We start from the raw sequence: 108,199 nt of genomic DNA, 5'->3' as shown, positions 1-108,199 counted from the left end.
GTTCCGTGACATCAGACTGTTGGCGGGTTTGATGCCTATGACGTGTGGACGGACGTCATAGTAAGGGTCTTTATTTGCTCGTTCTTTTTCTCTATCTGTCACTTTGCACTTGTTCATCCAGAGCCCAGATCTGTTGATAGAGAAAATGAAGAGATTTTTTAGCAAATTTGTTAACAAACACTCTTCTAAGGTAACGCCACTGAACATCCCGGAAAGCTCTTCAAATGAAGGTAAGCCAACGCTGAGCGGCCAGGTTGAAACCACCACCATGGCAGTTTCCATTCCTGCAGAGGTTCTGTTTACTGGAGAGTTGCAGAAGGAGGAATTGGAAACTCAGACCATCAGCGAACCGGAGAAAAACCGGAGCGAAACGGAGGATATAAACATCAGGAAAATGGCCATGAGAAGCCTAGTGAGTGATCTGATCAAGAGGATTATCGAGCGTTCGGGACGGAGCTGTTACCCTCCAGAAAAATGTAATGCCATCGTTGATCGTCTCGTTGAGAAACTCTGGATCGAAACTGAACCCAGAGTCCTCAGAATGAGTCCTGAAAGGATCGCACGACAGGGCAAGGCCATTTTCAAGGACCTGATGAGAGAGTGTACAAAGGCAGAGTACATCCTGCTCCTCCTGGAGTCAGAGTTGCCGATATTTGAGAAAAACATCCTCTTAACTATCAGAAACCGTCTCCAGACTTGGTGGAATTCGCTGTGCCTGATTAAACTCAGCGTATTTTAGTAAAATGCTTTTAAGGAAGAAATAGAAAATCTGGGAGAAAACCAGCACAGGCTTTATATTTGGATCTAAATGAATTACAGACTCTTTGAAAAGACAAAAACCGAGGAAAAATTAGTATAGGTACAAACAGACCAAAAGTTTGGACACACTTTCTCATTGAAGTCAATGAGAAAGTGTGTCCAAACTTTTGGTCTGTACTGTAGGTCATTTTAAACTTAGTAGTTAGTTCATTTTAAACTTAGTAGTTAGTTCATGTTAAACTTAGTAGTTAGTTCATTTTAAACTTGTTTGTCTGAAGTAGTTTGGTCTTTTTGTACTTTGTACTTAGTTCATTTTTAAACTTAATAGTTAGTTCATTTTAAACTTGTTCATGTTAAGTATTTTGCTCTTTTTATAATTGTTAGTTAGTTCATTTTAAAATTAATAGTTAGTTCATTTTAAACTTGTTCATGTTAAGTAGTTTGGTCTTTTTATACTTAGTAGTTAGTTCTTTTTAAACTTAATAGTTAGTTCATTTTAAACTTGTTCATGTTAAGTATTTTGCTCTTTTTATAATTGTTAGTTAGTTCATTTTAAAATTAATAGTTAGTTCATTTTAAACTTGTTCATGTTAAGTAGTTTGCTCTTTTTATACTTAGTAGTTAGTTCATTTTAAACTTGTTCATGTTAAGTAGTTTGCTCTTTTTATACTTAGTAGTTAGTTCATTTTAAACTTGTTCATGTTAAGTAGTTTGGTCTTTTTATACTTAGTAGTTAGTTCATTTTAAACTTGTTCATGTTAAGTAGTTTGGTCTTTTTATACTTAGTAGTTAGTTCTTTTTAAACTTAATAGTTAGTTCATTTTAAACTTGTTCATGTTAAGTAGTTTGCTCTTTTTATACTTAGTAGTTAGTTCATTTTAAACTTGTTCATGTTAAGTAGTTTGGTCTTTTTATACTTAGTAGTTAGTTCTTTTTAAACTTAATAGTTAGTTCATTTTAAACTTGTTCATGTTAAGTATTTTGCTCTCTTTATAATTGTTAGTTAGTTCATTTTAAAATTAATAGTTAGTTCATTTTAAACTTGTTCATGTTAAGTAGTTTGCTCTTTTTAAACTTAGATAGTACTTTTGAACATGCTGAGCTGGAAACTGTCAGTCCTTTATTAATAAAGCCATCAGCCATAAATCTAGTGACTTTTAAACAAAACAATGACCAGCAGCAAATGACAACATTTAATTTCCTTTTTAGATAAATAAAGCATTTTTAAGTTTAACTTACAATAACAAAGCTTGTATACAAATAGGAGGTCTCACTCTCACGTCTATCAAATTCCTGAATCAGTCTACTTTATTACAAGTAAATATTTTCTGATTCTTCTTCTTCTTTTTTTTTTTTACAAATGAAATTATCAGTCAATATTTCATTAAATATCAAAGATCTTGCCAGAATGTGTTCAAATATATCTTCTACATCAGAAAACTAAATATAATTTTACAGATGAATGTAAATTTATTGTAACAGAGACTTAAATAAACATTAAATCAAAGACGCCTGCCGGTTCTCCACATTCAGAATAATGTTAGAAATTAAATTCATTTGATTCTTTTTATAAACTTTGTCACAATATATTTTGAATGATTGCACAATTGAATGGTTAGGACATTTTTTTTGTTATTATTTTTTCAAAAAATATATTACAGGTAATTTGTTAAAGGGAGCACATTTAGACATATCAGTGTCATTTATCTTCAGTCATTTTAATAGATGAATTCTCACCTTACCCCGTACCTGTCACACTTTGGGTTTGAAAATACGGGAAATGTCGTCTGGAGTTGGGGGCTTGGCGACAGAGGGTTATGTTCGATTAGAGGAGAATGTAACCGTGAGGGGGGGAGATACGACCGGTAGGCAAGGGTACAAACATAAGACAGGGGAGAGCAATATGGGATATTTACAGAAAAATGGTTAAACAAATTTTAGCGAGAAGAGGGAATAAAAAATGGTAGTTTCCCTGCCAAAACGAGAGACTTGATAAAAATAAGAGTAATGCAATTTCTAAGTATGATTTTCAAATAAAGTCTAGGTTAATGACTAGTTTTCACTTCTACCTTGATAGTAAACTGGTTCTGGGTTTATTAATCCTATAAATTTAGTGAAAGTTTCAAGTAGAAAGTTTTGAGTATATCTCATTTTAATTTCCTGGGGAGCAGACCACACTAGGACTGTCTAGAACCGCCGTTCTAGAGCCGCCCCTGGGCTGCAGGTCGGGCTCTGTCTGTCCACAGCTGCTTGTCTCTCATTAATGTTAGCAGATGTTGGCAGGCATGATGTAATCCTGAGATTTTATTTCAAACTGAGTCTATACACCTCTGGAAAAAATTAAATGTTTCTGTGATTTTACTCTTTATAGGTTTATGTTAGAGTAAAATGGACATTGTTTTTTATTCTATGAATTACTGACAACATGTCTATTAATTTTGTTTGTGAATGTATGTAAATAAGCAGTTAGATTAAGAAAACTGCATAAACAAATATCTTCTCATGGGTCTTAGCCTTACTGGGGGCTAAGAGCCCCTAAAGTTCAGATCCTAGAATCGCCCCTGGCTGATGCAGCCCTGAACCCGACCGGAACCTCCGAACAGTTCCTCCGATGACCAGACCGGCCGGTTCTCTATCACTGCACAACAAGAATCTCAAAGGAAAATCACTTCTGAATGGAAGAGATTAAACACACACACATACACCCGCCCCCCCACACACACACCAAATGGTTATTGTAGCACAACTGAACCCAACATGGACGATGGGTTTTTGTTTCTGTTTGTGTACAGAGAACCAACACGCATCACTCTGTTAGTAACATTTGACTTTTATTATTTTTTCCCTAAAATTTATCATTGAGAGGAGCAGGATGGACCATCACACACACTCACACACAGGTTGGTATTAATGGGGAACAAGTTTAACAAGAACGAACAAGTTTAGCATTAGCTAGCATGTCGTCAGTCAGTTTATTGTTTATCACAGCCTGATAAAATAAGTTATTCTAACTCGCATTTCTCGTTGTCTTAATGAGCCGAAATGATTAAATTTAGGCGAGAAAAAATGCCCGAAACATCGATATTAGTAATTAGCAATAATAAAGCGATTTAATTCATGGTAAAATCATCAGCTATCAGTGAGATAAGCGGAGTTTCGCTAAATGAGACGAACATGGTGAACAGTAAGGACACCAGAACAGGATTTTCCTAAAATGTAAGTTTTCATTAAAATCAATAAACCGGAACTCATAGTTAGCGTGCAAAGGACAAATAAAAATAATTTCTTCCTATTCTGGTCATAACCGGAGGAAAATGAAGATGTAGATGCATTCATGAAGACAAACTAGAAGCCGTCACAAATGAAATAGCAGCGGGCTGAACGGGACGTAATGTGAGCTCCACAAACCAGGCGCTAAAATAAAATCTGATGGCTGCAGACGCCGCAGCCCAACAGTAAATAGAAATAGTTAGATAGTCTGAAGGCGACATGCGCAGTACAGTGGCTGCTGACGCAACGTGACATCAGACTGTTAGCGGGTTTGATGCCTATGACGTGGGTACGGACGTCATAGTAAGGGTCTTTATTTGCTCGTTCCTTTTCTCTATCCATCACTTTGCACTTGTTCATCCAGAGCCCAGATCTGTTAATAGAGAAAATGAAGAGATTTTTTAGCAAATTTGTTAACAAACACTCTTCTAAGGTAACGCCACTGAACATCCCGGAAAGCTCTTCAAATGAAGGTAAGCCAACGCTGAGCAGCCAGGTTGAAACCATGGCCATGGCAGTTTCCATTCCTGCAGAGGTTCTGTTTACTGTAGATCTGCAGAAGGAGGAATTGGAAACTCAGACCATCAGCGAACCGGAGAAAAACCGGAGCGAAACGGAGGATATAAACATCAGGAAAATGGCCATGAGAAGCCTAGTAAGTGATCTGATCAAGAGGATTATCGAGCGTTCGGGACGGAGCTGTTACCCTCCAGAAAAATGTAATGCCATTGTTGATCGTCTCTTTGAAAAACTCTGGATCGAAACAGAACCCAGAGTCCTCAGAATGAGTCCAGAAAGGATCGCACGACAGGGCAAGGCCATTTTCAAGGACCTGATGAGAGAGTGTACAAAGGCAGAGTACATCCTGCTCCTCCTGGAGTCAGAGTTGCCGATATTTGAGAAAAACATCCTCCTAACTATCAGAAACCGTCTCCAGACTTGGTGGAATTCGCTGTGCCTGATTAAACTCAGCGTATTTTAGTAAAATGCTGTTAAGGAAGCAACAGAAAATCTGGGAGAAAACCAGCACAGGCTTTATATTTGGATCTAAATGAATTACAGACTCTTTGAAAAGACAAAAACCGAGGAAAATTAGTATAGGTACAAACAGACCAAAAGTTTGGACACACTTTCTCATTGAAGTCAATGAGAAAGTGTGTCCAAACTTTTGGTCTGTACTGTAGGTCATTTTAAACTTAGTAGTTAGTTCATTTTAAACTTGTTTGTGTGAAGTACTTTGGTCTTTTTGTACTTTGTACTTAGTTCATTTTTAAACTTAATAGTTAGTTCATTTTAAACTTGTTCATGTTAAGTATTTTGTTCTTTTTATACTTAGTAATTAGTTCATTTTAAACTTGTTCATGTTCAGTAGTTTGCTCTTTTTATAATTAGCAGTTAGTTCATTTTAAACTTAATAGTTAGTTCATTTTAAACTTGTTCATGTTAAGTAGTTTGCTCTTTTTATACTTAGTAGTTAGTTCATTTTAAACTTGTTCATATTACGTATTTTGCTCTTTTTATACTTAGTAATTAGTTCATATTAAAATTGTTCATGTTAAGTAGTTAGTTCATTTTAAACTTAATAGTTAGTTCATTTTAAACTTGTTCATGTTAAGTAGTTTGGTCTTTTTAAACTTAGTACTTTTGAACATGCAGAGCTGGAAACTGTCAGTCCTTTAAATAAGCAGTTAGATACAGAAAACTGCACAAACAAATATCTTCTCATGGGTCTTAGCCCTGCTGGGGGCTAAGAGCCCCTAAAGGTCAGATCCTAGAATCGCCCCTACTGTCATGAGAGAAAAGCTACATTTTCACCATGTTACACATTTATTTATAAATGTCACCATTTCAAACCATCTAATTAGTTTAATGACAGGTAAATATCTAACTTTAGAGGTAAATGTTTAGCTAATATATAGAAATAATTTGTTTATCCTGAAGAGGAAAATGTACATATTAGTAGCACCAACAATTGTGCAATAAATTGTTAAATAGCTAAAACTAAAATACACACACACATATGTACTGTACATAGACACACATACATTTTCTGTGTTTTGTACATAAAGAAACATACAAAATACCAATTCTACACATGGTATCAGAGAATTAAAAACAAGTATAAGGAGTTATAAAAGGTCCTAGCTTTAATTTTGGTAGTCCACCTACCTGCAGTCCACAGTTAAGTGGACTACAGGCACCACTACCACATCGAATTAGCATATTAGCTAAATATTTAGTTCTAAGCTAAATGCTATATAATGTGTTAAATATATAGACAGCTTGCTAACTATATATTTCGAACGGTATATGTAGCTTGTAAACCGAACACTTAGCTTGTTATAGCTTGGCTTGCTAAGTGTCTCCAAATATTTGTTTTTAAGCTAAATGTTGCTCATTGTTGCTAGGCTCCACGATTTCTTTATTTTAGACTCTTCGAAGCTGAACAAGCATGACGTCATCCAGGTAAATTTCTCCAGCGTGCTTCGAACATTTTCGGCCTTTTCTTCCTTGATGACTGTTTCATGGAAAATGTGTTGCACGGTGGCTGACTGCAGGCAAATGTGAGCATTGAAGCCAGGTTTGTGTACACAGAGAACTCTGTTTTCTAAGCAGACATCTTTTTTATAAGAGCACTCAATCTTCATGATGTGCAGAGATTTTTTTAAATAAACAAGTTGTTTGGGTCTAGCAAGTGGTGAAAACGCTCAATATTTTGAGTAATTTTCAAGTCTTTATTTTTAAAGGGTGTGTGACGATGAGTCTCACTTGATTGTATAATTTTATCACACTGAAATTAGGACAGAATATAGAAGGTTATGCAAAATAACAGGGACAGTAGCAACAGAAAAGCACTTTATGTTGTTCACAAATGAATTGGACGTTTATGTATTATACTAACAGAGTCATTGGATGGGTGGGTGATAGATGGGGTAGAGGGACAAGGGTCAGAGAATTTTGTTTTGTTGGGGACAACATAATCAGAACCGGGACGTTTCAGAGAAGCAGGGTCAGGTCTGCAAAGAGAAGGAGTAATTAGGGAGGGAGGTCATCTATGTTAAGATGTTAAGGTCCTAAAGGTCAGTGGTGGAGGCTGCAATATTAAGTGATATCAATAGGGGAGACCGGGTATGGTTGTAACACTTTTTGCTCCAGCACCTTTAACTCACAGAATTTTTGAGCTAGAGTTTTCAAACTTTTATACAAATTACCCACATTTGTTTACTACAAATGGCACCAATTCAAACCTCTGCAAGAATATCACAGACCTCATGAGTTCATGTCAAATACATGGCGTTCCTTTGTTAGAACCTACCAGGTGTTACCCCAGCAGGTTGTAACACCTGCTGGGGTAAGTTGTAACAATAAGACAAAAGAAGCAAAAACAGAGGCCACACCATGTGATATGCTTCAAAAAGAGGTTTACTGAATTAAAAGAACAATACAAGAATAATGTCTCTCTCTGTGACTGACCATAACTGTTATATACGGTTTGTGTGTGTGCATGTGTGTAAATTATTCTACTAGAACAAACTTCCTCAACATGTATAATGTATGCTTAATGAACACTGAACAAACATGTAGGTCTAACAAAAACCAATGTCAATGTGTGTGTCTGTTTGTGTCTATGTCTATGTGTGTGTATCCTTAATCAGAGTCACAGTAATGACAAATGAATGATGGTAGCCCAGAAGTGCAGGCTTGGTGGGCCCAGAGACTGCATAGGGCACATTTTACCCACCCTTCCTGTGGCTTTGAGTTGCCAAATGGCTCGATACAGACAACACAAAAATATTCATCGTCTGAGGTCTCAGAATCCTCAGCATTTGCTTTTAACATTTTCTTGGCAGGCTTTCTCTCCTTCCTCTTTTGCTTGCCTTTATTCTTTGCAAAGAAACTCTTCCTTACATTTTTGCTTCTTCTCCTCTGTTCGTCTTCCATCAGTGCTTGTTTCACTGGTGTCTCAGTGAGTATTTCAGATTTCCTTTTCATTCTGATCCTACCAGTTGTTTTCCATGGCCCTTCTTTTGGAAATGGCCGCATAGCAAAAGGATTGAATGCCTGACCAGGAGACACCCCTGAGGTGCTTGGCTCATCTGGAGCAAAAGACATGGTCACATCATTAACTGCAGAGGAGCGAGAAGTAGTAGTCTCCAGCTGAGTTGGAGGAGAGGTAGCCGTCCCTAGGTGAGGAGAGGAGGCAATCCCCAGGTGTGTTGGTGGACACTGTGGCTGGAAAGCTCCAGATGTCAGTGATTTACCTGGGTCGGGACAGTCAGTGACTTATGAAGGTGCATAGTCACACTCCTCAAAAATGTCAGGATTGAAGGGCCAAATACCTGTGGATTGGAAACCGGCTTGAATGTTTTTTGGTGTTGCAGCTGCACAATCTTCACAATATTTGGAACATCATATATTGTCATCGTCTTGGCAGGATTCATCTTCATCCAGGCATCACTTGCGGCGTTCAAATGGGCTGTAGATACTGCGATCCAGTGGCTGAAGTTTATGGCTACAGTGTGGGGGGGAGGTAAGTAGCACTATTCCCTTTTCTTTGCAGAAATCAATAGCTTTAACAGATATATGTGAACAGTGATTATCCAGCAAAAGTAAAACCTTCTTCTCTGGGCTCACCTTTGTGTGTTTTGCAAAATGAGCAAGAAATAAGAGGAAGTCTTCCTCTTGCATCCATCCTGAGGTGTTACCACTTCCTGCACTCCCTGTTGGCCCACTCTGAATGAAGAGTTCCTTGTAACATTTACGGGGGAATACAAAGAAGGGAGGAATTGCATTTCCCAGCGCATGCTACTGACACAAGCACACCTCTCTCACCTGATGTCATCGCACCCACCTGCTTGACACCACGACGAGCAACAACACGGTCTGGTGACTGGACTGTTGTTACACCAGTTTCATCTACATTCCATATATCACTCCTGTTGAAGTTGTATCTCTCAATGACCTGGCCAAGGCTGTTGAAAAAACGTTCCACATTTTGGCGGTTAAAACTTGTGGCCCGTGTAAGGCTGGTTGCCTCAGGACTCCTTATTGACAGGCTAGGGTTCCGCTTCATAAATAATGTGAACCAGTCAGGCCCTGCCATCTGCTTCTCATCCCATGTTTGTGGGTGCTTGATGTTACATGTTACTGCCAGTTGATATGCAAACCTTCTGACCTAACAGAAAGAGGAATAGAAAATCAGAGTACATTGACACAAAAAGTTTTTCAATTCAAAGCACCTACACTGGTATTCAATTCTTCTCTTGTCTCCAGTGACTAACCTGTCATATGCTTACCTCACGTGGAGTCAGTCCATAATACAGGTCTGCTGCCTGAGTCAAATAGTCAGCCAACACTTCCTAATATTTCTAAATGCAATTGAACCCATTGCCAGGCATCATTACTAGAAAGTGGAACAATCCATCACGTTTGTCTTCAGACTCACTGAACAAACTCAAACCTTTCTAGGTAAATTCCACTTATCCCTCCTAGTTATAATGACTGTTTTAGGAAAAAGTGTTACAGGGTGAATGACTGTAGGGAAATGTTAGTATTGAAGTCATCATCCAAGTTCGTCTTTGAATTCTCTTTTCTAAGATAATGCCTTGCATTTAAAATGTGATACTGCACACAATTTTGATGAGAAGGACATTTTTCTGAAACACAAGCTGTTTGAGTTCAGTCCAAACCTGATTTCCTTCCACTCTAATTGGGTGCTGCTAAAGTTACATCTTCATACATTTCTGTGGTTTTAAAATCTCTGTCCCTCTTGAGCCTTTGAATTATCTTCAGATTTATTATTATTGACTATCTACGGTCAGAACAGCATAACTTAAAGAGAAACTAACAGTGAGTGTGAGAAATCAGAACCCCCCATTATTAACTATTTCAATCAATCCCCTTTGCAGAAATCTTTTACCATGACTTTAAACTGAACTCAAATGTTTTATCTGGAGATGACATTTTAATAGACATTAAGCTAGGTTTTATTTTAAAGGCTCGTGAAATAGAATTAGGATAAATCCTAAGATATTTTTGAGATCAGAGTTGTTGGTCGAGGGTACAGAAGTCTGCTTTACTCTCAGCCATTCTAAAGCGTTCTCAGTTTTATTTCTGTATTTGAAAAACAAAGATTAGCTAAATGGAATGACAAGGCAAATAAGCTCAATCAGTAATGTTGGGCAGGTATGTAGGCATGTTAGCAGGACTCTGGACAACATGGCTGCATAAATCTCTTGTTAGGCTAAACTTTACATATGAACATTTGACAATCAGGAAGTAAGAAAGTTAAAAGAAGCATTACAAGCATTACATTTTATTGTAGAAATGATTACTTTATTGAAATAAAGTAATCCCTAATCACAGACTAAACATAGGAATACAAGAGAAATAAAGGTTTTGGTTTAAACAAGCTGATACAGAACAGTATCGGCATCAGAGAAAAATATGTCAACATCTATTTATGAAGGTCTAGCAGGATTTATTACAGATTATGTTCCATCACCCTTTTGCGTTTCACCCGCAGCAGCAGTGTTTTTTTCAAATAGAACAGAATTAATTTGTCACACTTAACATTCATATCTCCAGATTATTTGCTTGTCTTCCGCAGTCTAAGCAGTACATGTCAATTTATCTGTGGTTCTGAAAAATAGTCTCTTTTATGTCTTCCATATCATGGATGACACACTGTAGAGTCAGCCTCATCGTTTGTAATCACAGCTTTTGAAGATTTTTTAAGAATGGAGATGATTAACTCCAAAACAGTTCAAGCCATAAGATGCATGTTGTACATATCAGATACGTTCACTGTATATCAGAAATGTGCAACCTTTTTAGACTCTTAAATGCATCTGTAAATATATACTTATATCTTAAATTTGTTTTAGTTTGTCATGCTGTTGCTTTAGTTTTACACTGTATCTGTATAAAATATATTTTACCAATGTGTTTCTTATATGACTTGGATCAAATGGATGGTGTAGACAAATGGATGTTGACATTTAAAAAAAAATAAAAATTATGACTAATTTAGTGAACATTTTCCTGTGTTAAAATCTAGCAACAAACAACAAATTTAGGGTTTATATCTTAAAGAAAAGGGTTCACTGCTTGTCCTTCTTTCTTGAAGACTTCACCATCAGGCGGCTCTCTCCACTTTAGGGTGATCTCATTCCCTCCGTTCTCCTTCAGCCTGTCCTGGAGCTAGGAGATGTAGAAAGTAAACATTTTAAAACGCATTTGTTTACAAAAAACATAAATAAAAAATCCTCAAATTCTAAGCATGATTAATACAACCAAATATTGAGCCCTGAAAATTCCAGCCTTGCCTTTTCAAGGATGCCCTCTTTCAGAACAGCCTCGTTGAGATTCACAGAGTCCTCAGTCTCCAGTCTCAGCTTCACGCTCTGCTGTGTTACAGCTTTGAAATCTAAAAGAGAGTAAAGTTGTGACTAGTAGTCACTCACCAGTTTATTGTATGCAAATTAGGTAAGCTGCATAAATTCAGGCTGTTTATGCCTGTTTCATTAAACGGTTAATGTCTAGTTTAGTTTTAGAAGGTGGTAAAATTGGAATGCATTCTGTAGATCTGTAAGTTTGATCTAACTTCTTTGTCCTGAGACGTTAATGGGTTATTCGTTCACATAAGCAGATTAAAATATACTTTCTGTTGGTGCTCTTTACTGTTTGGCAACCCTTTTTGTTTCACGACGGTTTTCCTGGGCATGGAAAGGGCTTGCTAGCTTGCTTAGCTCGGTGCTAACTTAACTTAGCATCGGCGCTGATCGTTGCTGATTCTGCCTACTGCTGTGTCTCTGTCTGAGTCTTGTCCTCTCTCTTGCTGTTTGTATAAGATGCTTAACTTAATTGGTCCTCTGCCTCCATTAGTGATAATAATAGTTGTAATAAATGTGGAATTTTTGTAGCTTTGGAGGAAAGGGCATCTTTTTGTGTAAAGTTAAACAAGACGACGTACGTGGCTGTTGTTGTTAGTTGGTGCTATACTGTATACAAACAGTTGTATACTTTCCATGCCCAATATAATTTGGTGTACTGATACACCAAATTTAATTGTGTGCAATGCACACGATTTAGACTTAAAAAAAACAAAAACAAAAAACAACTTTTTTTTCTTACCATGAAGTTTTTGTGATTGATTTAGAGCATAAATAAAAATGAAAATCAGTCTAAAAATCTCATCGTTGAAACACTTACGTGGGGGGTTGTCGTAGCAGACAACAGGTAATTTGTTTTCACAAGACAATAACCTCCATTTTCCCATATTGTTTACAGATGTTATGCCACAAATAGTAGTCATTGAGCCAATTGGATTGTAGACATTATCCCAGTTGCTGAAGGAGACGTTGCTGCCATCAGACCAGAAAAAGTTGGGTTGTCTAAAGAGGCCAATCCACGAGTAGACTCCAATAGGCACCAAATTCTTGACCATCCAATTTTGTAGATCACTGCTTACTGTAGCCAGATCTACAAAGTTCTCCCTGCAGTACGTCTGGGCATTGAACCAATTCATTCCTATGTCCACATAAACATAGTCAGGATCCAGCAGTGTGCCTGTCGTTTAAAAGAAGTCAGAGGTCAGTAAGTTGTTGACATCCTATTTTAGAATAATGCTTTTGAAAAATCCTGCTAGACATGATTACCATTGTAACAGAGAACTGAATAATCTGTCCCACAGTAATCATCCCACCACAATCCAGTGCTGCCAATATTCACACAGAACTGACTGGCTTCAATAAAATTTGGCTCATTAAAAATGAGTTCCCAATTGCTGTAATTAGCACCGGCCCCTGTGAAGCCATCAGACCACCTCCAGTCGATCACATTGTAGAGACCAATCCAGGTGTCAGAACTGTGCCTAGCAGATGAAAGTGTGTTCATGAGCTGGGTCAGTTCTTCAGAGTCCTGGATTGTGGCGATGTCTGTATGCGTCTGTCTGCAGTAGGCCTGAGCTTCAGTCCAAGTCAGAGGTAGATCAACAAACTGGTACTGACGGGGAAGGCTGCTGGAGAGGACGAGGCAGGCTGCAAAAAAGTAGGCATTTTAAAATTTTGAAAATTGTTAATGTATATTTTTAATAGAAATGTACATAAAAAATATCTGACCTGAAAGAAACAAGACTAACAAGATCCTCTCCATTGTGAGTCGACACTGTGGACTGCAGAAGAAAACGCCGGCTTTCTCCGAGCAGTCTGGGAAAATAACAACCCTTCTGCGTGCTTTTTGACTATTTGTCTTTTGGTATGCAAAACATGTTGCAGCAGCAGGCTCCAAGAAAATGTTTGAATTGAAGATTTGCAACTTGAGTTCATCGTATCTGTGCTTCATAACCAAATGATCTACATAAAAGAAACAACTCTCATCCGTATGCACCATTATCCAGAGCACAATGCAAAACTGCAGAGCTGCAATTTTGTTAGATATACGTACATACTCATTTAGGATTTGCAAAAACATTCAGAAATTTTACTAAGATGCTATATGCAGACATAAACAGCTCTGCAGCCCTAAATCATGGAACAGATATCAGATGAAACATTCATAAAAGAATCTGTCAATGCTTTGGAAGTCCACTATAATTATTTGTGATGGTTGAAGAGATGCTGTCCATTCTAATTGAAAACAGTGGAATGGCTGGAATTGATGTAATAAGCAAGACAGTAATAATGATCAGTTGGCAGATGATACGATTCTTCTCTTGAAAAGTCAAGATCAACTCCCGTTAGCTCTTCAAACTCTGGACTTCAACTAAACTTAAATAAATGTGAGCTGTTTTCCCTGAAGATCATCAACTAAAATACTTGTATGGTGATAACAAATAAGAACAAAGAAGAATACTTGGAACGAATGACAAATGTAAGTTGATTCTAAATGGGTACAGACAGACAGACAGACAGCTCAATTTTTGTTAGGATATTAGAGTCTCTCCAGATTTGTCTTTGCGACTTCTTTTCTTTCTGCATTGACCAAGATCATTAAGGATGTTAATAAATTAAATTGTAATTTTATTAGGAGGAATAAAAATCACTATATGTGAAAAGATTACCTGATTAACCCTGACAACATATGAAGCAGGTGGAGGAAAAGGAATACACTTTGAAATTATGAATGGTATTTTGAAACTCACATGGTTAAAATCTTATGTAAATAATATTTTAATTAAATTTTCATATAAACCCAATTTGGTGCTTTATGTGACAGGAGGACTTCTCTCATAGTGTGGGTTTGAGCTGAGGAGATTGCTAGTGAAATAGTATTTTCATAAACAGGTTCTGCTTTACTTTCCTTATTTGTACTGTAAACAGTTAAAGGATTTTTGATGAAAAAAGAGTTATCTTGTTATATTGAGATATTACAATGAGATATGAGATAATGCATAATGATTATCTCAATGCAATGGGATTTTTTTACCACAGTGACAGAAACGGGCTTCCATAGAAATTTGTCCTTTTTTGGTTTCTAGTAAGAAATTTCCTTAGCGTTTGCAAAAGCATACTATGGTGGCCATGTTTTCTTTATTTTCTGTATGTTTTTGCATTGTTACCAATCATTCTTCGGTCTTTATTTTGAAAGGTAGTAGGAAGTGGCCCAATGTGGGAGTGTCACTGAGTGCGGCACTCAAAGGTTCCTGCCTATTCGGCTTTTATTTTAAAGCGAAGAAAATACCGTTATCACAGTTGAATTTAAGTCTGCGAGTCATGCTGACCTTTCGCTCCGTGTGGACTCTGTGTGTCCTGGCGCTCCTGCTGCCGCTTGGAGGTGAGAGCCCTCAGTCACATCTGAATGCAGCTGCGGCGTCGGCCCTCTTTGTGCCGTAGCAGGTTGGTGAGGTTGACCACGCGAGGAACAGTTATGCGCCTCAGAAACGCACGAGGTTGAAACGCTGCGCTTGCTATCATGCATTTGATTGCTTTCGGGGTTTTTTTTCCAGCAAACCGTAATAGACTCGACACTTATAGGATATTTAATTGTACTATAACAATTTGGTATGAAACCTTCGGTTTATGCAAATAAAGAGAAGGCTGCTGACAGAGCAGACTAGCAGTCAGTGCAGACCCTTTGCAGTGATGTGTGGTGAGGCACATCGCATCATCCTGAGGAGGATAGAGTAGGGATGTCCGACCACTTATAGACCAATTGCTTCTATTTTTTCTCACCAAAATAGAAGCAAACCAAAAGTTGGCTGAGAAATGACCCAAAAAAAAAAAAAATATATATATATATGATGGCATTTTAAATGAAACCATTGACTTATTGTATATGCAAAAACACAACAGTTATAGCAGACATATTAAAGTGATAGACTTTTGACACTGGGAGGATTGCTGGTTTTCTCACCAGCAGGAGCTGGTTGCAGGTGTCAATCAGTTGTGGTCCATCTGAAATTTGGTTTAATGACCTAAATATGAGAGAATGCAGACTAATAGGAAGAACCAATAAGCACATCTTCTGAAGTTGGGGTATTTTTCCTCCAGCGACGCTCCAGGGGGACACCTCTTACCAGATGTTGGACTGGATTTCTATTGCAATGTCATTTGTGAACGTTAGCTCCTCGTTTCCAACAACAGAGCTTTCCCGACTGAAACAAGGTCGTCAGTTTGGAGAACATTAATAGTTACACTAAATGGGAAAGGCAAATAGTTAGCAACAAGTTTGATAGAGGAACAGTCAGCAAAACACCCCTCACAAACTCAGTGCTCAAGGCAAGATGCCAGAGAGCACCAAACTCCATTTCCTTTTATATTGGACAATTAATTCAATTTTACATAGCTGTTGGGGTAGGAATATAGTTTAAATACTTCATGAAATATTTTGTCCTATTTGGTGACCGATGTTTGTCGTGAATATTGTGACGCATATTCACAAAACGCAGTAATTAATCCAATTTTGTCATTTATTGAGTTATCAGAAATTACAGTGACTGCAGTCACAAAATGTCAAAGGTAAGATAATGCAGAACAGATGAACAACAACTCAAACCACTGGTATGGTTTTACTCTCGGTCGGTTCTCTGTTGGCTTTACTCCAAAGCCATTCAGACCGTGAAACAGAGTGAAAGACGCAAAGCTGTTGTAATCTAGTCAACGCCTTGACTTGATTAAAGGGTATTCCCTTTAGCAGACCACTACTCCCTGTAGCTGTAGCATCGCCTCAAATGGAGGATGACCTCCCCTGAGCAGAGTCGTGTTCAGTGTGAACAGTCATCTGGGACAACATAGACAGACGTGTAATTTCTGTTTTTCTCTTTCGTGTCCTCTACTAAAGTCCTGTCTCAGATCGACTTCAATCTGGCTGATGCTTTGGATGATGAGAGCGTTAAGCCATGTAAGTAGACTCTTGACCATGTTTATTTATTTTTATGAATTAGTAAAGTAAGACTTGCTTCATGTTGGCATTATCTTTGTTTGCTTTTCACAGTAAAGATGTTTTTGCACAGGCTTTGCCCTGTAAGTGGGTTACCTCCTTTGTGTGCAGAACTGAAAACCTAGTGCTGGCCCATCTGTTATGTGGGCCAGTACTACATAGCAGGTGGGCTGCTAAAACTACTCCTGTTACACCTACATATCAGGTGTAAGTGTAGCACCACGTGGCAGGTGGCACCACCTGTTACGTCCATCTGAGTCTGTCAAGTTTTGGTGAAACTGGACAATCAGCTCCCAGTTTTCTACAGCAATCCACAACATCTGATCATAAGAACAAGAATGAATAATGAGCCAGATGTCCACAATCTCCCTATGCTCGACCTGCCAGACCAGCATGACCTATGACCTTCATGCCATTTGTGCATGTTGCCTTGTTCCAAACCACGCCTTGATTTGGAGAATGCTCCTAACAATCAGGACGGGAGGCTTGCTGCCCTGGAGCCCTCAGTTAACTCATTAGATGTTTTTCCCAAGAAGTGTGAAGACTTGGAAGATCGCTTGATATTAAATAATAAACAGCTGGTGGGTGTATTGGAGGGATTAGAATAGTTTGTCCGTTCTGCTTCAGTATTTCCTTGGCCTTGATGCTAACCAATCCTCAACCGGACCCATCGTACATTGCAGGTGAAGCCAACAGCATTTTTCTTGGGCATTACAGAAGAATCAATGAACAATATTTAATTTACTGCTCCTGAGAGTAAATTAAATATTACTTTACTGTGATCCCAAACGGAAATTTCTGGATCGATGGTGGATATAGTTGCAATTGTGGTCTTTTTATTTGACTTTTGTAATTTTGTTAACACAAGCCAGTTAGCCTTCGTGTCACTCTGTGCAGGTGAAACATCCACCTTAGCTTAATATCTCACACACAGTCTGTGTAAAGCCTGTCCTCTCATTCTAACAGCAGCCTCTTTTAGACCAAAGCCAGAAACACCAACTCCAGGAATAGAACAAGGTAAGAAATGTGCTGCATGACTTTTGTTTGTGTCATTTAAAGTCTAATATTCACTTTGGGATGGAGTAAATATTTCAGGTTTTCCCAGAAATATTTTTTTTACTTCATTTAAAATAAAACGTGACCCAGGTGTGTAGAAGATGAATCATCGTGCTGAAGATGTGTCGTTTGTTCAAGATGTTTTCGTCTCGCGTTCAAAAGGTTATTTCAGTTCTGAAAATGATTGGAAGTAACAAGCTTATAATATAGTAAGTTGTATTCAGAACATTGAAAAATGAGTGAAAAATGTGGCAATTTGATCACCACACACTAAAAGTGTTGGTCATTAGAAGGACAAGCTACACAGACATATTCAAATTGAAGATTCCCTGGACTCATGTTAAGGCAGCTGGGATTTCAGGAACATACAGTTGTACTCATGACTTTATATAACCTATAAGATTTTTTTTTTTCCATATTCTTAAGAGTATACATGATAACAAAAACATTTTTGGTGGTCGGAGGAACAAAACTGACCTATTTTTTTTCTTATAGATGCATTTAATCCTAAAAAAACGAATTAAATGGTTTATTGTTTGGTAATAAATGACATTCATATTCTCTAACAAATGACTATTCCACCAGGGTATGTAAATTTATGAGCACAACTATACATAATTCAGTCCTCTAAAGAAGAAAATGACTGTTGGAACATCTTCATCTCATATGTGTCTGAGGTGAGGATAACATTCTGGTGTATTTTTCAACTCAACAATACTCCCAGACAGAGATTGATTCCATAAAATATCCAAACATAAGCTCGTTGGTATGGTGCATGCAGTCCAGTGCAGCACTGAATGTTTAGACTTCTACACTGGAGAAACTAAAGAGCGGCTACATGAATGTGTGGAACATTTTGGACAGGTAAATGTGAAAAGAGCCAACCGTGTTGAACATGAAAAATCAATATTAAATATAGAAGAGGGCTTGAGATTTCATTTCTCTAACTTGTACTCCAGATATAAGATCAAATCAATCATTGAAGGACATATTTGGATTGTCAAGCAAACATTGAGTTGAATGGATCTAGTGGTTCATTGTCCCATTAGTTTGATTGTTCTTACTGCTTACTCCCAACCCTGTTAAGAACTGAAGGACTGTTTTGGATGTGAGGTCTTGAAGAAACAAAAACAGCCCAGTTGCCTTCAACTGAAGTATTTATTAGGACTGTCATACCCTGGATGATGACTGAGAATCTAAACACACATGTTGGAGAAGTCCCTGGAAATGGACACACAGTGCAGGTGGACTGGTAAACCTGGAGTGAAAGTCAAAGTGTGGTGAAGTCGAAGACAAATATCCTCTATCATTTACCAGTTAATGTGTCGATGTTTTGTTCATTTTTTTCTTGCTAGCTACAGTAAGAACTACAACCACCAAAGTCCCAGTGAAGGTCAGGCCAAAGCTCCCTACAAGTACTGAAGTATCAAGGAAGACGAAACCCAAGTCAAGTGAGTTCGACAACCCTACCAAGTTTGTTACTTCTGCTTTAGGTCTAGAAAGAACTTTTTAGAAATTATTATTATTATTACTATTAGATAAAGAGCTTTCAGATATAAATATAAGTGTTCGGGTAGATAAAAAAAATATTCAGTCTTGGTTTCCTGTTGGCGATATTATCTAAAAACCGACTGTGTTTATAATTGTTCTTTTAATCTTCACAGCTGGACAAGATTTTGATCTGGCAGATGCTTTGGATCAAAACCAGAAGCCAGGAGGTAGAATTTCTAAATGATTATTGATGATTATAAATATTTTTAAACCCAAGTGATTTGACAAAGATCCACAAAAAAGAGAAGAGACAAAAAAAAAAAAACCCAAAAAAACCCCACGGCAATCAGTAATGTACTAAACAATTTAAAATTTCTATTTCAGTTCTGTCTGCATGATGTCAGCTAGTAGTGCACAGTATTTAGCAAATATATAGTTATTGCAATATCCCTGTCTGTATATAGCATGATATGCAGTAAGTGATTTTGTCAGGGGAAGCACAGATCATTTACAAAATTGTGAAGATTAGGCTTGACTTTTGGGGGGGCGAATTTGATCAGTAGGTGGCGCAATTATGAAGGTCAACATGTTTTGGGTTTTGACTCCCAAACTGAAAGTCCCACAAAATGTTTGTGTCGGCAAAATCCTTGAATCAGTTTAATCCCCGATTCAGCACCAGTCTGACTGCTGTCATCGACAGAAACACCCAGGGGCCTCATGCAGAGATAATGTGTTCACCATATTTTACACACAAGTCGGCATGTGTAAAAATGAACGTGGCGTAAATTTACACAAACTTTTTACCTGCTGTGAAAATATGCGACAGCCATGAAAACTTTCTTTGTTAACAGTTACAAACTACAAAAATCCACTAAAATCTGCAGAGGAGGAACCAACTCAAATTATGGTACACTGTCCCTTTAAAGGACTCCTCCTCTGAGCTCAGGGTGTTTGGAAACAGGGTTAGGCGCTGGCACCAAGGAGGAATAGTTGATGCAGTGAATCGTCAGATTTCTTGCCTCTGAGGAGTGCAGCGAGTCTTTACCTTCAGCGTTGTTGTTTTTTTTTTACCTCAGGAGGATTTTCTGACAGTGACCTGGAGGGCGTGAGCAACGATAACACCTACAAACCCGACAAAGGGAAAGGTCTGATTTTCTTTCCTTTACTGAAAATCAGTCTAAAGTTAATAGTTGTGCTTTAAAAAAAAAAAAGATTCTATTTGATCTCTGTTTCCTCAGGAGGCTATAAAAAAGAAGACACCAGTCAGAGTTCCCAGGATGAAGGCAGTGGTGAGGTTTTATTGTCTGATCTTTTTTGTCCTAAAATGGATGGCTTGCAGAGCTTCATTCTTTTTCTGCCTGTTCACAGCGGTCACTGCAGAGGTCGGCACCATTGCAGGAATTGTCAGTGCTGTTGGCATGGCGCTGGTGGGGGCCATCACCAGCTACATAAGCTACCAGAAGAAGAAATTGTGCTTCAGTCTACAACGTAAGGTTCCTCAGTAAAGTCATCCTGAGCTGTGAAGCATCAAACAGATTCCAACGTTTCTCTCTAAACAGGCCTGAAAAAAGTGGTGAATTTGTATTTTAGTTGTGTAAAAAAGTTACTGACCCGAGTATAATTTCAAAAGAAAAAAAAAGAAAAATCAGTGAAGTAGAAACTGTAAATTCCTAAAAACAAAAAACCGCTCCGTCAGCTTTTACTAATTAAAAATTTCAAACAAATTAGGTTACTAATTGTTTAACAATTTTAAAAAGAAATTCTACCCAAGAAGTCAAATTAATTAATAAGTAACAGTTTGTATGGATTGCTTGGATTTTTCACCCATGTCTGGGTGAAAAACTTATCACAATAAGAGCGTTTCATATCACTAAATATCAATAATTATTGAGGGTTTTTTTTTGTCTTAAATATCTGAAATACTGCCAAGCTATCATGACCTTCCCTCTTTTATCTAAAGTTTTCACACCAAGCTGTTGGTTTTTATTTGTAGGCTGTTATGACAAGGTAACAAATGTGTTTCTAAGAATCTCTGTTTTTACAGAGAGCCTGAATGTTGACATTAATAAGGCTGAAATCCCAGAGGGAGTGGTGGCAACTGAACCTCAAGGTACTTCATCTACCTCACTTCACATCCATGTGTTATTATCATTCTACCCTTACACACACACACACACACACACACACACTCCAACATATACATCCACTGGTGGGTCTGTTGCCAATGTCCAAGCAACATGGCCAAAGAAAAATGTAGTTTGTGTGAATCACTTCACTCTTGAAAACAAACTCTCAACTGTACGCAGCAGTAAATACACACTGAGGCTGTAATGGGTGTGTATTTACTGGTTCTGCTCCTCTGTGAAGTGCACAGCAGAGCAGAACTGCATTCAGTGTAAATTAGGAGAGAATTTAATAACCTTTGTCACACTTTACAGATGGATTCCTGCAGCCAAACTGGAGACATTTGGCATTTATGGGTTAGACGTGTCCTAACACCTTTACACAAGCATATTCAAATAGAGGATTCACTGGGCTTATGAATTGTCAAAGTGTGGCGCTGCAGGCTGCCTCTCACAGCCTTCTAGTTACAATGAATTTATATTCTAGTTCAGTGACTCATGGTCGTCCCTGAAGGGTTGATGTCATCGAACTTTGTGGAGACTACTAGGGATTGCTCCACTTTGAAACCATTTTATTGTTTTATGTGTCTTTTATGGATTTATGTTTTGTGTCTGACTGAAAGTTTTTTTCGATTTTCTTTTCTTTCTGCAGCACAACAGACGCTTTTGGAACAACCAAAGTCTGGACCACCTTGTGATGAGAACGCAGTTTAAGAACCAGTCGGTCACAGAGTCATTCAGACATTTCAGCTGTCCTTTCATCCACATGTAGTGTACTGATATATAAACATAGTAAATTCCATGTTTGTACCATTATAGGTAAACTCCTGTTTACACTACTGAGCATTTCATGTTGTTAGAAGTAGAACCACTTGAATTCAAATCACCATCTCACATTTGTGTATGAATTCCATGTAGTGTTTAAATGAGGTTTGCATTAGAAAATTTTGAATGTAGTTTGTAGGAAGTGAGTCTGTAGTTTGTCTCAGTGCTGACCGGTGAGTGACCAGCAGGTTCTGTAGTTTCTTCAGAGCTCAGATCTGAGCCTTCGCTGAGTAGAGAAACATTTGTTTTAGAATTTTTGATGGTCGAAAGGATTTCTTCCTGTTAATCTCACATTCTGACACGTGCAGGTAAAACTGCAAAACTACTTTATTTGAATTGCTCTTATTTATTTCTCTTGCAAGTTTAGAAATTTGTACCTGACTAGTGTTTTTACTCAAATGTGACAGATTTACTGGCATGGCTGCAGGGGGCAGTGGTTGGTAGCAATGTTGCCTTGCAGCAAGAGAAGGTCCTATAATTGTAAACTCAATTTAATAATTCTATAAACATATTGTGACACGCTGTGAAATCATCTCTTCTAATCTGAAAATGTGGAGCAGAAGAAATTAAGAAATGGTTTTACAAAGGCTTAGACATGAGAGTTTACTCCTTTATCTTTTTCATTCTTATTTACACTGAAACCTTAAATCACTTCACACACACTGTTGTCTTTCAGAGTCAGACGTTTTTTGTCTTCTGACTAGTTATGTGAATATTAGGAAATGTCAGCACTACAAATGTAGTGGGGTCAGATGTTTTCTTTATAAGACACAATATGACCATCACTCCTGGTCACACGATGACCTCTGTTCGCTCCACACGCCTGGACTCAAGTCAACACACACACAACTCATTTCTAAATCTGGAAATGTCATTTAGTGACCTTCACTTACTGCTTTGACCAATTGTTACTCAAAAAAGAAAACAAAAATCACTTGTATTGCCTCTTCAGTGCCTGTTCTAGACATGAATGCTTCTTTCTGCAAATGAACTGATTTGAAACGTATCACTTCTCTGAATGTCAACAAAATTATGCGAAAAGCTGCTGCTTGAGTTAGAGACTTTAACCGTAGTTAGATCTGTTTGTGTGCTTTGTACTTCTGCTGTTCTAATGCTGTATCTAACTGAGACTGTTCCTTTGTACTCTCTGCTGCATGTTTTGCTCTGTGTGTGTGTGTTTGTGTGTGTGTCTACTGTTAGCCATTGTAACAAAAAAGACATCCTTTGTCGGTTGTAGGGTTTTGACATAATGTGGACTTTACCAGGTTTTCAATTATTCAAGGTAATCCCAGGGGAACCAAACCAAATTTTCTAAATGAAAACCCCCCACATATTTCAGTACTAAAACCCTAGAATTTAAAGGAAGTGTACTTTTTTTTACCATGACTTTTTCACAATATTGAACTCTGCTTAAGATGTGCCAGTTAACTGATTTAACTTGAATTATTATTATTATATGTACTCCAGTTGTCTCCAACATAAACTAGTAAAATAAAGAATTAATAAAGAGACTCAGCTTCCACTGTAATCTCTAAAGGGAATGTAAGAAAATATTGAAATGTCCAACAATGGGTGTGGCTTAAATATGGAGATTGTTTTTACATGGAACTTGAAAATGCTCGATGAAACATGTCCATAATCTAGCAGTTTATCTATTTTTAGATCATATCTCAGATTTGTTTTTTTTATGTGATTTAGTAGTAAATACTGTTACGATCATTATAAAGCTGGACTTTTAACTTTTATGTCAACACTTGCGCTGACAGCCTATGTAGCCTTTAATGCTAAATACTAGATTCAATTGGCTTCACTCAGGACTCAGTCCTACACAGTTATGACCGTATTTTAGAGCTTGTGCTGACATCAAGAATGAAGAAATAATGGTACGTCCCTATTACCCTGTGCTGTCTGATCATTTTAATTACCTTTAAGTTTATTTTAACTGGGTTTTCCAACCCCGAGAGAAAATGTTATAGTGTCTTTATCAGACAATGATGTTAAAAACCTGAACAGAAGTCGGTTTTTAAAAAGAAGGAGGTAAAAATCCGGTTTTTTACTTCCTTCCTCGCCGTATTGTGCCGCCTGCTTTCACGTTAACTCCGTCGCTGGAATAAAAATCCATTCTGATATTTGACTTTACACATTTTATTTGAGAAAAAAAAAAATGAATTTCTTCAACTGAAAACATTGTTGTCCCTATCATTTGATTTACTGGGTCAAAACTTTGGATAGGACACTTCAGTGTCTCAGACAGCAGAGTGAAGTGAGCTTCCTGTGTGAGGCCTCGGGTGTTCAGGCGTTGGATGTGTGTTCAGCTCCTCCACCCTCCTCTGCAGCTCTGCTCTGAGGAACAGCAACTCCTTCAGCGTCTGATGCACTGGTACCTGGGAAACATCACAGAGCGAAAAACTTACCAAATACAATAACAACAAACTGTACGTAATTAACATGCTTAAAGCCAGATGAATTTTTTAAAGATAGAATTCTTAAAGCCGCTGTATGAACACTTTCTGCTAATCCTGCTAAAGTAAAGCAAACAGCCGCGCTACCTGTGGCCTCATGCGTGGGTTCCAGCGGGCATAGTAGCTGGTCCACAACTCCAGGTGTCTGGAGGAGAGCAGCGGATACAGAACGCAGTTCTCATAGACCAGGTAGAACGGGTTGGTGAATTCACTGGGCTGGCTGGAGGACGACATCAAGGTCACAGCAGGTCAAACGTTTGGTTATTATCTACCTGCAGTCAGACTGACGGGTTTTCACCTGTTGATGTAGGACCACAGGGACACTGTCTTGGTTTGAACCTCCTGGATAAGAAATAAGAACAATTTCAGAAAAAAAGTCTCATAATGAAATTGTATTTTTGGTCAATAAGAATAAAATCTACAGATTAAAGCAAAGGAAAAACAATCAACCAGAAAAAAAATCAATATGTTGACATGTATTGACACAATTACAAGATTGTGGTATTGCATAAATATTTAGTCTATGTTACAGTCATCATGCACACACCTTGGCTAACTTCTCCTGCTCACTGTTGCAGAGGAAGGTGCCGAAGAGGCAGCTGTAGAGATGATCCAGGACGGTGATGAGGAACAGCTCATTAAATTCAAAGGCCGAGGGAAACTGAAAAAAAAAATGAGAGGAGAATGATTGTGAGAAGCAGTGTGACATGCCGGTGGACAGACCTTTCATATTTACAGTCTGGAGCTCTGAAACTGAACATAAAATGCTCTCACCTGTCGGGTCATCTGCCAAACACAGTCCATAAACTGAACAAACAGAGGGGAGCGCTCTGTGTTAGTATGGCTCTCATCACCGTGTCCGACGCGCTGTGTGGAACAGGAAGACATCCAGCAATGAGTACACACACACACACACACACACACACAGAGATACGCAGCAGAAACGTTTCATGAAGCTAAACAAATCTTACAGAAGCAAACTTGTGTCCGAAGCTGATCCACTCCTTTTCCAGCAGAACCTGAACAAACAAAACAAACATCAGACTAAATATAATGGGCTTAAACATGGAATACACTCTTAACCAGTGACGTGCGGTCAGGGGAGGCAGGTGAGGCAGTGCCTCACCAGCCATCATGGAAAGAAAGAAAATATATAATCATAAAGTAATTTAAATTGTTATATTCATCCGGTGGTTTGTACTAAAAAATATTTATTTTTCATGTAGCTTCACCAATTTCGATTTTTATTTGCTCAAAATCGCTGAATTTTCTTATTTTCCCATTCAAATGCTTGGAAGCGATGCCGGTGAGGCAGCAGCGAGCTCTGCCTCACCTTGGATTGCGCAACCCCTGGCTCTGCGCTGGCTGCTAAGCGGAGAGAGCATGTTGCTGTACGGCGTCAATAAAATGGTTTAAACTAATTTAATATGTGAACTTATTTCCAATAATTTAGCTTATGTATATAATGTACAGTGCTTTTTGTCACCAACTGTGTTTGTGTAACGTGTTTCGTGTAATCTCTGCCGTTTTGTTTTATAAACGGCAGAGAACAGGTTCGAGGTGAGGCAGGCAGTTCTCTTGCCTCATGGCAGGGGGCGCGCAAGATCCCAGATGTTCGTCTTGTTCACTCCTCAACTGCCGAGTAAGTGACAGCGAGCTAGGCTAAACGATTCGGGAAGCAAGTCAAGTGCAGTGATAGATTATAATAGAGATAGTGATTTTTTTCCTCTCGCTTATCCCGACTTTCGACATGGATGACTACATTACAACACTAAAAAAGTTTTCTCAAGTGGACTTTCAATCGAAGCAGGAGGTAATATGTGTGTTTTGTGAGCTACAGTTTGTATGTGTAAGGATGCAGAAGTGAAACATAACCTGTAAACTGCTGTCAATCTATGCATCTATTTGCAAATCTGATTCTGATGACGTCAGTGCCTCACCAGCTATCAACCTCACCGCACGTCACTGTTCTGATGACGTCAGTGCCTCACCAGCTATGAACCTCACCGCACGTCACTGCTCTTAACTGTGTTTTGTTGTAGACGTAGGGCGTTTTGAATGTCACCTTCTGTAATAAAGCTGCTCAAGTCACATAAAATGAGACATAAAAAGAAATTTAACATCTGTCTCTTTAAAAAACTCCTCCTCTTTCTCAAACTCCACCTTCAGGACGTCATCACAACATGACTCCTCTATTAACCCTTTAACAATGTTTTCACCATCGTTCCACTGAGAAGTGGCTCCTATAATGAGCTCAGCAGATGTACAGCTCCACCAGGTTTTTGCTAATTGCTGATGACTAGTCTGAAGGAGCAGAGTGGAGGAGGGGCTGCTCTGTGAGGCTCAGAGGAGGAGCTGCGCCTCGAAGGTGGAGCTAGGTCTATCCAGACATTTTGCACAGCTGAACAGTTGCCATGGAGATTACATAATTTCTCAAACGGGAATGACAGAATCAATGCAACACTCCAGGTATGTCTTTGATGAGGGAATAGCATTATAAAATGATGTAAAGCCTAAATTTGTCAATTTTACATGAAATTGGCCCTTTAAAACCGTATTAATGACTTGTAGTGAGTCACCTGGAATCCGCGGAGCGTCCGGTAGTAGCTGTCCAGCATCAGCATTGAGAGGGAGGTGAGCTGGGCCGTTCTGTCCCAGCCGTCGCTGCAGTGGACCACCACCGACGTTTTCCCAGATTCCAGCTTGTCGGCTATTTTCACCGCTCCTGACAGTAACAGCTGCACACAACAGGGACAGATACAGGATTCACAATATCCTGTTTATACAATACAGGAAGATATTGCATAAAACAAAAGGTTCTGTTGTTTTTTTTTGGGTTTTTTTTTAGACTGTAGCACATTCATATTCGTGGATATTTATGAGACTCACTCGTAGATAGTCCAGCCAGTGAGTCTGGTCAATGGCAGAATGCCAGCGGGCCTCATCAATAGTCGGATAAATTACATCCCTCATCTTCCTGAGAGACTCCCGGATCACATGGATATTCGGAATTTCCAGGAAAATAAGCTCAATGTTGGGATAGAAATTTTCATTTTCATATCCTCCGTCTTTTGCCTTCAGGTTGTTCAGGTGAACAGATGGAGTAAAACAAAGAGGAGACAGAAAGAATTAAAAATGAAATATTTGCATGGACTAAATAAAAACACACCCATTTTTAAATCAAACCTAAATGTTCCTGTTTCAGGTCATTCAGGATAATCAAAATTATGTCTATGACAGAATATTAATTAAGATCTTTTATGGATTGTTTACTTTCTTTAATAGAGGAGATATATTTATATTTCCTTAATATTTTGGTAGTCTTGGTGTTTTAAAAGGTTTCAACGGGTACACCGTTAAATAATTCTAATTATATCAATCAATAAATTGAAATCTTGGACGGTTTAGTAAAACCTAAGACTTGGAAAAAAAACAAAACAACAAAACTTTAAATTATCCTGGAATCTAGCAAATACAAATGTTTTTGATTGTCATAACTGATCTAATACAGGAAACGTTTGGATTGATTTATTATCAGACATAAATCAGGTTATCAGGTGTTTTTTTTTCCATTCACCATAGGATTGTGCAAATTGAAATGACAAAATTACATTTGATTAATGGAAACATGACGATTTATATATAAAAAAAAAAACAAAAACAAAAAAAAAAATTGCGTTTTTCACCAAAAGGTTTTTGTGCTGGGTTGAGGTTTATCTGCCACAGTCGATGTATTTCACTGAACTGCACTTTTTTTTGCATCACATGAGTCGTGTGGTCAACAGCAGGTTGTTACTACTGGCCAAAACCACAAAGAAGACGACAGGAAATGGCCTTCTTACATACAAGTAGGCGGGGCTTGTTGCTCCAACGCCTGAATGAAACGCCGACGTCTCCTCTGATTGGCTGACATATGATGAGCTCTAGCACCACGGCTGAATTATGGATATATTCTGTAACTGTTTACATCCGTCACTCCCATAATTTTTAATAACTTAAAGCAGGAACAAACTTATTCACACGTGATTTTTAATGTCATTTCTCATTAAATAGAAACAGCAGTTGTGAAATTGTGTGTTGTTTTTTTTTTTAAACAGAATATAGACAAAGATTTGTGCACATTTGTAATGAAAACACAACTGGTGAGAAAAATAGCTTTGTCTTTTTATACAGTGTATATTATTCTCTGGCTGCAGATCATTTAAAGAACACACATCTATCTGTGTTAGTGTGTGTGTGTGTGTGTGTGTTGCACCTTGCTGGACAGGGCTTCACTGGTCTGTCGAGAATCGAAGACTGTGAGCTTGTGGGACTGCGCGTTAGCGTCCATGATGCTCTGGAGGAAGCGCTCGTCCTCTTTGCAGCGGCTGTCCAGAGGGCCGACCAGCGGCTGGCTGCAGCGCACCACAGCGGCCTGAGACTCCGGGTGGATCCAGGACAAGACCTGCAGGAACAGACAGAAAGTCTCAGACGTGACCTGAACCGTGAGCAGAGATCAGCAGAGATCACCCTGAGGGATCCTGATCGATCTCTGTAGCTGTGACCGGCTTGGGCTACCGGAGGACAAACTGACCACTTCTCCTCACTGCTGCTCTTTTCTACGACTCTCAAAACTCTTCATGAGTCAGCAATCTCACAAACAGATTCCTGACTTACAGCTGGAATCTGTAACAGCCAGGAATGTTACAGGAATGTTTGTAACGTGTTTTTTCTTACACTGATTGATCTATAGATCTATACAGTGTCTTTGAAAGACTCTGCAGCAGCTCGTCTGGTTTTCGTATATCTGCTCTGCCTCCAGTCGGCCACGGCGGAGCTCAACACAAAGTCAACCTGCTTTTATTTTATTTAATTTATTTATTTTTCCAAATGTCTTTTTATTGACTATTGGCAATATAATGAAAAATATGGTACAAAGTATAGTCAAAGTCAGTTTTGTACATGTATAGAACTGACTGTTACTCTACAAACAGCCATGATTTCAACAAAATGCATATTTTCATTTTAGGTTTAGATTCAACCCTGTAAGCTTCTGTTTTTAAGATTCTGGTTGGATATGAAGGACGATTTGCTTTCCCTAGGTTAACCTTTAATCCATGTGATTCTGGGAAGAATCTGCCCTAATGGAGTAATGGAGGGAAACAGAACAGAAATTGCAGAATTCTTCAGAAACATTTTTTTTTTCTTCAGCTCCATGTGTCTGTGAAAACCACTGACCGGTAGGCGGCGCTTGGCTCTGAATGACGCCACGCGTTGTGTGTCTTCTTCCGTCATGTTGCTGGGGAGAACCAGGATGGAGGGGTAGGTGTCACACAGCTCATAGTGGAGGTTCAGCTTACTGATGCGCCAGCTCTCATTGGGTAGACCCTGGTGCAGCACGTCCAGACACAAAGATAAGAGAGTCAAAGATGCATAATCTTCATCTTTAAAGGTGATGGGACAATACAAAACCCCACAAGCTTTGTTTAAATCGAAACTTTCATCAGTTTAAGACAAGCAGAGTTCACCAACAGATCAAGAAGAAATGGGAACACTTAGAAGCTTTGTGCTGTGGTTGAGCTTGTTGATTTCTCAATAGTGGACACAGTTTTTATTATTTGATTATCAGGAAATCAAACAAGTGAGAACCTTCATTTTTAAGTATGTCAGGGTGAGCACAACATGATAAGACATAATAGTGAAGTCCTGCAGGGTGTGTGGGAGTTTGCCCGACTCGTCTACATGAACTCTGTTGATGGATGTGTTTGTGTTTGTGGAGCCGGGCCCTTTGATACAGACTGTTGGGTCCCTGTGTGACCAGGCTCTCAGCTCGGTCCGCACTGCCGGCAGCTAGTCTGGATCACTTCTGGTGAGAGCTGGACTCACCAGAAGCTGCCCTTTGTCACCGATTCTGCTCATGGCATCTATGGACAATTTCTAGGAGCAGCCAAGGTGTTGAGGGGATTCTATTTTGGGGGCCTTCGGATCACATGTCGGCTTTTTGTAGGTGAAGTGGTCCTACTGGCTTCATCAGGTCTTCCCTGGAGCGGCTCGCAGCCAGGATGAGGATCAGTGCCTCTTCCATGGCCGTCCAGGTCCGTTTGCGTTGACGACTTCACCGGTACTTTCTTTCTTTATTCGTCAGGATGTACCAAACTGTACAAACTATTGTAGGAATTTCTTGGATGTTTGTTTTCGGTTTTCGTAGCTTAAGGACGGCTTGTTTCATCTGCAAGGAGAGCTCCTTTGACCGGATGTTTTCTTCTCAGAGAAATCTTCAAAACGCGAGCAAAAGACTTGAAATCACCTCCAGGGTGAAACAGGTTTAGGAGATGAAACTCCCACTCTCATCATCTAACATCCTGCTGATGTACGGACTATTTTCTCAAGGTAAACACAAATTCTGATTTAGCATTTTTTTTGGCATTCAAATGTTACAGATTACAGTTTGGACCAAAGCATGTCCAGCACTGTAGGCGATTTTTTTTTTCCTTTTTCACTTTTAGACCAATTTGTTTATTCATTTGAAATCCAAATATCTGAGACTGACAGAAACATGTCAGTCGGCTTGTTCACGTCGTTTCTGCCGGTTCAAGTCAGAACTTAAACCCATACATGTCTCCATCTGTCACATCTCTGTTTGTTTTCGCTAGAGAGTTTGATCGTGTGAAAAACTTGCCTTCGGTTTTACTGACAGTTTGCCGAGGAAACCAAACTAAAGAAGTGATTCACACCAACAGAGACGTTTTCCTGCTAAAGCAGCTTGGACCTGGTTGTGGTCACCTGTCGGTTGTACTCTGCTGTCGGATCGTAGACCTTCCATCCGTCCACAGGAAACTGCTCCTTGTACTTGAAGGCGAAAAACGGCTGAGGAGGAAAGTGACAACGTTCAGTCTGCTGGACACAAAGTCCCGAAACTCAAAAAAAAAAAAAAAAAGGAGCAACGGCAAGAATACGTCTGTTTTCGTCATTGCGACAAAAAAAGGTTCAGATATATGAAAAAAATAAATAACAAAATAAAATAAAAAACACAGAAATTACAAACATAAGTTACAAATTTACAAAAAATTCCTGTGGTTCCACATTCTGGATTTAAATCTGCCTGAGCTTCATGCAGCAGCAACAGGATGATGTTATTCCTATGATTATAATCTCCACATAAATCTGTACATAATATCACCTAAAATGACTGACATCCACCAGTTCATCTCAGCATCCTCATTCCATCATTACACACCTGCAAACTGCTTTGCTTGTCTTAGGAGTTTGTTGTCATATTAATAATATGTTTTAATATTCTTCTGTCGGCGTTCTGAGAGGTAAAAGGTTTTGGGATCATTCTCTAATTGCTGCATGCTTAACTTTTGGTCATTTGATCTTTAAATAGTTTTAATAACCAGTAAGCTAACACCCTGGTCTTTGTTACCTAGCAACGTCCAGGTTAAAAATCGTAATCATTTTTTAACTGGACTAACCAGACTGCAGGACAGAGGGAAAGCATGTTTGGACAAAACCTCTTCAATCTCTGGCTGGTTCTCTTCTGGTTTGTAGGTAAACCTGGCGCTCCTTGTGTCCTGGACAATGAGAGAAAAAGGACACGGTCAAATTGAAACACTTAAATAATGATAATAATAATAATAATAACAAACCTAGGGATGCTCGATATTAACGTCATAGTATTGGCATCGGACGATATTAGCTGTAAAATTTAATATCGGACATTCTGTCAAAAAAATCTCACCGATATAAAAGGTGTTGTTTTTTTATGACAAATCAGGGACAGTGATGCACAACTTACAAATCTGCACTGTTTGAGTGTCGTCATTGTCTTAGAGAGCAAATGTCATGAATGAATTAGACATTAAACATAATGCAAGTTGAAAGTGTTGCATCATTTTCAGCCTCACTTTTAGCATTTGCATTTGGTAGCAGGCTAAATTGACAAAGATAATGCAGAATTTTAATTGCACAGTAGAGAAAGCCATATCGTTTCAGTAAGTAGGTATAGAAAAAAAATAGTGGTATTGGTTTGAGTTTTACTATATCGGCATATCAGATATTGACCAAAAATCCGATATTGTGCATCCCTAAAAAAAAACCTGCGTGGACGAGATTTGGAGGTCGGGTTCTTAGAGGAGAGTAGAGCATAAAAGGTTTTACCTTACAAACCAACTCCATTCCCTTGGTGTCATCTTCTTGGTTAGGAACATTAATGTTCTCCAATCTGCTTATAGCTCCCAAGTTAACATCAAGAATAAAAGAAGAGTCCTGAAAGACAACAGGCTGAGATTAGCTCACTGCAGAGACACCAAGTAGAATCCTGGAATGTTTAACACAGAACAATGTAGGAAATAAAAAGGAAGAGAAGGAGCACCTTAATCGAACCAGTAAAGTAGAGCTTGTAGTCAGTGATGGTCAGAGTGCCAGTGATAAGACCACTGAATGGACAGATATACATAACATCTTTAACTGAATACGGTTACATCCACAAACACACACAAACACGACAACAAGAGAGAGAAGACAGAGGAAAGGGTGTTAACTGGTTAAAGGCCGAATGAGAAAAAAGACTGGATATGAGACTGTGACAAATATGATGATGGAAGTCAAACGCATGGAAAAGGAGAACAGTACCTGTGATCTGAACTGTTTCTCCTGGCAGAAGAGGCACTTGGTTGGGTGAAAGTTTGACGAGCGTTCCAAATCCCAGAGCTGGACGGTTCTGAAGAGAGCAGAGAGTACGATTACATACCGGTCTGCAGCCAAAAGAACTGTTTTAGGGTCATGTTGATGAGCTGAATCCTAAAATCACATTGGTTTTGCTCAATCAGGTCAACTTTCTGAACTGTGGAGCAACATGAGCATCAAAATGCAGGACTTGTTCTCACATCTGGAGACTCTGATCACTGAGTGATGAGCAGGAGGAGAGATTCCATCAGGACAGAAAACAGACGGAGGATTTTACACAATCAAGACGTAATGTTCAGTTCACATGTATTCACCCTTATCAGTGTTTATTACTCAATCTACAGAAATCCAGGTTTCTAACATTTAACTAATTAAAACTTTTTTTCTCCTGAAACGTTTTTTGGATGAGAAATAGTAACAGAAATGAACTGATAATGTCACAAAAATGTCATCAGTTTAGTCAGAAGATCAAATTTCTCTAAATCAAATTAGAATAACAACCTGACCTGAAACATGGATGTTATTTTTGGATTCAGTGATGCAAAATAGTTCTAATTCAGTTGAAAAAAACATAGACAACTTCCAAAAAATATTTATTAGTAACACTATGTATGAAATACGATTAACCAGGTGAAGGAAATGCACTGTAAACATGTGAGACAAATATAAACATTACCCAGGAACTCAGCCTTCTGGACACCTGCAGGTAAAACAGAGCAGAACACATTCATTAACCCGGAAGCTCGACTTCAGACGGAAATGAAATCAAGCAACAATGCAGCGAATAAGATTCAGAATTCACTTTCTGAATTTTGTTGCTTCTTGAAAAAATGGCAACAGAAATGCACAGTGTGAAAATGAACAATGGTAGAAAAACATGAGACAGAAAGTGATAACCGTATTCAGACAGACAGACAATTATTATTATTTTACCATCTAAAAAAGTTGGGATCCACAATCTCTCTTTCAAAATGGACCTGGCAAAACACCACATCCATTTATCATTTATCACCTACATCCGTGTAGTGACACATATTTATTTAGTTTTAAACCATCAGACAGAAAATAATATGTTGGCTAATAAAAATATGACCGACTATCGAAATCAATTACAATCGACAAAACTGTTTTCTACACAACCTTTCAAATGATCTCTTAAGTCAACTTTTACCCCGAAGAGACAGAAACAGAGGGAACCATTGAACTAGATCAACAGTTTACAGTTTAAAATGAACTTGAACTGAGTTGGACTTTATGTAGAAAATGCAATTCAAGTTCTTCAGTATCTTTCAGAGGCTGGATAATCTTCCTGTTTGGGCTAAAGGACCGGAGCAGTTAGGAGCAGATTAAATGGTTTACTCTAACTGGTGCAATGAAAACATTGTAGATATTTTTCTGATCTATGTCAGAAAGCTCAATGCTTTGCAATAATGTTGCCTTGATATCCAAAATGTGACTACATATTGTCTAGTTTTTTCTTAGTATCAGCATCGAGTTTGTCCGTTGATAGTTACCCTGGTATCCCTGTTCAGAACATCTGGTGGCGCTGTTCTTGGGATCTGACTGGATAAGGTGGCTGCGATTAGCTGCTTACACCACTCCACATGAGAACCTGCAGAACTGAAGGAAAGACCGGAAAAGCAGCTCAGGAAAACTCATACTTAGTTTGTTCCCATTTTGGTTTCCATACAACCCGTAAACCTTTCAAAGTAAACTTACAGTGCCTTAAAAAGATCAAGATCATCAGTTAAACTCTGAAAACAATTTCAGAAGCAACTGTATACCAAAGAACTGAAAATACCAAGAGGGTCTTTAAATAGGCAACATTCATTTATAGAAGATATGTAAAACAGACATATGGATTCAAAAACAATTACAAGGGTTTCTACATCACAGAAAAAACATCATAGATACTGAATCTAATGTTAAGTCAACAGCAGTAGTCATAACTCCGTTAGTCTAACCTGGTAGAAAACATACCCTTGTTCTACATAGAGGGCCTGGGCTGCCATTGATGAAATGACAGGCAGACTTCAATTCTACAACAGAGCCACTAACCGATGTCGTCACTACTTCTTCTGGTCGCTGATTGGCCCGGTAGAAACTCTACCGGAGGGAATCAAAGTGAACGGGAGAAATCCCGGACTGTTTGTCTGGCGGAATATACAGGAAGGCAGCGAGCAGGCTGCAGTCCTGTCCTCAAATGATGTTCGTTTCATTTGAAAATGATTTTATTTATACCTTTTTGTCACTTGTTTAAAGCCACAGAAGACATTCGAACCCAATATCTTTTTGTTACAACTCCATTATGCACTCTTGGGTTTATTAACAAATGCAATAACTTTTATCATAGCTTACTTTAATCGTTTTTTTAACTCAGACGGGAACGAAAATATCGAGAGCAAAAACAACAAACAACCAGCAGCCAAACTGATGTAACTTTACTGAACCGGGTCGGATCAGTAAAGCTGGGTCCAAACCTGCTGACCTGTCCGCTGTATCGGAGCTGGGTGGACTGGAGGTCGGAACACTCCAGGCGCTGGGGATCTGTCTGGCTCCATCTTTTTTCTCCATTTCGCCGAAGAGTTCAGTCAGATGAGATCCGGGCAGCTTTCAGCACCGACGCTGCGCTCGACTCGGTTCCGTTTCCCTCCGGGTCTCTCTGCGTTGCTTCGGTTTCGGCTCTGCGGTTTCCTCTCTCTGTAGCGCCTCTTCCTCTCTGTAGCGCCTCTTCCTCTCTGCAGCTCCGCCTCCTTCATGCAGCACATCGTCGATCTGCTTGGTGATCTCTGTATTCAGCAACAGGAAGCGGCAGGCCAGGAGCGGCCGCTGAGGTCAGCTTCAGCCTCGTCACAGCTGCAGGACGTTTCATGGAAAATGTCATCAGAAAATAAAGCCTCTGGACAGAGAACCTGCTCTGTGATCAGGGCACTAGAAGGAAATGATTTACTGTATTTTGTTTGATAGTGATTTTTGTCCCCCTACCAGCTAAAACGCCATTTTGAAATGTCAGGAATACACATTTTATACTAAATTTTACTATATATTTGCTGGAGGTCGTACTATACCAGATCTCTTATACTGTTACTGTAAATATCCACACAGTCATTTTGGTACAGTACTAATGACAATAGGGGAAACTGGAGGCCTCGTGTGCTTCAACTTCTCTATTTTCTCTTACATTTATCTTTAATGTCCTTCAAATAATTCAGAGGTTGCTAAAAATTGAAGAGGCATTTAGAGTTTCAGGGAATAAATCTTAACTCATCATTTGACTTCCAAACTTTATTTCCTCCATCAGTCAGTAGAGCCTCTGGAGGAGCAGCGGACTTGTTTCTCTAAAGACGTTTTTAGTTGACTGTCTCATTTGCATAATTTTCTTTAAATATTCATCTACCCAGCGCAAATTTGTTCAGAAACTTTTATCAGTAAGCATTTTCCTGGCTCTCCCACCACACTATAACGGACATCAAACCTTTTCCAAAACGACAAAATTTCAATTTTTTTAAATTTCCTGCTTTCTAACTTCTTCTGATTACTCTGGTACTGTTTGGTCCAATAAACTAAATCTAAAAATAATTGATGTCCAAATACCTGCCACTTCTGTCCTTCTGGTCCGGTCATATTCTGTACATCTACAATATTACAAATATCTATTTGTTATCTCCAGGATCTATAAATGAAATAAAAAATATTCAATCATAATAATAATAATAATAATAATAATAATAATAATAATAGGATATTGAATAACCTTCAAACAAAGGTGAACTAATCAAATTGTATTAAATAGTTTGAACAGGGAGAAAATTGCACAAAATATTTCTTTGACTGGTAGGAAAACTGAAAATCAATGTCATCATAAATGAACATAGTAAATATGTAACTCCTCTCCACCAGGAGTTAGGAAAGCATGGAAGTATTTATTAGTGGTGAAAATGAGGATTTCAATGTTACTGATCACCAAGGTTATCACAGTTAACTAACAAAATAAAAACTGGAATTGGGAAAACATTAACTGCAATAATTAAAAATGACAATGGGGAAAAGTGTAACTAAATGGAACAATATCATTTGTTTATAAAAAAAAAACATGCTGAAATTACAGATAAATCTTTTGTTTTTGTGTTTATGAATCCATGTGAAATTGATTCAGCAGCCGAAAGAAACTGAAACTGAGAAAGAAATGGTGCATCTGTCCAAACGAGACACGGCGCCAATCAACGCAGAGAAAAGTTGAGATTTCAGAAAATTGTAATTTAATAACAAATATTTACACTGAAGACAAAATTCAGGGAAAAAAAACAAAAAAAAAACAGAATATAACTTGAAAAAGAAATGTCAGAAACAAAAGCAAATGGAACTATTTTTTCTGATGCCCCACAAACCCATCAGTTTACAGTTGTTCCATCACTCTGAGGTGGATGAAGACGGACACGGTCAGTCAGAGGAGCCGAACATGCAGAGAGTTTATCAGGAACATCAGCACCAAAAAGCAAAAATTTAAATTTATATCCACAACTTCTGAGTCAACACTGGTTAAAATGTTTTCCCTCTGAACTCAAGGACCCAACAGAAAGGTAAATAAAGAGAGGTTTAGGTTTTAGACAATAAAACATGTTCTGATTGAGCTAACCACGTTATAGTGCAAATTAAATAAACGAGAAAATAGTTTGTTCCTAAAAAGCTAACAATTCTGCCAAAAGAAATATTTTCTGTAGCTTCCACCGAGCTGAAGAGTTTCACTTCATTTTCATTTGAGCTGAAACTGACCCACACATACAGGAGAGCTAATGCTGCTCCGAGATGGCAGCAGAAAGCCTTTCTGGTGAATCTGGAGTTTGTAGGGGGAAGAGGTAGAATGTAGATGGACTAAGGTAATATAGCACTCTGAGCAGGCGATGGAAGTCAGACAGCCAGTTCAATGTGTGTGTGTGTGTGTGTGTGTGTGTGTATGCAAGACTGAAAGGCACAAGTAGACAAACAAACCTACGAAAAGATTGAAAAGTCAACTGAGGAAGTCAAAAAATTAGATCTCACACACATGCCCACACGCACACACACACACACCAGATGTCTGGTCAGTGTCAACACTCGTGGCGACTGTGAAAAAGGTTTCAGGTTCTGAGAGAGGAAAAGGAAACGTGGCCGAGTTTAAATTAAAAAAAGAGGAAGCGCTTATAAAACAAGGCACTTTTCGTTTTACTTATTTGCAAAAGCGCGGTCTCAGAAGGGCTCAAAATAAATCTGATGCAATGGCCATCACTAAACTGTCGAATTAAAGACAGCTAGAGCTTCGAATTGAAGAGTCAAGAACTTAACTGGTCATTTGTGAGACGGTCTAAAATATCGCCAACTTACTCCAGAGCTGATTTTGGAAAATTAAAGTTTTGAAAAACTTTCATAAGCCTAAAGGAAAAGCATCGGTTTAGTAGCCACAATATCAACTCCCAACGAATGACAAAATCATCTTTCTTTTCCTCTGCATGCCCTCAGTCTCAAACTGTGGAAGGAACAAGGCACGATGATCTGAGGCACATTTTAAAAACCGCTAGCATGTCAATCTGCTAATGCTAGGGCTAACACTGGGGTCTGTTTTTAAAAATCAGAGAAATTTTAATCTTCTGGACTCATTTGAAGTCGGATACATTTAAACATCCAGAAATGCTTTAAAAATTCAAAGTAGGTGAAATATTTAAACAGTCACACTTACACCACAGGAAGTGAAAGAAAGAAGTATGAGGGAGTTTCACCTCGAGGTAAACAACATGCTGCAGCTGACAAAAACACATTTATCAAGTTAACTGAACAGTTTTCTCACCACAAGCAGAGTTCTAACTTTATCCCTGCAAGATTCATTTTACTCTAATAGAACCTCTGATAGAACCTGCAGTTTACTGGGAACTGTCCAAAAATCCAGCTTTAGCCAAAACTTCTTGTCCTCAAGTTTTTTTCTATGCCAAACAGAAATATGAATGCAATATTGTTTCAACAACGTACATCTTCTTTTTCCTCTTCCAAGGGTAATGCACAGTTCCAGTCCCTCTGCCAGCCTCAGTTCTATTACTACCTAAACCCAGTTAACTAGAAACACTTAACCTGTTTTTATACTGCCACATAAACTTTGCATTTCACCATCCAGCTTTTAAATTTGATGACCAGAGCCTCAAACTCAATCCCTCTGTGTTGTCTGCATGTAATCATACTAAATTACATTCGCAACGTTTTTTTTTAATATTGTCATTTTAAACACTCTTTGCCAGTTTCTGCTTTAAATTGAAGTGAAGTGAGTGGAGCAACTCTTCAAAGGACGAACATCAACAGCACCAGCAGCTGGACTCATGGCAAAAAAAAAAAATCTAAAACTTAGCTTACGACTTGTGGGGTAGTGTCTATGATTCCAAGTGTGGCTTCGCGTTGTCGTTTTCATTATTATTTTTATTCAACAATACTAAAACTGCTGTCGGTCAAAATGATTCGTTTTTCAGAAACTCATCTTCCAGACTTGAACTCATTTCTAGTTACTTTTGTGGCTTACTGAATCCAGGTATTGACTGCAAATACATAATTTCCTGCACTTGTCTTGACCTTTAATCCAACATGGCAGTGAGTTCCACGGAACTGTTGTTATTATCGGTTATTACAGAGGAGAGAGGCACACAGTTCCTCCATGACGGCTCGTCTCTGATCAACATCGGTAGCAGATGTTAAGGATGTCTCCCCGACAGCGTCGACCTCGTAGGAAAAGCTGAATTTAAATTCATAATATTCATAATTGCAGACGCAGCTGCTTTAATGCATTTCCACTGCAGGACGAGAGCAGGGATAGATGCAGCGCCTGAAGTCTTTACAGCACAATTCTTCCACATTTGGTAATGTTAGAATGTATCACCAATGTAAAGAATATATCTTTTCTTATTGAAAAGATATATTCAGTTAATTTTACAGAAATCTACATACAACTCTTTTTTTTTTTTTCAATTTCAATAAAAAATAAAAAAATAACTTTCTGAAGCATATTTGACTGCAATCACGACCTGAAGTCCTACAGTGAGTCAGTTAAAAACCCTTTTCAGACCGAAACAGAACTCATCACCTGTGCAGCTGTCGGCAGCCGTTCATAAAAACCTCACATCGACACATTTGACTCACCGAATGGAAGCTCAAACATCCCTACAGACGAAGCACATCAATCAGTTCCCTTTCAGTTGACGCAAACAGCTGCCAGGTGACTGGGCGTCTTAACGTCGTCGTAATTTCTCATTCCGAGTTCGGCGGCCTGAAGTGGAGAAGTGAAAGTGATTTTTCTGGACGGGCTGGGTTTGAGTTTTCTTTGTTGGTAACTGGCCTCAAGGTACCAAATAGTCATTTTCCTAAATTGTCTGTTCTCTTGTCCTCTTCCAAAAAAAAAAAAAAAAAAAACCCAGAAAAAAAAACAAAAACCTTAGTCTCTCTTAGTTAATATATTATTCAAACTTCTGATGAACTCAATAATGTTAAACGATGGTTTATATTAAATAAACTATAGAAAACCCGACCTGCAGTGGCTGTGTGTGCATCCTGTCCTCTGGAGCCCTTAAACGTCAAGCATTGAAATTCTTCAAAGCTTTGCTGAGTACAATGTGTGTTTAAAATGTTCAGGTAAAACGCTAAAGAGAGATATTGCTTAATTCACCAATCAACTTTTCTACCAGGTACAAAGGAAAGAGACAGTTTTTCAGAAGCAAACCAAGCTTCTCCCTGTGCAGTGTGTGTGTGTGTGTGTGAGTTTGTGTGTGAGTTTTGTTTTTAGTTAGAACAAAAAGAAAGAAGACTGCAGATATAAGAGGAGATGAACAGTGCAATCCAAAAGAGGTTCTGCCTCTCGTCTGAAGGAAGAGCTTCAAAATGGAGTCTGTATGTGTGTGTACTGCTGTGAAGGAGTGGAGGCTGTAGACGAGGTGGTGTTTGGCGTGGTGCTGTTAGCCAGTTGATAGGGAGAGGAGGAATCGGATAACTGAAGCTGCTCCAGTTTCTTTAAGTATTCTTCTCTGAGGGCCAAAAGCTCCTTGTAGCGCTGCTCCACTGGACTCTGCTGCTGAAGGCGCACACAAACACAAACACACACACACACACACGTGTTAGTGAAAGTTATAGTTTTCCAAAAAGACAAGTCTATCAAACTACTGACAAACACTGTGCCTTCAGAATTTGGGAATTTCTTTTATATGTTTGCCATTATTCACCTTGTTGGTGTTTAATCTGAAATCTTTGATAGATTTGTCAATGAGAACTGTTATTCTGATGTCAATGCTAACTAGCCTTAGCATTCATGACAAGCTGTGCTAGCTAGGATGAGATTGTGATTGACAACACTAATTACTAATCATTTGTAAGTAGGACTTACAGCACTGGGAGAGATTATGTGTCTCATACCAAACTGTCACGACATAGTGAGAGTTTCAATGAATATGTAAAAATATATTTTTTTTAAACAAACGCTGCATACTGCAGCTTGACGCTCCTCCATACAGCTCTGACCTGTTGTATGTTTCAACACGAGTCCTTAAAAGAGCTGACAAGCTTCTGCTGGTTTTACCAAAAACTGAAGCTCAGAGGAAATCGATTGTTCTCAACCATGGCTCTAAAATCATAGACAAGTTGTTCAGAAATCAAAATCAATTCGGGCTGTTTTACTGTAGAGAACAGTATGAAAGCAGCCCAAATTGATTTTGAACAATTCATCTATGATTTTACTTGCAGAATTTTTTATTACGGTTTTATTAAAAAACAGTTATAAAACTATTTTATACGGTTTTATTGTATTTTTGCATAATTACGACATCTCTCAAACACACACTGGACGTCCTACCTGGTGTCGTATACGTGGGTTCCAGCGGATGTAGTAGGTCACCCACAGCTCTAGGTGGCGCATGCTTGCCACGGGGTAGAGAACCTGTCCAGACTCTGGGGTGTAGAATGGGTTCAAATAAATATCCATCTTGCTGTTGACCAGAGACCACAGAGACACCGTCTTCGATCGCAGCTCCTGAGTCAGAGACAGAGAGTAACTCAGGCTGCTATCAATTCAGCTCAGGTTATTGATACACATCCTGTTGTCTCAAGTCACTTTACAACAAGAAAGTAAATACAATCCAATCAGAGAGACACATTTCAAGTCAATGACAGAAAAATGACTGTGTGTTGATCTTTTTTATGGGTGTATTCATACATAGTAAATATAGGGAACCACTTTCTCAGTATTTGTGGAAAATCAGAACCTTCTCCTGGTTCTGACTTTTTCTGCAGCTCTACTGAACTGTACCAGATAGATTTACAGCAGTCTGTCTCAACCTGTGGTCCAAAGCCCGTTCTTAAGACACTGCATGTAAACCAACGTTTGTTTCCGGACAAGAGGTCAAAGTGCAAGGTGTACTGCTAGCTAATCAAAGGATTGTGTTTAAAAATAACAGTGGAAAAGTGGCTTAAGACGAGGGACCTCAAGTATGCACAAAAAATATCAGGTGCCATGTTTTACGCAGAAGCCGACATGTAAAAAATAAACATGGTGTGAAAGTTTGGCTAAATATACACAAACGTTTCACCTGCAACGCAAACTCTGTCTGTGGACAGTAGCAAACTACAAAGCACCTAAATACACTGGAATCCGACTCTGCACCGAGAAAAAATAAAAACCATAAAAATAAAAAATAAAATAAAAAAATCGCCGTATGCCACCTTTCAGTGTGAAACTTGCACATAATACATGACTTCATCCAACACCTCATATGTAATGTTTGCTTATTATTATTGTTACCGTATTTAGACAAGGTTTAATTCTACTAAAGTTCACAAGACAACTCACTGACAAAGACAGAAGCTCACAGTCCTGTAAGGAAGACGGAACAAAACCCAAACAATTACACAGATATATATATTTAAAGTACAAGGATGTGTGTGTGTCGGTGTTTGTTTGCATGTGTGTAAAACTTTTGCAAAAGTACACCAACAAAAGTGGTTTTAAGAAGTTTAATTATGGCCGTAGTCGTTTTGAAGCAACCCGTGCGTCGCCTTTTCACCACAGTAAGACGAATAAGTTTAGTTGTTTGCTGACTTAAGCAGCCATGTTAAAAAAAAAAAGAAAAAAAAAAAGAGAAGGTACCCTTGACGGTCACTTACCTGCTGGTCTCGTACACTCTCACAGTTGTAGAGGAAAGTCCCAAAGCGACAGCTGTAGAGATGATCCAAGATTGTGAGCAGGAGATGCTCATTGAACTCAAAGGCTGTAGGAAACTGAGAGGACAAAATCCAGTCATTTCTAAGACGCCAACAATCATGTGTTTATTTATGCTCCTTCAACCAAATTCTCCGTTAACCTTTAGAGCCATTTCTTAACCCAAACAGCCACAGCTTGACAGACCTTTAGATGAACCACATTTCACCTCTGTTCATGTTTGTGCTAAATCTTTTTCTACGTTAAATTGACCTGATTTTGGAAATAAAGTGCAACAATTCTTGAGTTTACATTTCAAAAAACCAAGCTGCTTAGAAAACCTTCTGAAGGCCCTACAGAAGAAACACTAAATTGAATGGATGCTCACTGAATTTGTCTCATATTATCCTGTCAGGTCAAAGAGTTTAAAAAATATATATGTATATTTTTATTAGTGCTATCAATAAATTAAAACATTTTAGCAGATTAACCACACTCTAGCTCTGTGATTAAACACGACTAATCGCTATGCTTAACTTTGGAAGAAACAGTTTTATTATCTCCAAACAAACAAGCCAGAAGATTCTGAGTTTTCCAGGTTTTCATATTCAGGAAGGTTTAAGAGAAATACTGTAAATTTAGAAAAGCTAACTATAAATAGATTGTGCTTCGGTGGAAGGACAATTCATTGTTACAGTAGCATCTTGGTTTTATTCAATATTCTCATTGGGTGTTTTTTTTTTATTTTGCCACTGAGCACAGCAGCAGCTCTTATAGAAGAACTGTAAAATTTTACAATGTCAATGTCAAATTTATTTATATAGCACTATGAAAACAGGTTTAAAACAGCACCAAAGTGCCGTGCAAAAATGATAATCAAATATTTTCATGAAACAAAAGATAAATATTACAAGAAAAGAAAAAAATCCATATAATGTTAAAATAATAAGTAATAAGAGTAATAATAATAAAAAATCAAAACAGAAGAGTTTTGGTATCAGGCCTCAATTAAATGCCAAATAAAATTGAGTTTCTAGAAGCGATTTGAGAAGCGAAAACTCTGCTCCCTTCAGAAGTTCCTCTGTTGTAATTTAAATATATGCAATTCAACCAAGCTCACAAAATAACTCATTCCAGAAAAAAATATTTGGAGACTTTGTAAATATTTTCTTTTTTAACAGTTTCATCAGATATAAACAATCAATTAAAAAACAATTCAAATAAATGTCTTAATAAGAGCATCTTATCAATCACTTGTGCTTAACTAACCTGTTTGGTCATCTGCCATACACAATCAATGAACTGAACAAATATTGGCGATCTGTCCTGGTCTGCGTGGTTTTTGTCACCGTGGCCGATCCGCTAAACACACAAAACACAAAGGGCTTATGTGGCAGTATAAAAACAGGTTAAAGGGCCGGTACTGTGTGTTTTCTAACCAAAGAATGCCATTTTATAGCAAAATCAAGTAACTAATGTTACCTTCAGATGTCATAAAATTTGCTTTTAATTTTAACATTTTTACCAGCGTTTCACTGAAACGTATAATGAGATTTCTCAAACATGCATGAAAGAATCAGAGCAACAGTGCAGGTATTACAGCATGATATAAAGATCAAAGATGTGGATTTACATAATACTGCCCCTTTAGTAAATAAGCTGTGCAATCAATTGCATTTATGTGGAAATTTCATTGGCATGTCTTATAGTAATTATGATGTAATTATAATCCACAAAACTACACAACTGTAGAGAATTCTGAAAAAAAACCCAACATATCAGAATCTTACCGATGCAAATTTGTGACCAAAGCTGATCCATTCCTTTTCAATCAGGACCTACAAAGAAAAGTGTGACAGTTTATTTAAAATCGGGACGAATCCAGCCGGTTCCGTCTGCTGTGAAGTTACCGACCTGGAAGCCCCGTAGCGTGCGATAGTGGCTGTCCAGCATCAGCATGGCCAGTGAGGTAAGCTGCGCCGTCCGGTCCCATCCGTCACTACAGTGAACCAGAACTGAATTCCCACTGGAAACCTTGTCTGCCACCTGGATGGCTCCCGACAACACCAGCTACACACAAGGAGCGTTTAGTATACATACAAAACCTTTGAAAGTAGAAGGAGTCTTTCTGTGCTTACCTTAATATGTTCTAACCAGTGTGTAGACTCTAGACTGGACAGCCAGTGGGATTCCTCCACGTTTGGGTAGACGATATCTTTGAGTTTCTTAAGGGACTCCCTCATGACGTGAATATTCTGGATGTCCAGGAAGACTAGCTCAGCGTTTAGGTACTCGTCCCCTTCATAGCCCCCTCCAGTGGCCTGAAATTGCCAACACAATGTGAAGCTAAAGTTATGTCGGTAGACATACGAAGAACATTTCCGTAACACTCTTATTGGAAGGACTAAACATTCACAGTATTCATAACAGACCTAAGTAAAACCTAAAGGAAACTCCTTAGCAGGTGCAATCCAGTTATTGTGTACGTCCTTATAAATATGAGGAACACATGCTGATCATTAAAGAGAGCAAAATACTGGGAGGAGCATGTGCATTGATTTATCACCCACAAAGCCATTTATTAAACCTGAACCATGTTGCTAGTGATGATTTTGTGTCTATTTTTATCCCGTTGGAATAGCTGGTGCAAACTGGCACAGTGAAACATCTACAGTTACTGTGGGAAAATACAGCAGGTATAGATACAACGACAGAAGACATTGCTTGTCAAATATTTAAAGATAGATGAAAAATACTCTACAGCAAAGGTAACTTAGAGCTGCAGGACTACTTAATATTTCCAGCGCGCCATCAATTCATTGTTTTGTGTGGGTGGCCTGCAGCCAACAAGAGATGGTGCAGAGGGGGCGTGCTGTGGTGGCGAAGGGGACAGCGCGACCCACGTTTGGAGGCCTTGAGTCCTCGACGCGGCCGTTGCAGGTTCGATTCCTGGACCCGGCAATATTTGCTGCATGTCTCCCCCCTCTCCTGCCTAATTTCATTTAAGGGACACTATATGTGTGTCCCTTACATGAAAGGGACACATATTTATAGGTTAAATATGTGTCCCCAGGAGGCGTCTTTTTTTTAAACCTTCATGGGTTAAAAAAAGAAAGAAGAAAAAAAAGATGGCGCAGATTATATTTGCCTGCCGCATGTTCCACAAATTGTGTGGGCAAAAAATCAATGCAGCCATGCTACTAACAATATTCATGCAATCAAACAGAAACAAAATTACCACAGCAAAACTGAAATATTGTGGTTTTGGTCGTCATTTAATCAACAAAGCAGCCTTAGCTTTTCCTCTAACCTGCTTCTTTCTCATCCTGTCTTCTTGGTCACCGAGTCCAAATAAAGATCTAAACATTTTCAACTCTCCAGTTAAGCCTCTTGCTCCAACTCATTTTAGACAGTGTCAGTGCATCCAAACCAAATATCGCGGCAGATTTCACAATTATCTTATTAACTCTCTTTTTTTAACTTGGAGATACCCTTCTGTCTCCACCCTTTCTGGTCGCTGTAACCACACCCTTACCATGAACACATCAGTGACTCAGACTGTCACTGTCTCACTCTCTTCATGCATGTCTTCCACTATTCTTTCTCTTTTTTTTTTTTTTTTTTTTGCTACTCTTGACTTCCTCATGTGGTGTGAAAGTTCCTCTTTTGGTACACTCTCATAATGCTCCTTTTAGATCCTCAAAGGCACAACAATGCTCTTTCTGACCTCTGTGCTTCTCTACAAGACTTCTAAGAAGAAAAATATGGCTTGTGAAAACTTCCTCTGCATGAAATCAAACAGCAGCAGACTGATTTTATCTCTCTTCATGAGCTCGCTTCAGCCTGATGCATTTATTTCATCACTTGATGCTGCTCAATATTTGTACTAATCCATCCTCCTGTCTATTTCCCTGTCCTGGTTCCTAACTGATGCGGTCAGAAGGTGAACACAGTAACACCACAGTAGCGTGAATTGTTGAAACTTGATGCCAGGTTGGTTGCTATTGTTTGAAAGTACTTCTTTTTCCTCCTGACCTTGTTTGCGACCGCGTTGACGTTGGGTCGGGCGTCGTAAATGGTGAGCTTTTTCGTGGTGTCGTTTGCCTCTCTGATGAGGTCCAGGTATCGCTCGTCGTCTTTATTTCTTTTGCCAGACATTCCGACGAGGGGCTGACTGCAGCGAACAATCACTGCCTGATTTTCCCGGTGGATCCACGACAGAACCTGGACCAAAAATCAAAGACAGTTCCATGTCAGGTGAAAGAAATACCGTGGCAACGTCTGCATGGCGAGACGTGGGCACAACTCATGTGCATGCATTTTAAGAACGTATTGAGATGTAAACACTAGACTTCTGTGATGTAAACAAATCCCATTGATTAAAAAGCTCGATCTTACCGGTATGCGTCCTCTTGACCGGAAGGCGGCCACTCTTCTAAGGTCATCTTCTTTACTTTTGAAAGGGACTGCGAGGACAGTCGGGTACGTGTCACACAGATCATAACTCTTATTGATGAATGTAATACGCCATTTGTTGTTTGGTAAGCCCTGTAGGAGAAACATTAGATTAGAAAAGACTGACCACAGTACTGTTTAGATTTGACACAAGTTAAAACACAAATTCTAGCCTGAAAACGAAGCAAATAATCCAGATGTTTACCTGACGCCTGAACTCCTCCATAGCTTTATAGACGAACCAGCCATTCTCAGTGTACTTTTCCTGATTCACATAAGCAAAAAGAGGCTGCAAGAAAGGAGGCATGCAAGCACATTATCAGTCGACATCTAACTAACACAAAAGCTAAGATCAAGTTTGGATTTGTGTCTGTGTCACATCTGAATTGCATAATTAGCAGGGTCCTGATAAAAAAAGTTTCAGAGGACACAGATACATTATTTAGTACTTTATTCTTCATTGGGTTTTCTTTTTTTTTTAAGTTCGTTTTCTGTTCATTATCTGTCGCAGTAGAACTTACCAAACTATGTGAAAGAGGAAAGGCAAATCTGAAGAGCATGTCAAAGATCCCCCTCCTGCTGTGGCCTTCCTGTTTCAGAGCAAACCTCAGATTCCTCATGTCCTGAAGACCCAAAAATCAGACACTTTACCATCATCACAGGAAAAAACATTAGAGAAATGTACTCAGTTTTACTTTTTTTAAAATAATGGTAAAAGTATATAAATTGGACTGGTTTAAGAGACTAATGTTTTAATAAGAAGATAAATAAGAGAATTTTTCACTGTCTCAGGGAACCAACAGAGACAACGGGTAAGGATATGATGGTCACACCTTTTAGAAGCTACGTCTGCAACAGGAGCCTCAGGTTATTCACTCAGAACGTTTTGCACATTATCTCATTTGTGTCCCCTGGAAAACCAGCTAACTTTTCCCAGAATTAAAGAGTTCTCAAACAGGACCCACTGCTACGAATTCTTAACTCACCATCAGCACATGCTTGGGTTGTAATTAGCATTGAGCTAAAAAAACAATAAAAATCTCAGAAATGGAATGTGGGAAATTTTTTACTGCTGCACTCCTCCTCAGTTTTTGGATGTTCAAATAAAAACAGCAAAAGCGCACGTTACACACCTTGCATGTGATATCCAATCCATATGAGTTTTCTCCACGGCTCGATGCTCCACCCATCTTCTCCACTCGACTTATGACACCCAGAGGAACGTCCAGGGCCAGCGGCACGTCCTGCCGCACAGAGGAACAGTCATTGATAAACAATATGGATGGAAATATAGAATTCACAGCTCAGGTAGATGCCTGATCAAAAATCCACTGCATATAGGAGGGATATTGATCATAATTACTGGATATTGATTTTTTTTTTTCCTCTGGTACAAATGTAATGTACAAATTGTGTTCTGGGGTTTTCTGAGTTGTTATCGGCAGATTCTGGATGCTTATAGATTACCATTAGAAATATTTATTTACCAACAAGTTTTTTATTAGTATTTATATCAAAATTTGTGCTATGAAGTTGTTAATGTTGACAACAAACTGCAGCATGTCAAGCTGAAGGCTGAAGAATGACTGTTAATAATTGTGTGGCGAGCGGCCGACGGCCTGCACCGACATACAAACACTTTAGAAAACTTACAGCATCTGAGCTCTTGAAGTACAGTCTGTAGTTGGTGATAAACACTTTCCCTTTAACAGCTCCATTGAATGGACACATGTAAATGATCTCCTGATCTGAAAATAGACACAATATCCAATTACTCCCAAGACTTCAACATTTTTTACTTTGCGTCATGTTTGAGCCTGTTAGAAAAACTGATTAAAAAATAAAATAAAATAAATAAATAAAAAATACAAGAAAAACAAATTAGTAGCAACCAATTCCATGGCTGCTTATTGTTAATTCTGTAGAAATAAAGTATTGTAAAAAGTGATAATAAACCGCAAGAGCTGTTCGTATAATGAAAATGACCTGCATGCGACACTTCCAGGCCTTTTAACTCTTGTCAGTTTGTAGCCCCATTACAGGTTCACATCTTCATCATTTGTTTCATCTTATTGTTTCATTCTGAACTCGAAAAAGAATTTTTATTCTCACATATACATACTTGTGTGTCGAGTGTAATATGTTGGAATACTAAAAACTTGCAGTGTCTCAAAATGTTTTGCCAAACTCAAAAAAATAAATAAAAACTTAATTTTTAAAGTGCATCTGAGTGGTGTGTGTTTACATGTGTATGTTCTGCAGCAAGGACATTTTATTTACATTAATTTCTTATAAAATGCATTTTATACCTGTAATTCGATCTTCTCCAGGAAGTAGAGAGACATCCGCTAACAATTCCATCTTTAGCGAATTTCTGCCAGTCTAAAAGGAAGAAACAGTTTACACAATTAAAATACAAATTAAAGATATTGGTAAAAATAATAATGACAATAATCAAGAAATAGGCTAAATAAACTACATGAAAACAAATCTACAAAGCATCAATGGGAATTTAAATAGAATATAGAACAACAAAAAACATGACACTTTCGCATAAAGTTTACAGTGTTTTACAGGAATATATCGTGTCTGTTTTAGTATAAAAGCTCATTCCAAAGTTTACCTCCACTGTACCGGAGAGAAAACTGACCTCAACTGGTCTGATACTTGGGAAGATTCATTCCTCAAGTAGTACAACCTAAACTCCAAGCTGCTGTCGACCTGCTAAAACCATGGAGAGGCTGCTGACAGCCTGCAGCACAGTGTGCTCTGCTGCAGACAATGCTGGGCTCCAGAGTCATAACGGCAGCCCAGAGAATCGTTGGTCTGATGGACATTTGTACCTGTAAGGTTATGGCTTAATAGGGCCATAATAACCATCACCAAAGACAGCTCCCACCCTGGCTTCTCTCTGCTTCACCTCAGGGAGGCGCTACAGGTGCAGCCGAACTAAAACAGATTCAAAAATAGCTTCTTCCTGAAAGTAATAATCACCCTGAACTCTCACATACTGATTCCAGCTAGTCATGGCAGCAATCATCACAGTCCCTGAACTGTGGGTCGTTTTTACACCAAACCAATTACAGACAGTTGTGTTCATATACTGAATATTTCGTGTTTCTACTTGCTTTTTAGGCATGTGCTTTACAAAGCAAATTATTGCCTGACCAAAATGTATTCAAATCATCTCCTGAAATTTGCTGCATTTTACGGAAAACATTTCGATTCCAAATACAAACGGAACAAACAAATTCAACCTACGCTAGCGATGTGAGAGTCCAGAGAGCTGGGGTGGTACACAGAGACGGGTGAGGCCATCGCTCAGTGAGTGGCTTCCGCAGTCTGAGAAATCAAAACACAGGCTTAGACGTCATGAGCACAAATCAAGTACATTTAGAACGTATATTTCGACTGGAAAAACGTATACGACAGTCGGAATTATCAAGAGTCTTCGTTCGACGCAGGAACTTTTTATTCTGCACCATCTAAAGTGAAGACTTTATTTACTTCTTCATCCCTGAAGCAGAAGTAGCAGAGGCCAAACCGAGCCGTCCATACTGAGAACAAATGGAAGGCTTTTTGACGAGGAGTTTCTGTTTACATGCAGAAACACTGGACACAACACCAAGGTTAAAGTCTGATCTCCAAATATTTGGTGCCATTTACTGTGAAAACTATGAAAATGTCAATAACTGTATAGCTGTGACTCAAAACTCCACAAAGACACACACACACACACACGCACAAAAAAAAAGACTCCGCAATTTGCTTGACAATTTAGCAAAATTCTGCATACTGACTAAAATCAATTTAGAAATGCCTTTTGGCAGTTGTATGTATAGAAATTGTGATTTTACAATGAAGATGTAAAAATGCTAGAATTTCGAAATTAAAAAAAAAAAAGAAGAAAAGACGGCAATGAACATCAAATGGGTAAAAATAACAACAAACTTTGCATTTAACAAAATAAGAAGAAGTGGGTGATTAAAAATAGAAGTGGGCAGACTTCAAAACCAATAAATAAGCAAGGGGTTTTACACAAGAAATGAGTAAACAAAATCCCACGGGAGCCGCCTGACATCATGTTGATGTCACTTGTAGTTTGGGCGATTTAAAACAGAACGCTCCCCAAATGACTGCCTTTAAAACACGCTTCTCAATAACAGAAACCATCTGAACGGCTACAAAAGACCTGCTCACATGTGAATACAAGCTTCACTTTGCAGAAGATCTATTCTAATATGCAAAAAAAGACCAAGCTGGTCAAGTTGCGACCACCCATCATGAAAGCACAAGCAAAGAGACGGCCTGTATCCCACATTAGAGAAAGTCTTCCATCACTGGACAAGAAATCTCTGAACAGAGTCGCCTTCCTAATCACAACAGTTGCGTCTCTCGTTTTGGTGCGTTAATCTACATTCCACCTACATTCTGGGTAGGTGGAACGTAGGTGACTCCACCCACATTTTAATTGTACACAAAATTTATCTTTCAAATGAGTCTTCTGCAAAACTATGATATCTGTAGTTTATATCCTTAGCTGATCCATCAACCAAGCCCACGTTGGGTCACCCAAATGTGCTTTTATTTAATTAGATGCAAGGAAGAGTGACTAAAATCTGGTTCCTCTTGTCGACAATAGAGCAATCCAGCCAAAAAGAATTAGAAACAGGATACTTATGTTTGCTAGCAAATGAAGAGGTGGTTAGATCGACAAAGACTGACACAGTCCTTTCTGACGTAAATGTTTTACTATCTTTTTCTTTTAAAATAAGAATATTGTACACTTGGTTCATTGTTGAACAGGTTTAAATAATACAATATCGGGGTGCTGTGGAGAGCAACCCACATAAGGAGGCCTTAGTCCTCCCCGTTGTAGGTTCAGTTTCTGCCCTGATGACCTTTGCCACATGTCTTCCCTCTCTCTCGTTATCCACTTTCTTGTCTGTCCACTTTCAAATAAAGGTCGGTAGGGCCAACAAAGACTTGGGGGGGGGAACAAAAAAAGACTATATTTTTTTGTGATTTTATTTTTTAGGGGGGGCCCACAGTACTTTTTACTGGTCAATAGTTTCTTAGAGTTATTAAGTATTCAAAATAAAGTTGTTTTGTCTCTGAGTATGTCTGGGATTTTGATGCTGTTATCACATCTAATTTGTGGATGATACTGAACTTTTACAATGATAGTCTGCCGTTTAAAATCAAGACCATAATTGATTTTAGAGACTCTGAACATCAAAGCTGATCACATGTACGGTTTTCAATGGTCGGTACACTTTGTCCTGAAAAGATTTATAACTGTCTTGGAATTCCAAAGAACCTGCTGTTATTGAAAATGTGCTTTTCTGCCCTTTCCACTAGTACTGATACTTAGATTTAATGTTAAAAAGAAAATTAAAGCAGAAATACATCATCTCTTTAAAAAGAAATAAAGTGAGTTGCTCTGCTGAGTAATTATTTTTGATGAGGTTTCAATCAAAATGTAGGCAAAGTCCACAGGTGGTGCAGTAAAACAACTATACCATACGATAGGTACTTTCATTTCCTCAAACATTTCTCACTTGGTCGGTTCGCAGTTCCTACATTCAGAAAGGTTACACAAAGAAGAGCAAGCACCCCAAAATATACATAACATTCAAAACTTGATTTGAGCACCTAGGCTGCAATAACAGAGATTACAGCTGTTTCCTACCAGCATACAAATGGCTGCATCAGAATTTACTGAACAGGTTGTGGAGCCGGTGAACGCGTCAGAGCTGTGAGCACAGAAGCAAAAGGCCAGACAGCTCCTTTTTAAAAACCCTTTTAAAGTTAGCACCCAGCAGCAGGCTCAGCTGTGGACCTGGACCAGGAAATAGTGAAGGCCCTGACCAAACGGCAGCTTGTTGCTCTACAAATGAAGCGAATTTCTAGCTCACAGTTCAGAAAAACACATACCAAAGCCCGCTTCGCAAAACTTTATCTGGGCTGACATGACGCAAGGGCAAGCAAACGTCTTTACCTACCTGAAAAGTGCAATTGTTTTTGTTGCTAAATGTCGATGTGTTCTCGTCCAGCCACAGTAGCAACTCACTCTGCGTCACGTGCCGAGCTGTCACAGCTCAGATTGGTTAAGTTTGGGTCTCCTCCATTACAACACCGGCGCACTTGCCGGCGCACACAAGCGGTGTCCGATGGCGCGCGCGCGCGCCTTATTTATCTAAAATGCTATGCAACTGCACCGTATGAGTGATAGAAACAGAGAAACCTTTTCAATACCGTAGACATTTCAGTGTTATAATGGTCTTGTGTTCTTAATGTATTTCAGGACTTTAACCTTTATATTACTGCTATTATTGCTTTTATTCTATTTCTCCAATTCCTATTCACTGTAAGCTACTGATGACATGATCATAGCTGTTCTATCTTCTTTAATTCTATTCTGCGATGTTATTTTTGCTAGTTAAGAGATAAACTCACTCTGGTAATGTAGAGACAGGAAAAGGAGCAGACCCACAAATTGCTCTCTATGGAATATATAAGATTTAATTCGTAATATTTCACAAAATGTGAGATGTCCAGGAACTTTACAAGAAAAACCCCCCACATCCAGTTCATATATACGAATATCCAATCAAATCATATTACAATCCAACTTAATTTGTGTAGTATTGTGCATTACAACGTTTGTTCACAGGGAGCCACCAGAGGGAGTGAGTGTTTCACTTTTTGTCATTTATGTAAAGCGGGGGTCCACAAACATTTCCATGCCATGGCCCCCAAACAAGATTAGCATCAGAGCGAGGAGCCCTTTTGCAAACCCACAGGCAATGCTACAAAATGTGTAAAGAAACATCAACTTTTAGAATGTCTTTTCTCACCTTAATATGAATGCTACCTCATATACTCTACAGTCATTCAGAGGCTTAATAAATGTAATTATATCTAGAAATTAGATGACCTTAATAAAATCTCTGAATATCACATAAGTGATCATTCACTGAAATCAAAATAACAGATATTTGTGTTTGAAATTAAGGTACTTTATCTACATTTATTTAACAGAAAACCTCTAATAACTAGCTCACAAAATACCGTTCTTACATTTACTCAATATTTTGGTTTGAACTTGAATCAAAAATCTTTGAGAAATAGATATTTATACTTATCAGTATCACAAACTGCAAATATTACGCATTGGAATCAATAGCATTCATCTTCAGCCATAACAGTGACCTCTAACCTTTGTATATTTTACTCAGTACTTTCAAATTGTAGAAAATCATTTCAACACATACAACAAATTGCAGCTGCTGTTGTTAGTCTTAGGTCTCACTTATTTCTTTATTGTTAGCGTTGTTACAATGTTCCCTTTAATAATAAAAAATATTTAGTTTTTGCAAAATGTGAAACATATTCTCATAGTCATAAAAATATACTAAACCAACTCAGATTAGGTCACCCCACTTTGTGGATAATACAGTTAATGAACAGTAACTCAAGAAAAGAAAAAAATGAAATATTCTCACTTGTTCATATACTTCACTCAACCCAGAACAGGATTAAAAACTGCTAGTTAGGACAAAAAGATCCAAAGGAACTCCTATTAGATTAAACAGGAAAAACTCCTGGTGTACCTTTTCTTATTCTGCCTAGCAACCCACAACAGGAACAATTAGTTTATTTCACTCAACCCACAACAGGAATCAAACCATCCAACCATTTTCTCCTGTTTCCTTGCAATAAGAATAATCACCTGATGGATGTTTCCTGCCCTCCTTCCTGCTTTTTATATTATCACTGTAACAAATTGCTGTATAAAAACGGCAAAAACTGAACAGTATCATACTGTTTCTATTGAAACACCGTGCACCGTGGAAAAACAATGCATTCTGGGCAATTGGTACTGTTTTTAATAAAATACTGTAATATACTGTGAGTAGCATTGCATTTTGGGAATGATGTTAGATTCAACGGCATAGAGGCTCTCTTTAAACAGAACGCTACTGTATTTCTCAAGAAGACACTTCGTTGTGACATGTGGAAGCAACCTCTAGAATTTTCTTTACAAGGACTATCCATTTGAATCCTGCATTTTATGAGCCAATCCGGTAAATTGTAGCATACTTTATTTGTTAGATGATGCTGTCATACAGTTGTCATTTTTAAGCAGACTGTACTAACTTAGTTAACTTAGTAGCTAACTAAGTTAGCTTAGTTAATCTGTCATGCTGTAATAAGGAAGCTAGCATAACATTATTTGATATATCTTGTAGATAAGAAGGTAATTAATTAAAGTAATCCGTTTTCATTGTTACTTAGTTATTTGCCTGTACAAACTTCTTTTTTTTTTTAAGATTTAGCTCATATGTTCTAAGGTTGTCAGTAGAAATCTTGAGATGACCTAACTGGAGAGTTAATAGATGGCCATAACTTTGCAAAGATAAACAAAACTCATTGTGGCTTAAGATTTTCACGACAATACGATACAACAATAACATGCAGATGAGACAAGGTTTTGATTTATTTGTAATGCATGAAACACAATATCTTTAAATGAATGTTGTTTTAGAAATAATGGTAAAGGTAATTTGTAGAAGTCACAATACTTGTTAGAACTTTTTTAATTTTACTTTTCAGGTGGAAAAGACCATGTGACTGCTGGGCACTGGATGATCAGTCTTGAGAGCCATATTGTATGTGAGGGCATTTGCTTGCTGCACTGTTTTCAATGTACTACATCTTTAATCTACAATATCAAGAAGAGGCTGCATGTACACTTGAATTCATCCAGCGGTAAGGTTTGTGTCCACCTGTCCGTCCCCCCCCTTTCCCACCTAGCACACCTTAAACCCTGACTCCTTAAGCATCATATGCTAATCTGAAATTACTGCATTTTCAGGCGCTTTCTTGATATCAACCCTGAAAGAGGGACCAAGGCCAGCTGTGGCAAGATCGTTTCCAAGAGGACAGGAAAAACTGTTCAAAAGAAGTCGGTCACTGTTAACCCCCGCGTTTCAACTCTGCTAAAAAAACCTCATGGACTTCGAGTGGAATTTCATGTAGGTTAGTGAGAACTTCCTAACCAGGCTATAAATATGGTTGCCCCTCCGCGCAAAAACAAACAAACAAACAAACAAAAAACTATACAGGCATGAAGGCAACTTATACCTGAACAGGAGTGTTCTTGAGAGATTATAATAATCTTAGACATCTCTTTTAATTTATAGCATAAATTTTGTTAAGGCTCCCACTTTCTGTTCTTCAGATGTAATTTGTAATTTTGACTGTACAGGCACAATGTTTAACTTATCTTGGCAGTGTGTTGTCAAATATTGTTTCATTGTTTTATCATTTGAAGTTGGAGCTCTGATTTTGCCCTTAAAAGAAATTCAAGTCTAAATGTTTCATTTAAATTTTTAGCAAACAAAAATTTGCAATTTTTTTCTATGCTTTAGATTGAAAGTTAAATATTTCATTTGTTTTATGTTGTATCATATTGTTCCTCACTTCCACTCAAAGTAGTATTTTGTATTGAAAAAGTAGTGTGCTGAGTTGTACAATGCATTATTTCATAATTTCTTTCATACTGATTTTATTTCAGACTAATCAAAAGGCCACAATTCATGCTTTATTCAAAAACTCTTTAAATCAGTTATTAAGAAATTTATTTTACAAAATAGATGGGGATTTTCTTACTGTTTTTCCAGAATACGATTTACTTTGGACAGTTTATCCTCAACATTCTTGTAGAAAAGGTTTAGGTTTAAGGCACACATACGTTGTCGTTTCAAAACCTTCTTCTTTATTATGTGGCCCACTAAAGACTGTGTATGAGTCAATGTTTGAGTTGGTTCTTTTTTTTTTCCCCAAATAAATGTTGGTTGACATGATGGAACTTACATTTTCTAAGTGTTTTTTTAATGTTTCTATTTTGTATTGGAAATTTACAGTAGTAAGCCTGTATGTGAATTCAACAGTAATGATACCATAGAAAAACTGTGATATACTGGCAACACAGCTGCCAGTAGTCTGCTGTAAATCTGATAAAAACAGCAATGTGCTGTAATCAAAAGATTTCTTTTGTGACAGTAATACACTGTAAAGTTGATTACTGTAAGGGTACTGTATGATTAACAGTAAAATGCTGGCAACCCTGCTGCCAGCATTTCACTGTAAAAATACAGGGCAATTTGTTACAGTGTAGTGTGACACCCCAAGGTCCATCGCGGGGCCCTAAAAGGGGGCCAGAGATAGTCGATCATGATTTCCTGATCAGGAGGAATCTGTGAAGTCATAGTTCCATATGTTTACTCTGCTGTTGTACACCACACTGCTGAAACACCACGATGTACTGCAGCAGGAGAGGCTTCACAGGAGCAGTGAGGTGTCTTGTGGATCATGCTGTGCAGATCTGCTCATGGGTTCAGATGTGTGTGCATAAACACACACTTTTAGGGTGGCACTCTGCAGCACTTCTCGGTAGGTGAAAGAAATGTGGTCCAATCAGCAGCACCCTCAACTCAGGTAATATAAGGAATCCACCAAACATTTGACTGGTTTTGCAACAGAGCTGAGGAAGACAGAGAAAGTCTCCAAAGCAGCATTTTATGGGAAAAGGACTTGGATTAAACAAGGACTACTGGTAAGCTGCTCACTGGAGTCAGTTGAAATGTAATATGACTTTGGTTTCGCATTTGATAAAAAGAAGTGCAGAATTTATTGAAGGAACAGTTTGCGCTGCTGGTTTTTTACAGTTTGGCTCTATTAAGATATTTAATGTAAAACCTATGTCCTGAGGAAAATAAAAAATGTAATTATAAAATGTTTGGGTTTGTTTGATTCACCAAAACACAGAATTCAATGATTTAAAAGTTGAATTTATGGTTAAGATTGTGAAAGAAATGTATGTCTAAGGCAAGGGTGGGCACTCCTGATCCTGGAGGGCCGGTGTCCTGCAACTCTTAGATGTCTCCCTGGTCCAACACACCTGAATCCAATACCTGAATCACCTCCCAAGTGCAGTCAGGTTCTCCAGAGTCCTGCTAATGACCTCATCATTTGTCTCAGGTGTGTTGAAGTAGAGACACATCTAAAAGTTTCAGGACACCGGCCTTCGAGGACCAGGAATGTCCACCCCTGGTCTAAGGTCAAAAATTGAATTGGTCGTTAAGATAAATTATTAACTTTAAACCAAATGTTTAAAATGTCTGTTAAAACATTTTGTGTGTGTTTTTTTGTAGGTTTTTCACATCTTCATTGATTCACACTCACTGGTGAAAATAAAATAAAAAAAAGATTGAGTGAAATCCTGAAGTCTCTTCACATCCTGAAAATGTGAGAAGCCATGAAATTATAGAAGATTTGACAGATCATGAAAGGTGTATGCAAAAACAAACACCTGGACACCAAATGAAACTGAAAAAACAAAGATATGAACAATTGAGGCAATCATCCTGTGGCACTGTGTAGATGGAATCCCAGATTGCTTGCCTTCAGGTCATCTATGTTTGGTCTATGTTTGGTCAGGTGTCTCTCGTCTTCCTCTTGACAACAGCCTATTGATTTTCTGTGGGGTTCAGCTCAGCGGAGTTTGCTGGCCAGTCAAAAGCAGGAACACATTGGTCACAGAAGCAGCTTTTGGTACCTTTGGCAGCGTGTGCACAGAGCCAAGTAAGGCTGAAAAATAAAACCATCATCTCCACACAACTTATCAGCAAAGAATAAAACGCTGTAGGATTTCCAGATAAACAGCGTCAATGTATCAGAAAACACAGTGGACCAGAACCAGCAGATGATGTGGCCCCACAAACCACCAGACTGTGGAAACTTCACAGTGGACATCTAGCAACATGGCTCTGTGCATCTCCACTCTTCCTCCAGACCCAGGACCTCGATTTCCAAATGAAAAGCAGAATTTGGTTCCATCTAAAAACTCTGGACCATAACGCAGCCGTCCAGTTCATTTTCTGTCAGCCCAAGAATTGTGATGTTGTTTCTGGTTCAGGAAAGGCTTTAAACTGGAGATGTATAGAGAAGCCTAGTGTGTGTATTCACATGTCATCCTGGAACATAATCAATTCCCCAGGTTTGGTGGCCTTAAAAACATTAATTCTGGAGAAGACCAAAACCTATTCTGTTCACAGAACCAGAACCTACACCCAGCTGGTCTCTATGGATACCAGCCTCTCCTCAGCTGAATGTTCCTTGGGTTACCAGCTGGTCCTTTTCCCTTCTGACAAAGGCGAATATTCTTCCTCCTTCAGTCAACAACATAATGGTGATTCCTGGTGTTGGTAAGGACTGCGGCAGCAGCAGTTTGGATGAGCTGCAGCTGCAGGCTCATTTAACAGGCTAACATGTTAGCCTGGAGTTTCTGTTCAGGGTTAACATACTCAGTTTTCATATTCCAACCCTGGTGAAATGTTTGCTTCAGAAACACAGTGAGACAGAAGAAAAATAGGGAGCGGACCTGTATGTGTTTGTGAGAGGGAGAGTACTCTAACCCTAACCACGAATAGGATAAAAAAACCACGCAGAGTTCAATTGATCGGTTTGGATCAAACAGATCCAACTGACTGATGAACCAGCGCAGATTTCTCTGCAGATGGGACCAGGAGGAATTTGTGAGGCTGAGCGTTCAGACCGCAGCAGGGGAAGTGCTGCTAATTTAAGTGGAGTCATTTAATTTCATTTACTATAAGTCATTGGGGCCCCAGTCAGTGGTTTGTGTCACGGAGAAAAGGTGAGATGCATTTATCTGCTTTATGTGTGATGAGATCAGGATTCAACTAGGTGAATATTAACTAAACCGCATAAAAATGTGGCTAAATAGCCGATGTTAATATGACTGTAATTTGAAGGGTAAAAATAGTTCGGGTCGGACCAGAATTATTTGTCTTATGCTGGCTCGGTCTTCTAATGAGCACACATTTAATGAGTTTTCAGCACACAGAAAACCTAAAGAGAACGTGTGATCTACTTGATCTACTTATAGTGTAAATAGGGGAGTATAGCAGCAGCTGACTGTTGAGGAAGGAAAGAAGTGAAAGTGCAGAACAGATGTCCGTTAGGTTAGACAGAAACAAGGGCAGTGCGCTGGGACACGAAATGCGCATAAATGCTCCACCTTTACTCTACACACATCAGATGACAATGGTGGTCTAAAAACGAAACCAGTAAAAACTTAACTGAAGTAATATGTCGGATTCCCTCCTCACTCTCGTCTCGGTACAGACAGCAGTCTGCTGGTTTCGTATCCAGACTGATAAAGCGCAGCTGACCAGTTGGTGCGCAGACAGTTTCAACTTTACGCAGAGAAAACATCTTGAACAATTTCTGTCGGTATAGTCTCTGATCTGGACCCTTTAACGGACCAGAGATTTTTGGAGAGTCCAGCGCAGCTGATCCGCTTCAGCGGGATTCTTCTCCCGCCGAGGGGATCGAATGCGGGATCAGGAAACGATCAGAGTTCTGCTGTCATCTAATCACTTCATTTGGTGAAATGTTACTTGATTTCAGAGACGTTCTCGCTGCAGAGAAAAAGCGAAAGGTTTTGTTTGATCACTACAGAATGGAAATAAAATGATTTTTTTTTCTTTGATGGACAACAAAAAAAAAATCTAATGCGACTTCTGCTCCAAACTATGAACATTGTCACAGCGCCATTCCTTCTTCAGTTTTTTTTTTTTTTTGGTTCTTTTGCAATTGGAATGTGTGAGGTTTGTTCTGGGAGTGGGGACATTTATTTTTGACTGATAAAAATTGACAATTTATTTTCTATTTCTATGAAGAAAAAAAACAAAACAATTTTGTTGAGGGGCCCCTGTCTGTCAAGGGCCCTTGGAATTGTCCTAACTTTCCACCCCTCTTTACGGTGCCCCTTATTCCATATAATGTATAGGAATGACCTGGAGCTGTTACATGTCAGTCATCAGGGGGCGCATAGGGGGGCCGAACAGATGTCTGGGTGTGTGTGTGTGTGTGGGGGGGGGGGTGGGGGGTGGGGGGGGGGAGGCAGTGCACCCCCGGACCCTGTCTGGCTCCGCCCCTGCCCTTCATGCCAAAGTTGGTGGGGACATGTCCACACCAGTCCTTCAGGAAGTTATGCCTATGACTCTGCACATGGCGGAAATCTTGCTTCTGTTTTTTTTTGGTTCACACACAATTTGTTTTGTGAATCATGATTTCCTAATTATGTGAAAGGCTTTTCTTCATCTCTTCTTGTTCGCTTGACGTTGAATTTGAATCATTTTAAAACCTGTATTTGTGTTATTACATCTACTCCTAAATCAAATAAGTTTTTATTTTTGCAATATTTTCCAATAGCTCCCCTCGGCTTTGGGGACCATAGCTCGTTTTTTTTTCTCTCTCTTTTTTTTAAATGCTTGTTTTGTCCCAGTATGGAGTTAAAATTTCATTTAACTTTTTAATGAAAAACTAAAGACTTCATTTCTGAATACAGAAATAAAAAACGAGATGCAGCTTTTATTTGTAAAGCAGACATTTATAAAACAATATTATTTCCAGTTTTTAATATTTGCATTTTTAATATCTAATTTATTAGATGTCCTTGCACAGGGGCAACATTTACACCAGAGATGCAGGACGGTGGGCCCGGTCCCGGTGTCGGTAGCACGGTCTGGGTCTGGTCAGTGGATGACTGCTTTGGTATTGAATGACATTGAAACACTGAGAACCCGAAGCGTCACTCGCACGGTGACGTAGGGGCTTGCAGTGGGCGGGGCTTGTGACTAATGTCTCCGGTGGTTCTCCGACAGAACCGGTGTGACTGCTGCTCCTCATTCATCAGCGGGACGGTGAGCTTCGTGCAGCGTTGCGATCCCGTCCACCACTCTGTCTGTTCCGGCATCTGACACCGAGGACACCGCCGCCGGCCACCATCCGCGGTAAGAGCCGAGCAGCGGCGGGCTGCGGAGCATTGATCGGGTCAGAGAGAATTGATGGCTCAGCGCTGTCCTAGAAGGCCTGGCTGCGAGAGGGAAAATTACCAGCCATAGCATCATCACTGCAGCATCTCTGCAAAGTGCTTTCATTCCGAACTCATCCCATCTCATCCGCCGCAGCAGCCTGCGATCATTCCCACGTCAGAAACGCGGTCGCCATCAGTTGAACGCGTTTCTGCATTTTAAGGTCATAAATTGGAATTTGGGTCACTACGGTCGTTTCAGGTCTGTTCAAGCCATCCTTTCTCTCTGCCCCCGTTTTCATGGGAGAGCGACAAATAAGAAGTTATAGTTAGGCCATCGGGACACTCTTCCCCTGTCAAAACGGATGCGCGTTGGACAGAAATGGCCCAGGATGCTTGTTGGTTTTTTTGGGGTTTTTTTTTCTTCCACATTATGTCCGAATCTCCAGAAAAGATGTCTTTCTACGTCTCTCTGCGTAGCCGCTCTGACTGACTGTTTTTGCGAACCAGGCATTCAGCTGTATGGATGGGAAAGCCTGAGTATGCTTGTTAGTTGACAGGTGTAGTAACGTCAGCGAAATCCAAATGAATATTCAATAATTAATTAATAGTTAAAGGGTCCACAATAAAAAAATTGTTTCAGTTACCTAAAAGTGTTAACATTTTAACACTGATGTACAATAACTCTATTAAAAAAAAAAAAAAAAAAAAAAAAAAAAAGTTTAATAAAACAGAGGAAGGCAGCTTTAGTTGGAAACAGATTTATTTTTAGAAAGTACTTGCTTAATTTTTTTTAATTATTATTCTCAGTAAGAAGAAATCAGTTTAGGTCTTTCCAAATAATTGTCGATGCTAGTTCAATTTGTTCAATGTGACCTTGCAGGGTTGGACTGGTGTGACCTCTGCACATAAATATTCCAAACGTTTAAAAAAAAATAATGTAACATTAAATTAAAAATGTGACTTAATAAACCTCATTGTTAGGTAGACATTTTGTCCATTTGCATACCGCTGTATGAACAACATGGAATGTTTGAAACTTGGACATTTACAATAGTAATAAATAATAAACAATAATTTTCATTTTTTTCTCTGAGCTGTAGAAGTCCTGCATATTCTCAGGATTCATACAGTCTTGTAACTTCTGGAAATGTGTGAATTCTGCTTCTGTTATTTTCCAGATTTGGATAAATCTGAATAAAAAAAAAAAAAACAACCTACCAAAGTTTGAAGGAAAAAAATGTAAAGATGCTTCATAAATGTAATAATTATCCCATTAATTTAATGTAATCTGACAGGTTTAATCTTTTATTTGTCACTTTTCACTTTGATTCTAACAAATTTGGCTTTTCTGACTTTTGACTTACTGACTAAAAGAACATTTACAGAAAAAAAAAAAAAGACAATTTCTCCTTTTAAATTCAGGTTGGACTGGACCTGCTGCTCCTAAACTGGGTCTAACTTGCTGAATGATGTGCTGATGTTTTATTTTTTATTTATTATTCTTTATTTTTTAAGAACATAAAAACAAACTGTTGAGCAAATCTATTAATTTAACATGTCCAAGAGGTTTAGATCTTGAAATAAAGCTGAGTGTTTGATCAGTCCTCACTTTGGAGGTGTGTGGGAGCGAGAAATCATCTCTGTGAAGACAGCGCTGTATGCGACAGTCGGAACACAGCCTGTTCTCTCCAGAAGAGAAGACCTCTTCTGTTCTGCTCAACTCAAAGCCACTGGGCTACGTCTCATCCGATGTAAGAGATCCAGATCCTGTGACACCAAACTGCCTGCTTATGGGGCGGCGGGATTGTCCGCTGCTGCAGGTGGTTTACTCCAAAGATGGGGACCACTGGTCTAGGGTATAATATGTCACATATATTCTTACACATATAATTTAATTTGATGTACAAGATACCATTAAACTCTTGACTACTGTATGTTTAGAGTTTTTATCCTGCTAGAATGTGACCCTCCCTCAGTCCCACAGGCTGTAACAAGCGTTCTTAAGTAACGGTAATTCATTCCCTTAACAATTCCTAAAAAATCTTTCTTGTTAAGACACACATATGACAGCTTGACAAGGTGACAGTTGTAAACTGAAAAAATAATCAGACTGATTTAAAAAAAAAAAGGCCCACAAGGACAACCTAGTTCCAGAGTAAATTTGATGGTTCCATCATAAATGTTGCCAAGACAGTAACAGACCAGTAACCAGGAACAAATGTCAGTTGACTCGAAAAAATGCTCAAAGACTCGGACTTGACTTTGACTTTCACACCATTGACTTGGGACTTAACTTGATGTGAAGCTGTTTACTTGAAAAGACGATATCTTACTCAAAATCTTAAAATTTAAAACACATATTATTTATGAAGTGGCCCCATTAATTCATTTTACTCATTACGTATTAACACGTGCAGACCCTCCCTGTGTTTTTCCATACTCAGACATACATTCCACAGTATGTATGTGTGCATAAGCTGCACCACAACCAATCAAATGAACAGAATGCGATGAAAAAAACAAGATACGAAAAAACGCTCAAAGCAGAGAGTTTTTTTATGTAATGCTCACAGGAGCATTACTCATAAATGCTATTGTGAGTAATTTCTTTTGGGTGCATCAATCATGAAACATCCAACCAAAAACGGAGTGAAACATGCAAATCTTCAAGATCAATCCCAGGTGAGGCTCAGCTCGCTGCTGCCTCATCAACTTCATTTTCGAGCATTTGAATGGGAAAATGCGAAAATTCAACGATTTTGAAGAAGAAATAATGATAATTGGTTAAACTACAAGAAAAATAGGTATTTTATAGTACAAACCACAGGGTGAAAATAGCAATCCATCCATCCATCCATTTTCTGTTCACCCTTGTCCCTAATGGGGTCAGGAGGGTTGCTGGTTCCTCTCCAGCTGCGTTCCGGGTGAGAGGCGGGTTCACCCTGGACAGGTCACCAGTCTGTCACAGGGCACAGAGACATACAGGACACACAACCATTCACACACACACCTAGGGAGAATTTAGAAAGACCAATCAACCTGACAGTCATGTTTTTGGACTGTGGGAGGAAGCCGGAGAACCCGGAGAGAACCCACCGGAGAGAACATGCAAACTCCGTGCAGAAAGGCCTCGGGCCGGGAATCGAACCCAGGACCTTCTTGCTGCAAGGCAACAGCTCTACCAACTGTGCCACTGTGCAGCCCGAAAATAGCAATATAAATTATTTTGCCATTATATATAATTTTTCCATGATGACAGGCGACGTGACGGCCGTTGAAATACCATCTCCAAGTGGTGCAATTTTGCTAGAAAACAAATCAAATCCAGTAATTTTGCTATCCTTCAGAAATTGCTGTGAAGGTGAAAGAATTTGCAATTGTAAGGATCCTGAACGTTACACAGTGGGGTAGTTCTGAGTGTTTCTGGATGGTTATTTAACAAGTAATTTTGTGTCTTGGTTAGTGACTGTGGCCAGTTTGATTCAGGCAACATGTTTTTATCAATACTGAGATGTGAAGTTGGCTGTAGATGTAACCCCTCTTGGACTGAGATATTTATTTTACCATCACATCCAAATTCAAAACCACTGGGCTTTATTTGTGTGGGAGACCAGTTGCTGGGGACTTTAGATCAAGGAACTCCCTCCACCACGTTCCATTAAAAATATGATTCTATTCTCTTTCCTATGAATATTTTGTTTTGTTATTAAAAAGCACTGTGTTTCATTATCCATGTTAAGCTGAACAGTCATGTATATGTTGGTAACTATTCTGGCTGAGAGTGAAATGAGTTGGAACATTATTTAAAAAAAAAAAAAAAAAAACGACTTGAAAGGGCTTGAAATTCCAAGCTGACGACTTGCGACCTGACTCGACTTCTGCCTGTCTTGACTTGAGACTTGACTTGAGGACAAAGACTTGAGACTTGCAAAACAGTGACTTGGTCCCACCTCTGCTTACAATGGTATAAAGCAAAAAAATAAATTAAAATAAATAATAATAAAAAACATAGAAAAACCCCCCCCATAGAAATCCTGCATTCAAAAAGAGTTGAAATGAGATCATTTCAGAGAATTTCTCCTGTTTTCTGTTAGATTGGAACCTAATGAGATTGAATATTTTCCAGATTCCTGGATCAATAACAGAACAGAAGGCAGTGAGACTGAATGAGTGAAAGAGAAACAGATCAGAAGAGTAAAGGGAGACCCTGTGCTCCGTACCAAACAGCAGAGGACTCAGTGGACAGCCCTGATGTGACTGGATAGTTTGGATGTTTTCCAGCCTTAAATTACAGAGCGAGGATCTGTCATGTTCATTATTGACCTGGAAAAGTTGGACCAATTAGATTTTAAAAAGTTAACAAGACCATAACATTTCTTTACAGTAACACCTACACTACCAGCCTGATCTATTTTGATTTATTTTTTTACTACACATGAGATTGAGTAATGATACATACTGTAAGAATCAGAGTAGCAGCCTGTGGTGGATCAGCAGGGTGTGTATGAAAACACCAGGAGCGTCTTAATGGATGGACAGTAAACAGAGCGTCAGACTCGATTTCATTTGGACCCACATCAAGATGGAGAATGACCTCAAAGGGCCAGTTATAGCGGAACGTATCGGCAAAACATTAACAAACTGTTGAAATGTTAATAAATAGCTGTCTGCATTCAAGAGAACGTTTTGAAATGAAATGATATCAAGGTTGTATGCAGACAAAACTGCTGATTTGACTGATAAAATAATATTTAAGCAGACGACTGTAATATTGAAGGTTCTGTTTCTACACAGGAACTTCTGGTGGCTGGATTTGTTTGACACATGTGACATGAGGTTTGGACTAGGCCTTAAAATGTGGAAGTTCTGATTTGGCTTTGGCGGTTATATGATAGAAATAACAATGTTTTACAGTTTTAGTCCAACGATGCAAAAGAAACATGTTCTGAAATATAAATATTATATTATACATATCACAAATTCTATACAGACCCATTTAAAATCTAAAAATATTATTGAGAAGTTCAGAGGCTTAATTCAGTAAGTGAGACACAAATTATCTTTATGTTTTAAAGATTATATTTCTGCTAATTATGCTGATTTTATTTTGGTTATGGTAGCAAAGAAAAGATTTTAGATGAAGTATTACTTCAAACCAATAAATGACGCATTTTCAGATGGACAAGCGCAATACCAGAGTAAAGCGTGTTATTTTAATCTGACAAGCGAGCGCCATGGGGAACCTTACTGTAGTTCATTGAAGGTGACTGTAAGTAGCAATACCACAGAAGGAGTCTCTGCATGGAGTTGGCTGCAGTGGGGACTGAACCATAAATCCTCCATCACAATCCCCACAGTTACAAGGCTGGAAGCCACCGGGACGGTCAAGGCAAAAATAATTTCCCCAGGGAGAATCTTTAAAGAGATCGGGTTTTTCAGCACCGTCAATAAAAGTCTCGAGTCAACTGGGGAAAAAATAATTACCTCACAGTAGATATCTACTCCGTTCTACAACACTGATTAGGTTTTTTTTTCCTGTCCCTTCTTTCCTTTCATTGTCTTTTACTGAAAGACATTGCTGCGCTGCTACATTGCAGTGTGGCAATGTAGAAAGAAAGATGGAAATGTAAAGAGCAATAAATTATTCCCACGAATGCAAGCATAAGGCAGCTTGAAACATTGTTACAATCTCCAGGTGAATTTTTTGATGCAAAAAAATTATTTGGCATAGGCATTCAGTCATTTTATTCTTTAAAATACTTTATAGTTGAAGCTTCTTAAAGATGTAAGATTTGCTTCTTTTCAATTGATTTTCATTTGAAGATCCTTTATTTAACAATTTATCTTATTACCTTTGACTGAATAAATGTGATGATGCTTTGTACAATTCTGTTTTATTATTATTTCTTTAAAGGGGCTGTATTATGTAAAATTGACCTTTTTTTGAGCTTCCATCATGTTATTATGTTTTCCCTCATCAAAAGCGGACATGGCATGTTGCCTTGATTCGTGGATGTCTGAGAAATCCCTTAATCTCCATGGCAACCAGTCAGCTGTGAAAAATGCCTGGTTGGGTCTAGCTCCGCCTTTGGGGTGAAACTCCTCCTTGGAGAAGCCCTCCCCCACACAGCGCCCCCACTCTGCTCCTTCAGACTAGCCAGCAGCAATCAGCAAACACCTGATGGAACTGCACATCTGCTGGGCTCTTCATAAGAGCCATGTCTCAGTGACGCTGGTAAAGACATCATTAAAGGGTTAATAGAGGAGCCATGTAGTGATGACTTCCTGAAGGCGGAGTGTCAGAAAGAGCAGGAGTTTTTAAAGAGACACAGGCCCAATTTCAAGGCGTTAAATTAGGATATTATATTATAATATTATATTATATATATATAAATATATATAGCATTTTTATAACAACATAGTTGCTTGATTGTGCTATAAAATTGCACTATGTGCCTGGAAAACACATTATACTGCCCCTTTAAAGATCCAAACAACCAGTAAATTTAGAAAACAGTGAGCAAATTGATCAATAATTTAAACAAAACCATGAATAGCAATAGTATATTAGCCATGTCTTATGATTCCTGTCTTAAGTAAATGTTTAAAAAGTTGAATTGATGGATTTTGTTGTCTCTCTTTCCTAGATTTAGCATCCTTGCACCTTTTGCGTGCTAGGATGTTTCTTGATGACTGAAAATGTATGCCAACAGATTAAATGAAAAAAACGTATTATTTCAGACTGATTTTTTTAGTACTGTATTTGTTAAAGTTTTTATTCTTCAGCTTGACTGCATTTTGTTTGTTCAGTCTTAGTTCAGAACTGGGTCCTGACTGAGGCCATCGTCATGTGACTAGTTCTTTTTAAATTGTTTGCAGGGGTCGTTGGAACATTGACTTAGTGTTGGATTTTTGAAGGCCATCTTTCTCATGTTCTTCAGGAAATTTGACTTCATCTGGACAGTGGATTTGATACTCACTGGTCTCTAGTTCCTCTGTTTCTGCTTGGTGTACTGTGTCAGTGGGCTGGACTTAGACGTGGTTACAGTTTTCTTCTAATCAGTGGCTTTCACCGTTGCTGTGGCCAGTATGCTATGCAGGACGCCAGGGGGAGTACTTGGTGATTAAATTCTTGTTCTGACCAACATGCACATCTTTTTCCTTTCTTGTTTATATTCTGACAAATGTACAACAGTTGGTGCACTGGCTTTAAAAGACAAAATACAATTAAAACATGAAACAGATACCTCAATAGCTGAATATCTGCTTAAGGTGGCCAAAATGGGGCAGCTTTGCTAAGGGAACACAGTTCACAGGAAAACAAGATAAACAAAGTATAATGGCTTCTTGTAATCAAGGCAAGAGAAAGGAGTGTTAAGACAAATACATGCACAAAAGAAATGTCGTAACGGGTCTTATCGATAAAAATACAAAAACTGTGACCTTTATTTCAACCTGAAATGAACAGAAAGGGCTGGTTAGCACATTATAGTCTTGGATAGTTTTATCAGAAGTCTCAATACATGAACAGGCTTTCAAAGGACTCCTGGACACCACATCAGATCTTGGAGCATCTGTCCAAAACAGGGACAGTTTTAGCAAATGTTTGATGATACTTTTACTTCACAGCATTGTAGGCTGTCCTGCCACTTTTGGTCCAATTTAAACAGCAGAGTTTGTTTCCTCATTGGTTCATAACTTTTTGTGTGAATACGTTCAAGGGAACCACAGAGCAGACCAAACGGCTGCACTGAAACCCTCTTTCTGAGGTTGTCTCGGTCCGCTCTCCACATTAACTCCTGCACGGTTTGCTCCTGGTGTGAATTCAGACCTGCCTCAATCAGAACCATCCTTTTTATACTTCACAATCCACTGTTGCATCATGGGAAGAATTCGCCCTTCATTGATGCGAATGCTGCCACTGCATGTACTGATCGTACTGAAATCATACCTGACTTGCTGTCTCCTGCTGTCAGGATGTTGTGGGTCTGGAAGCGTAGAGGAAACTGTCTCATTCAGCCTGCAGCGTGCGGCTTCAGACACTGTTCCAAAATTAGAAATATTACATCACAAAAACTTGCACTGAATGAGCTGCGCTTGACATTCAAAATGGGATTGCTAGTAATAACAGAATTGCAGCTCACAGAAGTTCCATGTTTGTTTTATTTCCAGGTCTGTGCCCTGTTTTTTCTGTCCAATCAGAGTAATTATTATCTCCTCGGTGGCTTTGTTTACAATTATGAGACATATATCTTTTATATATCATTATGTTTCTAGAACATATAAAGTCCTTAAAGTGAAGCAAATGGGTGTGATTGTTTCTGCAGAGGGGACAGAAGGTGGACGGATGAATTTCACAGTTCTTGGGGGGGGAAAAGCTGTTCCTTAGCCACGTGGTTGTTGTCTTTATGTACCTGTACCGTTTCCCCACACGGCAGCAGTACAAACAGTTTGTGCTGTGGGTGTGTGTGATCAACAGAAATACGACTGGCCTTCCTTTGCAGTCTGCCAGCACATATTAAGTCGAGGTTTGGTAACTGATTCCCCACGATCCATTGGGCAGTTTTCACCACCCGCTCCATGTCCTTTTTGTCCTGAACTGTGCAGTCGCTGTACTACACAATTATACTGAGGCAGAAGATGCTCTCAGTTGTGGCTCTGCAGGATTTTTTGATTAACTGAGCAGGGAATCCAGCCCTTCTCAGTAACCTGAGGAAGAAGAGTCTTTGTTGGGCCCTTCCTTGTCAGAAAACATGTGGTCAACGACCAGATCAAGTCCAAGGTGATGTGAACGCCCAGGAATTTGATGTTGTCCACGTACTCCATCCCTTCCCCTTGAATGATAAAAGGTATGTGCACTGTCCTCCTGGACTTCCTGTAGTCCACTATGATCTCCTTGATCTTGGTGTGTTGAACACCAGGTTGTCCACGGAACACCACTGGGACAGGCGCTGCATCTCCTCTGTAGACGGCCTCATCATTGTTTGTTATCAGCCCCTCTATGGTGGTTTCAACAAACTTCAGAACCCTGTTAGATGAGTGGATGGCCACACAGTCATGGGTGACCAGTGTAAATAGAACCGGACTAAGTCCTCAGCCCTGTGGTGTGCCTGTAGGAGGATCAGGCTGTTCGGTTCCTTATTCTCACCACCTGTGAAAGTCCCTGATCTGAAGGCAGATGGATGTTGAAAAAAATCCCAGGTTACGTAGCTTTACATTGAGCTTCTCCAGAATGATGGCATTAGATGTTGAACTGAAGTCGTTGAATAGCATGCACTACATACTACACTATATACAGCAGGGGTCCCCAAACTGGGTCCTCGAGGGCCGGCCTCCTGCATGTTTTAGTTCTCTCCTTGGTTTAACACACCTGAATCAGATGATGGCTCGTTAGAAGACCTTAGAAGAACATTGACATGCTGAAAAGGTTGTTGGTGCCACCAGGGAGAGAACTGAAACGTGCTGGATGCCGGCCCTCGAGAACCGAGTTTGGTGACCCCTGCTACACAGCTTTACTACTGTATAGTTTAATTGCAAAAAAGTGCACTGTGAAAGCAAACCACACCAAACGAAAGAAATAAAGTCTGATTTTGGTCTGGACTAAACGAGCGGACTAATGGACCTTCCTGCTGTGAATAATACCTAATAATACCTCAAAGATTAAAGAGAGCTAGACAGGGAGGGATGAGGAGAATGCTGACACTCGGGTGTTCCATGTTTAAGTTCTCTCCCTCTCAGGTTGTCAACGTTCTACAGAGGCCTGTTAAAGATCCATCATTAGATCCACTTGTGTTGAATCGGGGAGGATCGTGGCCCTTGGGGACCAACTTTGGACATCACTGTGTTATACTTTTATCAGTAGAGATGAATGGTGTGCTCTCTGTCATTTGTGGTGCTTTTGGTTAACAAGTGATAGCTGACTATTTTGTATGTTCAGTTTCAGTTGTGACTTTAGGTTTTGACAGATCAATACATATTTGAATTGATTATTTCCATTTATTGACACTTACTTATGTGGACAAACCTCTGGCGTTTCTTTGAGGCGCTATAACAGTGATGGTATTTATAGCCTTAGAGGCCTGTTCTGTAACAGGTTTATGTATAAAAACAGGTGTAAACTTGATAGGAGAAGCAACCAGAATTGCCTTAGCGAAATGAGCATCCCAGCAGACACGATCCATTTAGCATGAATATGAATATGCACAACATGTACTTATCATCAAAAAGGACAAAATAATGGGAGTATGTTGTGCAGATGTAATGACTTACCACCTGCAATGTGATTGATTAAAGGGGCAGTATAACTGTATGTACTATCCAGGCACATAGTATGATTTTATAGCACAATAAAATAACTATTGCCCCTTTTCCACTGGCTCTACTTCAGCAGCTCTGCTCTGCTCTGATCTGAAGTGATCGCGTTTCCACAGACCCGGCTGGGCCCGTGTTGCCCTGCAACGGACTGGAAACCTGTCCAGTGTGTTCCCCACCTCTCCCCCCTCGCAGCCCTGCCAGGATAGACATGATCAGATAATGGATGGAACAAATAAGAAATAAAATAAATGAGAAATGTACCCCAACAATGGCAGTTTTGAGCTGTAGGATTACCTGATAATTGACATGGCGAACGCTCATGCCTCCAAGCAAACCTCCGAAAAACTAACAGTGTTATTATGGCAGAGATAGTGAAACTCAATGTGCTACCCGAGACATTTTGTGAGTCTTATTAGCCAACACTGAGGCAACAAAATTCTCCAGAGTCGTACATCAGGTCTGTAAGGTTATTTGTGGGAGACAACAGAGAAGTCATTGTTAAAATTCACTTTTTGTGTCGTTTTTGTTCCAGTATGAGTCACCGCATTAAATGCTTGACTTGTAAAGGATTGTTAGTTTAATAAAGGTTAGATTGAATCAGTTCACATGCAGTCAGCTGTAGGTTTACTCCTCACACCGTCCCTCATATTTCTGTTCCTCCAGGTCAATTACGATCATTAATTTTGCTACCAAATAACAGAAAATGGTTTTTTTCCCTCTAATTTAGTTTCCAAATCCGCAGTATAGTGGTAGTTATTTTTGTCAAGTATTAATTTAAATCCCACTTTAATGAATTTTGGTGTGCTAAAAGAAAAAATTAAAAATAGCTTTTTTTTTCGACAACATATTTTGTGAATCCAAGTGTTTTGCAACCAGAGGAAGAATGATGAGGGATCTAAAGTGTCGTTGGATGCGAGTGTGAACGCTGTTGGACGCATTTTGGACTTGCAAAGGCGGGTGAGTAATGACTTAAATAATATGAGCTTGTGAAAATCTTGACTTCAGGAAAATGCTTAAAAATAAACAGCAGCATAAAAAGGGACTTGCATGTAAATACAGCGTTTACTGGAGGACATTAGCTGCTGTATTTACTGGTCTGGAGCTACTTCTGGAATTTACCTACATAAAATCAAGTATAACTACTCCCCCGTATTCGTCTTTGATTTGACTATCAATCATAAAGTGTCATTATGACAAAAAATGGGATGTTTACCTTCATACAGACGAACAGGAGGGAGACGCTGCAGATCTCCATTTCATTCAACTGGACATGAGGTCGACTGCAGGCCTTGATGCATCTCTTGCATTTTTCTAGACTGCTTCCCTTTGGGCTTTTAAATGGAATAAATGGCATTTAAACTACCACTAAAACAACTGAAACGGGTAAAACACGTCCTCTCTGCCTTAAGAACCCTCAACTCTTCTTAGCAACAGTACAGTGAAAACAAACACAGCCATAGTACATAGATAAATACGTAAGATAAGATTTAAAGGCCTGCTGCTGTATTAAGTATGTCCTGATTTTTTTCTTTGCTTCCCTCATTCAGCTACAGAAAGATACATTAGAGACTTCTAGTGAAATAGTATAGATCTAATTGGGTGTACTACTAATGAAGTATGTGCAATGATGTAATTTTTTATGAAATGCAAGTGGTACGAGGGGTCTGGAAACACACAAATATTGCAACATGAGTGGAGGGCCACAAATTCACCCCGAGCACAGAAGACAAAAGCCCTCCAAAAATAACATGAGAAAACTTCAGAGAGAACCACTTCTGAGAGCCTCAGTCAAATTTATCAGATAAATTGGGGAAGCTAACAAATATCCTAGCTGAATATAGTTCACTCAATTGCTTAATACCTTTATCGTGTCAAAATGAAAAACTGGTGTCGATTAGAGAAGGAGGAACATACGGGTGTTAATGGCATGGATGAGAGGATGAATTTAAAATGTCACCTAAATTGGCACCAAATCTTAACAGAATAATTACAGCTCCCACTATTTTGTATGTCCGTTGTAAGAAAACGAGTCTTTATTTTGTCACAGAATGGCTCAGAGGAGGCTCTGGAAGTGAGTAATTAGTATTTGAATGTTTGATTTGCCAGATGAATCGATATAGTTTTGTTGCTTACTTGTAGGTGTGAAAGACAAGAAAGCACAGGAATTCTTTGCAGGGTGTTAGAGGAATAGCAAAGACATGATAAATGGCTTGTGAGAGTTGTGGAAGGCAAAAAAAACATTTTGTGTCGGTTTGTTACTTTTGACTGTCCAGATAAACGGCACAGAAGAAAGATGAACTGTTTAGACTTCCCTAAACTGTTGGCTGTTGTCAGGGCGACCACCTGGAAGTTTGGGTCCCATGACCAAACATGAATCCCCCGCCCTTGTCTTCTCACCTGCTGTCATCACAATCTTTTGAGTCTATCTGATTCATCAAAAGCTTTACATATTAAACTTTACAGGGTTGCAACTGTCTTGCTTCCTTTAGTCCAGTATTGGTACCAGCACAATATTTACTGCTGGTGAGTTCTACATGCAGCTGTGGGTTTCGGTGTTTGTATTTTGGTTAATTTATGCTGTTCCCTATTGGTTCCAGTTTTCTGATTATCTCCAGTCTGTGTTTATCCTCACCTGTATTGTTGCTCCTGGCTGGATCCTGTGTTGTCGCTCCATGTTGCGTTGGCTGTTCTTGAGTGTTTTCTGGATTTCTGTCTATATTAAATAATTTTTCCTCTGTCACCCTGGGCCTCCACCTCAACTCTTCCTCTTCACCGACTTCATGACAGCAGCGGTCTGCAGACAATATAAATGCACTGAAGTGTAAATCTTGCTCTCTACTTTTAATTAAAACACAATTATTCCACACATTATTGAAATGTAAAGATCATAGACACTTAAAGATAAGTTGATTAGTGGAAAATAAAATTTGAACTTTTGACATGTACAGCTTTATAATTAAAACATATTAACATTATCCTCTCAAATTTGTGAAAACAGGTTTCTGATCAAGAAAAGAACAAATAAGTTCTGGAAACTCAAACTATTCTCAAATACCACATTTGACTGACTCACCAAGAGCCCAGTGATGAGCCTTCGCTCTTCACTGATTTTCAATGGACAACATGGGAAGACTGCAAAAGTCTGGACAGTTTGTCTGTTCAGACAAACTGGACCTGAAACAGTTTTTATTTCTTTTTACTCTGTTATAGAGTCCTGAAACTCTCTTCTCACCAGCAACAGTCACAGGCGATGGGCAAAATATACACAAATCAAACAAAAAAAATATAAAAAATGCTGCTGTTACCACCTCGTCAGTCTCTCTGATCCATCAAAACCTTTACATTTTAAACTTTAAAGACTTTAAAGGCCTGATGGTATTTTATTCATTTCATTTAGGAGAACCAGAGTGGAGAAGGTGGCATCATATATCTGTAACTTACCTGCAAGCTAAGATGCTTGATTTGCAAGTGCTTTGCTTGAACCTACATTAAGTAAATCAGTTTTGCATAATAATCGCATTTGAAACCATGTGATCAGATCCCTACGTCGGGTCCAGTCGTGGGATGTTTCTTTGGGACAGCGATGATGACGAAATGTTTGAAGGAGGATGAAACCTGGTTTCTGATATAGGCGATGTGGGCAGCTGCCCAAGGTTGCTCTTCTATAGAGCAGCATGAGCCCTCTATGAATGCATTAAAAGTCCTGTTTTTCCAGTATATGGGTGAGCTCTGGTCTGCCTGCGGGGACTGGGAACCCTCTGTTGGTGCACTGCATGCAGCCTGCTGCTGACGTCTGAAAGGAGGATTCTCTTGTCTCCCAAGTGGACCTAATACAAATGCACTATGCAACTACTAATGACAACGATTGTGTAGCTTGGATCCTGTTGAATGACCATTAACTGGAAGAGGTTCTGCTTGGTCTACTATTGTGAATATTTCACAAATTGGGAATATAATTAAGCCCATTTGTTTTAGTTGTTAGCCATTTGCTATGTCAGTATGACTGTCCCTTAAACACTTAGCTTTTGCTGGGAAAGTTATGTTAGCCTTCTGTGATTACTTGCATTAGGCTCATCTCAACAATGTTTTTAAAGCTTGTTGAACAGGGATGGATCAATATAAAAATTAATGCTAATATTAATGTACAATATTAATACTGCTTTTATGGCTGATAACTAATTTGTGCACTTGTCATTTATTATATATGTACAGTATTTCCATACACTTTCCACACCATGAAACAGCCATTAATCCTGCATTAATCATTATCAGTGTAGTTTGACTGAAGAACCACACGGCAGCCGCCTCCCATTCACAAACACACACACACCAACACACACACGTACACCAACAAGATGGATTCCTAGCAGCGGCCCAGTTTTATTTATCTGACCAAAATTGATTAGGTTAGAAAATGACAAACTGATGTCAGTGTAAATAAATGTCATTTATACAGAACCTTCGACAAATCAAATTAATAAAGTAATTCATGCTGAATTACTAAAATCAGGCTGAATTGTGTTAAAGGACAAAAACTAAAAACAAAGCTATCCACAGATAGAACATGACTCAAAATAAAACATCATGACCATGAATTTCTACTGCTAAATAACCACTGTGAGGCACAGCATTATGAATGTTTGATAATGATATAATTGATACATGATGTATCAATTGCTTCGCAATAAAAATTAAGGGGCACTTCTGAAATATTTAGGAGTTTTTCAAAGTTGAAACTGAAACGTATATGAAGTCCACTATGTCTCAAAGTCCTCAGTAACCTCACAGTCATCAGCATATCAACCATGCAATCACTCAGAGTTTATTGAGGACAATAGTCTAAAATATATAAGAGTATGTTAGTCTCTTACTATGTGAGTTTATAGTTGCTTACATGTTTTTCAGATGAAATATAAAAATCAATTTCAAGAGTGCCTGGGATGGATAGCACACGATAATTTACATGGCCTGTCATGTTGGTGCTGAGGTAGGGAGCAGTTTATGATGTGGGAGGCAGCAATGGTTTATACATATGCCAACATTTCTTTCTTCTCTATATGAATGAAAAAGGCCGCTGAATTGGAATTACATATGAAGAAATCTTTGTCACATCATAGGAAGAACATTTAAATGAAGTGAGAAAACTGAAATTAGAAGTTAACACAATACCGGAAGCAAGAACACAATTGCAAATACTGAGGTTTAGCTTGGAGAACTTTGATCATATTAATAAAACCACCAAACCTATGGCAAATCAATTGAAAAAGACTAAAGTAAATATAATAATTTCAATAATCAGAGACAGCATCAGTACATCAATAAATGTTCCAGAAGAAACTGTTTAAATAACCGTCTAGTTGGGATTAATAAATGAATGAAAACAGAACAGGTTATGTAGTGGTTATCTTTAATAACCACTGAACTCCATGATGCCGTCAAAACTATTCCCACCGGCAGAGCTCCAGGACCTAAACATTTCCTGCAGAATCCCACAGAAATATTCTGACACTGCTGTTCTCAACCGTCCAACGGACGATCACAGAAATTCTGCGTAGCCAGTAAAAGCATTAAAGTTGAAAACTTATGATGACATGATCCACTTCCTCATCTGACATGAACCCAGTTGAGAACGTGTTGGAAGTTCCTAAACGGGAGACAGTACAACTCTAGTCGGTCTTTAACAGATCAAGAAACAGAAACTCCATGAATGGTAAGTTTAACACCGTTATTGAAAAGAAGCATGGCTATATTGGTCACATTTGTTTGTTTTTTCGAATGTCAGAAATGTTTATTTGAACATTTTTGCGTTGTCTGTTTAAAAATCTCACAAAAGAAATTTTAAAAAGTGAAATTGGATAACATGTATGTTTTATGTAATTGCACAACAATTGTGTACACAAGATAAGTAAAAGTCTTTAGGAGGTTTGACCTAAAACCAACAGAAAACTCTACCTTTTTGGATCAAAAGGTCATTTTTGAGGGTTTTTGACATTTTACCAGCTTTGGTAAACTTCTCTTAGCTATTCTGAGGTATCGTCTTAAAGCATGGCATATTAAAATTTCTAGTAGTTATGGTGTCATGTGGGATGTGGGTGTTTGGAGCGGGGTTTGTGTGGGTGTGTTGTTACTGGGTTTTTGGGGGCGGAGCTCTCATGAGGGTGTCCCCCTCTGGGTGGGATTGGTGACGTCTGCGTTAGGGAGCATGTGCTCGATGTTTGTGTGTTGGTTGGGGGTGACCCGGTACTCACCCTCACTGATACAGCTGAGTCATCCAAGAACTTCTATAGATGAGCAAAGACTCAGATAGGTCCATGATATCAGGGAGGCCTGCGCCAAGTTGGCTACTAGGCTACTTTAGATGCCCTACCCTTTGTTCTTGGGTCATAATAATCATAATGTTCAGGCCCTTTAAGTAAGATTTTAAATCCAGACAGGAGTAAAAAACTCCAAGTCTGAAGACAAAGTAGCTAAGAGTTACCATTAATGTCTGGCCTTGGTGTTAAGGACAAAATGCTCCAAGACAGAGAGAAATTATAATGTGTTTTGTTTCTTACAAAAAAGGAGAAAGAAATAAACGTTAACAGACAGAAATAAATCATATGACATGTATTACTGTCTCTCTTGTTCTTTCTTATTATTTGGGATTCATTGACAGGGTACATGCCCGGTACTTCTGTAGAGTTTATCAGGGCCAGAAGTCCCGAAAGTGATTCACACTACATTCAGTCATTCACCCATTCACTCATACATTTTTTTTTCCTGTGCATTGTTAAGTGTCGCATCAGAAAAAGGTTCATGGAAGATGCAAACTCAAAATAACTTCCTGAATTTTGCAAAAACGTTTTTACATTAAAAAAAAAAAAAAAAGAGTTAATGTGCTAAAGCGGAGATGTAAACACAATTGCCGAATCAGTTTTCACTTAAACTTCCAGGGTCCAAACCTCCAGCACAGCGTCGGTCCGGAGTGGCCGACCAGAGGCAGTCCAGCCTGGGAGGGGAGTGGTGGGACACCAAACCAAATCGGAGGAGAGGAGTCTCTCCACTTTTCTGAGACATGTGCTCCTTGCTACTTTGCATCAACATCTAATGAAATTTTGCTTTGTGCAGTCTGGTTGATTCACTCCAAACCACTAGAATGGAAACACGCCTAATCTGCATTTTCTGTTTTATCTTTCTTGCAACATTTTGAATATTTTCTCAAAATTCGCTTGACAATTGGATGGAAACACGCTAGTCACATGTTAATGGCGGTAAGCTACTACACATTAGCTACAGCTGACCTTGGTCAGTTTGATAGAAATCAGGCTGCCATGTGTCTGCTATGTAAGATACAATAATTTAGGTCCAGACTGTCGTGATCCTGCAGCGTGGGTGTTCTGAGTTGTGTGAGTGTGAGTCATCTGCTCCCTAGAGGATCTCTGTGGCAGTGCGTGGGAATCTGGCAGCCAGCACACCTGGGCGGCATTTCCAATCAAGCTGCCAGCAGCATTTAAGGAGCAGCGGAGCCTTCAGGGTCTGATGATTAACCAACACTGGTACTCTGAGCTCCTTGTGCCTCTTTGAGAAGACTAACTCTCTGAGTTTCTCCTCTGAACTTACCTTGTGTTCTCTTGTGTCCCCAGGTTCTGATGAATTCCTAATGGTTCCTCACTTTGGAGAATTTTCTGAGAAACAAGACATCTTATGGATCTTCAACGAATGGCACGATCACTTGACGCTGCTCCCGACAACGCTCACGCCTGCCTGCCTGCCTACTCGCTCCCTGCTGGACGTAAACCTTCGGGTTCCTCAGCTTTAACTGATCACCAGCAGGATCCCAGCCCATAGACCAAACTTCAACCTCCTATAACGCTGTAAGACTCATCTATTCAAGATCCTTATTTACCCCTTTGGCAAGCTTCTAACCAGTCTCCCTCTTTCAGATCCTGTGTAGCGCCAGGCCCCTAGAGAAGACATCTTTTATATATATATGCACTTGTAAATAAATAATTATTTTCTTTAACTTGTGTCCGGCGTCTGATTCTGCATGTGGGTTGAACGGCTTCCTAAGAGCAGGACAGACAAAACCTTTAAGAAGCAAATTGTGTAAGAGAGGCCAGATCATAACGTGAAGGATCCATCCTTGTCACATCTTAACCAAGACGTACTTATTTAAAAGTAAATAAACCAAAACTTGCCTTCCTAACTAAAACAGAAAACTAAGTGCAAAATAATCAGCAGTTCATTCCTACAAACTTCTCAAATGCTTTTGGAGACAGGACAGTGTGGCTGGTTTGGATAGTAGAGGTGGGCGAATTGATCCGCAATATCTATCAATACCCAGTCGGAATTGGATTGATGCTAGCGTGGTAAGATGGTTTTAGTTTCAGATTCCCTCTTGAAATTTAGTTTTTTTGCATTGCACTTTTGCAATAGCATTCTTCTGCAACAGAATGCCTTCTTGTGATGAGGGGCCTCAAGTTATTTTTGCTCAGGCATCTGAACCACATGACCTGCAGACAGAAGATTTCTATGTAGTGTTTTGGCACTGCCATTTCTGTCTTCTTGAACTTTGTAAGAAGGCAAGCTTGGTCACCTAGGTGTAAAAAAAAAAAAAAAAAAAAAAAATCCTTCTTTGCATCATCATCTCATCATCTCCAGAAGTTCCACAATCGTCCCCAGAGCAGAACCTTCTTTATCAAGTTGTTGAGCTTTTTTTAAATCCCTGGTTCTGATGCTGCTGCCCCAGCAGATGACGGCAGAAGAGATGATGCTCTCAACACAAGACTTGTAAAAGATGTGCAGCATCTTGCTGCAAACCTTTAAGGATCTCGGGTAACAGGTCCAGTAGAGAAACCCAGACATCCCAGTTCAAAGCAACTTTCTTCAGGTCCTTCTGGGGAATTACCAGGTAGTCCCAGGCCAGAAAATATTGATGGTGCCTCTAGTGAGTCCTGGGTTTGCTCTGTGGTGTCCTTCCATTGGAATGAGCCTGGGGAACCAGGAAAGGGAGTGACCCAGAAAGCATCCTGATGGACGATGATGTGTTTAATAAAAAGGAACCATGGCTCGAGCTCCTTGCACCTGGAATTTTGTTCGTTTGGTCATGATCCATATCACTGCTGTAGGTGAGGGTTGGAATGCTGTTTGGCTCAGCTCTTCCTTTACCTCAACAGACAGATTTGTCTGCACTACTGCAGACACTCCCCCAGTTCGTCTGTCAATTTGCTGCTCCGTCCTCTTCATGAACATGATACCTAGATAAGTTAATTCCTCCAACTAAAGCAGAGACTACTGTGGATAGCATTCTAGAAATACTATCCACAGAGGGAGCAGTTCTTTTGATTCTTTTGATTGAGAACCATGGCCTCCAACTTAAGGACCCGGCATGGTCAGATCGAAGGCAAATTGTCGACATGCGGTCATGTGGTGTTTGGATGTTTGTTTTTAGACAGACCCTTCAGGATCCACAAGATCCGCCGCCCCGTTCCGTTGCAGTACACATCATGGATCAACTATTATAAGTTCACAGGTTCAGAGGAGGAAGACATAACTGATGGACTGCAAAATCTCATTGTATTTTTCACATAAAAAAAATAGAAAGAAACTCATCAGTGAGCCGTTCTCCCACTGCACTGAACCAGAACCGAGCAGGAGGAGTTTGACATTTCAGTACGTACTTCCTTACAGTCTCGAACAATTGCAATCAAAACAATCAAAATCTACTCTGACTGTGACTACCTCTGGAAAAGGTAGAAAAGTCTACCTTTTCCAGACTTCTTCTGGAAAAGGTAGCAGAAAAAGTCTGCTACCTTTTCCACATAAATAAGTGCCCGCATGAAATTCAGACCAATCACACAACAGGTTTGCATGGAGAGAGGGGGGAAAGGTTTATCTGGGTGGGTTGTGACAGGAAGGGGCGGACGACATGAGGCTGACAGCAAAATAACACAATTTTTATCACACAGCTGCGACAAAGTAAAGTTATTTTGTCAGTTTGGCTCAATCATGCAGAGTCCTTTAACTCTCTTCTCAGTCTTCAGTGCTTTGCTAAGTTCCTGGTGAGAAGAATAACACCATTTGCGAAAACCAGAGATGAGACCTTGTAGTTCCCCAACCAGACATCCTCCACTCCACAACTATGATCTACAAGGACCAGTAGCCCCCAAAAGCAACTCAGATACGTCACACTCCTGGGTGAACCTGACAAAGTTTTGAGATGCAGCAGTTCTTGCAGAATAATTTATATTAATAGTTTCATAAAAATTTAGTAAGCCAAAGAGTGGTAAGTTACTTTACCAAATACTTTGTGGAAGTTAGAAAGTACTCTGCAAAACAATAAATTAAAATTTAAAAAAATCATTGGACAGTATTTGATATGGGGACGAAAACTAAATCATGTTTTGATATTGCAAGATTTAGAAGCCAGAATCTAATTACACCCCAGTGTTTCATGATTGTACAGTTAGTTGTATGCAACTGTATCATTAAGCTGGTACCTTTATGAATTACAGTTATTACCTCTTAAGCTGTATTGACCCAACTGACGTCAGTGTATATATTTTTTTTTTCAAGAGTCATTGTTGGCTAACGTGTACTACAACAAAAGTTTATGTTGCTCTGGATAAGAATCTGCTGTGAGTCACTGCTCACAAATTCCATTTGTGTGGAGTACACTGCCAGCCAGATGGAAAAAGCCAGCAGAAGCATGAGAGGATAAAAAGAACAATGAATCAATGAGTGCATGTGCGCGAACGCGAGACAGAAACAGGAAAACAAAACAGCATCCAGCTCAGTGACAGGACAGGACCAGACTATTCAGCCAAGGTCCTCTGAATGATGGGAAAATACCAGCGTCTGCATAGAGTAACTGCGTCTATCTGTTGTGACTAGACTTTGTTTTGACTGCAAATGCCCGTACAGCTCACATGGCCCTTTGATAGTTTATTGGGACATGATTATTGGAGCAAACCAAAACTCTTAACTATGAAAGTGCTGTTCATGTTTGATGCAGCTCCTGTCTCATAGAATTGTAAGAAGTGATTTAACTGGGTAAAAAAATCCAACTGATTCTAAAATTCACTTTTTAAAGTTAGGTAAATTCCTTGCTTTTATGCTTCACATTATGTGATTCATACAATTATGGAGGAACCGGGGAGGGACTGAAGGAAAAGTTATTACTTATTTGTTCTAATTTGTTGTCTCCTTATTAATTTAGCCGCTCTTATGGATCTTTACCTGTTTGCGTACTTCTTTATATCTTTCACGTAATGACACAGGGCTTGAAGGAGAAACATATTTGTAAGCATGGAAAACTATTCAGGACTCAATATGTGGATTGGACTTGGTAATATGAGGGTTCTGTTCCAGAAGCCGAGGATTATCCAGGATTAGAGAAGGAATTCTTGGTAGGAAAAATTAAGAAACCAAAAAAAAAAACAAAAGCAACCCTTCGGAAGTGGGCAGAGGCGACCTCTGATGGATTCAGAAAGTAAAGTTTGTGTTTCATTTGGAAATCAAGGTCCCAGACTCTCGAGGAAAAGTGGAGATGCACAGAATCCACTTTGAAGTTTGAAGTTTCCACACTCGGTGATTGTTGTGGGTGTTGGCCTGCTGTGTTTTCTGAAGTCCACAATCGACGCAACCATCTACCAAGAAATCTCTAAAGCACTTCATTCTGCCTTCTACCGAAAGTTTTTAGGAGATTCTGATTTCATTTTCCTGCAGAACGTGACATCCACAGTTGAAACCAGATATTTGCATTCAGTGAATTAAAAAGACATTTTTTTTGTCATTGTCTGAAGTTCAATCACACCAAACGTTTCTTGTTTTAGCTTAGTTAAAATTACCTAAATTATTTCCATTGGCTAAATACCAAAAAACGTGGTGAGAAAATTTTTTAGAAATTTTTTTTTGTAACTTTCCTCAAATTCAAAGGTTTACATACATTTGGTCAGTATCAGGTATTTCAAAAGAAGCATAAAAAGGCAGATTGCAGTTTGCAGATGCACAAAGGGACAAAGACCTTCAATTTTGGAGGCATGTCTTGTGGTCCTATGAAATTAAAGTGGAACCATTTGGGCACAATGACCGTCGTTCTAGTTGGAAGAAGATTGTACCATCCTAACTGTCCAGTATGGGAGTGGCAGCATCATATTGTGGGGCTGTTTTGTTTTTTTCTATGTTCACAGAGAAATGTCTTTTTGCATAATCCTGAAATGAACATTAATTTTCAGTCTGGGGTAAACTTACTGGTTTTTTTGCTGTTTTTAAGTTGGCAGTTCACCACTTACATTTGTACCATTTCAAGCTATTTGTTGAACTTGCCATTTTTGAACTGCATTAAAATCTGGAATTAAAAAAAAAAATTTAATATTTAATATTTGGTTTCAGTATTCTAAAACCTTTGACTATCTTTGACTCTTCGACCCCATTTCATTCTCTTTGATTCTTTTTTTTAATATATATATTTTTGCTGTATTTTTTAAAAAGTCCAACCAAGAACTGTGCTTCCAAATTAGCCTTTGTTGAAATCCTTTGTACAAAACAACCGTTGGATTGTTTTATCTTGTAACAGTGTCCTATATGCTGCCCTTGATTAAATAAACTTAATTAACTATTACACTCATTTGACTCGTTTATTTATTTTAGACAGGAAAAGATTAAAAGAAATTGGGCTTGGCTTAGCTTGAAGGTTTGCAGCCTTTTAATTGACTTTTAAGAGGTTTGCTGGCCTCAACACTACACTCACAGTTTCAAACCGTTGCTCCTCAAAACTATCCATGCTGCTCTGTAAAGTTTGTCCAGGAGAGTGTATACTTTTATGATCTACAGATATTTGCAATAAAGAGCTGGTAATATTGCTCATTATTTCTAGAAAACTGAACATGTTAAGCTCAGAAAAATAATTCATGACTCATGGGCAGTGATGCCATAGTTTCTTTGAAAAAGTAACTTTAATCAGTTTACTGATTAATCCTTGAAATAGTAACTTAGATTAATTACTTGATTTGGAAAGTAACTAATTTACATTAAAAGTTACTTTTTTAGTTACTTTCAGCAGCTGCTAACAACAACACTCCGCCACCTGTGAAAATGACATTGATCTTTGCCAAAACTTAATTGCAAGTTATTTCATAAAGGTAATATCAACAATGTATCTCCACTCATAAGGTTGAACTGAAGTGGAGATTTTATAATAATTACAACAAAAAAAAAAAGAAAAAAAAAAGGGAAAAAAAAGGTTAGTAATTTGTTTGTGATTTTGTGTGTTCCACTATTATCTGGAAAACTCTAAGAAGGATTTCAACCTTCTTAGAGTTAAAGAAGGTTAACTCAAAGAAGGCCTCCAGGTTCTGCGTTACGGCGCTGCGTTTGGTGTCGGAGCGCAGCGCACAGCGCTCCTCCTGCGGCTCCACAACTCATTCTGGGGTTTATGTCTGCTTATTCCCAAAACCAAATGAGCAACTTCACGTTCAAAAACGAGCCCAAAAAGGTGCAACCTGCAACTCATTAAATTTGCAAGCAACTTTAGAAAAAAACAAGCCCAAAGCCACTTATAATAATTGGACTTGGCGACAGAAACTCAAAGTAGTTCCTGCTTTTCTACCAACAAAATGCGCATCTCCCTCTTCCCTCCATTGTTTATGGAGGGAAGAGGTGGTCACTCCCCAAGACACGTAGAGGAAATACAATAAAGTTACAAAAGAAATTAGTAACGCAAAGCGATTTCGACAAGTAACTGTAGTCTAACTACTGGATTTGAAATAGCAATGCGTTAAATTACTCCTTACTGAAAAAAGTGGTCTGACGTCAGTAAAGCGTTACTGACATCACTGCTCATAGATAAGAGCTGCAGGATGTCTTTGCTGGTCTTCCTCTGTGATATTTAAAAATGCATTTCCCTCACTTTTTATCTCATCAGTTGCTGCAGGATGAAGATTGATACCAACCTGACCATTCCTCAGCTCCCTGAGGCCCCCTCCCAAGCTGGTCTTCAGTTTGCTATTGCCACTGAGGAGGACTTTGATGAAATTATGGCAATGAGCAAGGACATCTATGGCGGTCTGGACTACCTTCCCACCAGATACAGCAGCTGGCTCCAGGAATCCAACCGCACAGTCATTCTGGCACGCAAAGAGGAAAAAGTGGTGAGTTTGCTACTTTCTCACATCTTCATACAAATATATCTATTCATCAACCGCATTATTAAGAACACCTTGCTAGTACTGAGTTTGATCATAGTTTACTTTCAGAATTGCCTTAATTCTTCGATTTCAACAAGGAGTAGAAAAAAATCCTTTATACATATTTTTTGTAGCACATCCATGATGTAAAACTTAACCTTTGTTGGTTATCTGGGAGATGTGGTGCACAATAAACCCGAAACAATCCATAGGAACTCTTCATCTGCCTGGTTCACCTTTTAACTTATTTCATGTTGACTTTTTATGAAGCCACACATTGCGAGATGGAAGGGATAATTCTGGAGTAATAAAGTTTTATTAACTTCTGGATACATTGTTGCCACTTCTTTCTTGGATATTTTTTATGTTGTTTATTTCCTTTTAACACTTGTTCCAGTTTCTTTTTAAAGTGTGTTTTGCTGTAACCTGTGAACAGCTTGACCCCAGTCACATGAAATAAATCTAGATTTTGCTATAATTTTTTTTCCTTAGGATTTGGTTTGTTGGGCCAACCTAGAGTGGCAAGAAAAATATCCTCACCTCGACACAACCATCAGCCTATACTGCTGATGCATTGAGGGTGGCTCAATGTGTTCTAGTTGCTTGTGCCAAAAATCTACCATCAAAATATAACAGAAAAAATTGTTATTGTAACATATATGTCATGTGATATTTCTGTGATATTTATAGAAGCTATGTCCAAATGCAGAGAGACATAGGCAGCAAGTGAAGACTTAATAAAGAAAAGATGAAAAAAAAATGCAAGAAGCAAGGGCAGAACAAAACGTAATCCATAACAAAAATACCAACACGGAGACAGGGGAAGCCGGGGAAGTAATGGAGCATGACGAGAGGAACCAGCAAGGAATGTGAGCAGGAGAGAGATTTAAATACTGGGAGGGTGAATGGTGGAACAAAAGACCTGGGCAGACCGAGGAGAGAGAGAAAATGGCACAGGGGCCGAGCGAGAGCACACAAGAGACCAGGAAATTAACCTAAAGAATACCTGGAGCTAAGAAACATATTAAAACTAGAGTGACTGAGGAAGGACTAAACAGACACACAGCTGACCTAATTAAAGAAAAGGAACTAAGGAACACAGAAATTAACTAAACCCAAAACCAACTGAAACAACCCAACATCCTGACAGTTTATCTGTTCATTTTCAATTTTGGTGAGGGTGTGTCCTTTTGTCCGGGTGTGCTCCTCTGTTGTGTCTCTTTTCTGTACCATTCTTAGAGATGGTTGTGTGTGAAAGTCCCAGCAGATCAACACTTAATATTGTGTTAATAAGCATTAACACTTAAAATATTCACCTAAACCCCATCACTGAACTTGTTTGAGTGGTCTTCACTATGTCTAGATGCACTGGAGAACTGCAATATTATTTACATTTACACTCATTTATATTTGCTCAATTATTCTTATTGCTTCATTTGTGTATGTCTGTGTATCACTATACACTAAGAGTTTTAATGAAGACTGTGCCATTTTGGTCACTTTTTCTTTTCTTGTTCTTATTCTCTGGTAGATTGCTCTGGAATCAGTGTGTGTGATTGATGACGGGGAGACGATGCTTGTGGAAGGTCTCCGTGTCGCTCCTCAGGAAAGGGGGAAGGGTGTAGCAGGAGTTCTGCTGCGCTTCTGCTCCGAGTTGGTCAAATCCAAGTATCCAGATGTAAAAGTGACCCGCCTGACCCGTGACGATCAGCTTGGCCCCAAGGACTTTGAAAAGTATCGCATCATCACCAAGCAGGTACAGTTGACAAAGCAAGCCCTAGAAATACTTTTGTTCTCTTTCTCTCTCCATAAGCCATTTCAAGGATTCAATGAATGCATTTCCTGTACTCCACAGGGCATTCTGCTGGTGCGTTTCAGAGCTGAAGAACTCAAACTGCGACTTCGCGAAATTATTCCGAGTGCCGGCTTTCGTTCTTCACAGCAGGCCGGTCCTCCTCCTGTGCTTCTCGATCAAACATCTATCCATCAGCTCTACCTTACCACTGACTTGATGCACGACGTGCTTCCTAATGCCACCATCATTCAAGACTGGCAGCCATTCAAGCTTCTACCGAGCAACATTGCGATCCTACTGAAGAAGGAAATCGACTGGCTGGTGGATGATGTGTCCAATCCGACCGTGGCCAGCCTCTGTACCTTCCCTTTCAAGGTGCCCATTGGAGATGATTGGTAACTTTTCTTATTTTTTCATAAAACAAGTTAAATAGATCCTTCAAATGAACCATCACATTATTTTGACTATTTTAGAGGGTATTTTTCGCAACTTTTCCATTGGCTCAATAAATAATTTCCAGGAATACATACTGGACATAAGTAGGTGAAGCATAAAACATTGACTACATATTTAAAATTGCCTAGATCTCCCATTCTCAGACCGCTTCCTATTTGTCTTTGTATGTCTTACACATGACTTTTTAGAGTTACAGAAATTATGGAATGTTTTCACTATAATAATTTACTTTAGATGTACTTGTAATGCCACAGATTTAGACCTCACATATAATAAGGAAAGCAGGTTTAATGGAATTAAATTAACCTCCTGCACCGTTTTGTATATTCTGTGGATACATATATATATATATATATATATATATATATATATATATACATATATATATATATATATATATATATATATATATATATTTTATCAATGAGTAAATGTATTCTTTTCTTCTGACACAGGTATTACCTGAACATTGACATGTTTGGTAAAGACCTGAGTTTGGCTCAGCAGCAGTTCCTGTGCCACCTTCAGCGCCACACAAACAACCTGAAGGGTCATGTGATGTGCCAGATATTCCTGGAGCCTGGTCTTTGGAGGCCCATGACTGATTTCTGTCAGAACACTTTAAATGTAGATTTGGTGAAAGAGTACACTGAGCAATGTGTGGTGGAGTCAGATCTGATCTAGCAGAAGAAGTGAAACGAGGTAAAGAAGGAAGAAGGAAAGAAAGAAAAAAAAATAGAATTCAAATACACTAAAATAAAAAAAAAATAAAAAACATTTTTTTTGGACAGAAAGATACTAAGATAAAAAAAGTATATTTTAACAAACTTACATTCTGATATATTTTATTCAATGGAAAGTGAACACTTAGGGGGATGATTAATGCTGCATAGTCAAAAGAGTTTCCTGCAGGTCAATAGCACAAATATTTTTGGCAGGGTTGTTCTGAACTGAACCTTGCATAAAGTCCAATGCATGCAAAGTTAGAGACTTCTAGTGCTAAATCTGAGGAAAATTGACATTTTCATTGTGTCAGTATGTTTGAAACAAAAAAAAAACCTAAATAGTAATCTAGTGTAAGACAAAAATCATAACCTTCTTAGCTTATTAGTGTATTTGATGTTAGCTCAATTTTGTACATCCCGTTTGTTTTAAAGGGTTAAGAGGAATGGTAAGATTTGTTTCGCTGGTAGCAATAATGCATTCTAGAAATAGTACAAGTGTTCTTTTATTTTTGAAGAGATAACAGTCCCTTTACCTCATTTTCAAACCTTCTTCTTCTTCTGCTCTTTCTGTAAAAACTGAAACTTTATATATGTTTAAAGGCTGAGTTGGGGTTACTAAGTCTGCACAAGTTTAAAGGCACTTTAACAAAAACAATGGAGGTGTTGAATTATAGGAAGGGATAGTTCAGGATCAAATAAGAATTACAGATTCCCTTCATTCCTGTAGTCGCAACAATAACTAGGGTTAGAAATATCAGTTTAAATGTGCATTACAATTATGTTAATATGCTCTGATATAAATACCTGATAGGTTTGGGGGTCTTCTGAACTTGACAAAACGCTCTACAAGTAGAAATCATTTTTCAATTTCTCTTGGGGCCAGATGCTTCTTCCCCTTTGACTGTAAAATATGTATGTAACAAATCTAATGTAAAAGATTCACTTCATTGGTACGGTGTTGTGCTAGTTAATCTTAAAACAAACAAAAAAAAAAAAAAGTACTCCGATCCAGCTTTATGTATGTCCTAAATTCAGTTTGGCCTGCTGCACTGCAGCTGGTCCTCCTCTGTCCGGCAGCATCACGGACGGAAAGTTTAAAAGTGTTTGTCTATTTCTGTTATTAGTTTTGATGAGCCTCCAGTTAATATTCTCACTTGTAAAGAAAGAATATTATATTTAACAGGCGATAAAAAGAGGGATTAAAAAAACCGCTAATCCAATAATCCCAACGTGCGTCCTTCCAGAGACGCGTCAAAACCTGACTAACGCACGCAGACTCTGAGCAGTCAGTCGGATCAAACACTGCGCTTCTGTTAAATGACGTCAGGCTGCGCAGTTCATCACACACACACACATGAAATATACATATTCTTAAGAAGTGTATGTTTTATTGTTCGGATTTGGGATTTCTCGTTTTCACTCTGATATTGAACTGCTCCCACTGAGAACTCTGCTCTCTTACTGACTCTAGTGCCTCTTGCACAAATGCATTCTGCTTTTTGAAAGAAAGCTCCACAGATGTTTGTCCTCTATGGAGGGGTGGATCAACACTACCGATACAGGCATTTATATTTGTTCTGGATCGATACTAGTGTGGTACTATTACTTTTTTAGTTTTGTCCTGGTTATTAGTTGTTTTCTTTTCTTTACTTGCAGTAAGTTTAAAAGTAGACTTCCTTCCATAAGTGCAAGCAGCCTCTCATGTACAGCCGCAGCTGAACACACACGTCTGGGTGTTTCGACAGGAATTTGATCCCAAACGCGCAACCAAACCGTTCTGAAACGTTTAGCACTGACGGAGGTAAAATCTCATGTTTTACCTCATTAAGCAATGAAGCTGGTACAAAGTACCTGTTTTGGAAGCTCTGCTCTTTGTGTTTTACATGTAAATAAAACATAACATAAAGCCATCGCAGCTTTGCTCTGTTTAGCAGCTCCCGAGTTAGGACGGATTTTTACATCAACTTAAAATCCAGCGTCTTCCTGATCTGGTGGCAGCCAGGATTCTGGTGTCATACCGATTCTTGCACCATTTTTAAATTTTTTTTTCCCCCGGTGCTCTCGGCTGAGATTTAAATAGGTCAGGCTCTTCAAATGGTAAACGTTGTGGTCATAATAAAACTTTACATTGCCAGGTTTAATCGCCACTGTTTCTTAAACATGAGAGACTGAATGAAAACTTTTGTATCTCTTCCCATTCGATGTATCATTAGGGATGGCGATGAAGGCCTTTTAAAATGCATTTTTCTCAACCTTACCCGTCTGTACTTCTCTACAAACTGCAGCACTGCTGACAGAGAGGAACCCTGTTGATTACAGCTGAAGAGCAACATAGTGGTTTGATTTAAAGGGGCGGTATTATGTCTAAATCGACTTTTGGAGCTTTACGTCACGATGCAGTGTCATTCCCTCATCAAAAACGTACCCATAGAGTTGCTTTGATTCTTTCATGAATGTTTGAGAAATCCTTGAACTTCCCATGGCAACCGTTCAGGTTTTTTAAGACGCCTGGGGGAACAAAAAACCGCCTTTCACGCACAGCTCCTCTCCAGAGATGTAGCTTCCAAGCTTCTGCATTACAGGGCACTCTGCTCCTTCAAACTAGCAGCAGCAGCAGCAATTAGCAAACACATCTGTTCAGCTCATTATATGAACTCTTTCTCAGTTCAGTCGTCTGATGAATGCTTGCGAACACTTTATAGCGTAATGTTGACGCGCTGGAGGCAAAAGTGTGGGAAAGAGCAGGAACGTCTTAAAGAGGCAGAGGCCCAGTTACAAGACGCTGAATTGCAAAGTCAAATTTCTCTCGAGTCATGTTTGATGTATACAGTAGTTTTATAATAGTGATAGTGACAGTTACTGTGTGCCTATAGAGAACATATAATACTGCCCCTTTAGAGGTTGAACAAGTTCACAGTTTAAAAAGAAGAACTCTGATCAGTCCAGCCAGAGAAAGACAGCAAATTATTAGGTGTCAACATTGCCTCTCTTTTCCTGCAGTCATTTACTTACACTTCTAATAAATCTATTTTTAATCAGAACAGTGGCCAACATGAGCTGCGTTTTAGGAGAAGGTAAACGGATTTGTTCTGCACAGTTGCCATTAGAAGCCACTGTGGGCGGTTTTAGGAGTCAGGTCAGCTTTGGGTTGGAAAGACGGAGTGATGAAGGTGTGAAGGTGTGTGCCTTGTCCTGCTATTTGTTTTTTTTTTGTTTTTTGTTTTACATGTCAGTTGTTTTTCTGCAATTTAAAAAGGGGGCTACTCAAAGTTTTTAAAATTGTTTAATCTTTCTAAAAACCCATCTTAAATAAGCTCTGTAAGTTCATAGTTAATCATAGTTACGATTTTTGAACATTGGTTGTTTTTTTTTTTTGAAGACATATAGCTGCCATTATTCAGGTTACCAACGGAGGTAACATGAAGTGTGTTTTTCGGTTTGGACTCATGAAGCTCACACCCATTTTATCAGCTCCATGCACTGTATTCACACGGTATTTGACTATATTTCTTTGAGTCAAAAAAAATCTGCAAATTGATTCTTAAAATATTAAAACATTATTTTACATGTTGTTTCACCAGCAATGGAAGAGAAATAAAAACAAGGAGACAGCATATATCTCTGTAGTGAATTTACAATATTTGTTCAGACGTTCAACATGTGAAATGTGACAGGACCACCATCATGTCTCCCTTTCATCACACATTTCCCTGTTACCTTGGTAGATTGTTCAAGTTCCTTCTGCAGGTGTGACTGGCAAATGTTCTGATAAAGCAGTTTCTGTCTCTTAGTTACCGTTGTGACTAAAACAATTCCTAATTGTGCTTTGCCTCCTTTTACATCACTGCTGAAGATGCTTAGACAAACTACCTTTTACTGATCTGCGACACTCTCACATCCCATAATAATTTATTTCGTTCTGGTTAAATAAAGCAAATTAGCAAATCTATCTGCATGTCTGTGTGAATTCTTTTCTTTTTTGATGCCGATCGTAAAACCAATCAAGTAACATGTGGTGATGCCTGAACCATTCAGCGGCCACGTCTTGCCATCCGGGCGGAGGGCACCGTTGGACCAATGAGCTTACAGATATTCATTTAAAATGGGTTTTAAACTATTTTTTAAAAAAACCAAAACATCTCAAGTCTAAGAAAGCCATCATTGTGGTGCTCTGTACATCTTCAGTAATCAGCTTAAATTCATTTCTGGTGTCAGTTCCATGTCTCATCGTGGTTTTTAAAAGATAAGTGCATGTTAGTCAAAATAGAGGATACTTCTCTCAGGAAGCCTTAGCCACACACTTAACCCAACCAATAGATGTAGATATAATCACAGCTGCACAGCAGTGAGTGGATTCTTGTCTATTCAACTACACATTCCAGAAGACACAGGTTTGTGTCACACACTGTGACAGCTATGACTGTGGAGAAAGTTTGTCAATTGATAAACCAACATACGGGTCAAACAGTAAGATAGTTCCCCCAACTCCATCACTCTGTTCTTCCAACCCTGAGCTGGCTTGACTCATCAAAACATCTCGTTTTCCCGACAGGTCAGACCAGAGGTAGACCACACTGCACTCTGTAGGGAGGTGTAAATAGGATTATACCAACAGAGCAAATATCTTTACTCGTTTTTCCCGTCAGTGTGTACATGCATGGTTTTAAGAATGGTGTACATGTTTACAGTTTACAGTTCTCGTTGACTTCAGTTAGTTTCCCATAATCTGGGATGAACTCCGAATAAAACCAGCACATTTCAAAGAACACGAAAATGTCACAATTATTCAATGAAATCCAGGGAGATTGTACAGTTTTGTTTTTTTTTTCTTCAAGAGAGCAGAAAAAAAACAAAAAAAAACACCTGTAGCCATAAAGGACACAGCATCGTGTTTAATCCTGCTATTAGACACAATCTGAGTTAGAAGGTCCAGAAATGAACAAAATGCAGAAGGTTTTTGTACATGAGACACTCAACATGTGCAGAAAAATGGTTCCGTGGAGAAGCCATTCGTTTTTGCAAGCCAGATGTTTTTGGGACGTGAGATCTGACTTCTGAGTGGAAACATTAAGATATTAGAATTTAAAATATTTGCTCTCATATTTTGGAAGAAAATTTTCCCAGCAAAGGAAGGTGTCAGACACCGAGCCTTTACTTTATTTATTTATATTTTTTGCATTAAATATTTAATATTCATAGTTAACGCATGTGGTAAAGAGTTTGTATGGCTTAGTAACATCTTTACACTTTTCAATCTAGTTGCAAATATCAAATTTGATTCTTGTTTTACCACTTAGATCACAAATTATACATATTATGATTGATTATTTAATCGGTTGTCATTCAAGAGAAAGCTATAGCTATATATTTTACAGATATTTTCATTACCAGAGTTTTGTAAACCATGCTCAGGGCACCGGTTTGTTTGTGGGGGAGGGTGGGTGTGGATGCTAAATGCCCCACTTCCAACGGGGTCAGGATTCCTCGGTTCTTCATCGATACCACATTCAGAATCTAAACGGGGTTTCTGGACAGCGTAGTGCCCCTCCGTGTGCCGTAGCACACCGTTATTTATGCACTGATCACTTTGAGCCAATGACAGCCTAGCTAGGACTGTTACTAAAACACTGACAAGGATGTCCCGTTTTCTATACCTAGTCTCTTTCGAGCTTCATCTAGTCATTCCCATGGTGACAGTAACGCCATGAATCGTTTTGACGGACAGATGCTTTGCTAACGTACCCATAACCCTTGAACATTTTTACAGTTTGTCACGTTTAAATTGAGTTAATAGCTCATTTTTTCAATTGGAATTGAAGGAGAAAGACCAAACATGGAGTGTTGCATAATTGGGAAGCAGCATAAAAAGGATAGAAAAACATTTTAAAGTATAATATATTCAGCCCCTTTGACTAAACACGTCGTAGAACCACTTTTCACTTCAGTTACAGTTCCTTGGACTTCATAATGTTCACTGATGTTCTCTAGCAAACCTCTGAGAACTTCAAGAAACAGATTTAAATTGCACACATTGGACTCAGCCGAAAAGAACACATACTACATTTGTCACATTTTTATTTTCATAAAAAATGTGAAAGTTGTGTATTGCTCAGTGGTGTAGCCAGAAATTTCTTTTTGGACGGTCTAATAAAAAATGAGATCCCAAAGGAAAATTAAATGTTGTAACTCCTATTAGTTCAAATCCTTCAGAGTTATTGTAGGTTGTGGCTTATGTATTTAAATTTATTAATGTGGTGTGACAAATTTATTATTGTAGTCTTTCAATCTAATTGTAATCCACATCATATTATCATCAATCTCTGCAGTCACCAAGTTTTGAAATCCTGTTAACTTGTGACGACTGAAGTGATCAGAAGTTGGCAAGACTTTCTAAACGTTACCTGATCCTGCAAACACTCCCGTCAGGAGAACAGTCCCTCTGCAGTGGTTCAGCATTCCAAGGCTTGTAGTGGAACCAATGGATTTTTCAGTCACTGTTCAAAAAAAAAAAAAACTTTTCAAAGATAGTGGATATTGGGAAAATGATTAAAATTTAATCTCTTTATAATCTCTAAACGTATCTACCTCAGTGATGTTGCATGAACATCGCATGTCTGGCCCACAATGCATTGCGAACAGCCTTCCAGCCCTGCTACCTTAGCTTGACGCACTCACCAAAACCGTGGTGTGGTTGTGTTTAAATCTTTGTTTCTAGTTTGGGAATTCTATGGCATATTAACATTTTACTCAGTGATGGAGCCAGAAATCTTTTCTGCCAAGCCTTAAAAAAATGGGTGGGCCACATAAATGGAAATGGAGTATATTTGTAAGTTCCACTTTTGTGTCAATAGATTAATAAAAACTAAAGCGGTATACTTTTTCGTTGTCAGCCAAAATGGCGGACAACAAAAAAGTATTTAAAAAAATCCTGTCAATTTTATCTCAGTTATTGATAATATTTAGTTGCACTTCATTGTTTAATATTTAAACAAGCTGAAGATGTAACTTTTTCTCTTCAGTGATACAATTTTCAACTCACTGAACCTTTCGCCAGTTGAAGTGATCATTAGTTGGCTAAACTTTCTGAACGTTACCTGATCCCGCAAACAGTCCTCTCAGCAAATGTTCCTGTAGCACTGAGGTACCTGAGCTAGATGCACCAAACCTCTCACCAAACCAGAACTCTTCAACGCGCCGCCGTCAGCTCTCAGATGGCGTCCAGATGAGAGATGTACAGAGAACGGAGCCGGTAAGGGGAAATGATTCTGACTTTCTCTCTCCAAACCTTGCGAAAGTTTCTCGAGATCTTCCCAAAGTCTTCTGAGATCCTGCGAAATATTTTAAAAAAAATCTGAGACCCATCATAATCTGTGATGGGTCTCATAAAATGAAGCAATTTCATATTTCTCTGCACGACTTAAAGATAAAAACTTGTATTGTGTTTAGAATCATTTATTAAACGCTTATTGATTTATTAGATGGCCTCAGTGGGTTTCTACATGGGCAATCAACAAAAAAATACAAAATAACCCCTTATGTTTCTCCTGTTAATGCTAACCATTAACAGGATGCTCTGAAGCTTCTTGGTTAGCATAAAGAAGCTCCTGTATAACAGGAACTTGATACATTTTCACAGGAACATTTGCAGGATCTGGAGAAAGTAAGTCGGGATGATTTCTTTTCTTCCCATGTCCTCTTACAGGCTGCATATTGATGATAAATTGATGGAAGTTTTTTGTGTGTAAAGTTGAAGGTGTTTGTGCGTCAGCACCAAGAGGTGAGGTGTGTGTAAATTGACAAAATGAAAATGCCATAAGATTTCTTTTTGTCACCATTTGAAAAAAACAAAACAAAATAAAAAACAGTCTGAACATTTTTTTTTTTTCAACAGAGATGAAAAAAAGAGAATTCTAAAATATGAATTTATAATTTGGAAAAATTACAACGCACACAACTCCTTAGTACAGACCAAAGACTGTTTCAAGTCTATGCACAAAGAACGTTGTAGAGGTAACTGATTCAATCAATAAAATAATAATAAAAATCCATCTAATTATCATCTCTGACCTTGAAAGCATCTCGCTCCACCACGGTTCTCAATCACCCTAATTTACGGTGCCGTTCGCTCCACTCTGCTGTGGACCCCGGGGATCCGAGAAGCAAAATTAAAAGAAAACAATAATTCAATAATATGCACAAGTCTATGCACAAAAAAAGCCAATGATAAATGGGACTGATGATGTCATTTACTGTCGTTCTCAACTTTCAAAATTAACATGTTTTCCTCCATCACTCTCTCATTTTGTCTGCCTTGTCTGATGTTGCTGCTGCAATTTGAGCGGGAAAACTTTGGACATGAGGCTTTGGAGTGTGTTTGGTGAAGGAGAGCATTCTGTGGGATTTCCTCCTGCTGACTCTCATTCAGAGAACGATACCGACTTCTGATCAATTCACACAGTGAAATGTTCTCTGGTTTCAAAAAGTCAGTGACCAGCCTGCTGTCTGCTCAACACATAAACCCCCCAATCAAACACAGAGTTGTTTTTTTTAAAGGAGGTTAAAAAAATGTGAAAAAGTTCAAGGTGACTTCGAAGGTACATTAAGAGTAATGAATACCTGTCTCTATGCTCACCCTGTTTATAGGTTTATTCCACTTATTAAAGCTGCACAAAAACAAAGTGCAGAAAAAGATGTTCATTATTTCTATAAATCAGACAAATCCTTATGAATGGAAAAAAAAAACATTTTAAAGGCAAAATTTCCTTGAATGTAAAATAAGTGTGTTTTTGTACTTTATATAGAAAATATTTATTTTTATATGTAATTATCTAAACATTGTTCTTGCAATGCTCATTCCAGATTTTGTTAAATAAGTGGTAAAATAAAGAACGTCAGGCCAATATTTATACATCAACATTATGAATATTTTTCAAGGTTTGTTAAAAACAGTGGAAATTTGTGATGATAGAAACAAAACTGGTTTTTATTTTATTAAATTAGAAGCATTTTTAAATGTCATTACATGATTATTATTAAAGTCTCATAAGTTAAAATGTCGTGATACAGATTTTGGCTTTTTGAGATTTTATCTTGTTTTTTTTCTTTATTTCTTATTGTAGTTTTATTGTAATGTCACCCTCACACTGTACAGATAAAATGTGTACATGTACTAAAAACTTTGACAAGACAAAAAAAAAAAAAAAAATCATAACATAATAAAGGCAATCTAACACGAACATCAGTCATTTGTTTTGCATGAATTTAGAGATGTAGCGATGGACTGGTGACGTGTCCAGGGTGTAACCAACATCCATCCCCTCCTCACCCTGCAAGGATAATTGCAGAAAATAAGGTGCAAATTGATTATTATTTATAAATATAAGAAATATGTGCAGATATATATATATATATATATATATATATATATATATATATATATATATATATATATATATATATATATATATATATATATATATAAAAAGCAATCACAAGACCATTTGACCTAGGCCTGTCGCGATAAACGATAAATTAATCAATCGTACAATAAATTAAAACTATAGACGTCATTTTAATTATCGCCTTTATCGTCTCTTCCGGCCTTTTTCTCTTTCTGTTGATGACACTGAATGAAAAAAAGGCTCAACTCCGCTGCTCTCCACTGACCCCCCCCCTTCTTCATTTCCTTAGTGTAATGTCCAGCGCACACTACACCATCTTAGAGCTGTCGGCCGGCATTTTCAAAACCTGAGAGATCACACATTATATACCAGAAATCCTAGGTATAATGCTTCGATCGGGTTCATTCATGCCTGTGGTGTCCAACAATGGGCACAAAATAAAAGTCCAGTTAACTAATTTTAAAACCAGGCATTCCAGGTGTGTAGTAGCAGGGAAACACTGAAAACATGCAGGTCAGGGGGGCCTGAGGACCGGAATTGAGGAGCACTGGTGTGAACTAACGTGTAGTCTGAACTATTACATCAGGTAGTCGATGTGTCCATCTTCTCTATTTGAATCTAATGATTACTGAAGGGTAATATGGTATACAGACTTCATAATCTGCACTCTTTTAGTTGAATGCAGTATTTATTTACACTTTGGTGTTTTTATTCAAGTAGCCTACATTTTATTTACACTTTGATGAATATAAACATCAAAGTGTAAATAAATACTGCATTCAACCAAAAGAGTGCAGAATGCAGTATTTATTTACACTTTGATGTTTTTATTCAAGTACATTTTTGATAATGGAGACTGAGAATCCATTTTATTATTAATTTTGGTTGTTTTTTTTGTTTTATCAGTTCCAGTGTTAAGTGTTCTTTTGAAAATAAAGTGCATCTATCTTTGCCAGGAAATCGCATGCATTATTATGTCATTTCCATTAAATCAGTGTAAAAAAGTCTTCAAACAGTATTATCGTTTATCACAATAATTTTTGAGACAATTAATCGCTCAGCAAAATTTGCTATCGTGACAGGCCTGAACAGAAACTTTCCGTAAGTAGGACAGGAATAAAAATACGTACTTATTTGGACTATTTCTGAGTTATTATCACGGGGTAATAAGTCATCTGACAGTTTTGATTGTGTCTCTGTTGTGTTTGTAGTCTGAATGGGTTAAAGGGGTTTCAGTGCCGTTCCATCTTAGCCTTAATAAACATAAACATCCAGTAAAAAAAAAAAAAAATCAATTTTCAATCAGTGTTTTGCACCAAACAGTTAATGATAATAAACAAGCTTTCAGTGAGGCTCTGTAAGAGCCATATGAATGAAATAAGTAATCATTGATATGACAGAAGCAGGAGGCTTTGACCCCTGGGTGGTGGGCGTGTCGATGTGGGCGTGACTATCAAGTGTTAATGGGAAAGTTACTGGCCTGCTGGCTTTGTGTGTATTAGGAAGCAGGTGAGCTTCCTAATACAAACTTCCTAGTTTCCCGTGTTTTAAATTGTGTTTATTATCATTAATAATAATAAAATTAATAATAATTAAATAATAATAATTTGGTGCAAAAAAACTGATTGAAAATCGATTTATTCACTTCATGTTTATGTCTGTTAAGGGTGAGATGGAACCGAACATGAAAACGTCCCTTCAGACAACCAGCACAAGAGAAACGCAATCAAAACTGTCAGATGACTAATTACCCAGTGATAATCTCAGAAATAGTCTGAGTATAATTTCAAGGATTATTTATCCAAAGAAAAATGGTTTGAGAAATATATACACAGTATTTCTAATACTGTTTTTTTATATAAAAAATCATAAAAAGCTGAATAAATTAACAGCTTTTGTGCTCTTTAACACCTGGGAATAATTTGAGCTTTTGACAGTGCTTTTTTTGTGCTGCATGTAGCATGTTTTTTGTAGTCACTGTGCTAACCATTGCCTCCAAACAAATGTTGACATCTCAGGAACCATAAAAGGTATGGATTTCATTCACCCACCGTTTTTATAAGAGGGTATAGGGCAGGGGTGGGCAATCCTGGTCCTCGAGGGCCGGTGTCCTGCAACTCTTAGATGTCTCCCTGATCCAGCACACCTGAATCCAACAGGTGAATCACCTCCCAAGTGCAGTCAGGTTCTCCAGAGTCCTGCTAATGACCTCATTATTTCACTCAGGTGTGTTGAAGTAGAAACACATCTAAGAGTTGCAGGACACCGGCCCTCGAGGACCATGATTGCCCAAAAGTAGATTGCTACTGTTCACAAATGAGTAGTCTCAATTTATTTCCTGGTCCTCAAAGTCTACTGATTCAATAACGTCCAAAAAAGTATCACCAATGTAGGGTCTTCATTTCTGTCGTGGTCCTCGATGTCTACCAATACAGGATCTTCCAAAACTGTGTCACAGATGTTAACATGTTGGGTTTTCATTGGTGTTGTGTGTTTACTTTCAGGATTGTTCGGTTTATGACTTTTTAAAATTAGAAGGACTCACCTGTATGACTATTCCACTTTCACATTTTCCTGTTAATGGAGGATTCACTGTGTAGGAATCCAAGAACTGTATTCTGTACTTTGTACAGGCGATTGTTCCAGACAGTCCTGACTCTGTTATGTTCCGGGGTTCTCTGGGTTTCTTGCTGGGATTTTCCTGTGCGCCTTTTACACCTCTTACCACCAGATGGCGACAGGTTCCGGTTGGAGTGCGTGTGTCATCATCCTCAGCTGTCAGTGATTACCCTCATCAGCGGAGCAGACTTAAGGAGTAGGTCGCCAGTCCAGCGTCGCCTGAGTGTTAGCCAGTCATGGTACCTCTGAGCCCCCTTGGGCCCTGTCTCTGTGTTCCTCGTTGTCTTGAGCCTTCTAGTGATTTCTCTTTGTTTTTCTCCGTTGCCTTCAGGTGATCCCTTTGGACGCACTGGGTCCTCTGATTAGATCCTGGCTGATTTCCTGGTTTATGAACTGCCCTCGTGATGCCGTGGAAAGTACCCACAGGTTGCCCGAGTTCCCAGACTCACCTCTCCGTTGTTTGCAAGCTTCTCCTGGATCCCATGGCTGGTGCCCGTACCACTCCTCTGTGTCTGCGTTGCAGAGCCTACCTGTCCGCTCCCTGCCGCACTCCTCCGTTGTTCCTGGACCCACTAAGAGACCGAAACCCCGGACGTACTCAGTTACCCTCCAAGATTAAGATCCAAGCATCACAAGTAAGAACTACCTGTTTTTCCTGAGAGCTTTCCATCTTCCCACGACCCCTGAACTCACTTTCCTCCCAGTGAACCATTGCTGCCCGTTACTGTTGATTTCCCTGGACCAGACCACCCTGACTCATTCTGATAATTGTGTGATCTTGAATAAATCATTTAAAACTGATTTAACCTCTCCTGTCTTGTGTTCTGCATGTGGGCTAGTTAACGTGAACCCATCATGACAGACTCAGAAGTCGTCCTGACTTGGCCCCAATTCGGAGGCCGGTCCCGAGTCAGGTACCAGACCCGACTCAGGGGCCGGTCCCGAGTCAGAAGCCAGTCCCGAGTCAGGGGCCAGACCCGACTCAGGGGCCAGACCCGACTCAGGGGCTGGTCCCGAATCAGAAGCCAGTCCCGAGTCAGAGGCCGGTCCCGAGTCAGGGGCCAGACCCGACTCAGGGGCCAGACCCAACTCAGAGGCCAGTCCCGAGTCAGAGGCCGGTCCCGAGTCAGGGGCCAGACCCGACTCAGGGGCCGGTCCCGAGTCAGAAGCCAGTCCCGAGTCAGAGGCCGGTCCCGAGTCAGGGGCCAGACCCGACTCAGGGGCCAGACCCAACTCAGAGGCCAGACCCGAGTCAGAGGCCGGTCCCGAGTCAGGGGCCAGACCCGACTCAGGGGCCGGTCCCGAGTCAGATGCCGGTCCAGAGTCAGAGGCCAGTCCCGAGTCAGAGGCCAGTCCCGAGTCAGAGGCCAGTCCCGAGTCAGAGGCCAGTCCCGAGTCAGAGGCCGGTCCCGAGTCAGAGGCCGGTCCCGAGTCAAAAGCCGGACCCGAGTCAGAGGCCTGTTCCAACTCAGAGGCCTGTCGCGACTCAGGGGCCAGTCCCAACTCAGTGGCCGGTCCCGAGTCAGAGGCCTGTTCCAACTCAGAGGCCGGACCCGAGTCAGAGGCCTGTTCCAACTCAGAGGCCGGTCGCGACTCAGGGGCCAGTCCCGACTCAGGGGCTGGTTCCAACTCAGAGGGCGGTCCCGACTCAGTGTTCAGTCCCGACTCAGGGGCCGGTTCCGACTCAGAAGCCAGTCCCGAGTGAGGGGCCGGTTCCACCTCAGAGTCCGGTTCCCACTCAATGTCCGGTCCCGAGTCATGGGCCAGTTCTGACTCAGGGGCCGGTTCTGACTCAGGGGCCGGTCCCGACTCAGAGGCCAGTCCCGACTCAATGGGCGGTCCTGAGTCAGTGAGCGGTCCCGAGTTAGGGGCCGGTCCCGAGTCAGAGGCTGGACGAGGCTCAAAATTTGGTCCACTGTAAAACTGTTCTTGGCTCTGAACATCTGAATCGTCCCCACAACATAGAGCATGCTGAATCCACTTCCACGCCTTGCTGATATAGTCTTCCTGAAGATGGACTTTTCTAGGTCGGGCCAGGGTCCTTCTGAAAGTCTGTGTGAGCTTGAAGATAACTATTGGGTTGCCACTTTTAATCATCTTAAACAGCAACTCTTTAACCACATCATCATTGCCAGACAGAAGTTGAAAAATGTCTTCGCAGAGTTTTCGTTCCATCTCTGCAAAAAAGACAAAATCTATATCTTTCACGTCTTCCCAGAGTTTTGGGGCAAGCTTTTGGTGGACAGGTAAGGTGTGCTTCATTTTGTAAGCAGCATACGAAGATCTGTTACTTGACTTATAGATTAATCGCCAAAGAATTCTCTCCACCATATTTCTCCTTTCGTCTTCGGTTCCCCGTTTGAAATGCATCTCGTTCGCATCCCTCAAACATTTTTCTGGATCCATGTCTGTGTGACTATAATCCTCGCTCAAGCACTTTTCATCCGCATACAAGTCCTCTGTAGGAAAAAGACTCTCTCTGATCTTTTTTTTTGTTGAGACAAACATTTTCCTTGGGGGAACAGGATACCCCAGGTGGCGTTTGAATTTTCTTACAATATAGACATGTCCTTCTGGATGATCGAGAAGCGTGATTAAATTCAGTGCAGAGGCGAACTGGAATGCATCTCTAGAAATGCTTTGGAAGATCCTCTCACTTAATTCGTCTGACACTTCAGAAAGAACATTCACATTTACTTCTCCTGTTTCTTTCAAGAGTAAACGCAAAACCTTCTGGTGTTGCTCATGAAAAATTTCTCTAACGAGATGCACAGTTGGTCCGTCTGCTACCTTTTCGATTACCTTCCAAAGAAGTTCATCAAGAAATGTTCTTTTTCGGTAATCTGGGGTGATTTGCCCCGGATGAACTCTGTTGGAGAAAGCCTTCCTTATCCTTTTCCACAAAGAGTCTGTAGGTCTCACGTAGACGTCACTTTCGTTACTCATCTTTCCTCTGTCAGCTAAAATGTCCAAATGAATTTTTTGTTGACTGACCAGAGAATTAACTGATCAGTTGGTGATGTCATGGACTTTATGACATCACAAAGGCATCCTTAGAAGGACCTCATGACACAGACATCATTTGAAGTTATTCTGATGACATCATTGTCAGCAGCATGGCAACTGTTTCTGGGGTACTAATGCCACACAGTGAGCATGTGCTATGAAAAAAAAAAGAATCTGTGGGCACTAAATACATTATTCCAACAAGTCTGAACTGTAAATGACCTGCGGAGCGGAATGGGGATGGAGCGGCAGGGAACCATTGGTCCCTCCACTTTACCGCCCTACCCATTTTTATTAGTGTGAATGCTGTAGGCATTCATTCACACTATTGAGTTCTACTTTTCTGGTTGCTCGGTAAATTTTACAGCGCTTCTTCTCCTGCACACTTTATGCTATTTTCACCATTCAACTTTTATTTAGTACTCAGCTTGCTCTCCTAATGCCGGCTATATCTCTTGGTATTTATAACCTTCATACTTTTTAAAAATATTCAGCTTTTTAGGAATTTTTCACCCTATGGGGGAAACCGCTCCATCATGTGGCAGAATTGAGAATTACAATATAAAATGTCTGTTTTGTTTCACAGTGGATGTTTTAGGTCCTGCCTATTAATGGCAATCAATCATCCAGTTTTGGAGCTGTCATGGAGGACACAAGGCAGTGGTCATTTTGAAGTTGGGCAGTTTAACAGCTTTTATGCTGTTTAACACCTGGGAATAATTTGAGTTTTTGACATTGGTTTTTTTGTGATGTTGACATCTCAGGAACCATAAAAGGTATGGATTTCATTCACCCACTGTTTTATCAGAGGGAATAGGGGAACATTTTTCAAATTTTAGGTTTTACATGAGGTTGTTTTTTTTTTTTGTTTTTTTTACATTGCATAGAATATATTACTGTAACTCAACATGCAAGTGGAAGCCTAGATGCAAAACATCAAAGTGTAACCATTAGCATTTTAGCTACTTTTAGCCTTTTATATAATTTTACCTTATAAACTGCGGTGACCCTACAGTTTAGGTTAGGAAACGCTGTTCTCCAGCAATTTCTAATACTGTTGATGACACTGAATGAAAAAAGGCTCAACTCCGGTGCTCTCCACTGACCCTCCCTTCCTCATTTCCTTAGTGTAATGTCCAGAGGACACTACACAATCTTAGAGGTGTCGGCCGATTGTCGGCCCATTTTCAAAACCTGAGAGACCAAACATTAACCGACAGAAATCCTAGGTATAACGGTTCGATCGGGTTCGATCGTGGCGTGTGGTGTCCAACAATGGACACAAAATAATGGCTACAAGTCCAGTGGACTCATTTTAAAACCAGGCATTAATCAATGCTTTACTACAATCTACCTGCAATGCATGTGGCTCTAGTGTCAGCGTAATGTCTTGACTGAATGAAAATTATTATAACCTATTTATGTCACGTTAACGAAGAACAGCTGAACTGCGTAGCAATTTCGCTCCAACTCCTCCCCTGTCATTTCTATATTCTTCGCACGAAATGTTTTATAAACATTAATGTTGTTTCCACATATCATCTCCAAGGCCTGCGACAGACTGGCGACCTGTCCAGGGTGACCCTGCCTCTCACCCGGAATGTAGCTGGAGATAGGCACCAGCAACCCTCCTGACCCCTCTAAGGGACAAGGGTGAACAGAAAATGGATGGATGGATGGATGGATGGATTACTGAAGGGCAATATAGTATACAGACTTCATAATCTGCACTCTTTTGGTTAAATCCAGTATTTATTTACACTTTGATGTTTTTATTCAAGTACATTTCTGTTAATGGAGACTGAGAATCCATTTTATTTTTGTTTTTGGTTGTTTTGTTTATCAGTTCCAGTGTTGGGTATTCTTTTGAAGATAAAGTGTATCTATCTTTGGCAGATAGATACACTATCTTCCAAATCGCATGCATTATTATGTCATTTCCATTAAATCAGTGTACAAAGCTCTTCAAACAATACTATCGTCTATCGCAATAGTTTTTTGAGACAATTAATCGCTCAGCAAAATTTGCTATCATGACAGGCCTAATTGGACATTATTTACCCAGGTTGCACTGCAGGGTAAACTACTTCGTTGACAATATTTTATTAACATTTCTAAACACTAAACAACCTACAGTATTATTGTTATAGCATCGGAAATAAACATCTCTCAAAAAAATTCTATAGCTACAACTAATCATGGATCCCTTTAAATGTTTATGTAATGAATTGAGACGATTTCCCTAGCTCCTCTTCTACAGTGAGGCAGCACAGTTGAATGACATGGAAGCAAATATCAGTTTAACAGATTTACTGAAGGCACACACTTTGTCTATTTACATTACAGAGCAAGTTGTATAGTGTCTGTAATACATCAACAATGTACGTTATAGCCATACCTGTAACATTTAGCTTGCTGAATTCGATTAATTTGCTCTGTAGCGCTGTTAGATAAATCATATTGCAAAGTTGCAGGAAAAAAACAATCATAAGCTCCGCTTATATCTTAACAGAACAATAAAACACAGCATAACAATCAATACAGAACTCTCATGTTTTCAATCACATGTGCAAAGTCCCTTGCTTGCCGTGTTGCAATGAAGAAATGGCACAATTAGCTGTAGCCTGACTCAATATTGTACGTCCAACAACGCCTTCTAGTGGACATTCGGAACACTTTATTTAAAATAAATGTTATTCTTGATCCCCATTAGTCCATCAGTCATTCATTGCTCATTAGCGACATCTGCTGCTGAACTGAAATGATGACAACCTAATCATTCAAGTAAATCATACATCCAAAAACAACAAACAAAACCTAGAACATACCGGTGTATGCTCACAAACATTTTTGTCAAACCCATGTCCAGTAACAGTAGATCTAGATTTAGGCCCTGTTTACACGACAACAATTTCTGGTGAAAATGGAAGAGTTTTGTTGTGTTTGTACTGTACATTTACTGTACAAGATAATTGTTTTATTGTCTTGGTGGTCCAATGCTGCTTGAGGCAGACACCTTAATGCTTTGCGGATGTGACTTCCTGAACAACTAAAATTCTTCCAACTTCGTTTTCTGGGACCTCTGATTCCAATCCTTTGTGACAATGTTTTTCAAAGCCATCTGCC

At 39.0% G+C, this 108,199-nt stretch overlaps 5 protein-coding genes across 11 annotated transcripts; 2 read left to right on the top strand and 3 right to left on the bottom strand.

Moving 5' to 3' along the window:
* Positions 1 to 10,312: 10,312 nt before the first annotated feature.
* Positions 10,313 to 13,075, bottom strand: LOC122820478 (C-type mannose receptor 2-like). The gene is made up of 4 exons (XM_044097928.1): positions 12,690 to 13,075; positions 12,244 to 12,600; positions 11,358 to 11,458; positions 10,313 to 11,232 (listed from the first exon to the last, which is right to left on the bottom strand). Exons 1-4 carry the CDS (start codon positions 12,925 to 12,927, stop codon positions 11,119 to 11,121), a joined length of 810 nt encoding a protein of 269 aa, XP_043953863.1. The 5' UTR covers positions 12,928 to 13,075; the 3' UTR covers positions 10,313 to 11,118.
* A 1,545-nt stretch (positions 13,076 to 14,620) lies between these two features.
* cd99l2 (CD99 molecule-like 2) lies at positions 14,621 to 23,416 on the top strand. Of its 2 annotated transcripts, XM_044097926.1 has the most exons (10): positions 14,621 to 14,805; positions 16,312 to 16,371; positions 17,377 to 17,427; positions 18,822 to 18,917; positions 19,131 to 19,184; positions 20,034 to 20,102; positions 20,196 to 20,246; positions 20,326 to 20,445; positions 21,002 to 21,067; positions 21,733 to 23,416. In XM_044097926.1, exons 1-10 carry the CDS (start codon positions 14,745 to 14,747, stop codon positions 21,792 to 21,794), a joined length of 690 nt encoding a protein of 229 aa, XP_043953861.1. In that variant the 5' UTR covers positions 14,621 to 14,744; the 3' UTR covers positions 21,795 to 23,416. The 2 variants fall into 2 exon arrangements, with proteins under 2 accessions (XP_043953861.1, XP_043953862.1); XM_044097927.1 differs by lacking the exon at positions 17,377 to 17,427.
* Positions 23,417 to 24,034: 618 nt separating this feature from the next.
* Positions 24,035 to 35,812, bottom strand: mtmr1a (myotubularin related protein 1a). Its single transcript, XM_044097925.1, has 18 exons — positions 35,523 to 35,812; positions 34,549 to 34,654; positions 33,711 to 33,734; positions 32,981 to 33,068; positions 32,721 to 32,815; positions 32,507 to 32,614; positions 31,822 to 31,920; positions 31,130 to 31,213; positions 29,585 to 29,734; positions 28,623 to 28,811; positions 27,257 to 27,442; positions 26,947 to 27,105; positions 25,339 to 25,386; positions 25,142 to 25,234; positions 24,915 to 25,028; positions 24,666 to 24,709; positions 24,455 to 24,587; positions 24,035 to 24,289 (listed from the first exon to the last, which is right to left on the bottom strand). The coding sequence occupies exons 1-18, from the start codon at positions 35,606 to 35,608 to the stop codon at positions 24,152 to 24,154; spliced, it is 1,944 nt and encodes a 647-aa protein (XP_043953860.1). The 5' UTR covers positions 35,609 to 35,812; the 3' UTR covers positions 24,035 to 24,151.
* Positions 35,813 to 40,424: 4,612 nt separating this feature from the next.
* mtm1 (myotubularin 1) lies at positions 40,425 to 53,822 on the bottom strand. Of its 3 annotated transcripts, none has more exons than XM_044097924.1 (16): positions 53,687 to 53,822; positions 50,943 to 51,023; positions 49,991 to 50,063; positions 49,335 to 49,429; positions 48,815 to 48,925; positions 48,203 to 48,304; positions 47,887 to 47,970; positions 47,625 to 47,774; positions 47,262 to 47,450; positions 45,365 to 45,547; positions 45,141 to 45,296; positions 45,017 to 45,064; positions 44,496 to 44,588; positions 43,193 to 43,306; positions 41,886 to 42,062; positions 40,425 to 41,108 (listed from the first exon to the last, which is right to left on the bottom strand). In XM_044097924.1, exons 2-16 carry the CDS (start codon positions 50,997 to 50,999, stop codon positions 40,917 to 40,919), a joined length of 1,824 nt encoding a protein of 607 aa, XP_043953859.1. In that variant the 5' UTR covers positions 51,000 to 51,023; positions 53,687 to 53,822; the 3' UTR covers positions 40,425 to 40,916. The 3 variants fall into 3 exon arrangements, with proteins under 3 accessions (XP_043953859.1, XP_043953857.1, XP_043953858.1); XM_044097922.1 differs by having other exon boundaries at positions 40,425 to 41,111; positions 53,687 to 53,820; XM_044097923.1 differs by lacking the exon at positions 53,687 to 53,822 and adding an exon at positions 53,619 to 53,636 and having other exon boundaries at positions 40,425 to 41,111.
* Positions 53,823 to 62,255: 8,433 nt separating this feature from the next.
* Positions 62,256 to 99,283, top strand: nat16 (N-acetyltransferase 16). Of its 4 annotated transcripts, none has more exons than XM_044097919.1 (6): positions 62,256 to 62,330; positions 62,441 to 62,569; positions 86,810 to 87,035; positions 88,603 to 88,827; positions 88,927 to 89,261; positions 89,778 to 99,283. In XM_044097919.1, exons 3-6 carry the CDS (start codon positions 86,820 to 86,822, stop codon positions 90,004 to 90,006), a joined length of 1,005 nt encoding a protein of 334 aa, XP_043953854.1. In that variant the 5' UTR covers positions 62,256 to 62,330; positions 62,441 to 62,569; positions 86,810 to 86,819; the 3' UTR covers positions 90,007 to 99,283. The 4 variants fall into 4 exon arrangements, with proteins under 4 accessions (XP_043953854.1, XP_043953855.1, XP_043953853.1 ...); XM_044097920.1 differs by lacking the exon at positions 62,256 to 62,330 and adding an exon at positions 80,529 to 80,759 and having other exon boundaries at positions 62,406 to 62,569; XM_044097921.1 differs by lacking the exons at positions 62,256 to 62,330; positions 62,441 to 62,569 and adding exons at positions 77,971 to 80,441; positions 80,529 to 80,759.
* Positions 99,284 to 108,199: the final 8,916 nt, after the last annotated feature.

The sequence above is a fragment of the Gambusia affinis genome, linkage group LG18, assembly GCF_019740435.1.
Source record: "Gambusia affinis linkage group LG18, SWU_Gaff_1.0, whole genome shotgun sequence".
NCBI lineage: Eukaryota > Metazoa > Chordata > Actinopteri > Cyprinodontiformes > Poeciliidae > Gambusia > Gambusia affinis.
Note: the sequence above shows the minus strand (reverse complement) of the source record. Positions and strands in the feature narration are given on the sequence as shown.

Coding starts and splice junctions, on each gene's coding strand:
- LOC122820478 (XM_044097928.1), bottom strand. CDS start 12,927: ATGAACACACTTTCATCTGCTAGGCACAGTTCTGACACCTGGATTGGT. Junction 11,459..12,243: donor CTGCTACGACAACCCCCCAC/GTAAGTGTTTCA, acceptor ACTCTCTTTTAG/ATTTCAAAGCTGTAACACAG. Junction 11,233..11,357: donor AAGAGGGCATCCTTGAAAAG/GCAAGGCTGGAA, acceptor TACATCTCCTAG/CTCCAGGACAGGCTGAAGGA.
- cd99l2 (XM_044097926.1), top strand. CDS start 14,745: ATGCTGACCTTTCGCTCCGTGTGGACTCTGTGTGTCCTGGCGCTCCTG. Junction 16,372..17,376: donor TGATGAGAGCGTTAAGCCAT/GTAAGTAGACTC, acceptor TCATTCTAACAG/CAGCCTCTTTTAGACCAAAG. Junction 21,068..21,732: donor GGTGGCAACTGAACCTCAAG/GTACTTCATCTA, acceptor TTCTTTCTGCAG/CACAACAGACGCTTTTGGAA.
- mtmr1a (XM_044097925.1), bottom strand. CDS start 35,608: ATGGAGAAAAAAGATGGAGCCAGACAGATCCCCAGCGCCTGGAGTGTT. Junction 31,921..32,506: donor GAATGGAGTTGGTTTGTAAG/GTAAAACCTTTT, acceptor CTCATTGTCCAG/GACACAAGGAGCGCCAGGTT. Junction 24,588..24,665: donor CTGTGGTCCTACATCAACAG/GTGAAAACCCGT, acceptor GTCGTCCTCCAG/CCAGCCCAGTGAATTCACCA.
- mtm1 (XM_044097922.1), bottom strand. CDS start 50,999: ATGGCCTCACCCGTCTCTGTGTACCACCCCAGCTCTCTGGACTCTCAC. Junction 47,971..48,202: donor TTCCTCTTTCACATAGTTTG/GTAAGTTCTACT, acceptor CCTTTCTTGCAG/CCTCTTTTTGCTTATGTGAA. Junction 47,451..47,624: donor GGTCAAGAGGACGCATACCG/GTAAGATCGAGC, acceptor TTTTTGGTCCAG/GTTCTGTCGTGGATCCACCG.
- nat16 (XM_044097919.1), top strand. CDS start 86,820: ATGAAGATTGATACCAACCTGACCATTCCTCAGCTCCCTGAGGCCCCC. Junction 88,828..88,926: donor ATCGCATCATCACCAAGCAG/GTACAGTTGACA, acceptor TGTACTCCACAG/GGCATTCTGCTGGTGCGTTT. Junction 89,262..89,777: donor GTGCCCATTGGAGATGATTG/GTAACTTTTCTT, acceptor CTTCTGACACAG/GTATTACCTGAACATTGACA.